General features: G+C 39.6%; 7 protein-coding genes across 9 annotated transcripts; all 7 read left to right on the top strand.

The window, feature by feature from the left end:
* Positions 1-40,975: 40,975 nt before the first annotated feature.
* Positions 40,976-44,922, top strand: LOC110625963 (acyl-CoA-binding domain-containing protein 1). 2 transcript variants are annotated; one of them, XR_006350119.1, is made up of 6 exons: positions 40,976-41,655; positions 42,278-42,383; positions 42,496-42,599; positions 43,418-43,509; positions 44,312-44,429; positions 44,600-44,674. XR_006350119.1 is itself a non-coding variant. In XM_021771678.2 (6 exons), the coding sequence occupies exons 1-6, from the start codon at positions 41,123-41,125 to the stop codon at positions 44,759-44,761; spliced, it is 1,095 nt and encodes a 364-aa protein (XP_021627370.1). In that variant the 5' UTR covers positions 40,979-41,122; the 3' UTR covers positions 44,762-44,922. The 2 variants fall into 2 exon arrangements, 1 of the variants encoding a protein (XP_021627370.1); XM_021771678.2 differs by having other exon boundaries at positions 40,979-41,655; positions 44,332-44,429; positions 44,600-44,922.
* An 11,325-nt stretch (positions 44,923-56,247) lies between these two features.
* LOC110625744 (importin subunit beta-1) lies at positions 56,248-61,285 on the top strand. Its single transcript, XM_021771370.2, has 3 exons — positions 56,248-56,404; positions 57,645-60,062; positions 60,167-61,285. Exons 2-3 carry the CDS (start codon positions 57,646-57,648, stop codon positions 60,363-60,365), a joined length of 2,616 nt encoding a protein of 871 aa, XP_021627062.1. The 5' UTR covers positions 56,248-56,404; position 57,645; the 3' UTR covers positions 60,366-61,285.
* Positions 61,286-64,887: 3,602 nt separating this feature from the next.
* On the top strand, positions 64,888-66,032 carry LOC110601782. The gene is made up of 3 exons (XM_021739093.2): positions 64,888-65,043; positions 65,480-65,520; positions 65,704-66,032. Exons 1-3 carry the CDS (start codon positions 64,962-64,964, stop codon positions 65,830-65,832), a joined length of 252 nt encoding a protein of 83 aa, XP_021594785.1. The 5' UTR covers positions 64,888-64,961; the 3' UTR covers positions 65,833-66,032.
* Positions 66,033-92,164: 26,132 nt separating this feature from the next.
* LOC110625764 (importin subunit beta-1) lies at positions 92,165-97,118 on the top strand. Its single transcript, XM_021771391.2, has 3 exons — positions 92,165-92,324; positions 93,447-95,864; positions 95,962-97,118. Exons 2-3 carry the CDS (start codon positions 93,448-93,450, stop codon positions 96,158-96,160), a joined length of 2,616 nt encoding a protein of 871 aa, XP_021627083.1. The 5' UTR covers positions 92,165-92,324; position 93,447; the 3' UTR covers positions 96,161-97,118.
* A 793-nt stretch (positions 97,119-97,911) lies between these two features.
* LOC110622293 (protein phosphatase 2C 57) lies at positions 97,912-104,016 on the top strand. Its single transcript, XM_021766792.2, has 11 exons — positions 97,912-98,369; positions 98,876-99,001; positions 99,110-99,212; positions 99,430-99,540; positions 99,946-100,025; positions 100,155-100,208; positions 101,336-101,452; positions 101,616-101,670; positions 101,953-101,985; positions 102,078-102,124; positions 103,748-104,016. Exons 1-11 carry the CDS (start codon positions 98,059-98,061, stop codon positions 103,869-103,871), a joined length of 1,161 nt encoding a protein of 386 aa, XP_021622484.1. The 5' UTR covers positions 97,912-98,058; the 3' UTR covers positions 103,872-104,016.
* Positions 104,017-111,974: 7,958 nt separating this feature from the next.
* On the top strand, positions 111,975-120,462 carry LOC110626153 (4-hydroxybenzoate polyprenyltransferase, mitochondrial). 2 transcript variants are annotated; one of them, XR_006350118.1, is made up of 9 exons: positions 111,975-112,551; positions 113,065-113,200; positions 114,066-114,187; positions 115,313-115,382; positions 115,489-115,638; positions 116,206-116,341; positions 116,449-116,545; positions 116,942-117,001; positions 120,090-120,462. XR_006350118.1 is itself a non-coding variant. In XM_021771925.2 (8 exons), the coding sequence occupies exons 1-8, from the start codon at positions 112,112-112,114 to the stop codon at positions 120,154-120,156; spliced, it is 1,218 nt and encodes a 405-aa protein (XP_021627617.1). In that variant the 5' UTR covers positions 111,975-112,111; the 3' UTR covers positions 120,157-120,462. The 2 variants fall into 2 exon arrangements, 1 of the variants encoding a protein (XP_021627617.1); XM_021771925.2 differs by lacking the exon at positions 116,942-117,001.
* Positions 120,463-123,099: 2,637 nt separating this feature from the next.
* Positions 123,100-125,875, top strand: LOC110619275 (pentatricopeptide repeat-containing protein At2g02980, chloroplastic). The gene has a single exon (XM_021762606.2). It carries the CDS (start codon positions 123,498-123,500, stop codon positions 125,274-125,276), a length of 1,779 nt encoding a protein of 592 aa, XP_021618298.1. The 5' UTR covers positions 123,100-123,497; the 3' UTR covers positions 125,277-125,875.
* Positions 125,876-144,179: the final 18,304 nt, after the last annotated feature.

Genomic DNA, 144,179 nt, shown 5'->3' with positions numbered 1-144,179 from the left:
AAGTTCGACCGCCGAACATGGGGAGCTTGCGGAAGCTCTTTTGGCCCCCGAAGGTGGTCTGGCCAGCCACCTATAAAAGGCCCTTTGTCCGAAAATGGGCGAGTTTTCTCTCTCTATTTTCGGGCATAGGTGAGATTTCGCCCTCCTTTGGTTGATTTTGTGTTTTCCTTCAATCCCTTCGAGTTTTGATGAGTGTTTACTTTGTTTTGAAGATTTTTGAGCTAAGATCAAAGTTTTGAAGCTTGGAGACCCCCGGAGCTCGTTTTCTCCCCCTCTCCAAGTTTGGGTCACGCCTACCCTCGATCTTCAAGAGGTAAGTGTAGATCCACGCCTTTTATGATGTTTTAAGTAAGTTTTAAGAAGGGGTTAAGGGTTTTGATGTATGTTTAGGCTACTTGTAAAATGTTAGGATTTATGTTTGTTTAATGATAAATGTGATGCTATATTGATGTTTGTTGGGGTTTAGGCTAGTTTTATGCCCTTATATGCTTGAATAAGTGTTTATGCATGTTTTAGAATAGTTGAATGCATGTTGGAAAGTTGGGATGGCTGAGTGTGGGATGGCAGAATCGAGTTTTGCCACCCAGGAGGATCCAGGTTCGGCCGCCGAAGCCAGTTTCGGCCGCCGAACCTGCTAGAGGAGGCAGTTTTGGCCGCCTAAGCTCGCCCCCGAAAGTTTGGACTTTCGGCTCTGGAGTGGAGTTTCGGCCGCCGAACCTGCCCCCGAAAGTTTGGACTTTCGGATCTGGAGGGAGTTTCGGCAGCCGAACCTGCCCCCGAAAGTGCCTGACTTTCGAATCTGGAGGGACCTTTGGCCGCTGAACCTGCCGCCGAAAGTCCCCTGCCCAGCCTTCCTTTGCCTGTTTTCTATGCATGTTTTATGGTGTTTTAAGGGGTTTTTGGGGAGATGTTTAGAGTCCTTATAGTACATGTGTGGTCTCTCATTTGAGTCCACCTGTGTAGGATCGGACTTGAGGAACCGAGGTGATCAGCAGTGAGATAGCTGCTTCAGAGTTAGTTTAGAGTCAGCCAGAGGTGAGTAGAACATAACTCTTTTTATTTCAAAGCAATTAAACTTTTAAGCATGTTCATGCATCATGAATACCATGTATGTAATAGGTTGTATTGCATTAGAATTCACAAATATGACGCATTGCATAATATGATGTTGATGTGGATGGATGTTGGATGACCCATTGGCCCTTGATATGATATGATATGATATGATATGGTATGGAAGTCCAGGTCAAGGCCCATTCTACGCCCCTGGCATAGAGTAAGAGAAAGTCCAGGTCGAGGCCCATTCTACGCCCCTGGCACATATGGATATGTTATGTTATGATATGTTAAGCGAAAGTCCTGAGGAGCTCCCATTGTGGGCCGGACACATTGGATTATGTAGAAGGCCATTGGTGACAAGTCCATCCTTGATGTGATTTGTTTGTGATATGATGCATTCCATGAAAGCATATGTTAAATAAACTGTTTTTATTGTTCTGCTCACTGGGCTTTTGTAGCTCATCCCTTTCCCCTAACCCCCAGGTTGCAGGGCCAGAGATAGCTCAGGAAGTTAGCAAGGGTAAAGGCTATGTCTATGTAATAGATTAGTAGTGGACATGTAATGTAAAATAATGTAATGTGATGTACTGTACAGTGATGTAATGAGGATTAGTATTGTGCTTGGCCCTAATATATGGTTAATCCCTTTGGTACATGATCTTTATGAAATATTTTTGATGATGATATATGTTGAACCAAGCTTGATGTATGTAATGTTGACCCAACTAGAGCATTTGATGAGAGCTCTAGTATGGGGTTTTTATGTATACAGTTTTAGTGCATGCACAGGTCAAGCTTGGTGTATTCAAAGTTTAAAGTTTTTATGAAAATATATGATCATGTATGGGATTTTATCAGATGTACAGGATGTATGTTAGGCTTGCTACAAGTTCCGGCGACCTTAAGTCGATCTGAATCCTAGCGCCGGTAGCGGTCCGGTTTCCGGGTCGTTACAGAGTAGTATCAAAGCCAGGTTCATATGGTCGGACCTAGAGAGTGTCGGGCTCATAGATGTCATAGAAGGGCAAGCACAATAGGAAAAATCATGTCCACTAGGATAGGATATAAAGTCCTGTCTTGATGATGATGTGAAATGCTATGATTATATGCATGTGCATTAACGATATGCTATGTATGATGCAGGTTCATGTGTTTCCACATGAACCATATGATGCTATTGTTTCGTATGATGTGATGTTTTTCAGAAGCAGGATGCGAGGCACTCGTCGATCTGCACGATTGACTGGAGTCCCACCTGAGAATGAGGGCATGGATGCCCTTCCCCCTGCTTTGCCAAGGGCAATGTCTAGTAGGTCCAGCAGAGAAGGGACATCAAGGGACCCTAGAAGGTCTTTTGATGTAAACAGGAGGAGAACAGATCCGGGTAGAATGTCAGCTAATGTGAGGGGATCAGAGGAGGATGAACAGAGAAGAGATGGTAGTCTGAACGTGAGTATGTCAGAAGAGGGTATGGGAGAGTCTCAAGGAGGCGCTTAGGCCTCGGGTTATGCTTACCCACCTTAGTACCAACCCTTTCCACAGGGCCTAGGGTATCCGATGTCGGGTACATCGGATTACTCCAGCTTTAACCCATATCCCTCCTACATGCCTTATCCTCCTTTTTACCCACCATACCCACAGTACCCCATGTTTCCACCCTCACCTTTCTATCCAAATCCAGCAAACCCTAACCCAGGGAATGCTGCACCTCCTCCACCACTAGCAGAACCTATGGTCCCTGATATCCAAACACCCAAACCTAGCTTATCTGTGGGGAGCAAAGTAAAGATGACAGATTACCTGAAGCTGGATGCTCCCAAGTTGAAGACAGGTGATGATCCGTTTGAGTACCTCAAAATGGTGAAGATGATAACGGATGAGCTAGGAGCCAGTGATAGTAGAGCCATTCAGATGGCGGGGTTCACATTGAAATGTAAGAAAGCAAGGGAGTGGTTTAAAAACTATGTGGACCCGAGGTTGGAGAGCTTATCCTGGGAGCAGTTTACTAATGAGTTTGTCGGATGGGCTTTTCCGGATAGTTCAAGGAAGCTAAAAGTTGTTGAGTTTGAGCAGCTGAGACAAATAGATGAGATGAGTGTCGATGAGTACATAGATAAGTTCCTGGAGTTGCTGCAGTATGTGGGTCACCCATATGACGCAGATCAAAAGAAGGCTAGGAGGTATACCATGAAGCTCCATCCTAGGTATTCCTCCCTGATCCTAGCAGCAGAGAGAGAGAGCTTCCACACCATAGTGGATGCAGCACGGAAGATGGAGGCTAGTGCCATTATACAGGGGACAGTTACACAGCAGGTGGCACAGCCCTCGGGTTCCAAGACCCCAAACAAAGGAAAGTTTGATCTCTCATCTCTGAGTACAGCAGCCTCAGGAAGCAAAAAGTGGGGTAAAGCCAAGCCTAAGAAGAATAAGTTCTGGAACAGGTTAAAGTCTAGTCTGGGATTAGGAGGTGGTTCGAGCTCTGGTTCGGATGGCTTAGAATGCTTGAGGTGCGGTAAACCGCATAAGGGAGTCTGTCGATTTGGGACAATAGCATGTTTTAGATGCGGTCAGGAGGGACACATAGCTCGGGACTGTCCTAAGGCAACTTTTATGGCACCGTCCCAGCAGACAGCTTCGGGTAGTGTAGCTCAGCCAGTAGCTCCAGCCATGACTCAGGGCAGTGGTAGAGGTAGAGGGAGAGGGGCAGCCTCTTCTTCAGCAGGTTCCCGGGGTGAAGGTCCATCAGCTCCAGCTCAGATCTTCACTATGACACAATAGGAGGCTAACACGTCAAACACCGTGGTGTCAGGTAATCTCATCATTGGTTGTTCAGATGTGTACGCTTTAATGGACCCTGGTGCTTCTCATTCTTTTGTTGCTCCGAGAGCCGTAGAAAGGTTGGGTTTGATAGTCTCTGGGTTAGAGTGTCCCCTCTGGGTCAGTGGATCCAAGTGTGATCCATCAGTGGCAGAGTCAGTCTGCCGGTTTAGTCCAGTATTTGTTGAGGGTAGATGCCTTCCAGCTAAGCTTGTGTGTAACGACCCAAAAATCGGACCGCTACCGGCGCTAGGATCCAGATCGGCTTAAGGCCGCCGGGACCCGTAGCAAGCCTAACATATAACCTGTAAACCTGTATAATCCCATACATGATCAACAACATGCATAAAAATTTAAAACTTTTCCTTCAAACATCCAACTCAACCTGAACATACATGTACATAGTCATAATCATAATCGTGATCCCTCTGTGGGATCTCATCAATGCCCCAACGGGCGATACAACATGAGATGAGTTGGCTTTCATGAACATTGTAAAATATTTTTGATCATGTAATAAAAGGGATACCTCATACACAATGTCAAGCACAATATCTAATCCTCAATATCATTACATGACTGAAACTGTACTTTTACATAACATTAATACATTTATCATGTCCACACTATCTATTACATAAACCAGACTTCATTACTCTTGTAAACCTCCTGGTCTACCCTGTACCTGCAATCCTGGGGAAATGGGAGAGGGGTGAGCTACTAGAGCCCAGTGAGCAGAATAATAAAAACATTTAAATCATATGGATCATGGAATGCATCACATCACATCTAATCACATCAAGGATGAATTTGTCACCAATAGCCCTCTACATGGTCCAACTGTGCCAGAACGTAGAATGGGTCCTGGTCTTTCCCTTACATATCATAACATAACAGTGTCCAACTGTGCCAGAACGTAGAATGAGTCCTGGTCTTTCCCTTACATAGTGCCAGCGAACGTAGAATGGATCCCACTGGTCTTACATTCCATACCGTACATATCACATCGTCATATCATAGATCGAGGGCTATGGATCATCCAACATTCATCCACATTAACATTTAACATATGCAATGCAACATATTCGTGAATTCTAATGCAAGCAACCTAATTCATCACATGGCATTCATGATGCATGAAGCATGCTAAAAAGTACATTATTTGCTTTAAAACATAATAGGTTATTCCACTCACCTCTGGATAGCTCTGACCAAACACTGGGGCAACAGACTCACTGCGGGGGTCCTCGGTTCCTCGGGTCTGAACCTACACAGGTGGACTCAAATGAGGGACCAAACATACATGGACATAACTCCAAACTATTCCCCAAAAACCCCCTAAAACATCATGGAATAATCATAGAAAAACATGCAAGAAAGGACTGGACAGGGCACTTTCGGAGGCAGGTTCGGCGGCCGAAAGTCCCTCCAGAGCCGAAAGTCAGACAGGTTCGGCGGCACCTTCGGCGGCCGAAACTCCCAGACAGGGGCGAAACTCATGCATGTTCGGCGGCACTTTCGGCGGCCGAAACTCCCAGACAGAGACGAAAGTCTCCTTTCGGGGGCAAGCTTCGGCAGCCGAAGGCTGCCGAAAACAAGCACGTTCGGCGGCCGAAAGTTCCTTCGGCTGCCAAACCTGGTTTCTCCCAGAATGGCAGAAACTCAGCTCCCTTATGCATTTGTGCCTCCAAATTCATCCAAACATGCATAAACCTATTCTACAACATTCCCAAACATACACAAGCAAACATACAAGTTCCTAGGGGCATCAAACCATCAAAAACCCCAACTACAACACACAAACAACTCACATTGTTCAAAAATCACACCAAAAACCCATAAACATAACTATGACCTAAACATGCATTCTACCCCCATGAACTTCATAAAACTTACTTAAAACATAACATAAGCTAGAGATCGACTCTTACCTCTTGAAGATCGAGAGTAGAGGCGACCAAACTTGGAGTTGGAAGAGATTCGAGTTCTTGAACCTTAAAGCTCCAAAACTTTGCTCAAAAGCTCAAATCTTCAAAACGAAGTTAAAACAAGTGAAAAACTTGAAAGATCTAGAGGAAAAACATCAAAGATCGGTGAGGGGCGGCGGAAAGCTCACCTTGGCCGAAAATGGGGAAAAGCTCGCCCATTTTCGGCTAAGGGACCCTTTTATAGTGGCTGGCCAGGCCACGTTCGGGGGCCGAATGTGCCTCCGCATGCATGCCATGTTCGGCGGCCGAACTTGAGGTTCGGCGGCCGAACCTGGACTTCCCTCACTTGTGCTTTCGGGGGCCTAAAGGCGCTCCCGAAGGCATGCATGTTCGGCGGCCGAACCTGAGTTTTCCTCCAAGGTTGTTCTAATGCAAAAACTAATTTCCATTTTACTTAAAACCATGAAATACCTTAAAACATTTTATGAAAACATGTTTCTACCCTACTAGAGGCTTCCGACATCCGAGATTCCACCGGACGGTAGGAATTCCGATACCGGAGTCTAGCCGGGTATTACATTGTGGTTCTAGATTTGACTGATTTTGATGTCATTCTAGGGATGGATTGGCTATCTGCTCATAGTGCTACCTTGGACTGCAGAGACAAGGTAGTCAGGTTCAGAGGTCAGGATGGGTCAGAGGTTGTCTTCAGGGGAGACAGGAAGGGTACACCTAGAGGTTTGATATCAGCCCTACAGGCTCGTAGGTTGCTCAGGAGGGGTTGTCAGGGGTTTCTAGCTCATGTGAGAGAGCTTGATAGTCAGGTTAGGGAGTCCGCCTCAGTGCCCATAGTCAGAGAGTTTCCAGATGTCTTCCCAGACGAGCTTTCAAGACTACCACCTGCTAGAGAGATAGAGTTCGAAATAGAATTGATGCATGGAACCAGATCGATCTCTATCCCTCCCTACAGGATGGCACCAGTGAAGTTGAAGGAGCTAAAGGAGCAGTTGCAAGAGTTGGTAGACAAGGGTTTCATCCGACCGAGTACCTCACCTTGGGGTGCTCCAGTGCTGTTTGTAAAGAAGAAGGATGGATCCTTGAGACTTTGTATTGACTACAGGCAGTTGAACAAAGTCACTACCAAGAATAAGTATCCTCTACCCAGGATCGACGATCTATTTGACCAGCTAGCAGGAGCGAATTGTTTTTCCAAGATAGATCTGAGATCTGGGTACCACCAGCTAAGAATCAGAGAGGAAGATGTGCCGAAGATGGTGTTCAGGACCAGATGTGGGCATTATGAGTTCTAGTGATGCCGTTTGGGCTAACCAATGCCCCTACAACATTCATGGATCTCATGAACAGAGTTTTTAACCAGTATCTGGATCACTTTGTTATTGTCTTCATTGATGATATCTTAGTGTATTCTAGAAACGCAGAGGAGCATGCCCATCATCTGAGAATAGTTTTGCAAACCCTGAGGGAGCATGGCTTGTATGCCAAGTTCTCCAAGTGTGAATTCTGGTTGAGGAGCATTTCCTTCTTAGGACATATTGTGTCAGAAAAGGGAATTGAAGTGGACCCCAAGAAGGTGGAAGTTGTAGCTAACTGGCCTAGACTCGCTACAGTTACAGAGATTAAGAGTTTTCTGGGTTTGGCAGGTTACTACAGGTGGTTCGTTCAGGACTTCTCAAAAATTGCCGCTCCTATGACCAGATTGACCAAGAAGAATCAGAGGTTTGTGTGGTCTGATCAGTGCGAGGAAAGCTTTGAAGAGCTGAAGAAAAGGTTAACCTCAGCACCGGTGTTAGCTCTGCCTACCAGTAATGAAGACTTCACAGTGTTTTGTGATGCATCCCGAGTGGGACTAGGTTGTGTGTTGATGCAAAATGAGAGGGTAATTGCTTATGCTTCTAGACAGCTGAAGAAGCATGAGTTGAATTATCCTACACATGATCTAGAGATGGCAGCTGTGATCTTTGCACTCAAGATGTGAAGGCATTACCTTTATGGGGTAAGATGTGAGATCTTTACAAATCATAAGAGTTTGCAGTACATCTTGAGTTAGAGAGAGTTGAATCTGAGGCAGAGGAGATGGGTAGAACTGCTTAGTGACTATGATTGCAAAATTCAGCACCACCCGGGTAAGACAAATGTTGTGGCAGATGCCCTAAGCCGGAAATCACTTGGCAGTCTATCCCATATTACAGCAGAGAAGAGATCGGTGGTGAGGGAATTCTATAAGCTCATTGATGAAGGGCTACAGTTGGAGTTGTCTGGTACAGGTGCTTTGATAGCTCAGATGAGAGTGACACCCGTGTTTCTGGATCAAGTGGCGCAGAAACAGCATAAGGACCCCGAGTTGGTGAAAATTGCCAGGACTGTTCAGTCAGGCAAGAATGATGAGTTTAGATTTGACAACCAAGGGATCCTCCGCTATGAGACCAGGTTATGTGTACCAGACGATGTGAGTCTGAAAGGGGATATTATGAGGGAAGCTCATAATGCCAGATATAGTGTTCACCCTGGAGCCACCAAGATGTATCAGGATCTGAAGAGGGTTTATTGGTGGCCAGCTATGAAGAGAGAAGTGGCACAGTTTGTGTCCGCCTGTGAGGTATGTCAGAGGGTGAAGCTGAAACATAAGAAGCCGGCTAGAATGCTTAACCCACTGTCGATTCCAGAGTGGAAATGGGAGAATATAGCTATAGATTTTGTGGTGGGGTTACTGGCAACGTCCAACAGACTAGACTCCATATGGGTGATTGTGGACAGACTGACCAAATATGCTCACTTCATCCCTGTCAGGAGTGGCTATTCTGTGGACAAATTGGCACAAGTGTATGTCGAAGAGGTAGTGAGGCTACATGGGTCTCCCGTTTCAATAATGTCAGACAGGGGACCCCAGTTCACCTCCAGGTTTTGGCGGAGTCTGCAGAACGCTGTGGGTACCAGGCTAGACTTTAGCACGACCTTCCATCCATAGACTGACGGACAGTCAGAGAGGATCATCCAGACTATAGAAGATATGCTCAGAATGTGTGTGCTAGATTTTGGCGGTTCTTGGAGGCAGCATCTACCCTTGGTGGAGTTTGCCTACAATAACAGCTATCATGCTAGAATCGGGATGACTCCTTATGAAGCTCTTTATGGGAGGAAGTGCAGGTCACCTGTTTGCTGGGAAGAAGTGGGAGGAAGGGCCTTGGCAGGGCCTGAGCTAGTTGAGATTACCAGCAGGGTAGTGCCCATTATCAGAGAAAGGATCAGAACTGCTGTGAGCCGGCAGAAAAGCTATGCAGCTGTCCGCAGGAAGCATGTAGAGTTTCAGGAGGGAGATTGTAATACCCGGCTAATTCAGACATCGGAATTCCTACCGTCCGGTGGAATTCAGGGATGTCAGAGACTTCTAGTAAGGTATTAGAAAGAGTTGCTAAATGTTTTTAAGACTTTGTAAGGTTTGGCATAGAATAGGATTGAGTTTTGACAAGAAAAGGCTTTGGGGACAAAGGCCAGGTTCGGCCGCCGAAGGTAAGTTCGGCCGCCGAAAGTGCCCAATGTTCGGCCCCCGAAGTTCAAGTTCGGCCCCCGAATGTTGCATGGTTTTGCATGCGATTCGGCAACCGAAGCTGAGCTGGTCAGCCAGCTATTGTGCACTCCCTAGCCAGTGATTTGGACAGGTGTTGCCTCCAGATCATTGCCAGAGGTTAGGCCACGTCTCCCATGACTCATCTGCAAACTTTTATCAGCTTATGCAGAGGGTTGGTTGTGTCTAAGTGGGTTGAACGGTTTTGAGAGAAAAGAAGAGTGTTGGAGGTGTGGTGAAGGTGAAGTCGTGGTGGCCATAGTTCAGTGTTTAGGTTGTCCCAGCGTCTGGTTTCACGAGGTAAGGGAAGCTTTTAACTTGTTTTCATGGTTTATGAACAGCTTTTAAGGAGGTTAAGGGTAGAGTTGTTTATCTAGGTGTTAGGTATAGTTTTGATGTTTTAATGTTATGTGTATTGTTTTGTTGGCGTTTAAGTTGTTTGATGCTCCTTTATGCTTGTTAAAGTGTTTATGCATGTTTTAGAGGGGTTAACTGCATGTATTGAGGGCTGAGCAGGTGCTGGAGGGACTGGCAGGCGTCCTTGTGCACGAAACTGAGTTCTGGATGAACTCAGGTTCGGCCGCCGAAAGTCCAAGTTAGGCCGCCGAACATGCCTGACTTTCGTCTCTGGAGGAGACATTCGGCCGCCGAAGGTGCCGCCGAAGGTGCCCTGTCCAGCCTTCCTTTGCTTGTTTTGCATGCATATTTTGAGGTAGTCTAGAGGGGTTTTGGGGAGTTGTTTCTCAGTTGTATAGAGTATGTTTGGTGCCTCATTTGCGTCCTCCATTGTAGGATTGGACCCGAGGAACCGAGGTGTTTAGCAGTCGTCGTAGCTGTGTCAGAGTTAGAGGTAGCCCAGAGTTAGCCAAGCAGTGGCTACAGGTGAGTGGAACTAAACTGAATATTTATCTTAAGAAATGACATGATTCTAGCATGATCCATACATCATAAATTGCCATGTTATATATTAGGTTGTGTGCATTAGACTTCACGAATATGATGCATTGCATATGTTGTTGTTCCTGTGGATGAATGTTGGATGATCCTTAGCCCTTGACAGAGAGCAGATACAGAGTTATGGCATGAGATAGCCATACCAGGTTGCCCCTGGATAGTCCAGGTCGCTCCTGGTACTATGAGTGAGACAGCTGGGCTGTCAGATCAGAGTTAAGTGTAGACCAGGTGAGACCTCGTCTCCTTGGCACAGTTGGTCATGTTATGATATAGAGAGATAAGTGTAGACCAGGGGATGACATCGTCTCCTTGGCACAGTTGGTATTCTAACATGTAGTTGAGGGCTACTGGTGACAAGTTCATCTTTGAGCTGATATGATTGTGATGTGATGCATTTCATGAGAACATGTAATTAATGAATTGTTTTATTGTTCCTCCTCACTGGGCTCTAGAGCTCATCCCACTCCCTTAACCCCAGTTTTGCAGGTCCTGAGATAGCTATGGGAAATCAAAGTCAGCAAGAGTACAGAGGAAAGTTGTGTGTGAATGTATGCTGTAATAGTGTAGTGGACATGATGTAATTTGTAATTAAAAGATTAACTGTCATGTACTGTATAGATCTGTACTGTCATATACGGTTAGACTTGTGCTTTCCCTAGTGTTTTTGCTGTTGCGTGATGTATGCTTAATCCCCTGTACATGAATCCTGTTTTACGTTTCTTGATGAGAAATGTGTGAGTTAGGCTTAATGTATGGCTTCGATGAGATACCAGTGGAATGTGTTACAGATTAAAAGGGTTTCATTCCCATGACCCACAGCAGATAGTAGTCCCTGGTATAGGCCCTGAGGGCCATTTCAGATTGACATATCTGAGTAGCAGCAATTAAGCCTACAGAGTTTTACAGGATTGTTGAGTCTGTTTGTATCATGTCTGGGTTTTATCAGGTACACAGAGAGTATAGTCGGCTTGCTACGGGTCCCGGCGGCCTTAAGCCGATCTGGATCCTAGTGCCAGTAATGGTTCGGACAGTTACTGAGAGGTACCGGTTTCCGGGTCGTTACAGATTGGTATCAGAGCATAGGGCCTCAAGAGTACGGTGTGTTGAGCATCTTTGTTCAAGGACTAGAGATATCCCACATCGGAAAGAGGTGTTGTCTTGTATAGGAAGGGAAGCACAATAGGTCAAATCATGTCCACTAGGATAGGATGTGGAGTCCTGTCTTGCATGCTGATGTGAAATGCCATGATGAGCTGTATGTGCATTATTGCTATGGTGATATGTGATGCGGATTTATGTGTTCTCACATGGATCAGTTGCTGATATGTTTGTGTGATGTTGTGCTTTTCAGAGGCAGGATGAGAGGAACTCGTCGATCTGTTAGATTGACAGGAGCTCCGCCGGAGGATGAGGACATGGATGCTCACCTCCCCGTTCTGCAAAGGGCAACATCAGATAGCGTAAGTAGAGAAGGTACATCAAGGGACCCTAGAAGGTCTGTTGATGAGAGTAGAAGGGGAGTCGTTCAGAGTGGTGTGTCAGGGTTTATGAGAGACATAGAGGAGGATGAGCAGAGTAGAGATGGTAGCTTAGGCAGGAGTAGGGTGGGAGGAGATATGGGTGAGTCCCAAGAAGGCACTCAGGCCTCGAGAGTTGTTCCACCTCAGTATCCACCCTACCAGTGGGGGGCAGAGTACCCGATGAGAGGGACATCCGAGTTTCCCAGGTATAACCCATATCCCACCTTTATGCCCTATCCTTCCTTTTACCCGCCATATCCACCGCCACATTCACAGTATATCATGTTTCCACCCTTCTTTTGTTACCCAGGGTCAGTAAACCCTAACCCAGAGCATGTTGCACCTCCTCCAACATCAGTAGCCCCAGTTATCCAAACACCTAAGCCTAGGTCACCTAGAGGAAGTGAGGTAATGATGATGGATTATTTGAGGTTGGATGCTCCCACATTGGAGACTGGTGATGACCCTGTTGCATATCTTAGACTGGTCAAGATGATAGCTGATGAGTTGGGAGCCAGTGAGAGTAGAGCCATTCAGATGGCAGGGGTCACCTTACAGTGTAAAGAGGCAAGGGAATGGTTCAACCAGTATGTGAACCCGTGGGTAGAAAGCTTATCCTGGGAGCAGTTTACTACAGAGTTTGCAGGATGGGCTTGTCCAGATAGCTTAAGGGAGCAGCCAGGGCAGACAGAAAACAAGAGTATAGAACATGACCCAGAGAATAGTGACCGTTTCCCTTTGGGTGAGGCTGCTGCAAGGAATAAAAAGAAAGTGAGAGGCCTGAAAGGGTCAAAGAAAAGAGAGTTCTGGAATAGGGTAAAGTTTGGCATGGGTTTTCGCGAGGGTTCGAGTTCTGGTTGGGATAGTTCTGGATGTGCGACGTGTGGTAGGAGGCACAAAGGAGTCTGTCGGGCTGGGACAACAGCATATTTCAGGTGCGGACAGGAGGGGCACATGGCACGAGAGTGTCCCACTCCGATCGTGTCAGCACAGTTCCCACAGACATCCTCAAATAATCTAATTCCACCAGAAGCTCCAGCCTCGGTACAGGGCAGAGGTAGAGAAAGAGGGGTAGGCCCTTCTTCAGTCGGTGCCTTAAGTAAAGATCCGTCAGTTCCGGCTCAGATTTTCACCCAGGTTCAGCCAGAGACAGACACACCGAACACAGTGGTGCCAGGTAAGCTCACTTTTGAGTGTTCTGATGTGTATGGTTGACATTAGTAGACTATCAATTGATATGAAAATCGTAAAGTGTAATAGAGTTAGATGTTCAGAGACAAAAGTTTAGAGACGAGTGGGTCGTTACAGATTTAACTCTGTAAATGAGATAAGAGAGAGCAGAGAAAGAATAGAATAGAATAAAGGGAAAGTACGAAAGTGTAGAAGGAGAGTTCAGTTTGGTCTGGGATTAGATGGCGATGAACTCTGGTTCAGATAGTTCTGGATGCGTGAGGTGTGGAGTGTACACAAAAGTAGTCTGTTGGTATGGGACTACGGCATGTATAGATGCGAGCAGGAATGACTCATGTTCTGTGAGTGTCCTACTGCGGCCCTGATTGGCACAGTCCCAGCAGATGACTGCTAGTAGTGTACCTCAGCCTATAGCTATAGCCCTGTTTCAGGACAGTGGTTGAGGCAGGAGGAGAGAGTTCTCCTTTTCTTGGGTCGGTTCCCGAGGGAAGATTCGTTAGCTTTAGCTTGGATCTTCATCCTGACTCAGTCAGAGGCTAACACATCGAACACGGTGACGTCAGATACAGTCACTTGAGGGTGTTCAGATGTGTAGGTTAAGTGGACCCTGATATTTCTTTCCCTGTTGTTTTGAGAGCCGTAGATAGAGGGGGGTTTGATAACTTCTGGGCTTAGAGTGATCTCTTTGGGTTGGTAGACCCGAGTGTGATCCATCTGTGGCAGAGTCAGGCAGTCAGTTCAGTTCAGAGTTTGTTGTGAGTAGATGCGATCCAGCTGACCTTATGGTTCTAGAGTTGACTATGAGATGTCATTCTAGGGCGGATTGGCTAGCTACTCATAGTACTACCTAAGTCTGCAAAGACGAGGTAGGAAAGGTCAGAGTTCAGAGGCTCGGATGGGTCAGCGTTAGTCCTGAGAGGGGACAGTCTAGTATTCCCAGAAGTTTGATATCAGCCCTACAGGCTCGTAGATTGTTTAGGCAGGGTAGTCAGGGGTTTTCTTGCTCTTTTGCGCGAGCATACTAGTCAAGTCAGGGAACCAGCCTCAGTACGGATAGATAGAAAAAGAAAAGAGTGTTATATGTTATCCCAGACAAGCTCGGAGGTTTCTCATTGGTAAAACCAATAGAGTCTGGAAATGGTACCTGTAGCATGTAAGAGTTGACAAGCTGTGAGAGTTAGAACAGCAGTTGCATAAGTCAGAAAGATAGTAAAGCAGTGTGACCTTGGTAGCGAAGGCTTCTATCCGACTTAGTACCACACACCCTGGAATGTTCCAGTATTGTTGTGAGAACCGAAGGATGAAACCTTGAGATTTTGTCACAACTGTGAATAGTTGCACCAAAGCACTACCCAGAACAGGAACTATGTGTCCAAAGTGAGAGAAAAGTCAGTGTAGTAGAGATCAGGGCTTTATGAGAGTGAAGAGTCTAAACCAGAGGTAAGGGGTAACACTGCTCAGCGACTCTGGGTATACTCTTAGTATACAAGATAGTATTTACTGGGTAAGGCAGATGAGATGTTAGCTGCCCTCAGTCAAAAGTCGCGTATCAGTTCGAGTTAAAGAGCTAGAGAGCTATAGGGAGAAGGTTCAAAAGAGAAAAAGCTAGGATCATAAAGAAGAAGAAAAGCGGGCAAGGATCAGAGTGGCGCAGAAAAAGCATAGACTAGTTCAGAAAACATAGAGAAGCATGCCCATTATCTACTACACTTAGTAGATAAGAGAACACGGCATAGAGGCCAAGTTCTGTAATATGAGTTCGATTTCGGGGCATGTCTGTATGTATTGTGAAGTGTCACAAGACGATTTCTACAGGAAGTAGAGAGTTGAAGCTAGGCATCTAGCATGTCCTTAGAGTTATTGCTCCTCTGATCAGGTTGAGTAACGAGAAGCAAAGGTGAGTGTAACCAAAATAGTGTGAATAGAGCTGACAAAAAAAAAAAAAAAAAAAGGGTAAAGAGAAAGGAAAGTCAGTAGGTAGCAAAGAGAGTCAAATGGACTGTGTACAGACAGGATGGAGCAGTAATCAGTGTAGAGTGTGGACACAGATTAAGCAGTTAAGGGTCAGCAGAGTCAGAACGTATAGCCAACCCGGGAGTTTTACTCCAGGGGTATCTGTGTCTCTTCATAGAAAAAGGTGTTAGGCTTTCCGTACTTGCTTATTTGCATCTATGTTATTGGTATGGTATTGTAAACATTCGAGGACGAATATTTTTTTAAAGGGGGGAAGAATGTAATACCCGGCTAATTCAGACATCGGAATTCCTACCGTCCGGTGGAATTCGGGGATGTCAGAGACTTCTAGTAAGGTATTAGAAAGAGTTGCTAAATGTTTTTAAGACTTTGTAAGGTTTGGCATAGAATAGGATTGAGTTTTGACAAGAAAAGGCTTTGGGGACAAAGGCCAGGTTCGGCCGCCGAAGGTAAGTTCGGCCGCCGAAAGTGCCCAATGTTCGGGCCCCGAAGTTCAAGTTCGGCCCCCGAATGTTGCATGGTTTTGCATGCGATTCAGCAGCCGAAGCTGAGCTGGTCAGCCAGCTATTGTGCACTCCCTAGCCAGTGATTTGGACAGGTGTTGCCTCCAGATCATTGCCAGAGGTTAGGCCACGTCTCCCATGACTCATCTGCAAACTTTTATCAGCTTATGCAGAGGGTTGGTTGTGTCTAAGTGGGTTGAACGGTTTTGAGAGAAAAGAAGAGTGTTGGAGGTGTGGTGAAGGTGAAGTCGTGGTGGCCATAGTTCAGTGTTTAGGTTGTCCCAGCGTCTGGTTTCACGAGGTAAGGGAAGCTTTTAACTTGTTTTCATGGTTTATGAACAGATTTTAAGGAGGTTAAGGGTAGAGTTGTTTATCTAGGTGTTAGGTATAGTTTTGATGTTTTAATGTTATGTGTATTGTTTTGTTGGCGTTTAAGTTGTTTGATGCTCCTTTATGCTTGTTAAAGTGTTTATGCATGTTTTAGAGGGGTTAACTGCATATATTGAGGGCTGAGCAGGTGCTGGAGGGACTGGCAGGCGTCCTTGTGCACGAAACTGAGTTCTGGATGAACTCAGGTTCGGCCGCCGAAAGTCCAAGTTAGGCCGCCGAACATGCCTGACTTTCGTCTCTGGAGGAGACATTCGGCCGCCGAAGGTGCCGCCGAAGGTGCCCTGTCCAGCCTTCCTTTGCTTGTTTTGCATGCATATTTTGAGGTAGTCTAGAGGGGTTTTGGGGAGTTGTTTCTCAGTTGTATAGAGTATGTTTGGTGCCTCATTTGCGTCCTCCATTGTAGGATTGGACCCGAGGAACCGAGGTGTTTAGCAGTCGTCGTAGCTGTGTCAGAGTTAGAGGTAGCCCAGAGTTAGCCAAGCAGTGGCTACAGGTGAGTGGAACTAAACTGAATATTTATCTTAAGAAATGACATGATTCTAGCATGATCCATACATCATAAATTGCCATGTTATATATTAGGTTGTGTGCATTAGACTTCACGAATATGATGCATTGCATATGTTGTTGTTCCTGTGGATGAATGTTGGATGATCCTTAGCCCTTGACAGAGAGCAGATACAGAGTTATGGCATGAGATAGCCATACCAGGTTGCCCCTGGATAGTCCAGGTCGCTCCTGGTACTATGAGTGAGACAGCTGGGCTGTCAGATCAGAGTTAAGTGTAGACCAGGTGAGACCTCGTCTCCTTGGCACAGTTGGTCATGTTATGATATCAGAGAGATAAGTGTAGACCAGGTGATGACATCGTCTCCTTGGCACAGTTGGTATTCTAATATGTAGTTGAGGGCTACTGGTGACAAGTTCATCTTTGAGCTGATATGATTGTGATGTGATGCATTTCATGAGAACATGTAATTAATGAATTGTTTTATTGTTCCTCCTCACTGGGCTCTAGAGCTCATCCCACTCCCTTAACCCCAGTTTTGCAAGTCCTGAGATAGCTATGGGAAATCAAAGTCAGCAAGAGTACAGAGGAAAGTTGTGCGTGAATGTATGCTGTAATAGTGTAGTGGACATGATGTAATTTGTAATTAAAAGATTAACTGTCATGTACTGTATAGATCTGTACTGTCATATACGGTTAGACTTGTGCTTTCCCTAGTGTTTTTGCTGTTGCGTGATGTATGCTTAATCCCCTGTACATGAATCCTGTTTTACGTTTCTTGATGAGAAATGTGTGAGTTAGGCTTAATGTATGGCTTCGATGAGATACCAGTGGAATGTGTTACAGATTAAAAGGGTTTCATTCCCATGACCCACAGCAGATAGTAGTCCCTGGTATAGGCCCTGAGAGCCATTTCAGATTGACATATCTGAGTAGCAGCAATTAAGCCTACAGAGTTTTACAGGATTGTTGAGTCTGTTTGTATCATGTCTGGGTTTTATCAGGTACACAGAGAGTATAGTCGGCTTGCTACGGGTCCCGGCGGCCTTAAGCCGATCTGGATCCTAGTGCCAGTAATGGTTCGGACCGTTACTGAGGGGTACCGGTTTCCGGGTCGTTACAGAGATATGGTGTTGCTCAAGGTGTCTCCCATGAAAGGGGTGATTTGTTTTGGGAAGAAAGGTAAGCTAGCTCCACGGTACATCACTTTGAAATCTTGCAGAAGATTGGGAATGTATCATATAAGTTGGACTTACCTACTTCAATGGAGAGAATCCATCCGGTTTTCTATGTTTCCATGTTACGAAAGTTCGTGTCAGATTCGGGCAAGGTTCTTAATGAGCCTGATGTAGAGATCCTAGGAGATCTCACCTATGTAGAGCAGCCAGTGCGGATCATAGACACGCATATTAGAAAGCTGAGGAACAAGGAAATCCCGATGGTGAAAGTCCTTTAGAATCACCACAATATTGAAGAATGTACCTGGGAGACACGGGAGTCTATGCTCCAGCAATACCCCTATCTCTTTTAAGGTTAGTGCTTTTGTGGTTATGTGCTTCCTTGTTGATATGTGTGTTTATGTTTATGCTATGCATGTGTTTGTTTGTTGAACATTCGGGGACGAATGTTCTTAAGGGGGGAAGAATGTAATACCCGGCTAGACCCCGGCATCGGAATTCCTACCTTTCGGCGGAATCTCCGATGGAATCCGGAACTCTAGGATGTCGGAGCCTTCTAGAAGGGTAAAATAAAGGTTTTCTAAAATTTTTTTATATGTTTTAATGGTTTTAATGAAGAAAGAAAATTGAGTTTTGAAAGAAAAAGCCATGGAGGAAAAATCCAGGTTCGGCCACCGAACCTCAAGTTCAGCCGCCGAACATGGGGAGCTTGCGGAAGCTCTTTTGGCCCCCGAAGGTGGTCTGGCCAGCCACCTATAAAAGGCCCCTTGTCCGAAAATGGGCGAGTTTTCTCTCTCTATTTTCGAGAATAGGTGAGATTCTGCCCTCCTTTGGTTGATTTTGTATTTTCCTTCAATCCCTTCGAGTTTTGATGAGTTTTTACTTTGTTTTGAATATTTTTGAGCTAAGATCAAAGTTTTGAAGCTTGGAGACCCCCGGAGCTCGTTTTCTCCCCCTCTCCAAGTTTGGGTCATGCCTACCCTCGATATTCAAGAGGTAAGTATAGATCCACGCCTTTTATGATGTTTTAAGTAAGTTTTAAGAAGGGGTTAAGGGTTTTGATGTATGTTTAGGCTAGTTGTAAAATGTTAGGGTTTATGTTTGTTTAATGATAAATGTGATGCTATGTTAATGTTTGTTGGGGTTTAGGCTAGTTTTATGCCCCTATATACTTGAATAAGTGTTTATGCATGTTTTAGAATAGTTGAATGCATGTTGGGAAGTTGGGATGGCTGAGTGTGGGATGGCAGAATCGGGTTCTGCCACCCAGGAGGATCCAGGTTCGGCCGCCGAAGCCAGTTTCGGCCGCCGAACCTGCCAAAGGAGGCATTTTTGGCCGCTAAAGCTCGCCCCCGAAAGTTTGGACTTTCGACTCTGGAGTGGAGTTTCGGTCGCCTAACTTGCCCCTGAAAGTTTGGACTTTCGGATCAGGAGGGAGTTTCGGCTGCCGAACCTGCCCCCGAAAGTGCCTGACTTTCAGATCTGGAGGGACCTTTGGCCGCCGAACCTGCCGCCGAAAGTCCCCTGCCCAGCCTTCCTTTGCTTGTTTTCTATGCATGTTTTATGGTGTTTTAGGGGGTTTTTGGGGAGATGTTTAGAGTCCTTATAGTATATGTGTGGTCCCTCATTTGAGTCCACCTGTGTAGGATCGGACCTGAGGAACCGAGGTGTTCATCAGTGAGATACTGCTTCAGAGTTAGTTCAGAGTCAGCCAGAGGTGAGTAGAACATAACTCTTTTTATTTCAAAGCAATTAAACTTTTAAGCATGTTCATGCATCATGAATGTCATGTATGTAATAGGTTGTATTGCATTAGAATTCACGAATATGACGCATTGCATAATATGATGTTGATGTGGATGGATGTTGGATGACCCATTGGCCCTTGATATGATATGATATGATATGACATGGTATGGAAGTCTAGGTCGTGGCCCATTCTACGCCCCTGGCATAGAGTAAGAGAAAGTCCAGTTCGAGGCCCATTCTACGCCCCTGGCACATATGGATATGTTATGTTATGATATGTTAAGCAAAAGTCCTGAGGAGCTCCCGTTGTGGGTCGAGCACATTGGATTATGTGGAGTGCTATTGGTGACAAGTCCATCCTTGATGTGATTTGTTTGTGATGTGATGCATTCCATGAAAGCATATGTTAAATAAACTGTTTTTATTGTTTTGCTCACTGGGCTTTTGTAGCTCACCTCTTTCCCCTAACCCCCAGGTTGCAGGGCCAGAGATAGCTCAGGAAGTCAGCAAGGGTAAAGGCTATGTCTATGTAATAGATTAGTAGTGGACATGTAATGTAAAATAATGTAATGTGATATACTATACAGTGATGTAATGAGGATTAGTATTGTGCTTGGCCCTAATATATGGTTAATCCCTTTGGTACATGATCTTTATGAAATGTTTTTGATGATGATATATGTTGAACCAAGCTTGATGTATGTAATGTTGACCCAACTAGACCATTTGATGAGGGCTCTAGTATGGGGTTTTTATGTATACAGTTTTAGTACATGCACAGGTCAAGCTTGGTGCATTCAAAGTTTAAAGTTTTTATGAAAATGTATGATCATGTATGGGATTTTATCAGATGTACAGGATGTATGTTAGGCTTGCTACGAGTTCCGGCGACCTTAAGTCGATCTGACTCCTAGCGCCGATAGCGGTCCGATTTTCGGATCGTTATACTCTTGAATATTAAGTGAGCCATCATGACGGTTATTCCAGGTGAAAATGGGACCTCTAAAGCCCAAATCAGTAAGTCTCAGAGAATTAATGAGAAAACAAAAAGAATCAGCAACATTCCAGTTAACAACATTCCCTCCCTTCTTCTCCTAAGAATTCAACACATAGTTAAAATCACCAACTAATAAGGTAGCTTCTAGAAGATTGTGACTGTAATACCCGGCTCGAGTCCGGCCTCGGAATTCCTGCCGTCTGGTGGAATCTCGGGTGTCGGAACCCTCGAGAAGGGTAAGACATATGTTTTCATGTGTGTTTTCAGAGTTTTGACTGTTTTCAAGTGTGAAAGGAAAGGAGTTTTGAAAGAAAAGCAATAAGGGAGAAATGCAAAGGTTCGGCCACCGAAGGTCACTTTCGGCCGCCGAACATTGCATGGTTTCGGATTCACGTTCGGCTGCCGAAGGTGGTCTGGCCAGCCACCTATTTAAGGGCCAAAGGTCGGTGGAAGGAGGATATTTCTCCTCCACTTGCAGCCAGAGGTGAGTTCCAGCCTCTCCCAAGTTGACTTTCATGTTTTTCATGTTTTTCACCAAATCTTTCAAGAGTTTTACAAGTCTTGGTGTGTTTTGAAGGTTTTGAGCAAAACTAGCAAGTTTGGACGTTTGGAGCTTTGGAAGAGGTTTTCTTTATATCTCCACGTTAGGATCACTTGATCTCTTGTTTGGAAGAGGTAAGTCAAGATCCAGAACCTCTTTTACTGATTTTTGATGGTTTTATGGGAGTTGTATAGATAGTATGCATGAATAGGGTTTTGGTTGAGGTTTTGCATGATTTTGTGTTTAAGCATGTTTAAGTGTTGTTTGTATGTTTCTTGGGGTGATAAGTGAGTTTTAGACCCTTTTATGCATGGTTTATGGTATGTGCTAGTTGGGAGTAGTTGATATGCATGTTGGGTAAGTTTGGGGGAAAGGTTTGCATGAAACAGAGCAGGGTTCTGCCCAACGGGCAAAACCAGGTTCGGCCGCCGAACCCCTTGTGGAGGCAGTTTCGGCTGCCAAAGCTTGCCCCCGAAACTTGGGACTTTCTTCTCTGGAGGCAAGGTTCGGCCGCCGAAACTGCCGCCGAAGGTTGAGTTTCGTCTTTGGACGAGACTTTCGGCTACCGACGGTGCCGCCGAACATGCATGAGTTTCGTCTCTGGAGAGGGGTTTCGGCCGCCGAACCTACCGCCGAAAGTGCCCTGTCCAGCTTTCTTTTGCATGTTTTATGTGTTTTTTTAGGGATCGTTTAGAGGGTTTTGGGGGAGTTTCTTAGAGATGTTCTTGAGTTCGTTTGGTCCCTCATTTGAGTCCACATGTGTAGGTACGGACCAGAGGAACCCCAGAGAGCAGCAGTGAGCACTGTTTCAGAACCTGCCGAGTCAGCCAGAGGTGAGTGGAACTTCTCTTTTCAGAACTAAACTATTTTGAGCATATGTCATACATCATACGAGTATAGTAGGGTGTTTGCATTAGTTTCACGAAGTTGACGCATTGCATAATACGATGTGTATGAGGCTGTGGATAGACCAAAGCGACTCCAATAGCCCAAACTCTGTTATAAGACCTGGCCGGGCCAGGCAGCCATCTGTAGGTAAGACCTGACTAGATCAGGCAGCAGAGATAGTAAGACCTGGTTGGGCCAGGCAGGCAGAATAGTAAGACCTGGCCGGGCCAGGCAGATTGAGGTTGTAAGACCTGGCTAGGCCAGGCATCCTTTGAGTGGGATTGTTGGTGGTCATGTCTATCCCTGAGATGATGTGATGTAGTGCATTCCATGAGATCATGTTTCTCTAGTTCTGCTCATTGGGCTTGTATAGCTCATCCCTCTCCCCTATCCTCCAGGTTTGCAGGTTCAGAGTCCAGAGGGAGTCCAGCAGGGTGTGCAAAAAGAAGAGTTATGTAATAACTAGTGTGGACATGTATATGTAAAGAGATAATGTATAGTGTGTAGCTTTGTGCTTGACTTCTAAGAGTTGTAATCCCTTGTTGTAGACACATGATCAGTTTATGTATGTTTTCTTTTATTGTTATGAATATGAGAAAACCAGGCTTCACATTATGAGTTGATAGATCAGAAATAGTGCATGCACAGGTTAAGCCCTGGAGGAAAGAAAAGTTTTAATGGTTTGACAGAAAATGTATGATCATGTATGGGATTTCACAGGTACACAGACAGTATAGCAGGCTTACTACGGGTCCCGGCGACCTTAAGTCGATCTGGATCCTAGTGCCGGTAGCAGTTCGATTTCCGGGCTGTTACAGATTGGTATCAGAGCCCTAGGTTCACATGGTCGGACCTATATAGCTAGAGTTGGGCTCATAGAGGTTTAGCGGGTCAAGCACAGTAGGAAAACATGTCCACTAGGATAGAATGTTAGTCCTGTCTATCTGCTGATGATGTGCAATGCCATGATGCATGTGTTGTTTTCCTCTATGTGTTGTTTTCCAGAGAGAGTTAAGATGCAAGGAACTCGTCGATCCGCGAGATTGACTGGAGTCCCACCTGAAAGTGAGGGTACAGCTGCTCGTCCTCCTGCATTGACAAGGGCAAGGACTCACAGGTCAAGCAGGGAGGAAACGTCAAGAGACCCGAGAAGGTCTTCTGACGAGAGCAGAAGAGGAATAGGCACAGGGGGAAGATCAGAAGAAGAGAGGGTTGCTATGGAGGAGGATCAGGGTAGAGATGTAAGTATGGGTATAGGAAGGTCAGAAGAAGGTATGGGGGAGTCCCAGGGAGGCGTACAGGCCTCGGGGTTTGGCTATCCACCCTTTCCACAGGGCCTAGGGGATCCGATGGGAGGGACGTCGGATTACTCCAGCTTTGCCCCATATCCACCCTACATGCCATATATGCCCTATCCTTCCTTCTATCCACCCTATCACATGTATCCACCCCCACCTTTTTATCCAAGTTCAGCATCGCCTGAAGCCAGAGAAACAGTACCTCCACCACCACCACCTGAACCAGCAGCCCCTGTTGTTGAAGCACAACCTAGTTCTTCAGGGGGAACAAAGGTGAAGATGACGGAGTACTTAAAGTTGGATGCTCCTAAATTCAATACGGGAGATGATCCCTTTGAGTATCTCAGTGCAGTCAGAATGATAACAAGTGAGTTGGGAGCAGATGAGAGCAGGGCCATTGAGATGGCAGGGTTCACATTAAAATGCAAGAAAGCCAGAGAATGGTTTAAGAACTATGTGGACCCCAGAATAGACAGTATGTCATGGGAAGAGTTCGCCAACGAATTTGCTGGGTGGGCTTTCCCTGACAGTTCTAGGGAGCTAAGGTTGTGGAGTTTGAACAGTTGAGACAGACGGAGGAGATGAGTGTTGATGAGTATACAGATAAGTTCCTGGAATTGTTACCATACGTGGGTCAGGCGTATGATACGGATCAGAAGAAGGCAAAGAGATATGCCACGAGGCTTCATCCCAGGTATTTCTCCTTGATTCTCCACGCGGAGAAGGAGAGTTTCCACTCCATTGTGGATGCTGCTAGAAAGATGGAGGCCAGTGCCATAAGTCAGGGTGTAGTCAAGCAATTAAAGGCACAGTCTTCTGGTGCTAAACCAGGTTCCTCCTCACAGAGTACGGTAAGTGCGAGCAAAAAGAGATGGGAGAAATTCAGAGGAAAGAGAGGCAAGTTCTGGAACAGGATTAAGACGGGTCTAGGCATGAGTAGCGGCTCCAGCTCTGGCACAGAGCTTCTAGTTTGCACTAGGTGTGGGAGACCGCACAGAGGAGCTTGTTTGTTGGGATCTACAGCCTGCTATAGATGTGGGCAGGAGGGACATTATACACGGGAATGTCCTCAGGCGACTTTGGTTGCACCATCCCAGCAGATGACCTCAGGTAGTGTAGTCCAGTCAGCAGCTTCAGCCCGTCCACCAAGCAGTGGCAGAGGGAGAGGAAGAGGGGCAGCCTCTTCATCAGGGATGGGTTCCCGAGGTGCAGGTCCGTCAGCTCCAGCACGGATTTTCACCATGACGCAACAGGAGGCAGACACTTCGAACACAGTGGTGTCAGGTACTCTCATCATTGGGTGTTCAGAGGTGTATGCTTTGATGGACCCCGGTGCTTCTCACTCTTTCATTTCTTCTAGAGCCGCAGAGAGATTGGGGTTGATTGTATCCGAGTTAGAGTGTCCTCTCTGGGTCAGTGGACCTAGATGTGACCCATCATTGGCAGAGTCAGTCTGTCAGTTCAGTCCAGTGTTTATAGAGGATAGATGCCTTCCAGCTGACCTTGTGGTTCTAGAGTTGACAGATTTTGATGTCATTCTAGGGATGGATTGGTTATCTACCTATAGTGCTACCTTGCACTGCAGGGACAAGGTAGTGAGTCTCAGAGACCAGGATAGGTCAGAGTGTGTCTTCAGAGGAGACAGGAGAGGGACACCTAAGGGTTTGATATCAGCCCTCCAGGCTCGTAGGATGTTGAGGAAGGGGTGTCAGGGGTTCCTAGCTTATGTGAGAGAGCTAGACAGTCGGGTTAGGGAACCATCCTCAGTACCAGTTGTTAGAGAATTCCCAGATGTGTTTCCTGAAGAGCTTCCAGGACTACCACCTGATAGGGAAATAGAGTTCGAGATAGAGTTGATGCCCGGTGCCAGACCGATCTCTATTCCTCCCTACAGGATGGCGCCAACAGAGTTGAGAGAGTTGAAAGAACAGTTACAGGATTTGGTAGCAAAGGGTTTCATCCGCCCGAGTACCTCCCCTTGGGGTGCTCCAGTATTATTTGTCAGAAAGAAAGATGGACCACTTAGACTTTGTGTCGACTACAGACAGTTGAACAAAGTCACTATCAAAAACAAGTATCCTTTACCCAGGATCGATGATCTATTCGACCAACTGTCAGGAGTAGGTTGTTTTTCGAAGATAGATCTGAGATCCGGATACCACCAGTGGAAGATCAGAGCAGGAGATGTATCCAAGACAGCTTTCCGAACCAGATATGGGCATTATGAGTTCCTAGTGATGCCGTTCGGGTTGACTAATGCCCCTGCAGCATTCATGGATCTCATGAACAGGGTTTTCAGGGAGTACTTGGATCGTTTTGTGATCGTCTTTATAGATGATATCTTAGTGTACTCCAGAAATGCAGAGGAGCATGCCCAGCATCTGAGACTCGTTTTGCAAACTTTGAGAGAGCATGGCTTGTATGCCAAGTTCTCCAAGTGCGAGTTCTGGCTAAGGAGCATTGCCTTTTTGGGACATGTAGTATCAGAGGAAGGAATAACAGTAGATCCCAAGAAGGTAGAGGCAGTAGCCAATTGGCCTACACCCACGACAGTGACAGAGATCAAGAGTTTTCTGGGTTTGGCAGGCTACTATCGGAGGTTCGTTCAGGACTTTTCGAAGATAGCTGCTCCTATGACCAGACTGACCAGGAAGAATCAGAAATTCGTAGGGGCAGAGGATTGTGATGAGAGTTTTGAAGAGTTGAAGAGACGGTTGACTTCAGCACCGGTGTTAGCTCTGCCGATCAGTGATGATGATTTCACAGTGTTCTGTGATGCATCCCGAGTGGGATTAGGTTGTGTGTTAATGCAGAATGACAGAGTGATAGCTTATGCTTCTAGACAGCTTAAGAGGCACGAGCTGAACTACCCGACACACGATCTTGAGATGGCAGCTGTTATCTTTGCACTTAAGATGTGGAGGCATTATCTCTATGGGGTAAAGTGTGAGATCTATACGGATCATAAGAGCCTGCAGCACATCTTGAGTCAGAGAGAGTTAAACTTGAGGCAGAGACAGTGGGTAGAATTGCTCAGTGATTACAATTGTAAGATCCAATATCATCCGGGTAAGGCTAATGTTGTAGCTGATGCCTTAAGCCGGAAGTCACTTGGCAGTTTATCCCACATTGCAGTAGAGAGAAGACCGGTGGTGAAGGACTTTTACAGACTCATGAATGAAGGGCTACAGTTGTAGTTATCTGGTACAGGTGCTTTGATTGCACAGATGAGAGTTACACCAGTGTTTCTAGAGCAAGTGGCTCTGAAACAGCACGAAGATCCTGAGTTAGTGAAGATTGCCAGGACTGTTCAGTCTGGCAACAGTGCAGAGTTCAAATTTGATAGTGAGGGGATTCTTCGTCACGGTAAGAGATTATGTGTACCAGATGATAGCAGTTTGAAGGCAGACATTATGAGGGAAGCTCATAATGCGAGGTATAGCGTTCACCCTGGAGCCACCAAGATGTATCAAGACCTGAGAAGGGTGTATTGGTGGCCAGCGATGAAGAGGAAAGTGGCACAGTTTGTGTCAGCCTGCGAGACATGTCAAAAGGTGAAGCTAGAACACCAGAAGCCAGCTGGAATGCTTAACCCACTGTCGATTCCAGAGTGGAAATGGGAGAACATCGCTATGGATTTTGTAGTGGGGTTACCGGCGACGTCCAACAGGCTAGACTCCATATGGGTGATTGTGGACAGACTGACAAAATCTGCTCACTTCATTCCAGTCAGGAGCAACTATTCTGTGGACAAGTTAGCGCAGGTCTATGTAGAAGAGATAGTCAAGCTGCATGGAGTTCCAGTGTCGATCGTATCAGATAGAGAACCGCAGTTCACCTCCAGATTTTGGCGGAGTCTGCAAGCTGCTATGGGTACAAGATTGGATTTCAGCACTGCTTTCCATCCACAGACAGACGGTCAGTCAGAGAGGACCATCCAGACCATAGAAGATATGCTGAGAATGTGTGTGTTAGACTTTGGCGGTTCTTGGAGGCAGCATCTACCTCTGGTGGAGTTTGCCTACAACAACAGCCATCATGCTAGCATAGGGATGGCTCCTTATGAAGCTCTGTATGGGAGGAAGTGCAGAATACCTGTTTGCTGGGAAGAGGTAGGAGAGAAGGCTCTTGCAGGGCCAGAGTTAGTGGAGATTACCAGCAAGTTAGTACCTGTAATCAGAGAGAGGATCAGAACAGCTGTAAGCAGGCAGAAAAGCTATGCAGACATCCGTAGGAAGCAGATAGAATTCCAGGAGGGGGATATGGTATTGCTAAAAGTGTCTCCAATGAAGGGAGTGATTCGCTTTGGAAAGAAAGGTAAATTAGTTCCACGGTACATAGGTCCCTTTGAGATCTTGCAGAAGATCGGGCCTGTGTCGTATAAGCTGGATTTACCTGCATCGATGGAACGAGTTCACCCGGTATTTCATGTTTCTATGTTGAGAAAGTTTGTGTCAGATCCAGAGAAGGTTCTTAGTGAGCCTGAGGTGGAAATCTTAAGCGATCTCACCTATGTCGAGCAGCCAGTGCGGATCATTGACACCCAGATTCGAAAGCTGAGAAACAAGGAGATACCAATGGTGAAAGTCCTGTGGAACCACCATAATCTAGAAGAGTGCACCTGGGAGACACGGGAGTCGATACTCCAGCAATATCCATATCTGTTTTACGGTTAGGTTTTCCCCTTTGCTATGTGTTTCTGTGTTTATGTGTTTCGTTATTTGAGGAACATTCGGGGACGAATGTTCTTCAGGGGGGAAGAATGTAATAACCGGCTCGAGTCCGGCCTCGGAATTCCTGTCGTCTGGTGGAATCTCGGGTGTCGGAACCCTCGAGAAGGGTAAGACATATGTTTTCATGTGTGTTTTCAGAGTTTTGACTGTTTTCAAGTGTGAAAGGAAAGGAGTTTTGAAAGAAAAGCAATAAGGGAGAAATGCAAAGGTTCGGCCGCCGAAGGTCACTTTCGGCTGCCGAACATTGCATGGTTTCGGATTCACATTCGGCTGCCGAAGGTGGTCTGGCCAGCCACCTATTTAAGGGCCAAAGGTCGGTGGAAGGAGGATATTTCTCCTCCACTTGCAGCCAGAGGTGAGTTCCAGCCTCTCCCAAGTTGACTTTCATGTTTTTCATGTTTTTCACCAAATCTTTCAAGGGTTTTACAAGTCTTGGTGTGTTTTGAAGGTTTTGAGCAAAACTAGCAAGTTTGGACGTTTGGAGCTTTGGAAGAGGTTTTCTTCATATCTCCACGTTAGGATCACTTGATCTCTTGTTTGGAAGAGGTAAGTCAAGATCCAGAACCTCTTTTACTGATTTTTGAAGGTTTTATAGGAGTTGTATGGATAGTATGCATGAATAGGGTTTTGGTTGAGGTTTTGCATGATTTTGTGTTTAAGCATGTTTAAGTGTTGTTTGTATGTTTCTTGGGGTGATAAGTGAGTTTTAGACCCTTTTATGCATGGTTTATGGTATGTGCTAGTTGGGAGTAGTTGATATGCATGTTGGGTAAGTTTGGGGGAAAGGTTTGCATGAAACAGAGCAGGGTTCTGCCCAACGGGCAAAACCAGGTTCGGCCGCCGAAGGAAGGTTCGGCCGCCGAAGGAAGGTTCGGCCGCCGAACCCCTTGTGGAGGCAGTTTCGGCTGCCAAAGCTTGCCCCCGAAACTTGGGACTTTCGTCTCTGGAGGCAAGGTTCGGCCGCCGAAGGTTGAGTTTCGTCTCTGGACGAGACTTTCGGCTGCCGACGGTGCCGCCGAACATGCATGAGTTTCGTCTCTGGAGAGGGGTTTCGGCCGCCGAACCTGCCGCCGAAAGTGCCATGTCCAGCTTTCTTTTGCATGTTTTATGTGTTTGTTTGGGGATCGTTTAGAGGGTTTTTGGGGAGTTTCTTAGAGATGTTCTTGAGTTCGTTTGGTCCCTCATTTGAGTCCACCTGTGTAGGTACGGACCAGAGGAACCCCAGAGAGCAGCAGTGAGCACTGTTTCAAAACCTACCGAGTCAGCCAGAGGTGAGTGGAACTTCTCTTTTCAGAACTAAACTATTTTGAGCATATGTCATGCATCATACGAGTATAGTAGGGTGTTTGCATTAGTTTCACGAAGTTGACGCATTGCATAATACGATGTGTATGGGGCTGTGGATAGACCAAGGCGACTCCAATAGCCCAAACTCTGTTATAAGACCTGGCCGGGCCAGGCAGCCATCTGTAGGTAAGACCTGACTAGATCAGGCAGCAGAGATAGTAAGACCTGGCTGGGCCAGGCAGACAGAGTAGTAAGACCTGGCCGGGCCAGGCAGATTGAGGTTGTAAGACCTGGCTAGGCCAGGCATCCTTTGAGTGGGATTGTTGGTGGTCATGTCTATCCCTGAGATGATGTGATGTAGTGCATTCCATGAGATCATGTTTTCAACTTATGGTTTCTCTAGTTCTGCTCATTGGGCTTGTATAGCTCATCCCTCTCCCCTATCCCCCAGATTTGCAGGTTCAGAGTCCAGAGGGAGTCCAGCAGGGTGTGCAAGAAGAAGAGTTATGTAATAACTAGTGTGGACATGTATATGTAAAGAGATAATGTATAGTGTGTAGCTTTGTGCTTGACTTCTAAGAGTTGTAATCCCTTGTTGTAGACACATGATCAGTTTATGTATGTTTTCTTTTATTGTTATGAATATGAGAAAACCAGGCTTCACATTATGAGTTGATAGATCAGAAATAGTGCATGCACAGGTTAAGCCCTGGAGGAAAGAAAAGTTTTAATGGTTTGACAGAAAATGTATGATCATGTATGGGATTTCACAGGTACACAGACAGTATAGCAGACTTACTACGGGTCCCGGCGACCTTAAGTCGATCTGGATCCTAGTGCCGGTAGCAGTTCAATTTCCGGGCTGTTACAGTGACGATAGTCCAGAAGGAACTTAAATTGTTCAAAACGAATGATGTCCAAACAACTAAAATAATAGAAAAGAGTAGACCAAGTTTTATTAATAAGCTGATCAGAAATTGTTACATGCACAAGGAAGGAGGTGTACTTTTCAATAGTAACATTGAGATGATCTCTCCAAGCCACTACTAGCCCTCTTGAACATCCTATTGGACTAATAAAAAGCATATTCACAAAACCACACAGTTGAAGTTTCTTTCTTACAAAATGATCAGAGTTCTTAGTCTCCATAACAAAAAGAAGATCAGGGGAATGGGATGCACACATCCCTCTCAGGTGCCGAATTGTCAAGGGATTCCCTAATCCCTAACAATTCCAGCTAAGAAGCTTCATGGTCCACTTTTGGGCCATTCTCGGTTGGCCACCGCCACCTTAGAATTGCCACTTGAGTACTGACAGAATTTTTTTCCTTGAGAGTTGTCATCTGGAAGAGCTTGGAACTGTCTTTTACGAAGGTTATTTGAAACACCTAAGTCCTTCATTATATCTGTTTTTGGATCACTGTTATTGTATTTGTCCTAGGCCATTATCTTGAACCTTTTTGTATATCATTTTGGTTATTAATAAAATAGGTTTTATTATCATTATAATTTGTTTGTATGTTACATAATAATGATGAACATCCCTGATTACTTATTATTATGTTGATAATAATAAAATATAACTAGTATGGTTATTGATTGATAATCATGAGATGATTATGTATATGTTGATATAATTTAATAATCATAGATACTTGTTAAAAAATAAAGTATTGGATGGACCCGCATTGAGATCACTACATGGGTTATTGTTATAAGTGAATCTCAAAGTAGTTATGTCTTTATCATTTGACTTGAGATTGTCATAGTTTCCAACATAAGAATCATTATATTTTGACATAACCAAACATTGTTTTTAATTGGACAATCATAAAGATTATGATTGAGCATAATAGAAATTATGTAGAGGATATTAAACAATTAAGATATAATTTGTCCCTCTCTTTGAGAGATATATCTTCTAGGCCTCTCGATAAGTGAGACTGAGAAATACATGGATGTGCTCAAATGAATTGATAGTGTGATCAATATCATTTGATTTTATCAGTCTACTTAGAGATCGAGAAATCATAAGTTTGAACATTATAAGTTTGACATTGACTATGACTTATGTTCAAACTAGATATTGTTGAGAAATCCCGAGATTATTGCAACCCAAATTGCGCAGCGGAAAAATAAAATTTCTCTGATTTCCTTTTCCCAGAATTCGAGTGCTTCGTTTAATTCACAAGAACGATATGAGACTAACCTGTTAATCTCGTCAAGAAGATACAATGTTGGACCAATGTTGCTGCTTTTTCAAATGAACACCCTCTATAGTATCCACACGAACGTCTTCTATTCTTCTAGAGTGCTAGCTCTCTCAAAGATGGATAGATTATGTGCTCCACAATCTGCAGCTTTTTAGACTGAGTTTTCTCAAAAACATGTCCCTTCCACAATTCGTAGAAGGGGTATTTATATGTTTCAGTCTTTTGTTTTTCCCACAACTCCTTTTCCTAAAAGGAGTTGTGTTCATAACTGTAACGCCCCGGAAATCCGGACCGCTACCGGCGCTAGGATTCAGGTCGGCTTAAGGCCGCCGGAACCCGTAGCAAGCCTACATACATCCTGTTCACCTGTTTAATCCCATACATGATCATCAAACACACATAAGAATTAAAAACTTTTCTTTTTCTTCATTCACCAAACTCAACCTGTGCATGCACTATATTCATCATATACATAAACATTAATCCCTCTGTGGGATTTCATCAAAGCCTCAAGGGCTATACATCATATGGTGAGTTGGTTTACATCAATATCAAAACACAAGATCATGTACATACCAAGGGATTAACATATACCATGGTCAAGCACAACTCTATCCTCAATAACATAATTACATTACATTCTTATCATTTGTCATGTCCACATACTCTAGCTATTACATGCATATGACTTTTCTCTTCTTTTCTTCTCTATCACTCCCGTACCTGCAAACCTGGGGTTAGGGGAGAGGGGTGAGCTAAAAGCCTAGTGAGCAGAAACTAAAAACATTATATTAAAGTTCATGCTTTCATGAAATGCATCATATCACAGACAATCCACATCAAGGGTGAACCTGTCACCAATTAGTCCCAACATAGTCTCGTGCCAGGCCGTAGCATGGGGTCCTGGTCTTCCTGTCATAACATACATAAAGTCTCGTGCCAGGCCGTAGCATGGGGTCCTGGTCTTCCTGTCATATCATATATAAAGCCTCGTGCCAGGCCGTAGCATGGGGTCCTGGTCTTCCTGTCATATCATATATAAAGCCTCGTGCCAGGCCGTAGCATGGGGTCCTGGTCTTCCTGTCATAACATATATAAAGTCTCGTGGACTAATTGGATCATACAGCATTCACCCACAACCACAAAATAAAATGCAATGCGACATATTCGTGAACTAATGCAATCAGCCTATTACATGTCATCATGATGCATGAAACATGCTCAAAACATTTAATTGCTTGATTTAAAACATTAAGCTTGTTTCCACTCACCTCTGGTTAGCTCTGACCAGACACTGAAGCAGCTCACTCACTGCTGGGGTCCTCGGTTCCTCGGGTCCGAACCTACAGAGGTGGACTCCAATGAGGGACCAAACATATATAAACACAACTCTAATACATCCCCCAAAAACCCCCTAAAACATCATGAAAACATCACAGAAAATATGCATGAAACGGCTGAACAGGGCACCTTCGGCGGCACCTTCGGCGGCCGAAAGTCCTGGACAGAGACGAAACTCAGCTAGGTTCGGCGGCACCTTCGGCGGCCGAAAGTGCCAGACAGAGACGAAAGTCTCTTTTCGGGGGCACCTTCGGCAGCCGAAAGCTGCCTTCACAAGAGGGGTTCGGCGGCCGAAACTCCCTTCGGCTGCCGAACCTGGTTTCTGCCAAATGGCAGAAACTTGGTTCAAATGAACCTCCTGCCTCCCAAAACCATAGATCATGCATATTTCTCAACCAAAACGCACATACAAGTTTCTAGGGGTCTCAAACATGCATATACCCCATCTACAACACTTCATTCACACACAATCAAGCTACATTGCTCAAACATCATCAAAACCCCATAAACTCAACATATGTCCTAACATGCATTTCTACCCATAGATCTTACTTAAAACTTGTTTAAAACATAAAAAGGGTTCAAGATCGACCCTTACCTCTTGAAGAAACGAGAGGAAAGCGATCCTAGCTTGGAGATGGAGAGATTAAGCTCTTTGAACCTCCAAGCACTCAAAACTTGCTCAAAGCTCACAAATCTTCAAAACAAAGTTATAAACTTGTTAAAACCATGAAAGATCTAGAGGAAACACTCAAGATCGAGGGAGGAACGGTGGAGACTCACCTTGACCGACAATGGGAGAGAAAAAGCTCGCCCGTGCGGACCAAGGGGACCCTTTTATAGTGGCTGGCCAGGCCACGTTCGGGGGCCGAATGTGCCTCCGCATCCATGCAATGTTCGGCGGCCGAACATGAGGTTCGGCGGCCGAACCTGCACTTCCCTCACTTAGACTTTCGGGGGCCTAACGTGCCTCCCAAAGTCCGAAAGTGATGTTCGGCGGCCGAAAGTGGGTTTCGGCGGCCGAACCTGGGTTTTTCCTTAAAGAATTTTCATGCAAAAACTTATTTAAAATCATACTTAAAACATTAAAATACATGAAAACATTTTATAAAAACATGCTTTTACCCTTCTAGAGGTTTCCGACACCCAAATTCCACCGGACGGTAGGAATTCCGATACCGGAGTCTAGCCGGGTATTACAATAACCCACTATCACAATCTCGCAGATACTCAAATATCTTATGTGATAGAGTCCTTTATCTGTAACAGTTACAAATAGACTGCAAATTTTTTAAATATTATTATCTCATAATAATAAATGATTAATAATAATAACACTTTATTATTATTAATTAATATTAATAATAATAACACTTTATTATTATTAATTATATTAATGATTAATAATAATAACAGTTTATTATTATTAATTATATTAATGGGCTTTGGGCTTTTAGCCCATTAATATGTCATAACACATCAACAACATTCTTTTGTGTGTGACCCAATAGGCTCACATTAATTGGCAATAAGCCCAATCCCACAAGGTCCATAAGTCATAAGTGGCCTCTAGCAAGACATTATGACTACCCAATTAATATGAGGATCAATAGTCCAATAAAACTTAATAAATAGAACATGTATTAATCCCTTTGTCATACGATATCTAGTTTGAACATAAGTCATGGTCAATGTCAAACTTATAATGTTCAAACTTATGATTTCTCGATCTCTAAGTAGACTAATAAAAATCAAATGATATTGATTACACTATCAATTCATTGGAGCATGACCATGTATTTCTCAGTCTCACTTATCGAGGGGCCCAGAAGATATCTCTCTCAAAGAGAGGGACAAATCCTATCTTGATTGTTCATTATCCTCTACATAATTTCTATCATGCTCAATCATAACCTTTATGATTGTCCGATTAAAGACAACGTTTGGTTATATCAAAGCATAACAGTCCTTATGTTGGAAACTATGACAATCTCAAGTCAAAGGATTAAGACATAACTACTTTGAGATTCACTTATGATAATGACCCATGTAGTGATCTCAATGCGAGTCCATCCAATATTTTGTTCTCTAACAAGTATCTATGATTATTGAATTATACCAACATATACATAATCATCTCATGATTATCAATCGATAATCATACTAGTTATATTTTATTATTATCAACATAATAATAAGTAACCAGAGATGATAATCATTATTATGTAACATGCAAACAAATAATAATGATAAAAACCTCTTTTATTAATAACCAAACGACATACAAAAAGGTCCAAGATAATGGCCTAGGGCAAATACACTAACAATCTTCCACTTGCACTAGGCCTTATTATACAAGTATCTAATACCCATAGACCTAGTGTGCTGATCATGCTTGACCTGTGAAAGAGGCTTGGTCAGTGGATTTGCAATGTTGTCATTTGTGTCTACTTTGCATATTTTGATATCTCCTCTATCAATGACTCGCGATTGTCGAAGCCGGTCAAAAATAACCTTTCTGGTTACCAACAATTTTATATTTGCAGATAGTGGTGAAAGGATCGAATCCATAGAGAATTGAGAACTCACCTATTTCTCTTTTATGACCAAGAAAATAAAGTGAAACAATAATAAATTAAAAATGACATAAAAGACTGAAAGTGGGATCAAATGAGATAAACTGAAAATTTGGATCAAAACTGTCAACAAAATAACAGGGGGGGTTTGAGATTGATTGTAGTAAATTAATAATGAGAATAATAATGGAAAGCAAATAATTAAATGAAAAGTAATCAATAATGAGGAAGCTCTAGTTGAAGTATTGGATCCACTTTAGTTGTTGGGATTGATCACAGACACTTTGTTCTTTTGGGTTGATTCAATAGATTAGTTATGGAGATGGAAGACGCTTCTCACCACCATTATCTCTCCTTATTATTAAATTAATTAGGAAACGTCCTCTAATTAGTTACTAATCAATGAGTTGCCAAGGAACATCCTTGGGTCTCAGGCAACAAACAACTATCAATTGCATTAAGAAATAGAGAGATCCAATCCTAACTACCCAAACATATGGAGATAACGCTAAATCATGCAACTTCCTTGGTTTTTATCCGAAGTGTTCTTATGTAAGAATAATCTAAGCAATTACGGACTTAAATCATTCAAACTAATAAATAATTATTTTGCAATTAAAAATCAACGTAGATTTCAATAAGAAAGTAATATGAAAATTAAGTATGAAATTGCATGAATATTGAACTCCCAAAAATTAAACAATATCAAGTCTCACAACCCATTAATCAACTAAAGTTTCAACCAATATTCAACTAGATTAAAGAAATCAGCCACTCATTGGCTGAATTAAAAGCAGAAAAATAAAAAGGAAAAGAGAGAACCGAAGAGGGAGAGGAATTGCAATTCTGCCTCTGCGCCGGGCTGCGGAAATTGCCGAGATCGTTGAAATTTTATTCTGTGTGTCTCCACTTCTGGCCGCTTAAGGCTCTTTAAATAGAGCTGGAGAGACGCCCTAATTTGGAATTGCTAGGTTGTCATGTGAACGAGTGGATGTTTGCGCAGAGTGGGGTCGTCCATGTGTGAGTTGAGGAAGTGCGTTGGCCCATGCGCAAGCGCAGCTGTCCATAAGCGGGGCCCATGTGCAAGCAAAGGTGCGGGCTTGATCCACGTGCTGGAGTGGGTGAAGTGGGCGTTGCTTTGGCGGGGCCCGTGTGCTTGAATGTGCGGGAATGGTCCATCGTGTGCGTGAGTTGCTGAGACGCTTTGGTGGGCCATGTGTAAGTGACAGTGCGAGCTTGTGCTTGGTCCATTCGCGTGAATTGATGAAGCGCGGGCCCATGCTGGATGAATGTGCGGTCCATGCGAAGTGTTTGGCGGGAGCTTGCGGGAATGGGCTGTTCAAGATTTAGCTGGAGCTTGGTCCACGTGAAGTGAATTTGGGCTGTCCAAGTGCGTGGGCCCAAGTGCTTGAATATTTAAGCTTCAAAGTATTTTCCTCTTATTTAGCTTGACTTGAATCCAACTTGGCAGACTTACTCTCTTTTGCTCCAAATAAGGCAGTTTTAGGGGGATTTTCTCCAAAATGTCCTTTTACACCATTTTCTGCAAAATAATATTAAAAGCACTAAATTAAGCAAGAATCATGTAAATATTCATCAGTAATATTAATATAAAATGGACTAATTTATGCTCTATCAGAAAGAGGCTTGGTTAGTGGATCTGCAATATTGTCATTTGTGTCTACTTTGCATATTTTGATTTCTCCTCTATCAATGATCTATCGAATAAGGTGATATCGCCTGAGTATGTGTTTAGATCTCTGATGAGATCTGGGCTCCTTTGTCTGTGCTATGGCACCGTTGTTATCACAATAAAGGTCCATAGGATTTGCAATGCTGGGAACCACTCCCAACTCTGAGATGAATTTCTTCAACCAGACTGCCTCCTTAGCTGCATCTGATGCTGCTATATACTCAGCTTCTGTTGTAGAATCTGCTACAGTGCTCTGCTTGGAACTTTTCCAGCTAACAGCTCCACCATTTAAAGTGAATATGAATCCTGACTGCGATCTGAAGTCATCTATGTCGGTTTGAAACTAGCATCTGTGTAACCATTTACAACTAGCTTGTCTTCCAAACCTCCATAAACTAGGAATGCATCCTTAGTCCTTTTAAGGTACTTTAGGATATTCTTAACAGCTGTTCAGTGACTTTCACCGGGATCTGCCTGATATCTGCTTGTTGTGCTCAAGGCATATGAGACGTCTGGTCTAGTACATAACATGGCATACATGATGGATCCGATTGCAGAAGCATAAGGGATCTTATTCATCCATTCTCGCTCATCAGATGTCTTAAGAGAGCCTATTAGGTCACACACAAAAGAACGTTGTTGATGTGCTATGTCATATTAATGGACCAAAAGCTCATTAGTATAATTAATAATAATAAATATGTTATTATTATTAATATTAATTATTATTATAAGATAATAATATTTAAAAAGATCTACAGTTTATCTGTAACTGTTACAGATAAAAGATTCTTCGATTTTTTTTATCAAAACAAACTATCATGTAAGATATTTGAGTATCTGTAAGATTGTGATAGTTGGTATGAACACAACTCTTTTACGAAAAGAAGTGTGGGAAAATAAAAAGACTTAAAACGTATAAAAACTCCTTATGTGAATTGTGGGAGTAACGTTTCTTGAAGAAATCGTTTTAAGTTGCAGATTGGGGAGCACTTAGTTTATCCATCTTAAGAGAGCTAGCACTCTAGAAGGATAAAAGACGCCCGTGTGGATACCATAGAGGGTGTTCGTTGAAAAAGCAGCACCATCAGTCTGCAATAATAACTTCTCATCGAGTCTAACAGGTTAGTCTTTTATCTTTCCTTTCGAAATAAACGAAGCACTCGGATCATGTGAAGGAAACCAGAGATTTTTATTTTTTCGCTGCGTGTTTTGAGTTACAATAATCTCTAGGTTTTTCAACATCAACTAATTCCTGAATGATGACATGATGCTGCGAAGGAGCTAAGGATCGAGCCAGACGCTTCCAAGTACGGCATGAAGTATGTTGCACTTGTTGAGGCCTAGTTTCCAGCATTAGTACTGTACTTTTTGCTTCATTGAATTCTTCATATTTGTTAGTCATGATGCTTGCTATCTCTATTAATTCTTCCATGGAGAGCATTTCCTCTGGACCAAAAGTCTCCCTTTCAATTTGGAGAGCTGGGAGATGAGCTTTCAATTTCAATTTTCGGTTATTCCAAGAGGGCGGTGAAGATTCAAAGGATAGCTGGAATGAGAATTGGGGAGTTGTTTTTTGTTTTCTGGGCTTAAGGATGGAGATGAGGTTTGAGTTTTTAAGGAAGGATAAAAGGGAGTTGGGTCTAAGGCTTTTGGGTCTAGAGAAGAAGAGATAGAACCAAGATCAAGTTTCTTACCTGGATTTATTAAAGCCCCATTCATACGTGGTAATAAGGTCTGATGGGCCTGTTGTGGATTTATCTTGTGTGAAATTTAAGCCCATATGTTGATTTTGGCGTGTTGCACACCTAGGCCCACATTTCATTAAACTTGGATCCACTATATAAGACTCATTTCCCTTTTGTCGTTGTCTCTTCATCTCTATTTGTCTTAGGGTATCCAGAGCATTAATTATACCCAACTGTACATGTTCAATAAAAAACGGAAACTTCTCAAAAAGCATATAAGAACTGATCTCCTTGTTATTGTAATACCCGGCTCGTTCAGGCATCGGAATTCCTACCGTTCGGTGGAATCTCGGATGTCGGATTCGTTTTGGAGGGGTATTGCAAGGGTACCCAGAGGTCAGTAGCAGGCTTGCTACGAGTCTAGGCGGCCTTAAGCCGATCTGGATCCTAGCGCCAAGCAGTTTGGAGCCGTTACAGAGGGGTATCGGTTTCCGGGCTGTTACAGTTGTGGACTGAAGAGAAATAATCTCTGAACAATTGTGGGATTTCTGATCTGGAGGGGACATCATTGCATTCTTTTGTCATAGTTAAAGATGGCACATGGCTCAAGACTTGTGGATGTACAACAGAATTTATAATAACACCGAGTTCCCTTTGGCTTTTGTCCTTCCCTTCACTACTTTCAGTGCTTGGCAATAAATGCTGAGAAAGGGAGATTTGACTAATTTGCTCAAGGTGGTGGTCCAGTAAGCATCGGTGGATCAACCTTTATGGTGGGAGCTGAGAAATATGATCAGATATGCCATTTGAATGGCTAGATGAAGCCTCTATATAACCTTTATCTTCCTTACTTATAGAATCTCTAGAAGCAATATACTCTTTGTTGGGATTCCTTCATTTTAGGATTGAGATGGGAATTGGTGTTCTTTTCTTAGGCGAAGATGCTTTCATCCAAGGATCGAAGGCTATGCACTTCCCAGCTGAGATAAGTAACGACTGCTTTTTGGGATTGGAACAGTTAATGCTAAAATGCCCCACCTTCCCATAATTAAAATAGATATCCAGCAATCACTTATATTTTATAGAAATCCATTGAACAGACCCATCTGAGCTTTTGAATGAAATCCAGTTATAAAAGGCTTCTGAATAGATACTAGAACTCTAATACGCATTTGAATAGTCATATCGGGTTTGTCCATGAAGTCAGTATCCAAATCTATAAATTGACCCAAAAAATTTCCAATAGAACGGCCATTTTGAGTTGTGATCTTGTTAGGAGAGAGGCCTGAAACATGTACCTAAAAAGGAGAGTCATGGAACTTAATTTCATCAAATGCTACCTGATGGGGCCATTCGTTGATAACCAACAAGATGTTCTGGATCGACTATGGTCGAAATTGCAAGACATACTGGACATCTCCTTCATCCTTAAATGAGAAAAGAAAAATGTTGTTACATTTGGAGACAACTGAGGAATCATTCTTCAAAGACCACGATTTGGTTAGAACTGTTTTGATTATGGTGGCACTGAACGGTCTTGCAGTGATAAGTTTTCCGACTAAACACTTCTTCTATAAGATATTGCTCATATTATTATCTTCTTCAAGAGATAAAAAAAGGTTTATTGCAATTAAGATTCTTTGTAAGAGCCATCAATTCATTTAAATGTTCAACAGAAGTCGACATAAAAGCTAAGTGAAGGTTAGATAAGGTAATAAGAAGGATAAAAAAGAGACAGAATAGGTGCAGATGAGAAGAAAAGAGAAAAAGAAGGGAGGAAAGAAAATCGAACAAAAGGATTCCAAAACGGAACATAGGCGAGACTAATATAAGAGGAGACTAATCTAAGAGGAAGGGTCTGGAACCCAACTTACTGTATTACAAGTTTTTTTCAACTCCAATTAATACAAATAAAATTGCAAGATAAAAAAAATTGTATCCCAGTAAATTTTAATAGAATATAATATAATTTCTAACACAAAAAAAAATACTCGATTTTCAATTTTATGTTGCATATATATATAGTTTTTCAAATTTATTTTATAAATTATTAATTAAATATAAATTATATTTTTATAATTATGGTAAATTAAAAGATCTAAAAATTAGATGCCGTTATTAAAATTTAAAAATCTTTATATATTTCACGAAGTATCAAGCACAATCAAACCTTTTCTCTGAGGTCCAATCAATTTCCGACTGGGCTTCCAAGGCTAAACAGTTTGATTTTTCGAAAAATTGATAAGCATGTGCGGGTGCCCTAGGCCTGCTTTTCGTCTATGAAAACGAAAATACATTTTTCAAACACAATCAAATATTTTAATACATTTTTTAAAGTAAAAAAAAATTAATAAGTGAATTTCTCATTAATATTTGCGAGTGGCAGTGCCCTATGCCTGCTCTTCGTCTATGAAAACAAAAATACAGCTAGAGCTACCCCCTTTACAAGTTTTAGGGCTATCTTCTCAAAAAATCATTTTGTTCTAGGGTTTCTTCTTTTCTGTTCTCATAGCCATGGGAGATTGGCAGCAGCTCATCCAATCGATTTTCATAGGTTTACTCTTCTCTTACCTTCTGGCCAAGCTAATTTCAATAGTAGTTTCTTTCAAAGATGACAATCTTACCATCTCAAGGAGCGCCGAATCCAATCAATCCCTTCCACCTAGGCCCAAATCAGTCACTGACTTTGGTTTCTGTGGCCAAGATTTCACTGCCGCCGAATTTACCGCCGTCCACGACAGCGATTCAATGATGGCTGAGCAAGGCAGCGTGAGGAACGAGAGCATAACCGGTAGTGATATTGGTGATCCCGATATTGATGATGATGATGATGATGATGATGATTGGGAGGGAGTCGAGAGCACCGAACTGGACGAGATGTTTAGTGCTGCGACGGCATTTGTAGCGGCGGCTGCGGCGGATCGGCTTTCTCAGAAGGTGTCAACGGATGTGCAGTTGCAGCTTTACGGCTTGTACAAGATTGCCACGGAAGGACCTTGCAGTACTCCCCCTCCTTCCGCCATTAAAATGAGCGCTCGTGCCAAGTGGTATTTTACTTGCTTTCTCGAACGACGTTGGCTTGGCTTTTGCCAGGACGTCTTTTTAGTGGATTACTGTGATTATGAATGAAGTGTGAAAGTGAAATTGGTATATTGTTCTATTAAATTAATCATTGAGTAGTTTCTTAATTAGAATGTTATTTTAGGTGCGAATTCCTAATTTCACTGAAGTAAACGTCTGATTTTTTTTCCCTAAAGAAAATGTGCAGTTTTCATTAGTGTTTCCAAGAATCTCGTTTTGAGTAGTGTTGGAAATTTTGTTCCTTTTTTTTTTTCGGCTTCTATGATTGTATCATCCAGAAATCTTTTTTTTTCCATAACTGAGGGTCCTTACGAGAATTAGCGATGAATCAGGATACGGGTATGCTTTTGTTAACAGGGGGGGGGGGGGGGGGAGAGGAATTTCTTTTTCCCTCCCTTGTTATGAAATGTAACAATATGTAGTTTACAATTTTATATACTTCTATTTAAGTTAAAACTGTGCACAACCTGTTTTTGTCAAGGTGGGTACTCAATTTCCTGGACTTTTTTTTCCATGGGCGTATAATATCCTCTCTATAGAATTGGCTGGATTCTTATAATCATTATTTTTTGGGATGATTTATGCCAGGCAAGCATGGCAGAAACTCGGTGCTATGCCTCCAGAGGATGCAATGCAAAAGTACATTGATATTGTTACAGAATTATATCCTACTTGGGCTTCCGGTTCAGCCATGGTGAGGTTTAATCTTCGTGTTTCACTGTCTTTCCTTTTCTTTTGTACATTTTGTTACTTTCGGATGGATTGTGTTATTTTTTTTCTAATTTTCTAAACATATGGATGGTTAGAAAAGGAAAGGTGGAGATGGTGATGCACAAAGTAACGATTCCAAAGGACCTATGGGTCCAGTTTTCAGCACTCATGTTTTTGAAGAGGAATCTGGAAATGAATTGTAAGGTTATTTAACTTCTTTATGCATGGAAGCTCCTTCCTCATTTGTATGTCATTGCATTTTGTATAATTCTCTTATATAGTGCATTTTGAGCTTCGAGGGGTCTCATAGACCTTCATGTGATTCTATACATGCATGGAAACATACATTTGAAAGTACGTAAATATAATTGTTGATTTGGCTTTGTTCTTATGAGTTGTCTTTTCTCATGTCCTGTGCATGCACAAGCTGGTGTGCAATTCTTGTTGGCTAATCTGTGTAGCATGTCAATCAGGATTCACTGAGGCATCTATATGCTCGGAGATAATTAAACTCTCTTTGGTCATTATTCAGGACCTTCTATGCTTAATCATGATACCAGACCTTTTCTTTACTGGTTAAGTCATAATGATCAAAACTAGATTCCCACTTGGGCCACTTGGCATGCATTTGCCATGCAGTTGCTGTTAGCTGTAGTACTTCTTAACCCAACTTAGAAGAGAGAATGGCCAGGTAATTGTGGTGGATAATCCTCTGTGTCTACTAGCAAAGCAATTTCTTGTATCAACTGGAGGTCATTATAGCGTCATGTTTGTATCTAGGACCTAGGTGAAGGGCAGGAATGGAACATGGGGAAGATTATATATGCATGCATCATTTGAAAAAAAACAAGTTAAAACATCTGTGCAGTATTTCTACTACTTCTACATACGTCTTTCAGAACGTTAAACATAGAAGGTCTAAATTCATGTGTGTTTTAACTTTATTGTTATGACTCAGAAGCAACACATTCTTATGACCATCTGAAGGTTTCTTTGTCTGATGTTTTCTCGTATTAGGAAAATGGATGCCATTCATGCCTTTGCCAGGGAAGGAGATTTGAAGAATTTGCTCAGATGTATAGAAAATGGTGTTTCTACAAACTTGAAAGGTTTGTCGTGTAGATTTTTTTCCATTCATGTATTATATTAACAATGTTGTTGAATTTCAAATCTATTGACTTTTCATGCTGGAGTGGTCTTCTGAATACTTAGGTATGGCCTTTCATGATCTCATAAGTGTTATTGAGGGTGCTCACTCACAAGTCCAATGGGCCAAGATCAAGATGAACTTTCTGTTAAATTGCTTATAATCAATAGGTTGCCTGCAATCATGGGCATAATTACGAAGCTTGGAAAGATGATTGTGATTTTGTTTTTAATGTAATAAAACTGACGAATTACTACATTAATTTTTTTTTATGTATTTTCTACTAATTTTTTTTATATATAATGTCAAGTAACAATCTTTTGATCTTAGGTTTTTGTAGTTATCATGCTAATGAACTGATTTTGGAGATCCATGATGCTAGATAGTTATTATAGACTACAGCTTCTGATACTAAAGTTGGTTTGAGCATGTTTGCAAACTGCGCAAGTATAGCCTGTGTGAGAGCATCTAAATGCACATTCATCTCTATATTATAGTTTCTTGCCCTTTTTGTATGGAAACTTATTGTTGATATCTGTAACAAATTATTTAACTTCTATGAACCATCTGCTTCGCAAGCAGTAGGTTTTGTGTTGTTTATGCATTTGTAGAGGGTTATATGCACGGTGCAGATGCATATGTTCTCTCACTGCTTGCTGTTGTATGCGCTCTTGTTCCTTAAAAGCATGAATTTGATGATTTTTCTAGCATGTGTTCTGTTAAGCCTTTATTAATCCTGTGGGCTGTTATCACCTTCTGAATAGTTCATTAGCCATCATCACAGATAGCGAGGGTCGGACCCCATTGCATTGGGCTGTAGATCGTGGCCATCTTAATGTGGTGGGAGCTCTTGTTGAAAGGAATTCTGATGTAAACTCAAAGGTAAAAGATCAGATGTTATATTCTTTTTTGCAGGTTTCTCTCATTTGTGATATAGAATTAAAACTAACAAATTGAGATGATATTTGTTAGTTTTGGACTCGCCAAACTTTCTAATGTTGCTAGTTTTATTCTTTTGTTTTTTTTAAATTCTTTGTTTTCCCCATTGGAAGGATAATGAAGGCCAAACACCTTTACATTATGCTGCTGTCTGTGAGAGAGAAGCCATTGCAGAATTTCTTGTTAAGCAAAACGCGGACACCAATTTGGAAGACAATGATGGCAAGTCTGCTCGTGATCTTTGTGAAGTAGACTGGCCTTGCCTGCGGCACTAGCTACGCAGACATACTGATTTTATCTTGTGGTTTCTTTCATCTTAGTCTGACAAAATTTCCCATGGATGTATATAGTACATGGTTATTTATGCTCCCTCCTTTACTCTCCTTTTGTACCTTAAATTTTCATCTTAATGACAAACTACCATTGGGATAATTCACCACCAGTCTCTCAATTGTTCATATCTCTTTACTCTCGCCCGTTGATGTGAAAAGAAAATGATTGATTTGTGGGCTAGTAGGCACATATACTTACCCTAAGATCTTTCTTTGTCTTCAACTCCATTAGATTGTTGTTCAAACCAATACGTTCCTACATGATATTTCGGGGATGGGATTTTTTTATTGGTAAGTATTTGGGGAATAGAGTTGTGAATAGAGCCCTGGTCAGTGGTTATCTGGGAATAGACCTTGCTGAAGTGGTTTAGAATTGAGTTCGTATTTAAAAAGGCTAGGTATCTCTCTAATGGGTTTGTGTATTCAACAGAGGGTTGTGGTCCAATTGATGTTAGGCCATAATTTCTACCCACAACTTTGAGATCCATAGCTATGGCCTTGAAGGCTTTGTAAGCATTATATTCAAGAAGTGCAACTCTTTTGTGAAGTATAACAAATAGTCTATTTCTGCACAGTGAGATTAAATCTCATCTTAAACGATCTTAAGCATGCCCTCTCCTACATCAACTTGGATAATTAATTAATTTTGACTTTATCTAACTAATATATCTAAAAATGGTTTTTATCACCAGCTCTAACAGTAATGCTAAGAGGATGTGAGATAAGGAAAATGGTTATTTAAGAATTAAGTCTTAATGAGATGATCAATAAGATTGTGACAATAGTAGTGAGAGTTATGAAGACTTCCATTAAGAACTTTATATCACATCTTATCTATCCCAACAATTCCACCATGCAGCTAGAAGTGATGTGAGCCTTCGGCTTTTTCAAGAACAAAACAACAAAGGGCAGATAATTTTGAAATGGGCACTAATTCATGACTTCTTTTTCTTTTTCAAGTCGTTAGCTAGTACTCCTCAAACAAAGGAAGATCTCTACTTTAGTGATTACATTTGATTCTTTTTTCTTTCTTTCTTTCAGTCCATGTCAAAGTTGTTCAAAGACATGATGAGCAATGAAGCATTTGTGTGATTCTTTTAATAGAAAAAGAAATTACTCTCTTGTTTAGATTTAAATGAAAAATTAGAAACACAATAAAAGGTGGAGAAAGGATGTAAATTTCAGTGTTTCTTACTAAAGTAGAGCAATAGTATACAACTCTCTGAAATAGTATGAGTTGTCTAGTACCATGACTATAATTTAATCTCTTAAGAAAATTGTTTCGGCCAGACAAATAATTCATCCATGTGATTTTGTCATATGATTCAATTACATGGTGTGAGTAAAATTTTTTCAATATTTTTATAAATCAACACCTTCAATTAAAAAATAGCATCAAATATATAATAAGAAATATTTTTTATTCATTTAATTTCAACTCAAATTTAATTCAATAACTTATAATCTTATAAATGAGCTTAATATTGTTTGAAAATTCATATTCTTTGTTTGGAATTAAAATTTTTTTAATAATTTAATTTAATTGATTTTTTTTTCATAAAAATTCTTTTGTTTGGAAAGCAAAATTCAATTATTTTTTAACTTTATAATTTTAATTTTAAAAAATATAAATCTTGTAATATTGTATAAGAATTCATTTAAAATTTTTCTTATTGGATAATCTTACAAATGAGTCTGATATATTTAGTTAAAGCTATTTGTGAAAATAATGCTTTCATTATGTAATGGGATTTGCCATCTCATATGATTTGAATCTTTATGAAAAACCAACCATTGTTGTTTCTAACACTAAACTTTTAATGAATCAGAAATATAAACTTTTTTTTTAAATAAAAGTGTAATTTCATTCAAATTTGGAAATCAAACATCAAAATAATAAATAATCAATTATGGAGGATTGCCCAACCACTCCACACTGTCTGAAATAATAGAGGCAACTATAGTTATAAGATGTGCCACACTATTGGCAGACCTAAGAACAAAACTCACAGACACTGAATTCATCTTTGCTATTAGAGATTTACAATCATCAACAAAGGATCCAAAACTAGAAAAATCAGAATTTGAAGAAGAAAGCAAAGCCTTCGGTACCATAAGAGCATCTGATTCCAACACTATTTGATTATAGCCCAACCTTTTAATCCAACTCAAAACTTCTCTAATGGCAATTAGCTCAGCTGTTTTAGGAGAGAAGTAACCAAGGATTCAAAATTGACAAGCTCCAACAAAAGAACCATAATATGAGTGAAGCACTCCACCAACTCCAATGAAACCGTCGGGGAAGACTGCTGCATCTACATTAGCTTTATAGAATCCTTGAGGTGGTGGAACCTGGAAATGTAACGGCAGAGGAGCTGGCGCAACAGTAGAAAAACTGTCATCAACATATCGCGCATTACACCAATCGTCGAGAATTGTCCTGACCCGATACACCACAGCAGCAAGGCTCGATCACTTCGAAGACCAGACAACATGATTTTGTGTCTGCCAAAGAGCTCAGCAGATCATTACCACCATAGCTTGGTTTTCCTTCCTTACCAACTGTAAAACCAACCACAACCATGCTAGAAATGATGCCAACTGAGAGAAAAGCTATCCAATCGAAGAAGCAAGCCATACTCTCTTGGCAAAAGGGCATGTAACTAGCACATGAAGCACATATTCAGTAACAGAATTATATAAAGGACATGAATTATGCATAGGAACATGACTCTGTTGAAGCAGCTACAAAACTGGTATAGCATTGTTAGCTGTCCTCCACACCAAGTCGGGACACTTAGGAGGAGCCTTGACGTTCCATAATTTCCGCCACATAGCACTAATATGACCTCCTACAACTCCATCACCAACATTAGTTAGGAATTTATAAACTAATTTAACTGAATATTGGCCCTTTAGCTCCAACTTCTAAATCAATCTGTCACTACCAGCATATCGAGGGAGGGGTATAGACAGTATGACCTGTTGCTCTTCAATACTAAAAACTTAACGTAACAATGGCAAATTCCAAAATCCATTAATTATCAAATCATGAACAAAGTTTACCTGTGAGTTAACAGGCTACGATGTTTGCACCCAGGAGTAAGGCAAATTTGGGATCCAAGGCAGGAATTTGTTGTCCATTGCCAACTTTCCAACACATACCAGCCTTAATAACAGATTATGCTTCCCAAATGCTTCGCCAAAAATAGCTCGGATTGGAACCCAGACGAGTCGTAATAAAATTAGTATCAAGAAAATAACGAGCCTTAATTAACCTTGCCACCAAAGAAGAAGGATTAGTCACAATATTCCAAGCTTACTTTCCAACCATAGCTAAATTGAATTTCCTTAATTTCTTGAAGCCCATTCCTCCAACAAATTTTGGTTTACTCATCTTATCCCAACTCAGCTAATGGATTCCCCTTTCATGGTTAATACATTTACCCTACCAAAAACATATTCATCATCTATTGGAGCTCGTGACAAAGAGTCTTAGGGATTAAGAACATACTTATCACATAATTAGGAAGTGCTTGAAGCACTGTTTTTAGTATGATTTCTTTACCTGCGCGGGATAAGCAACAACGTTTCCAGGAGTTAAGTTTCTGCCAAACCTTATTCTTTAAAAAATCAAATACTTCCATTTTGTTTATACCCACTACTGATGGAAGACCCAAAATTGCCCAAATTTGGATGCTCTTCCACGCCTAACACAGAGCACACAACAGACCAATCATTCTGTCTCGTGTTCTTAAAGAAGCATATGGCAGATTTAGTGAAATTTATGAGCTACTCGGATGCCTGCGCATAAGTAGAAACCACCTCCTTCACAACCTGAGCTTCGGCAGCAGTACTATGGAAGAAAATCAAGCTATCATCGGCGAAGAAGAGATGGATTATCTCAGGGCATCTCTTAGTCATCCGACAACCATGTAAAGCCGAGATAGCCACCTTGTGCGAGATAAGCTGTGAAAGTCTCTCAGCATACAAGATAAATATATATAGGGACAAGGAATCTCCTTGTCGCAATCCTCGTGTAGGCATAATTGGACCCATTTCCTTCCCATCATGAACAATGTGATAGTAATACAGTGCATGATCACACTCGTCCACTATGTTGAGAAACCCATTTTATCCAAGACATCCGAAACATAATTCCACTCCATATGATCATATGCCTTGCTAATGTCCATCTTTAAGGCACCATAACTCTCACGACCATAGTGATTGCCTTTCAAAAAAATGCATAAGCTCGAAGGCAATTATATTATTATCATGGATGCTTCTCCCTACAACAAATGCCGACTATGATGGAGAAATAATCCGAGGCAGCAGGCTTTTAAGTTGATTTGCAACCATCTTGGACATTATTTTATAAAAAATATTGCATAAAGCTATCGGCCGCAAAACCCCTGTCGTCTCAGGAATTGTATTCTTTGGGATCAAAACGAATGTTGTTTCATTTAACTCTATTGGAAATGTACCTGCAACCAACATCGAAATACAAGCAGATGAAACATCGGGCCCAATAATATCCCTATGGTATTGGAAAAAACCTGGGTTGAACCCATCGAGACCAGGTGCCTTATCCGCCTTCATACTAAACGCTGCTGCACGGGTTTCCTCAGGTGAATAAGGAGCAGTAAGAAAAGCATTATCTTCCTCAGTAATACAGTGAGAGAGATATGATCAATAATAGGTTGTGTACCACCCAAATTAGCCTGGAAGATATCCTGAAAATAATCAACAATAAGAGTGTCAAGAGCTGGCCCCCTTTTACACCAAACCCCGTTACTATCTTGGAGCCAATGAATCAGATTCTTCTTTTTTCTGTTTGTAGCCATTGCATGAAAGAATCTAGTGTTAGAATCTCCTTATTTCAACCAAAAGACTTTGGCACGTTTCTTCCATTGTATTTTTTTATCCCTCAACAAGTCATCATATCTCTTTTTAGCCTTCTCAAACTTGCGAACATCAGCCAACACACGAGAACCCCGCAAGTTCTGCATATCCAATTTACATTGTACCATCTTCTGCTTATGTAGATTTCGAATATCCAGCCTCCATCTATACAACGATTCTCCGCACTAAAGTAATTTATTAAACACATCCATAGAAGCACTCGAATTCAAAACACTAGAGATCAACTCACGGCACTACGGCTCTCTTCTTCAATTGTTCTCAAATTTAAATCTCCTAGCAAACTAGGTCGGAACAAAGAGACGTATCTCCAACAGTACTGGAAGATGATCAGATGAAGAAGTTTCCAACGAAGCAGCTCTAGCATGGGAAATAAAGAATTAAATAATGGAGAGGCGAGAACTCTGTCTAGTTTTTCTTCAACCCACTGATCTGAGCCCCTACCAATTTTCCAAGTGAATCTATATCCGCCCATAGAAAAATCATAGAGTCCCGCTGCCGTTATAGCATCTACCTCCTTTCTTTCATGATTAGCTAGAATGTCATTGAAGTCCCCCATACAGACCCAGGGACGTATACTCATAGTTGCCAAATTTTGTAGTAAAGCCCATGACTCCCGATGATAATTACGGTTAGGATGTCTATAAAAGCCAGTGAGTCGCCAACTACCCACCGAATCTAAGTCAACTTTAACATCAGTATATCTAACCAACTGAAATAAAACATGTACAGAGTCAATAGCACGCCAAAGTAAAGACAGACCACCGCTATGACTCACACAGTCCACAAAAACAAAATCATCATAACCCAATAAGTTTTTTATTTCTTCAATCTTATTACTGTTGGGAATTCTATAGATTATTGCAACCCAAAGGTGCAGCGAAAAAATAAAATTTCTCTGCTTTCCTTTTCCCAGAATCCAAGTGCTTCGTTTATTTCATAAGAAGGATATGAGACTAACCTGTTAATCTCGTCAATAAGATACAATGCCGAACTGATAGTGCTGCTTTTTCAAACGAATACCCTCTATAGTATCCACACGAACGTCTTCTATCCTTCTAGAGTGCTAGCTCTCTCAAAGATGGATAGATTATGTGCTCCACAATCTGCAATAGTTAGACTGAATTTTTCTCAAAAATTAACATCATTCTTCCACAATTCATATAAGGAGTATTTATATGTTTCAGTCTCTTGTTTTTCCTACATCTATCACAATCTCACAGATACTCAAATATCTTATGTGATAGAGTCCTTTATTTGTAACAGTTACAGATAGGCTGCAGATCTTTTAAATATTATTATCTAATAATAATAAATAATTAATAATAATAAAACTTTATTATTATTAATTAATATTAATTAATAATAATAACACTTTATTATTATTAATTATATTAATGGGCTTTTAGCCCATTAATATGTCATAGCACATCAACAACGTTCTTTTGTGTGTGACCCAATAGGCTCACATTAATTGGCAATAGGCCAAGTCCCACAAGACCCATAAGTCATAAGTGGCCTCTAGCAAGACATTTAACTACCCAACTAATATGAGGATCAATAGTCCGATAAAGCCTAATAAATAGAACATGCATTAATCCCTTTGTTACACGATATCTAGTTTGAACATAAGTCATAGTCAATGTCAAACTTATAATGTTCAAACTTATGATTTCTCGATCTCTAAGTAGACTGATAAATTCAAATGATATTGATCACACTATCAATTCATTTGAGCACGGCCATGCATTTCTCAATCTCACTTATCGAGGGGCCCAGAAGATATCTCTCTCAGAGAGAGGGACAAATCCTATCTTGATTGTTCATTATCCTCTACATAATTTCTACTATGCTCAATCATAACCTTTATGATTGTCCGATTAAAGACTGTAATACCCGGCTAGACTCTGGCATCGGAATTCCTACCGTCCGGTGGAATCTCGGATGTCGAAAACCTCTAGAAGGGTAAAATGATGTTTTTATAAAATGTTTTAATGTATTTCATGGGTTTAAACAAGAAAGAAATTAAGTTTTGAATGAAATTAGTCTTGAGAAGAAGACTCAGGTTCGGCCGCCGAACATGCATGCACTTCGGGAGTGCTTTAGGCCCCCGAGGCATAAGTGAGGGAAGTCCAGGTTCGGCCGCCGAACCTTATGTTCGGCCGCCGAACATGGCATGCATGCGGAGGCACGTTAGGCCCCCGAAAGTGGCCTAGCCAGCCACCTATAAAAGGGTCTCCTTGTCCGAATGGGCGAGCTTTTCTCCCCATTTTCAGCCAAGGTGAGTTCTCCGCCGTCCCTCGCCGATTTTGAGTCCTTTTCTTCAAATCTTTCATGATTTTCATGAGTTTTTACTTTGTTTTGAAGATTTTTAAGCAAAGAGCAAGTTTTGAGGCTTGGAAGACTTAGGAGCTCTTTTCCCTTGGTTTCCAAGTTTAGGTCGTCTCTCTCTTTATTTTCAAGAGGTAAGAGCCGATCTTGAGCTCATTGTATGTTTTAAACAAGTTTTAAGTTGATCTATGGGGTAGAAATGCATGTTTAGGTTAGTTGAACTTTGTTAGGTTTTATGTGATTATATGGACAATGTGTGTTGGATATGCATGTTTGATGTGTTTGAGTTGGGGTTTAGGATAGTTTGAGACCCCTATGTGTTGATGCAAGTGTCTATGCATGATTTGAGAGAGTTGGATGCTTGTTTGGAGGGTTTGGGAGGAAAGTGTGCATTGAAAATCTGTGTTTTTGCCCTTTTGGGAGAAACCAGGTTCGGCAGCCGAAGGGACTTTCGGCCGCGAACCTGTCTGTGAGGCAAGCCTTTCGGCTGCCGAAGCCTGCTCCCGAAAATAGACTTTCGTCTCTGGAGGGCACTTTCGGCCACCGAAGGTGCCGCCGAACCTGCATGACTTTCGGCTCTGGAGGGACTTTCGGCCGCCGAACCTGCCGCCGAAAGTGCCCTGTTCAGCCTTCCTTTGCATATTTTCTATGATTGTTTTAAGGTGTTTTAGGGGGTTTTTGGGGAGTATTTTAGAGTCATGTTTATGTATGTTAGGTCCCTCATTTGAGTCCACCTGTGTAGGTTCGAACCCGAGGAACCGAGGACCCCAGCAGTGAGATAGCTGCTTCCGAGTCTTGTCAGAGCTAGCCAGAGGTGAGTGGAACTAAACTTAATGTTTTAAATTGAGAAATTAAATGAAAGTTTTAGCATGATTCACGCATCATGAATGTCATGAGATATATTAGGGTGTTTGCACTAGAATTCACGAATATGTTGCATTGCATAATATGTTGTTGATGTGGATGAATGTTGAATGATCCATTAGCCCTCATATGTTATGACATGATGATATGATATGGAAGTCCAGGCGTGCCTATACTACGCCCCTGGCACTATGTAAGAGAAAGACCGGGTGTGGCATGCACTACGCCTCCGGCACAATTGGTTATGTATGATATGTTATGTATAAGAGAAAGACCAGGTGTGGCCTGCACTACGCCCAGGTTTATAGCTCACCCCTCTCCCTTAACCCCCAGGTTTGCAGGTACAAGGTAGACCAGGAGGTCAGCAAGAGTAATAAAGTTATGGTCATGTAATAGCTAGTGTGGACATGATAAATGTTGATATGTAATGTTTAGTACAGTAATGTAATGATGATATTGAGGATAGAATTTGTGCTTGACCCTAGTATGTTGTTAATCCCGTTGAGTACATGATTTTAATAATGCTTATGTAGCCAAACTCAATACATGTCATGTCACCCCATTGGAGCATTGATGAGACTCCAAGGAGGGGTTAATGTTTACGACTATGTTTATGTATAGTGTATTTACAGGTTGAGTTTGGTGAATGAATGAATGTAAGGAAAAGTTCGAAATTGTTATGTATGTGTTGATCATGTATGGGATTAAACAGGTTTACAGGATGAATGTTAGGCTTGCTACGAGTCCCGGCGGCCTTATGTCGACCTAGATCCTAGCGCCGGTAGCGGTCCGGATTTTCGAGTCGTTACAAAGACAATGTTTAGTTATGTCAAAACATAATAGTCCTCATGTTGGAAACTATGACAATCTCAAGTTAAAGGATTAAGACATAACTACTTTGAGATTCACTTATGACAATAACCCATGTAGTGATCTCAGTGCGGGTCCATCCAATACTTTGTTCTCTTACAAGTATCTATGATTATTGAACTATATCAACATACACATAATCATCTCATGATTATCAATCAATAATCATACTAGCTATATTTTATTATTATCAACATAATAATAAGTAATCAGGGATGATAATCATTATTATGTAACATGCAAACAAATAATAATGATAAAAATCTCTTTTATTAATAACCAAATGACATACAAAAAGGTCCAAGATAATAGCTTAGGGCAAATACACTAACAATTACGATAACAAAGAGTTTTAATTAAAAATAAAAAATAAAACTTGGCTTCTTTTCCCTAAAAATTTCTTTTAGGAAATCAACTGCCCGTGGGTTGTCAAGCCCACAACAGTTTCAGCCAAGACAACTCATTTCTCCCGGCGGGCCTGGACCCAGAACCCGCCAATAACATGTTTTTTGGTGCAGCTCTTGAAACTGTAGAATCAGGCCCTACATTGTTACCACCATCTTGGGCCCTCTCATCATTTAATGCCTCCCCCATACGACGCCGTTTTAGGTCCGCAATAGTAAGCCCAGTAGGAGATTGCATGGTTTGCATGGGAATTAACAGCATGTTGAGGCAAAATAGGAGACTTAGCTAAATCAACTCCCATATCCACTCCCTTATCTTTTTGAAATTTTGAATTTAAATTAGGCCCTTGACTAGCGGTAGAATCTTGATAAGTTTCCATAGTTGAACCACTATTGCCTTCTGATCAGAAAGGCCTCTCCAGTGTTCTTCTCAAGTTGATGCCTTACGGCAGAGGTTTCTGAACATCCAATTTAACACGGATTCGGACAAATGAGTTGAACTCCTTAGTAAAATTGGGCTCATCTAAAGCAATAAACTGACCAACCTGATTGCCGATATCTTTGGCTACCCTTTAGAACGAAAATCAGTCTGTAAATCAAAAATCTTGAGCTAGATATAAATGTAATTAAAAGGGACCTCTGTAGGAGTAGAAAAACCTGACATACGCTCCATAATTAGAATCTAATTATCAAAGGTGCAAGGGCACATTTTCATGTCACAGTGAAGGTCTACCTCATGAAAAAATTGAAACACATAAAGACCACCACCCAACTCCCTAACATTCATCCCTTCACGAGGTTGCCATAGCTCTGCTAATGAAAAAGACATAGTATTGTAGTTGATAACCCTCTCTGAAAGGAATTTGCCCACCAAATATAGCTCAAGATTGTCTCATTTCCCAACTCCTCCGGTTGATATTCAAGACCCACCTGACTATCGCCGTCCACCGACAGACCAACTATCTCCACTGATAAATCATCACGATCCTCTATGACCTCACATTCTATAATACTGAAACAAAAAGAATGAAAGAGAAAAAGGCTAAAATGGTGATGAAGAGAAAGAGAAAGAAGCTAAAATGGAGGTGAAGAGAAGAGAACAAAATAAAAAATTCCTCCTTGAGGAGATAAATCCTAACTCCTCAACGAGAGACGACTAATACTCTAATTAAGCTAAAAATATATATATAATTTTTAATTCATGAAAACAGAGAAGCAAATAAATGGAAGATAGCAACAATAGCTTCTATGGCTCAAATATTCTAAGTATCTAGATTTATTTTACAAGTAATTAATTATTGGGTTGATATTGTAATTAAATTTTATTTATTATTATTAGATTGATTATCTTGTAATTTATTTTTATAGTTTTTATTGTAAATTTTATTGGTCCTGCAGTTTTGGAATACAATTTTTTTGCTGAAAAAAAATTATATAATTTTATATGTTAAAAGTTTTTTTAAATGATTTTAACTATTAAAGATAAATAATATGAATGTCTATTTAAAATATGAAATAAAAAAATTAAGTATGATATTTCTTTTATGTCAGAATATTTTAAATATAGGAAAAGAAATTTCATGAGAACCGAATATGCTCAAATCAAAACCGACAATATCGGCCGGATCAAACCGGACGGCGGCCACCGCGATTTTGTTAGAAGCACAGGTTGGCGATTCTTAACCAACTATACCCAACTCACTGCACCGTACAAAATGAAAATCATCCGAGATGGGCTTGCCTTAATCAAAATTTATTCCGCCGTTAGATCATTTCCTTTCTATAACCGGGACCCACACTTCCAACTAAAACTTCCCCTTCTCTCTAAGTTGTAGTTGTTCTGTACCAACATTGTCAATAATTATGTGATCTGCAATCCCAACCGTTAAACACTTTGACGTTTTATATAACCATGTAACTTTGACTTAAAAAGCAAAATATTTGGCCAATTATAGAGATTAAACGGTGGATTGCACTGATTAATTTATGGAACTTGAGGTAGTTAATAATTACCCAAATTAATAATAACAAATAATAAAAGAGTGATCATTTCAATTCAAGTCCAGCTTCGCGTCCGCGTTTCCTTCTTCTCCTCTCTCTCACACGCACACACTCTCGCTGTTCTCTGTGTCTTTTCTCTGCCTTTTTAGGGTTTCTATCGTCGTTCCCCTCGTCGGGAAAATTCTTCCTTCAGGTAAATTTCATTTGCGTTCAAGAGATTGCTTGGATGATTTTCGCTAATTAAGATTATATTAGTGACTTGATCTTGAATATCTAATTCTTTTTCAGATTCCTCGTAATATGGATTTCACTTGTAAATATCTGATTCTGGCTTTTTCTTTCCTTTCTTTGCTAATTGGCTAGTGGATTGTTTTTGGATCATGTCTTTAACTGAATCAGATTTGGATCTGTTTTTTGGTTCAATTTCTTAATTATGAAATTGAGGTCCTCTTTGGCCCAATTTGCTCTATTTGTTGTACTGAAATTGATGGATTGATTTAGGTTTTTAGTTGAAAACGGGAATGTAGTTGAGCTTTGTCAACTGATTTTAGTTAATTATTGTATGATTGAGTAAATTTAAATAATCATTATTATTTATTTCTAGTGAGCTTTATTGTCATTGCTTTAGCTTATGTATATTTCAGTATTTGTGTTTTTTTATTCTCTTTCGTTTGTGTAAGACTGACACTCAGATCGTCCAACTAACTAGAAATCTAATCAAAGAAATACGAGCAGCTAAAGAGTGACTAAACCATCTGCAATAGGCTTTAGCAATCTGAATGTTGGAGGCTTAACAGTTCATACAAATGTTTTCACCTGTATAAAACAAAATTTCGTATCATCTCATATGGCTTCTACAAAACTGCTGTTAACTTCTGAGTGTGCAGTGGGCTTCGAGATCATTCTTGTTTCGAAATTTTTCTCAAGGAAGTGTTTCTTTTCCCCCTTCCTGTGATTGCTTGCGTTATGCTTATGGTCATTTCTTAACTTGAATCTATTCTTTTTCTCCCCATGGTTCTGACTTGGGCATGGAAGTTATTTAAGGGAGCTCATGGATTATATCTGTTGGATTTGGAATATAAATGACTAAAACAATGGAAATAAAATTCCAACTTAGCAATCTTGACTTTTAATCTCAATTGTTTCGATTTTCCATGAAAAGCAAACAATTAACTTAAGCTGTCATTTATCTTCTACTCTGTTAGGTATAGATTTTAAATATTATCTAAAATAGTAATATGTTTTCTCCTCTCAAATCTCAATCCTCATTGGTTTGGTGGTCTTTGTTCCAGTGGTTTTGAAGTTGCACAGTGACTTTGCATTTCTTTTTTCTTATTTGCATATGTGGATCCTTGCCCAAAATGGACTGCTGATCACAAGTTCGCCGCAATGTGATTGGTTAACAATTTCATATTTGATGTTTTCATGTACAGTATGGCAATGGAAGTCACCCAGGTGCTTTTGAATGCACAATCAATAGATGGAAATGTACGTAAACATGCAGAAGAAAGCTTAAAACAGTTCCAGGAGCAAAACCTCTCCAGTTTTTTGCTCTCACTTTCTAGTGAGCTAGCAAATGATGAGAAACCTGTAGATAGCCGCAAATTAGCTGGTTTGATTCTTAAAAATGCATTGGATGCCAAGGAACAACATAGAAAACTTGAGCTTATTCAGAGATGGTTGTCTCTGGATAACAGTGTGAAAAGCCAAATCAAGGCATGTTTATTGAGGACTCTTTCCTCTCCTGCAGCTGATGCTCGATCGACTGCATCTCAAGTCATTGCCAAGGTTGCAGGTATTGAATTACCTCAGAAACAATGGCCTGAGCTGATAGGATCACTTCTGTCAAATATTCATCAGCTCCCTGCTCATGTCAAGCAAGCCACATTAGAGACTCTTGGATATTTGTGTGAGGAAGTCTCTCCTGATGTTGTAGATCAAGATCAAGTGAATAAAATACTTACAGCAGTAGTTCAAGGTATGAATGCATCTGAAGGAAACAATGATGTTAGGCTTGCAGCCACACGAGCACTATATAATGCACTGGGCTTCGCACAAGCAAATTTTACCAATGATATGGAGCGTGATTATATCATGAGAGTAGTCTGTGAGGCAACTCTGTCTCCAGAAGTGAAGATACGCCAGGCTGCTTTTGAGTGTTTGGTCTCTATTTCATCAAGTTATTATGAGAAATTAAGTCCTTATATCCAGGACATCTTTAGCATCACAGCTAAGGCTGTGAGGGAAGATGAGGAGCCTGTGGCTCTTCAGGCAATTGAATTTTGGAGTTCAATTTGTGATGAAGAGATAGAAATATTGGAAGAATATGGGGATGATTTCACTGGGGACTCTGATATACCTTGCTTTTATTTCATTAAGCAGGCACTCCCTGCTCTTGTTCCAATGCTGTTGGAGACGCTTCTAAAGCAAGAGGAGGACCAAGATCAAGATGAAGGGGCTTGGAACATTGCAATGGCTGGAGGTACATGCCTTGGTTTGGTAGCACGAACTGTGGGGGACGATATTGTCCCACTTGTGATGCCATTTATTGAAGAGAATATTACAAAACCAGATTGGAGGCAGAGAGAGGCAGCAACTTATGCATTTGGCTCAATCTTGGAGGGTCCTTCCCCTGACAAGTTAATCCCTATTGTTAATGTTGCCTTGAATTTCATGCTGAGTGCTTTGACTAAGGATCCAAATAACCATGTGAAGGACACTACTGCATGGACCCTTGGACGAATCTTTGAATTTCTTCACGGTTCAACAATGGATGCACCCATAATTACTCAGGCAAATTGCCAACAGATCATCACTGTACTGCTTCAGAGCATGAAAGATGTTCCAAATGTAGCAGAGAAGGCATGTGGCGCCCTTTATTTTCTTGCCCAGGGCTATGAAGTGGTGGGCCCATCATCTCCCCTGACTCCATATTTCCAGGAAATTGTTCAAGCGCTTTTGACTGTTACTCATAGAGAGGATGCTGGAGAATCACGGTTGAGGACTGCTGCTTATGAAACATTAAATGAAGTGGTGAGGTGCTCAACCGATGAAACAGCACCCATGGTTTTGCAATTAGTACCTGTAATTATGATGGAGCTTCATAAAACTCTGGAGGGCCAGAAGCTTTCATCTGATGAGAGAGAGAAGCAAAGTGAACTGCAAGGCCTTCTTTGTGGATGTTTACAGGTTATAATTCAGAAGCTAGGGTCATCGGAGCCAACCAAGTATGTGTTCATGCAGTATGCAGATCAGATAATGGGACTCTTCCTGAGGGTTTTTGCTTGTAGAAGTGCTACCGTGCATGAGGAGGCCATGCTTGCAATTGGAGCTCTTGCCTATGCGACGGGCCTGGATTTTGCAAAATATATGCCAGAGTTTTATAAGTATTTGGAAATGGGTCTCCAAAATTTTGAGGAGTACCAAGTCTGTGCTGTAACAGTTGGTGTAGTGGGTGATATTTGCAGGGCACTGGAGGACAAAATTTTGCCTTATTGTGATGGGATTATGACACAGCTTCTGAAGGATTTATCAAGCAACCAGTTGCATCGCTCTGTGAAGCCTCCCATATTCTCTTGCTTTGGTGACATTGCATTGGCAATAGGAGAGAATTTTGAGAAGTACTTGATGTATGCCATGCCTATGCTCCAAAGTGCTGCAGAATTATCTGCACATACAGCTGGGGCTGATGATGAAATGACCGAGTACACAAATTCGTTGAGAAATGGAATTTTGGAGGCATATTCAGGGATTCTTCAAGGATTTAAGAATTCTCCTAAAACTCAGCTCTTGATTCCTTATGCACCACACATCCTTCAGTTCTTGGATAGCATATACATGGGGAAGGATATGTATGTTACTGGAATGTGGTCATCTTTTATTTTATGTTCGTAAAGTTTTTTTGTTTTTTTAATAACATTATGGTTTATGACTTGCTATGTTTCATGTGATGCAGGGATGATGTAGTAATGAAAACTGCCATTGGGGTCCTTGGAGATTTAGCAGATACTCTAGGAAGTAATGCTGGTTCTTTGATACAGCAATCTCTTTCTAGCAAAGACTTTTTAAATGAATGTTTGTCTTCTGAAGATCATATGATTAAGGAATCTGCTGAATGGGCCAAGTTGGCCATAAGTCGTGCAATTTCTGTTTGAGATTCTTCTGATTTGGCATGTTCTTTCCTTTTACAAGTCCCTGCATGCATTTTGGTGTATTGAGTCGGGGTCCAGGGTTGCATTTGTGTCAGGTCATCTGCCATTTTCGGATAACAAAGTTATCAGTCTTCAGGTTGTCACTTCAGCACCATGGGGTTGGAAGTTGGGTGGTGATTACTTTGTTGATGTGGATAAAGGTGTGGCAGGCATATGTTGAGAACTCCATACAGTATCTGTTACAGCTCAGAATTGGTTCCAGCAAGGGAAGTTAGGTAACTTTGACTTGCTGAATATGCGAGTCAACCACCATCTTGTCATTTGCTATTTATTGATCTTTGTCATGGTTGAGACGTCGCTTGCTGTTTGATGGTAATCTGTGGTTGAAGTGGATTACTGCAATAATTGGTTGAAGTTTAGTGACACTTGAAGATTAAAGAGGTGCTACATTTTAGAAGACCCACATTTCATTCCTGATTTTTTGTCCTCTTTTTTTTTTTTTTTTCCTTTTTAAATCAGTCATAGCTTATCATTTCATCAACAAGTTTGTCGCAGTTGAGTTGTATTTTAACTGCAACACTCCTTTGTTTCGGGGTCTTCATCATATTATTGAGGGTATTGCATCCTGCATTGCATTTTTTATTTTTCTTTTATTGCTTTTATAGGTCTCGAGTCAGTAATATACCTTGCATTCATTCAATCATATGTCTTTTTTTTGCTCCTCTCTCCATATATAGGTTTTCTCCTTTTTTTCTTTTTTCCGGAAATGTGTAATATTTTGGTTAATCTCTGCTTGTAGAGAACAGTTATATTGAAATGTCATGAAACTGTGTTGGCATTGTAAGGGTTGGATGGAGAAAAGTGCTTCAGATGAAGTGAGAGGCAATGAAATTGTATTTATTGTGATGTCTTTGAAGCAACAATGTGGGCTTTCTGCATTCTCTCTCTCTCTCTCTCTCTCTCTCTCTCACTTTCTTTTGTTTTCTCCCTGTTTCTAAGAGTACATTTGTGTATACTAGTGTGGGAGGGATTGAGAGATTTAGGGGTATGTTGCTGTTTGATGCTTCTTCCATTTGTTTGCTCATTGAACATACTCTTTGTTCTTTCGCCATTTCAGAAATAAGTAGTTGCCAGAAATGTCTCTGAATCTATTTGAAATTGATGCGTGGGGAAAGCAATTTCTTGGACTGTTTTCTAATTGCTTAGATGAGTGAGTCTGCTTTTTCTTACAGTAGCTAGCTAGCTAGCTAGCTAACAATTTTTTGTGTAGGCCATGTATGTGGATTTTGAAGGATATGGTTTTGATTTTTTATGATGGTAGCGTTAATAGAGTATTCTTCAAGTGAAAAGAGTTTGGGTCGAGCAGGATTTTTAAAGTTGTGAGATTTGAATGCAGGAATCTTGTAAGATCAGAATGTGAGACACATGCTAAGTGATTCATAAGCGAAGGATGTGATTAATGAGTTTGTACGTTTAATTTCATGTTTTGATATGGTTAAAAGGAAGAAACTGTAGTATTATTTTGAAGCTGAAAGTAATAGCTTTGAATATTAGTTTAAGCTTCCAAAAAGTGTAAAAAGACAATCACAGAACATTAAAAAAGAATTGGTGATTGAAAATTCTATCCCATATGTAAAAGTGCAATCTTTTGACCAAGTACTACAAATAATAAAGTACATCCACAAAATGACCTTTATGATATATATGTTGTGGGTACTTAATAAAAGCATTGAAATGGGTAGTAGTAGATGTGGAAGGTCTTTGCCTGGATAGAATGTGGCTTCATCTTTTGCAGCATCCTTATCTAACAAAAGTAGTGGATGTGGATCGATTGGTGCGGTTTCGACAACTTTGCGTTGTTGCTACCCCAGTCTTTATTGTCAATTTGAATTGAATTTTCTACTGTTTCCGTACAATTTACAACACTGAAGACGTTGTGTGAATTCAAAATTAGAGGAAGCATCCAATGTAAATAGTGTTTGCCACTTTGATTTTGATGCATTGTTTCTGACAAGTGTTAGCAATGTGGTGTCTTACTTAAGCACCACCGCGTATGATGTTTCTGCTTAGATTTTGACTTGACTTGGCCTGTATCATGCGTAGATTTTCTGCTGTGGGTTTTTTTTTTCTCTAATATATGTATATGTAAGAGAAAAGGGGAATATATTAGAATTTAAATTCCTTATATGTTAGAGGAAGAATAATGTGTTTGCATAATTTTATATTAGCGTTGCAAATTTAAGATTGAAGCACAAGCATAGTATACGCTAATATAAATTGCATTCCCATCCATTCATATTAAGATTACATTACATGGGTCCAACTCCGACTTGTAAATTTAATATTTTAGTTACAAAAATTAACATAAATGATACAAATTATCACCCTACAAATATTCAATGTACATTATGGTATTTGTAACTTGTATATGTATATGCATATTTGTGTGTGATAGATGAGAATTCTTGTTTAAATCTCGTGGGTTATGAATTTAAGATGAAATATATAATACTATTTATGTTTCATAATAATTGTTGTTTTAGAGAATTTTTTTTATTTTAAATTATTTGTTATTTTGAGAATTGAGAATTTCAAAATAAAGTTAGTTTTTTATTTTTCATAACTAATTTTATTAGTTTTTAAATTATTTAATACTAATATGTGAAAAAAACATGATACACTTTAGATAAATTATTATAAATATTTTTAAAATTATGATTATTAACCATTTTTATTGATTTTGGTGAAAAAATCTTAAGGGAGGTAGAAAGATTTGCATATAAAACAAATGAGAATCTAGATTAATGGAGATCTGAACAAGAAAAAGTCCTAAAGGCCTATAGCAGTTTTTCAAAAAGAACTATGAGCAAGTTTAAAAGAGAGTCAAAATACCAAAACTTGTCCCTAAACATCATATAATTACAAACATATGAGGATGATTAGTGTAAAGTTAATTGGTCTTAATGGATGATTAAAGGAGTTCAAAGTGGGGGGTGTGTCTTGTCCCCTCTTTAGGTAGTGCTTCTCAGTAATGGGTCACCAAAAATGGACACTGAAAATGGTTTATATTTTGGAGGGATTTCATTTGTCGGCCACTCACCAATCACCACTCACTATGTTTGTTAGTTTCTATTCATTTTGCCTTTCCGAAGTGTTGAAAGCCGAAATATGAGGATCATAAGCATTTCAAGTGCTGTTTGTTTGGTACCACGGAAAACATTATAAATGGAAAAAAAAAAATATCTTGGATGGAAAATTAGGGTTAGTCAATACCACAAACTGGCAATTCACTCAAAGTGATGAAGTCCTTAAAATAGAAATTTCAATAATAATTTTCATTTCTCAACAAAAGTTCATAAAATATTTTAGTAGGAAGGAAGTAAAAAATTTTACTATTTCAATTATTCTTTTTCATGTTTAGCCTTATTATTTTTGAATTTTAATTTTATTCGGGAGTTATGATCTAGCTATTTAGAATTTTATATTGGATTATTTTTTTATTTACGTAAATTAAGATTTAAAATCAAAATCTCACATTTAAAAGGATTCTACTATCATTGATTTTAAACTTATTAATAATTGCATTATTTCTTTATTTTTGTTTCCATTTGATTTCTCTTCTCATATGTCAAGTACGCACTCTTGTAATCAACGAAATGCACCTCAATATTTCTTCATTTTAACCTATATTTTATTTATTTTTTATCTAACTTAATTCTCAAAAATCAATCTTCTTTATATATATATATGCTTAGATCAACAAATATTGGATGTTTATTACATTTTTTAAAGTTAGATGTTTATTACATTTTTTAAAGTTATCTTACACATTACTGAATAAGATATGCTAACTGCTATTACTTTTATAAGTGATTGTTTAATGTACGTATTTCATTTTATTTGATGAAAACTATAATAATAGTGGTTAAGTGAAAAAGAAATTTTAATTATATATTAAATAGAAATCAAACAATAGGAATGGAATAGAAAATGTTAAATAATTACTAGAAAAAGTGCCAATAACTGGCTTTTTTTAAACTTATTTTAAAAATTATTATATTATAAATTTGAATTTGATGACAAAAAAAAGAAGTATATAAATTTTTTTAAGAGATGAGAAGTTTAAGTTTAAAATATGAAATATCTTTAAAAGAAGAGAGTGATTTAATTTAGTTGGTACATATTCGGATTAATTGGTTAGTAAATTTTAGATGAGATGATGAAAAAAAATATAAAAATTTATAATAAAATTAAATTAAAAACACTCCAAAGGCAACCAAAATGAAACTGACTATAGAAATGAAGCCATGCAAGGGAAGGGAAGGGAAGGGAAGGGATATATGGTGGCCTTTGCTACACACATGCATACAATTTCTTTTTTTTTTTTTTTTTAATGTCTTTTCTATTAGAAATAGGGAAAGAAGTTGACTTTAGGGTTTGTGGGCAAAAGGTTAATGCATGTCATCATCATTCTGTAGGTATTGGGTTGGTGCACTATAACAATAGAGCTCTCATGGCATTTCCCCAATAAAAACCCTAGCTTCCCTTCCATTCCTCCTCCTCCTCTCTTTGTAAGGGCTCATACTCCCATACTCTCCCATGGCGCTTAATCACATTTTTAGGATCAAAACCCTTGTTTTATTTTCTCTCTTAATACTATTCCTCATCCTCTTTTCTTCAGGTCAGTACAATGCTTTCACTCCTACATTCATTAGAGAAGTTTAATTTAATTAGTCATTTTCAATTTATTATGTCCACCAACTTTAGTTTTAATTTATTAATGACTATTGAATTGAGTGATTCACCGTGAGATTAAGGACTCATGAAGAAATTTTAATTTAAATTCAATTTAAAGCAAAAATTAAGAATGAGGAAAATGGTTTTTTTTTTAATCTAAATCAAGAAATTTAGATGTAAATATATATTTTTTGGTTAAATTGAAATTAAGGTAAAACTTTTGGAATAATTTAAATAAATTTTGAGATATATTAGATTGAATATTACTTATAAATATAGAGATGAAATATAATATTTAAAAACATTTTTATAGAAATCACTTAGCTTAATTAAAAGACTACATTGATTATTCACTTTCTCTTTTTCTGGCATGGCTGAAGGCTTCAGAGAAGGCTGGAGCCCAAATCACTTGCTTCACAAGGTACACAACTTAATTAAATTTATTCTTAAAAATGGTGAAGTTTAAATTTATTTAATAAGAAAATATATCATGCTAAACAGAATTATTATTATTATTTTCTTTTTAGTTGTTATTTTTGTTTATAAATGTAATTAAATTCCCACTAACCAATGGGCAAATGAATGTTTTGTGTATGGAAATTAGGATGGGATCCAGATGACTGGCAGCAGCAGCAGCAGCAGCAGGAGGAAGCTTCTGATGGATTTGCAGGATTATGATACTGGACCTAACCCGAGGCATGACCCCAGAAGAAAATATGGAGGCAAGCCTTAACTATAATATATATATATATATATATATATAGAGAGAGAGAGAGAGAGAGGCAGGCCATTTGTGAGGGTGGCTCTACTGTACTGTTATTTCTATAAATCTATAAGGTATTCATGAAAGGATACCTGATTTTGTATTGTACGTGTGCATGCTCATGCTGCTCTACGTAATATCAATCAAGAATAAAACATGCTTTTATTAAACCACCTACTTTCTTCTTCAATAGGTTCTTTCTTTCTTTCTTTTTATTTTTTCTTTTTAAAAAATTAATATTTAAATAATTTACAAAAATATCCATAATGTTTATTAAACTTTCCCTAATAAATTAATTTCTAAATTTAATTTTCATTCAATAAAATAGTCTTTATATTAATAAAAAAAATATATACAACAATATATTATTTTAATAATAAAAAATTGAGAAATTACTATTTTAATTTTTAAAGATTAGAATACTTGTGGGTTTTATCTACTATTTTTCTTATTTATTATTATAGTAAATAATTTTAATTTTTAAAATACAAAATTAATATTTTGTAAGTATAGAAATTAATAATTAATCATTTAATTTTTTCTTAAAAACTATTTTCCATATTGTGTAAGTATAAAAATTACATATTTAAAAATTAAAATATAATTTTTATACTTAATTAAAAATTAATATTTATACTTAAAGAGTTTTTCTAAATTTATTTTTATAAGTATAAAGTTTTTTTATACTTAATTAGAAATTAAAAATTGATTTTTATCCGTCTAAATTGATTTTTAAAAATACAAAAAAAAATTATACTTATTAAAAATTAAATTGATTTTTATAAATAAAATTTATAAAATATTAGTTTTTATATTTTAAAAATTAAAATAATTTACAATAATAACAAATAAAAAAATAATAGATAATTGAAACTCACTGATTCATCAATTTTTAAAATTAAAATAATAATCTTTCAATTTTTTGATTAATTAAATAATAAATAAAATTATTTTTTTTATTATTATTTTAGCCATTTCAATGATAGATTATCAGCATTATGTATTTTTTATTAAAGAAATTATTATTATATTAAATGAAAATTAGTTTTAAAAATTAATTTATTATAAAAATTTAATTAATTACTATTTTATGAATTTTATCAATAGTAAGAAATGTTTTTATAAATTACTTTTAATATTAAAAGTATTAAAATGGCAAGAAATATAATAAAAAAGTAAAGCCCAAAATACAAATAAAAGCCTAATAGATCCAGAAAATCAATGAAGCCCAAGAGATAGGTTCAAAAGTCAAGACCGAAACACAGTAAAACCCTAGGCTAAACAGATAATTAACTCCGACCCAAAATCACAATTCACAAAGAGACAGCAACTGTGCTCTGTCACCATGAATCGTCCGACGAGGGCGTCGTCCGGCCGATGGTCTAAATGCAGAAACATTTTTAAATAGATGTCCAGGCCAAGTCCAGAGAAGCTAAAAATCAAACTGAGAATCACAGAATCGGAAGCCATAGAAGCTGACATATTTGACTAAGTGGTTGTTTGCCTTAATTTATAAATTATCGCTATATTTTAAATTATAATTAATGATATATTTAGTCAAAATACCTTTTAATAGGTTGATACATTTGAGCTTAAATATTGGGGCGATTGTAGATTTGATTTAAAATCGAATCGAATTAAATGAATTAAAAATTAAAAATTTTAATATTTATAAAAATTAAATCGAATTGATTTTAATTAGAAATTAAATTGAATCGAATCGATTTGATTCAATTCGATTCAGTTCGGTTTGATAAATTTAAATTTTTAATAATTTTTTAATTTTTTACACTTTAAAAAATATTTTAAAATTTAATTAAAATAATTTAATTTTAATATCATCTAATCTCTTTATATTATTATTGAAAATAATATACTATTATTATTAATAAGTTCGATTAGATTTTTTTCTCATTAAAATTGAATTAAATTAAAATAACTAAAAATTTTAAAATTAAAAATTGAATGAATCGAAATAACTAAAAAATTTAACTAAAATTTTAAATTAATTTGATTTAATTTAAATTAAATATTGTTCGCTCGTATGATATATTATAATTATATTTATTTTTAAAATTATTAAAAATAATATTAAATAAAGTATATAATAATTTTTTTAAAATTAAATAAAGTCAATATAGTAAATTGTTTAGTTAAACCACTTATAATAAAAAAGTATTTCTCCCAAACTTATTTTTTTAATTTATAAGTTCAAAGAATAGGTTAAAATAATATTTAAAAAATAAGATAGTTTTCAAACAATATTTATGTTCTATTATGGTATTAAATTTCAAAACAATATTTATTGATAAAAAAAAAAGGAGGAAATGACTTTTTAACCCTCCTGCGTCTTCCCTAATTTGCTAAATTGGGAAGGTAAAATACACAATGTTATATACCACGTGTTTATATATGATTTGATATCCAAACTAATAGAATTTTAATATATCAGCACAATAATTAGGCTGGTTTTAAACTTTTCTTTATTTGACGAAAAATATTTTTATATTTTATAAAATTTAAAATATTAATAAAAAATTGAATTATTTTTTATATTTTGAAAATTTTATTATTATTCACATATAATTTTATTAATATATTTTATTTTTTACAAATAAATTATTGTTAAAACTTATTTTTATAAGTTTTTTGTGAAAGGTATTTTTTAAATATAAATTATTTTTTAAAAATAATGGAGGATTTTTTATTTTGACCGAAAACTGAATCGAATTAAATTAAATTAATTTAATAAATTTAATTATTTAATTTTTTCGGTTTGTTAAATTTTTATTTTTTTAATTTTCTGCTCCATATATAAAGAATATAATAAAACCCTATCCATTTTGTATATCCTCCCTTTCTCTTCTACTTCCTTTCCCCTCCTTCCCCGTAGTCATATGTTCTTTTGTCACTATCACTGTTAAAAGAGAAGCCCTCCTCATTGTTGAGAAGAAGCACCTTCCTTGTTCTTCACTGCCTTTGTTGTAGCCGCGAAGAAACCCTTATCATAGTCGCTACCCTCGTGGTTACCGCAAAGAAGAAGCACTCCTCGTCATTCCGCTGCCTTCGTCGAAACTGTGAAACCTCATCATTGCCACTTGCTGTCTTTGTCAAAGCCGTGAAGCCCTCAACGTCGCCACTCGCTGCATTCCTTGAAGTCTTCAAGAATCTCTCATCATCATCATCGTTCACTGTTGCTCCCTATGATGGAGGCAAGCCACTGATTCCATGGTGTTTGTGTTTAGATTTATAACTAATATTAAGTGTTTGCATTAGATTAATTTGTGTTTGAGTGTTTTTTGATACGTACATTGAATGTTTGTTTATTTGATTCTTTTTCTTTGTTTAATGTTGATGAAATTTTATAGTAGTTTGAGTTTATTTTTCAATTTTATGAAGAAGTTAATAAAGTTGTCGTGAGTGAGATCGCACCTGATTCATACATGAAACATTAAAAAAAAAATGAGAGAACTTCAATTTTCTTTTTTTTTTATCATTTTTTTTATCAAACCGAATCAATATATAATTTTTATCTATTTATGGTTTGCTTTCAATTGTAACTTTTTATAATTTGATCTTTTAGTTTTTCAGTTAGATTCGGTCACGAACCATCGTCGAATGCTCACTCTCTAGTTAGATATTAGATGAGAGATAGGAAAAAAAAAATACCAAGCTACTTTATCTTATCTTTTAAATATATTGTATTTTTATTAGTTTTTTTTTTTTCGAACAATGCACAGATGTGTATTTAAAAGAGCCAAAGGCAAAGTACAGAGAAATTAAATTAAATCACCTTACAACTTAAATCCAAACCAACCAAACCAAAGTAAAAAATAAGTCAAAGCAAACATGAATCAATCCAAAACTCATAATTAGTCCAAATTAAACCATTCAAATTACTCAAAACAAACACATAATACTCATGAAAATTGACATGCTGTTTGGAATCACCATCAGTGAGTTAGGAGAGTTGCAAAAGTCAATAAACCAACGATAACAACAGAATCCAAACCAAACATGCATATCAAATTTAAAAAGTGGAGAGGAAGACTAAAGAGAGGAATAGCAGGAGGAAGAGACGCCACAGAGCTGACGGTCGAGTGGTCAATAAGAACATAATCCCCTAGACGTAGTAGAACGGTCCTAGAATATTGGTGTAACAATGAAAAACTTTTCCGATGGCCAAACGGAGCTACCGACCTTCAGCAAGTTCACTCAAACAGTCAACTCTCATGAAAAAACTACACGGACTTGCAAGACTAAAAGTTAAAAAGGTCGGCACGGCCAACCATGATAAAGGTAACTATGAATACCGGAGTGCCATCCTTATCTGAAGGCAGAAAAAAAAAAAAAAAAAAAAAAAACAAAGACAAACAAAATGAAAAAAAAAAATTGAAGACAGTTCAGAAACTTGGACAAAGACTCAGAAACTTGGACAAAGACTCTCTTCTTATAGGCTTATTCTATGTTAAACATCATTTATTTACATATAATAACTTATATTTAGAATTTTTTTTAAATAAAATATTTTTCAGAAAAATATTTTTTAAGAAGTAATTTATTTTTTATTTTTAAATATATTTTTTTAAATAATTAATAAATTTATATATAATAGTGTAAATAAAATTCTCAAAATCTAAAAAAATGAATTATTCTTTTCAAAAGAAAAAAAAATTATTTTCTTAAAAATAGTTTAATTTTTCTTTTAAATAGAAAAAATATTTTTATATTGATCAAAATTTTTGAATGTTTCAGATATTTGAAAATATGAAAAACATATATTATTTTTTAAAATACCTTTTCAGCAAACAAATGAAGGCTTAACTTATTGTTTTGCACGGATTTAGAATCTCCATTGTTAAACACTTAGACATTTTATTTATTTTTTTAATTTCTCATATATTTACATTGTGAACACAAAATCTCTCATATTTAAAAATATTATATTAAAAAATTATTATCTTATAAATATTATATAAAAATCTTTAATTCTTAAAAACATATATATACAATTCTCCATCCATTTATTTGATAAAACTCATATGAAATAGTATCATGTCTTAAAAATAAGGAATTAAAAGGTTAAAATTGCCATGTAAAATGTTAAATTATCTTAATTTGTTTACCAATGCACCTGGAATTGCATTTATCAAGGTCAGTGAGTTCAAAGAAATTATCCATAAGAAAAGCCATAAATTCAAAGAAACTCTACTCATAAAATACAATTCAAATTAAATTATCTCAAAAAATAAAAATTAAAGTTAAACCAAACCATCATAATACTCAAACTAAATTAGATCTACCATAACCGCGGAAAGCAAAGTAGAAAAGCAAAAATGGTCATCGAAATCAGTGACCTCAGAGTTTTAAATATCAGACTACAGTTGAGCACCTTATAAAAAAATCAAGCCCAAAATCTATTAAAATTCACTATGTCAGCCCTATCTATTAGCACACAATCCATATCACAGTCCGTACTCAATGAAAAGGGATTCAGTTCACTTGACTTAAAGGGTCAGTGAAAAACAAACTCATCTGCACCCATAACTTTATGGGTACGTATGTATACTGAAGAAAATTAAATAGCCGTTTGATGATGGAGAGAGAGAGTAAGTTCGTACGTATAACTCTGTATAATAGTGATAGAGTACATATAAATAAATAATCAAATAAAAATAAAATATCAAATATACAAAAGCAAATGCTAAATCAAACCATAGAAACATATCATTGCCTAAAATACTGAAATAAAATAGAGAGTAGCAAGAGCAATAAACTAAAAGAAAACAAACTGATGATCTGAGATCCAGAAAATAGGGTTTTACAAGGGTTCCATGAAACTGGAAAAAGTTTAGACCTAGAGGAAAGTATTTCTCCTTTTATATGTTTTCTTTTATCCGCTAGTGACGTGTAACAGAATGTATGTCATTGGGCCACCTGTCCCTGTCACGTTGATATGGACGTATGAGGAAATCAGATTGTTGCCCCATGCGAAACGGCTCCTGATTCTCCCCGGGCACGCGTGCGAATGGTCTGAACTTCTTCCTGGTTCCGAGCTGGGCCGGTAGATAAGGTTAAGACTAGGCCTAGAGGGGATCTGTTCATTAGGCCGAAAGAGCTGGGCCGGCCCGATTGAAGAATCTGACTGGAGCCCGGTCTTTGAGCTGGGCAGACCGGACCTGACTCTTGGAGGAGACTTAGAAGCCTTCAGATTGTGGGCTGTCCTAATGGGCCTAGCCTTAGACCGGGGCGAAGAAGTCCAGCGGTCATCAATTGCCCCTTTACCTTCTCGTCAGTTATTGCCCAACTGATGAGGGGGTAAATACCAAGAATCATTATGACCGCGCCTGTTTATGTACAGCTTGCCTCATAACGCCCTTTCACCTTATTTTCATTTTGACTTTCGAATCCTCTCTGTCTTTTTCCACTTCTGGCTTTCCTCTGTTCTTCGTGCACGCTGCCATCTTCGCTTCCCTGCTTTTATCTTCAAGGTATGGTTTTCTTCCTTTCCCATGAATAGCTTTTAAGAGTCCTGGTACCGCTAGCCTAGAGTCTAGCGTCGCCTTGTCCAACATAAAAACCTCATTCTCAGGGTATATCTTGATATCACCTCCCTTTTCACCTTCAGAACCCTTACCAGAATGAGAGGATCTTTCTTCCCGGTCCACATACCTCTAGTATAATCGATCTTCAGAAAGACGTGAGCTTAGTTTTCTCTGTTAAACAGAAAGAGTATGGTTTATCCTTTCCCTTATCTCCTTTCTTCCAGGGGGTTTTCTAGTATTTTGAGATTGCTTCTCGAATGCTGACCCCTAATTTCATTCTCTTCATGTATTTTTTCGAATATGTCTATCTGAGCAGGGGTTTTACATCCACAGGACTTCTGTTCAATACCTTCTTTGAGTTGGTCAAGGCGAGCCAAAATTTTTATAACTTTGTCTCTCATGTAGGTCTGTTTTAATCTTGCTTTTGTGACTTTTATTGAGAATCGTTCTGACTTGTCCCGATTTTGGATTTTTTGCAGTTTCTGAGATGAAGATGGATCAGATTAAGCCACCTAAGATTCTTACGCTGCCCAGGGGGATCCTGAACGTTGCCTCAGATGTAACGACCCGGAAACCGGACCACTACCGGCGCTAGGATCCAGATCGGCATAAGGCCGCTGAGACCCGTAGTAAGCCTAACATACCTCCTGTAAACCTGTTTAATCTCATACATGATCAACAAGTACATAAAAATTTTGATCTTTCTCATTCAATCACCAAACTCAACCTGTGCAAGCACAACTCATAAACATAAACATCAAACCCACACTGGAGTCCTCATCAAATACTCCAATGGGGTAACATAGCATATAATGAGTTTGGCCTACATAATATATCATTAAACCATTACATTTGAAAGATCATGTAACAAAAGGGATTAACATACATACTAGGGTCAAGCACAACTCTAATCCTCAATAACATCATTATATTACATAACTGTTTAATACTATTTATTACATTTTAATATTTATCATGTCCACCACTAGCTATTACATATACATGATTTTACTCTAGCTGACCTCCTGGTCTAGTCTGTACCTGCAAACCTGGGGAAATTTGGGAGTGGAGTGAGCTACTAGAGCCCAGTGAGCAGAATAATAAAACATTGTATTTAAAACATATGATATCATGAAATGCATCACAGCACAAACAAATCACATCAAGGATGAACTTGTCACCATTTAGCCCTCTATACAGTCTAATCATGCCAGGGGCGTAGTGCAGGCACGCCTGGACTTCCATATCATATCATACATATCCAATCATGCTGGGGGCGTAGTGCAGACCACACCCGGACTTTCTCTTACATAGTGCCAGGGGCGTAGAGCAGGCACGCCTGGACTTCCATATCCTATCATCATGTCATAACATATGAGGGCTAATGGATCATTCAACATTCATCCACATCAACAACATAATATGCAATGCAACATATTCGTGAATTCTAATGCAAGCACCCTAATATATCTCATGGCATTCATGATGCGTGAATCATGCTAAAACTTTCGTTATTTGCTTTGAAACATAAAGAGTTATTCCACTCACCTCTGGCTAGCTCTGACAAGACACTGAAGCAGCTGTCTCACTGCTGGGGTCCTCGGTTCCTCTAGTCCGAACCTACACAGGTGGACTCAAATGAGGGACCAAACATTCAAGAACATGACTCAAAATACTCCCCAAAAACCCCCCTAAAAAACCTTAAAACAACCATAGAAATCATGCAAAGGAAGGCTGGACAGGGCACTTTCGGCAGCAGGTTCGACGGCCGAAAGTCCCTCCAGAGACGAAAGTCATGCACCTTCGGCGGCCGAAGGTTCCTTCCAAAGACGAAACTCATGCATGTTCGGCGGCACCTTCGGCGGCCAAAACTCCCTTCCAGAGCCGAAAGTCCACTTTCGAGGGCAGGGTTCGACAGCCAAAAGGCTTGCCTCCACAGGCAGGTTCGACGGTCGAAAGTCCCTTCGGCTGCCCAACCTGAGTTCTCCCAAATGGCAGAACTCAGCCTCCAATATGCACATTTGCCTCCCAAAACATTCAATCATGCATTTACCTATTCTACAATAGCAAACTCAAGCCCACAAGCATATAGGGGTCCCAAACTATCCTAAACCCCAACTACAACACATCAAACATACACATACAACTCACATTGCTCAAAACTCAAGCATAAACCTATAAACTCAATAAAAACCTAAACATGCATTTCTACCCCATAAATCATCATAAAACTTACTTAAAATATAAAAGGAGTTAAATATCTACTCTTACCTCTTGAAGATCGAGAGGAGAGGCGATCTAACTCGAAGATGGGAGAGATCTCGCTCCTTTGGTCTCCAAGCTCCAAAACTTACTCTTTTTGCTCAAATATCTTCAAACCAAGATAAAACTTGTTAAAACTTAAAGGATTTGACGAAAATCATCAAAAAAAACCATGGGAGAGCATGGACTCACCGTTGGCCGAAAATGGAGAGAAAACTCGCCCGTTTCGGCCATGGAGCCCTTATATAGGGGCTGGCCAGACCACCCTTCGGTAGCCTAAAGTGCCTCCAAAACTCATGCAAGTTCGGCGGCCGAACCTGAATCACTTTCGGAAGCCTAACTTGCCCCCCTAAACTATCCCATGTTCGGCAGCCGAACTTGAGGTTCGGCGGCCGAATCTGGAAATGCCTCCTTGGTCATTTTCATTCAAAACTCAATTTCCTTCCTACTTAAAATCATAAAATACATTAAAACATTTTATAAAAATATTATCTTACCCTTTTAGAGATTTCTGACATCCGAGATTCCACCGGACGGTAGGAATTCCGATACCGGAGTCTAGCCGGGTATTACATCGAACGTCCTCCTAGTAGGGCGATCAGCGGGGGGGGGGGTCACCCAACAAGTGGCCGAAGTCATATCGTCCAGGTCGCCCGGCCGATCTCCTCCCCTTGCTTCTGCCCGAGCTCCGAAGCCGAGTTCTCGAGGTGCCGAATCTTCAAAGCCGCCAGGCGACGACAAGTCGATCTCAGCTTCTCTAGCTGTTCAAGCTCTCAGGTCCCCTCGGACTTCAAGGCCAAGCGAGTACTTTGGGTTGACGGGGGCGAAGCCTGCCCTCCTTCTAGCGATGCTTCTGGAGAGGGGCTTGAGACCTCCACAGCTGAGATGGGAGTCCTTGCAAGCAGGACTGAGATCGCTTCTGTGGGGAATGTCCATAGGGTCCTTTCCGAGGTCAGCCCAGCCGCCGAGGATAGGGAACTCAGTTTTGTAGATGATGGGGTGTAGTGGAGAAGGTCGGGAACAAGCGTCTCATCCCCACCGAACTGCTTGTCCTGGTTTGTGTTCCAAAGAAGTCTTGGGCTTCTATAAGACCGGCTCCTGCTTTACTTCCTTTCAGGGAGAAGGAGAAGGTTCCCGTGGTGCCCCTAATGTCTGCTCCTAACTCAAACTCATGGAATAACATGATTTCTGCGATTTATTGTGGAATACAAGATGCAGTTCACACATGTAACATAAAGCAGCTCATGGCGAGCTCGTGTCAGGATTTTGATATAAGGCGCTTGTGCTATGAGAAACAGAGATTTGCTGCACTCAATCAATCTTCTGTTGATGCTTTCAAACATGTGTTTCGTGATATTCGAAGTTTAGCTTACAAATATGCAAGTGAGGACAATGCATTAATGACTATGTTTAAATCAGGAAGCAAGAGTAATCTGCTAAAATTAGTCCAACATAGTATGTGTGTAGGTTTGCAACATTCACTTGTTCCATTGCCCTTCAGAATGCCTCGTCAATTTTTCCGTGGAATGTTTTGTTCATTTAGTAACCAGTCGACAATGTTGATCTTCCTGGGACTTTAACTTGAAGACTTATGTTTTTCATGTGTGATATACACATAGCATATGATGGAACAGTGAGAGATGTTTATGGGTATCAACTTGTTCAGTTCTCCTATAATAACGAGACAGAGTTCAGCTGGAGTGTAAGGAGCGTCTAAGGGAGTATAGGGAGTCCGCCGAGTTAAAAAAGGGGGGAATCCAGCAGACTCATGAAACTCATCTTCCGAACTGTAAGGATTCTCCTGAATTGAAAGCTAAGAGAACAGTGTAGGTGATAGTGATGTAAATGTAGATGATAATGCGCCTAGGCATGTAAGTCCTTTGAGGACAGTTTTTCTTTCAGTAGAGTGAGTGATTAGACTATAAATCTTCTTTTTCTTTGAATGAAATTTCATTTTCATTTACTTTGCTTGTCAAGCCCATCGGAACTAAAATTCTAGCAATTGACTGAACTTTTGACTTATAAATTTATCTATTTCACTAAGGCATTCTTATTTGTAAGCTCTTTCAGTTACTATGAGCTCGGACACACAACCTTTACTTAATAACAATAAGTCAGATCATGTACGTTTAAAGGTGACGAGCAGGGCTGGCCTTTTTGTTTTTTTAGTTATGATTTGACAGGAACTGAAGCTGGGGTCTCATCTGCTCACGCCATTGGATTTCTCCTCGAGTTGCCCCTTTACCTCCTCAGCATTTATTACATGAGTGGTGAGGGGGTAAATCTCTAGACTTCATTTGTAATTGCGCTTCTTCATTTTTTGACGATTTTACCTTTCTTCCTGGATATGAGCTCGGATGTCTGGTCCTGCTTGAAGTAACCCTTTGTCATTAGGTGCGATCTGGGCTGTGTGCTCCACTGGGATGGGGAGTTCAGCTTTTTGTTGTTTTTCTCTCCCAAGGTCATAAGTGTTTGTTTACTGTGAGTTAATCCGAGCTATGGGCAAGGTCTCTTGCTTTTGTCGTGAGTCCGTCCATTCAGTGGATTAAGGAGCTCGGATTGTTGTTCTTTGCTTAGGCTTTTGCGCTACAGCTTTTGCGCTATCTGTGTGACGGGCTCAGGAGTTCGGAATTGTACCTTCCTCATTGTGAAGTCAATACTTAATTTATTGCTTTCTTGACGAGCCTTATATGGGCTGTGTTTCAGGGATCCTGGTCATTTTTGCTCCGGGGAGATCTCGGAGATCCTGCCGGCCATTTTTGCTCCAGGAGATCTTATGAGATCCTGGCCGTTTTTGCTCCAGGAGATCTGACGAGATCTTGGCTGTTTTTGCTCCAGGAGATCTGACGAGATCTTGGCCGTTTTTGCTCCGGGGAGATCTTGGGAGATCCCGCTGGCCGTTTTTGCTCCAGGAGATCTTACGAGATCCTGGCCGTTTTTGCTCCAAGAGATCTAACGAGATCCTGGCCATTTTTACTCCAGGAGATCTGACGAGATCCTGGCCGTTTTTGCTCCAGGAGATCTGACGAGATCCTGGCCATTTTTGCTCCAGGAGATCTGACGAGATCCTGACCGTTTTTGCTCCGGGGAGATCTTGGGAGATCCCGCCGGCAGTTTTTGCTCCAGGAGATCTCACGAGATCCTGGTCGTTTTTGCTCCGGGAGATCTTTGAGATCCGCCGGCCTTGTACCTCCTTGAGGTATTGCGTAGGATTCGGGCTCATTGGCCTTATTGTCGCTTCGTCCCCTTAGCCGGTTTTGTTGTGCCGGGGGCTTTTTGGGAGCTCGGCCACCTTCCTAACTAAGGTCTTGGGCATTTTTGCCTTTTTTTTTTTATATGAAGACAGTGTGGGTAGAGACAGATAATGAATAGGGACGATAATCAATGTCTATTTTATTATCATGCTTTAAGATACAATAGGTCTTTTACATTTGACGATACCTCAGGGGAAGTACCTTTTCAAGTGCTGGATATTCCAGGCATGGGGCTCAGGGTTTCCCTGCATATCTTCAATTCGGTATACTCCTGGTTTGACTACTTTTGCTATTCTGAAGGGGCCCTCCCAGGTCGGTGCCAACTTGCCTACTGCCGCTCTTTTTCCCGTAGCCTCCAGGTTTCTTAGGGCTAGGTCTCCTATTCCCCATTGTGAGAACGGCCACGGGCTGGATATGCTGGACTGAGGAGTGGCTGGGATATTGATGGCATTGGCAAACCTCTGGCATACATCGCATTTCCGGATGAACTCTTCTGCCTCCTTTTTGACAGCGGGCCAGTAGTACCCTTGCCTGAATATTTTATTGGCCAGTGTTCCTACTCCTTCGTGAGTTTCGCACATTCCTCTGTGTATCTCTTCCATCACCTTTATTGCCTCCTCCGGGCTCACACACTGGAGCCATGGGCTGGACTTCCCTCTTCTACAAGGTCCCCCTCACTGCTTGGTAATTAGCAGCACGAGCTGCTATCTTTCTTGCTTCATCCTTGTCTTCAGGGAGCTTTCCTTTTTCTAGATATTCCAGGTATGGGGTCATCCAGGTCTGGCTTTGTTCTACCTACAACACAGTGGCTGATTTATTAAAAGCAGGTGTACTGACATGCTGTATGTATACTTCATCAGGGAGCTGTTCTAGTTCTTCCTTGGACAACCGACTAAGCAGGTCTGCTTCTTCGTTTTCTTCTCGAGGTATTCTTTGGTATTTGACGATGGCGCCCCGACCTTTGAGCTCGGCTTCTATGGCTCTTACCTTTGCTAGGTAATTCTGTATGGTTGGATCTTTGGCCTGATATGCCCCAGTTACCTGATTGATCACCAGTTGGGAGTCACTATTCACTTCGAGGTCGGATTCCCCTACCTCCATTGCCACCAGCATCCCATTTATTAAGGCTTCATACTCTGACATGTTGTTGGAGGCCTTGAATTCCAGGCGTAAGGTGTAGCAGACCTTAAATTCTCCAGGTCCCTTAAGCGTTATTCCGGCGCTTGATGCCCCGTCTACATACAACTTCTAGTTGAATTCTTGGAAAGGCTCTCCTTCTCTTCCATTCCTCGACGCTTCAGAAGATGACTCTCCCCACTCCTCGTTGAATGAGCACTCTGCTATGAAATCAGCAAGGGCCTGAGATTTTATAGCAGTCCAAGGTTGATACTCTAGGCAGTAAGGGCTAATCTCCATGGACCAAGCGAGCATCCGACCTGATATTTTCGGCCTGCGCAGAATCTTCTTCAGAGGTTGGTCTGTCATCACTACACCCTGATGGCTTTCTAGATAGACCCTAAATTTTCGGACTGCTAGCAACAGAGCATACGCCACCTTTTCAATATTCAGATATCTGACCTCGACATCCTTAAGCACCTTGCTTACGTAAAACACTGGCTTTTGTTCTCCTTCATCTACTCTTACCAATACTGCACTGATTGCTTATTCAGAGGCTGCCAAGTATATCAGAAGTTCTTCTCCTTCCAAGGGGCTACTGAGCACGTGGGGCGAGCTGAGGTAGCCTTTGAGCTCTTTGAAAGCTTTTCGGCAGTCTTCCGTCCATTCGAAGTTTGGTACTTTCCTCAACTTCTTGAAGAATGGCAAGCATTTCTCTGCCAACCTGGACATAAAGCGATTTAACGCCACTACTCTCCCAGTCAGTCTCTGGACATCCCTTACACAGGTCGGCTTTGGTATATTCAGTATAGCTTCCACTTTCTCTGGATTGGGCTCGATGCCTTTCCCACTCACCATGTATCCCAGGAACTTTCCTCCTCTGATGAAGAAGGCACACTTCGCTGGGTTCAGCCTCATTCTATACTGTTCTAACACCTCAAATACCTCCCTCAGATCTATCATGTGCTGCTGGAAAGTTGGGCTTTTGACCACCATATCATCTACATAAACTTCTACGTTTCTACAGATCTGATTTTTGAAGATTTTGTTCATCAGTCTTTGGTATGTTGCCCCGGCGTTTTTTAGCCCGAAGGGCATGGCTTTATAGCAGTAGGTCCCATCTTCCGTTATGAACGAGGTCTTTTCTTCGTCCGACCTGTCCATTGGGATTTGATGATAGCCAGACATAATATCCAAAGAAGACATGTAATCGAAACCGGCCATAGAGTCGACCATTTTATTAATATCAGGGAGGGGATAACAATCTTTAGGACAGGCCTAATTCATGTCAGTAAAATCTATGCACATCCTATATTTGCCATTGGCTTTTTTGACTAATACAGGATTTGCCAACCACTGCGGGTACATGACTTCCCTAATAAAGCCTGCCTCTTCTAACTTCCGTACTTCCTCCCGGGTGGCCTGTTGCTTCTCCCTTCCTACCACCCTCTTCTTCTGCTTCACTGGTCTGGCGCCGGGGATGTAACGACCCGGAAACCGGTACCCCTCAGTAACGGTCCGAACCATCACTGGCACTAGGATCCAGATCGGCTTAAGGCCGCCGGGACCCGTAGTCAGCCAACTATACTCTCTGTGTACCTGATAAATCCCATTCATCATATACAACAAGACTCACAATCCTGTAAAACTCTGTAGGCTTAACCACTGCTACTCAGAAATGTCAATCTGAAATGGCCCTCAGGGCCTGTACCAGGGACTACTATCTGCTGTGGTCCAGGGATTAACACAATCTGTAACACATCCCACTGGTATCTCATCGAAGCCATACATTAAGCCTAACTCACACATTTCTCATCAAGAAACGTAAAACAGGATTGTGTACAAGGGATGAATCACACATCACACTATAGCAGTGACACTAGGGAAAGCATAAGTTTATCCAGTATATGACAGTACATATCTATCTATTACATTACAACTAATCTTTCAATTACATCATGTCCACTATCCTATTACAACATACTTTCCTGCATAACTTTCCTCTGTACTCTTGCTGACTTTAACTTCCCATAGCTATCTCAGAACCTGCAAAACTGGGGTTAAGGGAGTGGGATGAGCTCTAGAGCCCAGTGAGGAGGAACAATAAAAACAGTTCGTTCATTACATGCTCTCATGAAATGCATCACATCACAAACATATCATCTCAAGGATGAACTTATCACCATAGCCCTCTACATACAAAATAGTATGTCCAACTGTGCCAGGGGCGATGAGGCCTCACCTGGACTACTCTGAAGTAACTCATATCATAACATGTCCAACTGTGCCAGGGGCGATTAGGCCTCACCTGGACTGCTCTGAGCTCTGATCTGACAGCCCAGCTGTCTCACTCATAGTACCAGGAGCGACCTGGACTAACCAGGGGCGACCTGGTATGGCTATCTCATGCCACAACTCTGTATCTGTGCTCTATCAAGGGCTAAGGATCATCCAACATTCATCCACACAAATATCAGCTTATGCAATGCAGCATATTCGTGGAATCTAATGCAATACAACCTAATACATAACATGGCATTTTATGATGCATGGATCATGCTAGATTCGTGTCATTTCTGAATGTAAAATAGTACAGTTAGTTCCACTCACCTGTAGTCTCTACTTGGCTACCTCTGGGCTACCTCTAACTCTGAAACAGCTACTACTGCTAAACACCTTGGTTCCTCGGGTCCAATCCTACAGTGGAGGACTCAAATGAGGTACCAAACATACTCTAACATAACTATGAACATCTCTCCAAAAACCCTCTAAAACATCACAAAACATGCATGCAAAACAAGCAAAGGAAGGCTGGACAGGGCACCTTCGGCAGCACTTTCGGCGGCCGAATGTCTCCTCCAGAGACGAAAGTCAGGCATGTTCGGCGGCCTAACTTGGACTTTCGGGGGCCGAACCTGAGTTTAGCCAGAACTCAGTTTCGTGCACAAGGACGCCTGTCAGTCCCTCCATCACCTGTTCAGACCTCAACACATGCATTTAACCCTTCTAAAACATGCATAAACACTTCAACAAGCCTAAGGGAGCTTCAAATAACTTTAAACTCCAACAAACAAGCTTACAAGACACACAGCAAACATAAAGGATTCATAAACCCTATGATGCACATCTCATGCAAACTCATGCCTAGCTCCCTTTTCCCTTTACAAAACTCATAAAAACATCATAAGAACCATGGATCAACACTTACCTCTTGAAGAACAAAGGCTGAGATGATCCAAACTCAAAGATATGGAGAAACCAAGCTTCAAAAGCTTCAAACTCCAAAACCTTGTTTAAAGCTCACAACTCTTCAAAACAAGGGTAAAACTCATTACAACCGTGAAAGATTTGAAGAAAAACCATGAAAATACTTTAAGGAGATCAAAACCTCACCTAGGTCAGAAGGAGAGAAGAAACCTCCTCCTTTTTCTGCCACTCGGTGCCCTTATAGATGAGCAACCGCCTCAGGTTCGGCTGCCGAATCGCATGCAAAACTATGCAACCTTCGGGGGCCGAACATAACCTTCGGGGGCCGAAACTAGGGAACTTTAGGCGGCCGAACTTAACCTTAGGGGGCCGAACATGGCAAAATGCCTCCTTGGCCATATCTCTTCAAAACTCAATCCTTTTCTACGCTAAACCTTTAAAAACACTTGAAAATATTTTAGAAAACTTTCTCTTACCCTTCCAGAGACCTCTGACATCCTCGAACTCCCCCGGACGGTAGGAATTCCGATGTCTGAATCTAGCCGGGTATTACATTCTTCCCTCCTTTAAAAACATTCGTCCTCGAATGTTAAAACAACAACAATAAACATACAGGGAAACAAGAAGAAAGCCTACCATCGGTCTCTACGAAGAGACACAGATACCCCTGGAGTAAAACTCCCGGGTTGGCTATACTGTCTGACTTTGTTGACCCTTCACTGCTTAAGCTGTGTCTACACTGAGTGTTTACCACTCTTGCTTGTACACAAACGACCTGACTCTTTCATATGACTACTCACTTTTCTTTTCTTTGCCTTTTCTCAGCTTATTCACACTCTTCTGGTTATACTAACCTTTACTTCTCTTTACTTCTCACTTCTGTCAGTACACAACAACTGACTTGCATCTTTCATCTGCCTACGGATCTTCCTTTCTCTTTGATGCTTCTCGGCTCTATAACTCTACGGAAATGCTAGATGACTTGGCTATCACGTTCTCTCTCTCTACTTACTTTCGATGTTATATTGTGACACATCACAATGAAACAGACATGCCCTGAAATTGCACTCAGCTTACAGAACTTGACCTCTATGCCATGTTCTCTGAAAATCTACAACATTTCGTAGATAACGGGCATGCTTCTCTGTTTCTCTAAACTATTCTACGATTTTGCTGCGCACTCTGATCCTTGCCCGCTTTTCTTCTTCTTTACTATACTGGCTTCTTCTCTTTTGATCCCTTTTTAACTACACTGGACTATCTCTAGAGAGCTCGCTAGCTCTCTAGCTTAGCTGTTTCTATAGGCTCAACTGATAAGCGACTTCTGACTGAGGGCAGCTCACATCGCAGTTGCCTCACCCAGTAGATACTGTCTGGTATACTCAGAGTCGCTGAGCAGGTTTACCCCTTATTGCGGGTTTAGACTCTTCACTATGATCAAGATGTCAGTTTTCTACCTTTCGTCATATAGTTCCCAACTCTCAGATCTCTTCTAGAAAACCACTAGCTTCTACTAGCTGGTCCTATAGCTCATTCATTTTACATGGAAACACCTGTCCTGGTAGTGCTTTTGTGCAACTGCTCACAGTCGTTACAAAATTTCAAGGTTTCATCCTTCGTTTCTCATACTGACACTGGACCATTCCAGGATGAGGTACGAGGTCGGATATAACCTTTCTCTACCAAGCTTCTCTATCCTATGCTGACTAGGCTCTCTCTGCAGGTGCCATTCTGTAGGGTAGAAGGAAAGAAATGGTTCCGCGTCCAGACACCACTTCTATTCCACACTCTGACTCCCTGACAGATGGTAAACCTGACAGCTCGTCTGGGAAAAAACATTTAGAACTTGCTAGCAACGGGCACTGAGGCTGATTCCCTGATCTGACTCCTAAACGCGCTCACAAGAGTTAGAACCCTCTGATACCCTTTCCTGTGTACCGTTGAGCCTACTGGGCTGACATCAAATCTCTAGGCACCTATACTCTGTCCCTTTCAAGGACTCTCTCTGATCCATCTTAGCCTCTGAACTCTCTTACCTTGTCTCTACAGACACAGACACAAGTAGTACAATGAGTAAGTAGCCAATCCGCCCTAGAATGACATCAACTAGTCAACTCTAGACCCATAAGGTCAGCTGGATAGTCTCTACTCACTCCAACCGCTAAACTGCTCTGACTGACTGACTCTGCCTCAGATGGATCATACTCGGGTCCACTAACCCAGAGCAAAATACTCTAAGCCTAGAAGTCATTCAACCCACTCGAGTCACAGCTCACTAAGTCACAAGGAAGTAGGAACACGCGGGTTCAAAACAAAGCATACACATCCGAACATCCACAAGTGAACATACCTGACGTCACTGTGTTCGATGTGATAGTTTCCTACTGAGTCAGAGTGAAGATCCGAACTATAGGTAACGGACCTTCTCTCGGGAACGTACTAATGAAAAGGCTAACCCTTTCCTCTGCCTCAATTTAGCACCGAATCCCAGAGTAAACTGAAAGCTCCTCCTGAACGTACCCTGAGTCTTACTCGTTTCTTTCTCTATTTCATTCTAGTTTGCGTATTCTTTTTCTTTCTTTTGTTTTGTTACTCTGATCTATGACACTTACTTTTTTCTTACTCTTATTCTTTTCTTACTCTGTTCTTTGACTGATTTCTTATACTGGAGGGCTGCACTCAGAGATGAGAGATCACCCCTATACCTGGATAAAAAGCATCTCATAGCACCACTCTCGAATATCTTTCCTGGTTCACTATCTCGCTATTCCTCATTTGGCTTTTCCTATCTCTCGCACTCTCCTTACCATTCTTCGTTCTCACTCTCTTCGTTTAGCGGGTGGTACACCTGATGACTTGTCTGGGTCCTATCGATACCTTGTCTCTGGCTGTGGGCACTACAACTGTTCCCCTTCTAATCTGACTAACTACGCTGTTCTCTGACACAAGCAAGAAACCTATGATAACCTCTCCTAAACAGCGTAAGAGCCTCTAGGGCTGATAGCAAACTTCTAGGCAGCTCTACTTTGTCCCCTCACACATTACCTGTGATCCATCCATCCTGGTCTAAGCCTGACTATTCTGCCTCCGCTATCGAAGGTAGTACGATGAGTAGCTAGTCCATCCACCCCTAGAATGACATCAACCAGTCACTCTAGAACCACAAGGTCAGCTGGAAGGCACCTACTCAAAACTCGCACTCAACTCTATTGGCAGACTAACTCTGCCACTGACGGATCACACTTGAGTCTATTGACCCAAAGAGGACATTCTAATCCCAGAAGTTATCAAACCCATACTCTCGACGGCTCTCACGGCCCTAAGGAAAGCGAAACATCAGAGTCACTATGAACAAACACATCAAAACATATGGAAGTGAAACGTACCTGTCACTGCCAGGTCCGATGTGTCAGCCTCCTGCTGCGTCAAAGCGAAGATCCGTGCTGGTACTGATGGATCTTCCCCTGGGGAACCTGTGGAAGAAGGAGTGATCCCGCTCCTTCTGCCTCTGCCCTGCGCCATGGCTAGAGCTTCTGGCTGAGCCACTCTGTCTGAGACTGTTTGCTGGGACTGTGTTATCAAAGTCGCGGTGGAACACTCACGTGCTATGTGCCCCTCCTGTCCGCACCTGAAACATGCTGTTGTCCCTACTAAACAGACTCCTTTGTGCGACCTACCGCACCTCGGACATTTTGAGGTATTCAAACCAGAACTCGAACCCTCACCTATTCCCAGACCAGACTTTATCTGCTTCCAGAACTTATTCTTCTTTGATCTCCTGAGGCCTCTACCTCCCTTCTTCCTTTCTATACCAGCCTCGTGCAGAGGGGAGAGATTCACATCACTTGTCCCTGCAAGTTTGGCACTAGCTTCTCTCTTCTGTGCCATATCTACTATATCATGGAACCTCTTCCTTGCGCTATCTGGAAAAGCCCCTTCGGCAAACTCTGTTGCAAACTGTTTCCAGGATAATCTTTCTACCCTCGGGTTCACATACTGGTTGAACCATTCCCTTGCCTTTTCACATTTCAAGGTGACCCCTGCCATCTGAATGGCTCTACTCTCACTGGCTCCCAACTCATCAGTTATCATCTTGACCGTTCTGAGAGATACTCAACAGGGTCATCACCAGTCTCAAACTTGGGAATATCTAACCGTAAATAATCTGTCAGCTGCACCATACTTTCTCCAGGTGAACTAAGCTTAGGTGTTTGGATGACTGGGGCTACTGGTTCTACTGGTGGTGGAGGAGGTGCAACTTGCCCTGGGTTAGAGTTTACTGACCTTGGGTAACAAAAGAAGGGTGGACACATGGTATACTGTGGATATGATGGTGGATATGGCGGATAAAAGGGAGGATAGGGCATAAAGGTAGGATATGGGTGATACCTAGGAAACTCTGCTGTATCTTTCATCGGGTACTCAGCCCCCCACTGGTAAGGTGGATACTGAGGTGGAACAAATCTCGAGGCCTGAGTGCCTCCTTGGGACTCACCCATATCTCCTCCTAATCCGCTCATACCAAAGCCGCCCTCTCTACTCTGGTCATCCTCCTCTCTTTCTCTCATAAGCCCTGACATACCACTCTGGACAACTCCCCTTCTACTCTCCTCAATAGACCTTCTAGGGTCCCTTGATGTACCTTCTCTGCTTACACTATCTGATGTTGCCCTTTGCAGAACGGGGAGGTGAGCATCCATGTCCTCATCCTTCGGCGGAGCTCCAGTCAATCTACCAGATCGACGAGTTCCTCTCATCCTGCCTCTGTAAAGCACAACAGCACACAAAAATAGCATCACATGATCCATGTGAGAACACATGAATCCTTAGCACATATCAAACATATTCATAGCACATGTTGCTCATCATGGCATTTCACCTCATCATGCAAGACAGGACTCCACATCCTATCCTAGTGGACATGATCTTAACTTATTGTGCTTTCCCCCCTATACAAGACTACACCTCTTTCCGATGTGGGAATCTAATCCTTGAGCATCTTCGCTCAACACACCGTACTCAAAAGATCTACAACTCTAACATCTTAACCTCTTTCCGATGTGAGATATCTCTGATCCCTGAGTATACTGACTCAGCACATCGTACTCTAGAGGCCCTATGCTCTGATACCAATCTGTAACGACCCGAAAACCGGTACCCCTCAGTAACGGTCCGAACCATCACTGGCACTAGGATCCAGATCGGCTTAAGGCCGCCGGGACCCGTAGTCAGCCAACTATACTCTCTGTGTACCTGATAAATCCCATTCATCATATACAACAAGACTCACAATCCTGTAAAACTCTGTAGGCTTAACCACTGCTACTCAGAAATGTCAATCTGAAATGGCCCTCAGGGCCTGTACCAGGGACTACTATCTGCTGTGGTCCAGGGATTAACACAATCTGTAACACATCCCACTGGTATCTCATCGAAGCCATACATTAAGCCTAACTCACACATTTCTCATTAAGAAACGTAAAACAGGATTGTGTACAAGGGATGAATCACACATCACACTATAGCAGTGACACTAGGGAAAGCATAAGTTTATCCAGTATATGACAGTACATATCTATCTATTACATTACAACTAATCTTTCAATTACATCATGTCCACTATCCTATTACAACATACTTTCCTGCATAACTTTCCTCTGTACTCTTGCTGACTTTAACTTCCCATAGCTATCTCAGAACCTGCAAAACTGGGGTTAAGGGAGTGGGATGAGCTCTAGAGCCCAGTGAGGAGGAACAATAAAAACAGTTCGTTCATTACATGCTCTCATGAAATGCATCACATCACAAACATATCATCTCAAGGATGAACTTATCACCATAGCCCTCTACATACAAAATAGTATGTCCAACTGTGCCAGGGGCGATGAGGCCTCACCTGGACTACTCTGAAGTAACTCATATCATAACATGTCCAACTGTGCCAGGGGCGATTAGGCCTCACCTGGACTGCTCTGAGCTCTGATCTGACAGCCCAGCTGTCTCACTCATAGTACCAGGAGCGACCTGGACTAACCAGGGGCGACCTGGTATGGCTATCTCATGCCACAACTCTGTATCTGTGCTCTATCAAGGGCTAAGGATCATCCAACATTCATCCACACAAATATCAGCTTATGCAATGCAGCATATTCGTGGAATCTAATGCAATACAACCTAATACATAACATGGCATTTTATGATGCATGGATCATGCTAGATTCGTGTCATTTCTGAATGTAAAATAGTACAGTTAGTTCCACTCACCTGTAGTCTCTACTTGGCTACCTCTGGGCTACCTCTAACTCTGAAACAGCTACTACTGCTAAACACCTTGGTTCCTCGGGTCCAATCCTACAGTGGAGGACTCAAATGAGGTACCAAACATACTCTAACATAACTATGAACATCTCTCCAAAAACCCTCTAAAACATCACAAAACATGCATGCAAAACAAGCAAAGGAAGGCTGGACAGGGCACCTTCGGCAGCACTTTCGGCGGCCGAATGTCTCCTCCAGAGACGAAAGTCAGGCATGTTCGGCGGCCTAACTTGGACTTTCGGGGGCCGAACCTGAGTTTAGCCAGAACTCAGTTTCGTGCACAAGGACGCCTGTCAGTCCCTCCATCACCTGTTCAGACCTCAACACATGCATTTAACCCTTCTAAAACATGCATAAACACTTCAACAAGCCTAAGGGAGCTTCAAATAACTTTAAACTCCAACAAACAAGCTTACAAGACACACAGCAAACATAAAGGATTCATAAACCCTATGATGCACATCTCATGCAAACTCATGCCTAGCTCCCTTTTCCCTTTACAAAACTCATAAAAACATCATAAGAACCATGGATCAACACTTACCTCTTGAAGAACAAAGGCTGAGATGATCCAAACTCAAAGATATGGAGAAACCAAGCTTCAAAAGCTTCAAACTCCAAAACCTTGTTTAAAGCTCACAACTCTTCAAAACAAGGGTAAAACTCATTACAACCGTGAAAGATTTGAAGAAAAACCATGAAAATACTTTAAGGAGATCAAAACCTCACCTAGGTCAGAAGGAGAGAAGAAACCTCCTCCTTTTTCTGCCACTCGGTGCCCTTATAGATGAGCAACCGCCTCAGGTTCGGCTGCCGAATCGCATGCAAAACTATGCAACCTTCGGGGGCCGAACATAACCTTCGGGGGCCGAAACTAGGGAACTTTAGGCGGCCGAACTTAACCTTAGGGGGCCGAACATGGCAAAATGCCTCCTTGGCCATATCTCTTCAAAACTCAATCCTTTTCTACGCTAAACCTTTAAAAACACTTGAAAATATTTTAGAAAACTTTCTCTTACCCTTCCAGAGACCTCTGACATCCTCGAACTCCCCCGGACGGTAGGAATTCCGATGTCTGAATCTAGCCGGGTATTACAGGGGAGGACATTCAGCTTATGGGTCATTACCTCAGGGTCAATTCCGGGCATGTCAGAAGGCTTCCAGGCGAAGCTTGATGCGTGACCTCGGATCAGGGTCATGACTTCAGTTTTTGGTTCTTCAGTGAGGCCAGCATCGAAACTGAAGATCTTATCCGTCTCTGCTTCTGATAAAGGAAAAGTCTCCAGTTCTCCGACCGGCTCTGTTCTGGTTTCTTTCTCCTCATCTCTGACCTCCAGCACCTCTGAGTCGAGTCTCTCTACTGTCGAGCTCGGCTCTGCAACTGTGGCTAAGTACACTGCCCTCGCCTCTTCCTGGCTTCCCCGGACTACTCCCACTCCTGTCCCTGCTGGGAACTTCAACCCCAGGTATCTAATACTGGTGACGGCCTCGAAGTCAAATAGTACAGGTCTCCCCAGGATCGCGTTGTAGCTCAATGGGAGTTTGACCACTAAGAACACCGCATAGTGGGTGCGAGTTCTTGGCGCTTCGCCTAAGGTGAGAACCAGCTTTACCTTTCCCTCCACGAGCACTGGTATCCCTCCGATCCCCTTGACTGGTGCTTGATCCCGGACTAACTGTTCCTCGGGAATTTCCATTTGCTGGAAAACCCGGTAAGGCAACAGGTTCACCTTACTCCCGTCATCCACTAAGATCTTCTTAACTTGGTAGTTGTGAATGACGGCTTCTATGACGAGGGCGTCATCATGGGGCATCTGAACACCCTGAGCATCTTCCGGAGAAAAAGCGATGGCCACTGGAGAGTGCTCGACGACCTGCATGACCTCGGCGCTACTGCTCTCCCCCTCTCGACTCCTATTCTTCCCCCTACGGCTCATTCGACCTCCCGTTCCCCCAAATCATTCACTAGTCTAGCTCCCGCTCTCCTTCGCGCTTGGGCTGCCAGATTGGGCTGAGGCCTCTGTCCCTCCGGTTCTTCCTCTTCCCCGGCTCTTCTCCCCCTTTCTCCGGTTTTGCGGCTAACTGTTTAGGAATGGTTGAGAGTAGGTTGAGGTTCATTGGTCTGGGACTCTTCTACCACTGGCAATACGTTTGCTGGGGTACTAAGGCCCCGTTGCTGCATCATCTGCCCCAGCCAGTGGGCGGTGTTTTGTAGTTGGAGGGCGATGGTTTGGAGGTCCTGGTTGGACAAGGTGGCGGCGGAAGCATTCCCTGCCAAGCTTGGCGAGGGGTTGAAAGGGATAGGTGGTTGATTGTTTGGAGTTGTGGGACTGGAAAAGGAGAACTGCTGCCCCTCTTGGGCAGAGCTCAGGTCATTTGGAGTGTTAAGATTGTTGTTTTCATTATGATCAGCCATCGTGGATCTCAGTGGGTTTGTTTAGAGTGGAACTCCGGTGATGAAAAGATCTCCTTCGTTTCCACAGACGGCACCAATTGATGATCTGAGATCCATAAAATAGGGTTTTACAAGGGTTCCGTGAAACTGGAAAAAGTTTAGACCTAGAGGAGAGTATTTCTCCTTTTATATGTTTTCTTTTGTCCGCTAGTGACGTGTAACAGAATGTATGTCATTGGGCCACCTGTCCTTGTCACGTTGATATGGACGTACGAGGAAATCAGATCGCTGCCCATGCGTAACGGCTCCTGATTCTCCCCGCGCACGTGTGCGAATGGTCCCGCAAGGCGAATGGGCTGAACTTCTTCCTGGTTTCGAGTTGGGCCGGTAGATAAGGTTAAGACTAGGCCCAGAGGGGATCTGTTCATTGGGCCGAAAGAGCTGGGCCAGCCCGATTGAAGAATCTGATTGGAGCCCGGTCTTTGAGCTGGGCGGACCGGACCTGCCTCTTGGAGGAGACTTAGAAGCCTTCAGATTGTGGACTGTCCCAATGAGTCTAGCCTTAGACCGGGGCGAAAAAGTTCAGCGGTCATCACAAACCATCGTAAGAAAACTAAAGTAGAGAAAATTTAAATACATGCAAAATAAAAAACAAATAAAAAGGCTCTTACCTAAAATCAAAACTAATATTAATCTTTCAACGAAGATATGACATAGGTCATATGAGAGTAATGGGTACCAAACACAATATTGTGATTTTGAAATACTAACATTACACTCGATTAAGGCAAATCAGAGCAATTCCTATGGTAAATTGAAGAAAAACCTTCACTCAACAACTTCCAAATAAAAATAAAAATAAAAAAATACAATAAAAAAAAAAAAGGAACAACCCTCTCTTGTAAAGAAGAATGAAACTAAAACACAGAAGAAAGTCTCAGCAGCACCCAAACATTAAAAAAAGAGTTGAAGGAACAAGAAACAAACCTCCTATCAGTGTCTCTCTCTTCTCTCTAATTATGTTATTAATATTTTATATAAATATTTTTATTTTACACCATAGCATGGAATTTTTTTTAAAGAACCGTTGTAACGGTGTCTCAAAAATCACAATATTCGGCCAATTATAGAAGATCAAACGGTGGGATCCACGGACTGATTTGTGGAACTTGTGGTAGTTAATAATTACCCAAAAAAAAAAAAAGAAAAAGAGAAATCATTTCAATTCAAGTCCAGCTTCGCATCCGGGTTTCCTTCTTCTTCTCTCCCACACCCAAATACACTCTCGCTGTTCTCTGTGTCCTTGCTCTGCCTTTTTAGGGTTTCGAATCGCCGTGTCCTCGCCGGGAAATTCTTTTCTTAAAGGTAAATTTTGTGTTTCTTCAAGAGATTGCTTCAGTGATTTTCGCCAATTTAGATGATTTTAGTGACTTGATCTCGAATAATCTTTTTTTTTTCTCAGATTCCTGTTAATATGGATTTCACTTGAAAATATCTGATTCTGGTTTTCTCTTCCCTTTTTATTTTTGTTGATTAACTAGTGAATTGTTTTGGATCATGCCATTAACTGCATCAGATTTGGATCTGTTTTTTTGGTTCAATTTCTTAATTATGAATATTAGATCATTTTTGGAACAATTTGTTGTACTGAAATTGATGGATTGCTTTAAGTTATTAGTTGAAGACAGGAATGTAGTTAGAGCTTTAATTATTGTGTGATTGGCTGCATTAATAGTGATTATTATTTATCTTTAGTGAATTATACAGTCTTATTCATTTATTATTTGTGTGTATTTCGGTATTTGTTTGCCCCCCCGCCCGCCTGCCCGCCCGTGCACGTGTTTGTGTAAGACTAGTCTGATACTCGGATCGTCCAACTATCTAGCAATCTATTCTAGAAGCAGCTAAAAGAGTGACTAAACTATCTGTAATAGACGTGGACACCTGAATTAAGAGACTTAATTTCTTGAAATGTTTTTGTCTGTAATAAACAAGGTTAGGCATACGCAGATATGGCTTCCACCCCACTGCTGTTAACTGCTTATTTTGCAGTAGGCTTTGACGGCATGCTTCTTTTTATATTTTTCTCAAAGAAAAGTTTCTTTTCTTCCTTTCTTCCCCTTCCTGGTTATTATGTTATCTTTATGTTTATTTCTTCACTTGAGTCTATTATTTTTTCCTTTTTCCCTTAGCTTTTACCTGGACATGTAAGTTATTTATGGGGCTGCAACATGGATGATATCTGTTGGATTTGGAGTATAGATGATAAAAATAATGGAAATAAATTCTGAATTTGTAATCTTAATTTTTAATTTATGCATTAATAGATTTCCTCCTTTTAATCCTCATTGGTGGTCTGTGTGTCCAGTGCTTTTGAGCTGGCACATTTTCTTTGCATTTTTTTGGTTGCATATATAGATCCCTAGCCGAAATGAATTGCAAAAATGTAACTGTCTACTACTTGACATTTGATTTTTTCACCTACAGTATGGCAATGGAAGTTACCCAGGTGCTTTTGAATGCACAATCAATAGATGGGAATGTGCGTAAACATGCAGAAGAAAGCTTAAAACAGTTCCAGGAGCAAAACCTCTCCAGTTTTTTGCTATCACTTTCTAGTGAACTAGCAAATGATGAGAAACCTGTAGATAGCCGCAAATTAGCTGGTTTAATTCTTAAAAATGCATTGGATGCAAAGGATCAACATAGAAAACTTGAGCTTGTTCAAAGATGGTTGTCACTGGACAACAATGTGAAAAGCCAAATCAAGGCATGTTTGTTAAGGACTCTATCCTCTCCTGTAGTTGATGCTCGATCAACTGCCTCGCAAGTTATTGCCAAGATTGCAGGTATTGAATTACCTCAGAAACAATGGCCTGAGCTGATAGGATCGCTTTTATCAAATATTCATCAGCTCCCTGCTCATGTCAAGCAAGCCACTTTAGAGACTCTTGGTTATTTGTGTGAGGAAGTCTCTCCTGATGTTGTTGATCAAGATCAAGTGAATAAAATATTGACAGCAGTAGTTCAGGGTATGAATGCATCTGAAGCAAGCAATGATGTTAGGCTTGCGGCCACCCGAGCACTATACAATGCACTAGGCTTCGCACAAGCAAACTTTACCAATGATATGGAGCGTGATTATATAATGAGAGTAGTCTGTGAGGCTACTCTGTCTCCAGAAGTGAAGATACGGCAAGCTGCTTTTGAGTGTTTGGTCTCTATTTCATCAAGTTATTATGAGAAATTAAGTCCTTACATCCAGGACATCTTTAGCATCACAGCTAAGGCTGTGAGGGAAGATGAGGAGCCTGTGGCTCTTCAAGCAATTGAATTTTGGAGTTCAATTTGTGACGAGGAGATAGAAATATTGGAAGAATATGGGGATGATTTCACTGGGGACTCTGATATACCTTGCTTTTATTTTATTAGGCAGGCACTCCCTGCTCTTGTGCCAATGCTGTTGGAAACACTACTAAAGCAAGAGGAGGACCAAGATCAGGATGAAGGAGCTTGGAACATTGCAATGGCTGGGGGTACTTGCCTTGGTTTGGTAGCACGAACTGTGGGGGATGATATTGTCCCACTTGTGATGCCATTCATTGAAGAGAATATTACAAAACCTGATTGGAGGCAGAGAGAGGCAGCAACCTATGCATTTGGCTCAATCTTGGAGGGTCCTTCCCCTGACAAGTTAATCCCTATCGTTAATGTTGCATTGAATTTTATGCTGAGTGCTTTGACTAAGGATCCAAATAACCATGTGAAGGACACTACTGCATGGACCCTTGGACGAATATTTGAATTTCTTCATGGTTCAACCATTGATGCGCCCATAATTACTCAAGCAAATTGCCAACAGATCATCACTGTACTGCTTCAGAGCATGAAAGATGTTCCAAATGTAGCAGAGAAGGCATGTGGAGCCCTTTATTTCCTGGCCCAGGGCTATGAAGTGGTGGGCCCATCATCTCCCCTGACTCCATATTTCCAGGAAATAGTTCAAGCGCTTCTGACTGTTACTCATAGAGAGGATGCTGGAGAATCACGGTTGAGGACTGCTGCTTATGAAACATTAAATGAAGTGGTGAGGTGCTCAACCGATGAAACAGCACCTATGGTTTTGCAATTAGTCCCTGTAATTATGATGGAGCTTCATAAAACTCTGGAGGGCCAGAAGCTTTCATCTGATGAGAGAGAGAAGCAAAGTGAATTACAAGGCCTTCTTTGTGGATGTTTACAGGTTATAATTCAGAAGCTAGGGTCATCAGAGCCAACCAAGTATGTTTTCATGCAGTATGCAGATCAGATAATGGGACTCTTCTTGAGGGTTTTTGCTTGCAGAAGTGCTACTGTGCATGAGGAGGCCATGCTCGCAATTGGAGCCCTTGCCTATGCGACAGGCCTAGATTTTGCAAAATATATGCCAGAGTTTTATAAGTATTTGGAAATGGGTCTCCAAAATTTTGAGGAGTACCAAGTATGTGCTGTAACAGTTGGTGTAGTGGGTGATATTTGCAGGGCATTAGAGGATAAAATTTTGCCTTACTGTGATGGGATTATGACACAGCTTCTCAAGGATTTGTCAAGCAACCAGTTGCACCGGTCTGTGAAGCCTCCCATATTCTCTTGTTTTGGTGACATTGCATTGGCAATAGGAGAGAATTTTGAGAAGTACTTGATGTATGCCATGCCTATGCTCCAAAGTGCTGCAGAATTATCTGCACATACAGCTGGTGCTGATGATGAAATGACCGAGTACACGAATTCATTAAGAAATGGGATTTTGGAGGCATATTCAGGGATTCTTCAAGGGTTTAAGAACTCTCCTAAAACTCAGCTCTTGATTCCTTATGCACCACACATTGTTCAGTTCTTGGATAGCATATACATGGGGAAAGATATGTATGTTCTACTTAAATATGGCGTCATCTTTTATTTTTCTTTCATAATTTTTTTTCTTTTAAATTATGGTTGACTTGTTATATTTTATTTGATGCAGGGATGATGTGGTAATGAAAACTGCCATTGGGGTCCTTGGAGATTTAGCAGATACTCTAGGAAGTAATGCTGGTTCTTTGATACAGCAATCTCTTTCTAGCAAAGCCTTTTTAAATGAATGTTTGTCTTCTGAAGACCATATGATTAAGGAATCTGCTGAATGGGCCAAGTTGGCCATAAGTCGTGCAATTTCTGTTTGAGATTTTTGTGATTTGGCATGCTCTTTCCTTTTACAAGTCCCTGCATGCATTTTGGTGTATCGAGTCGGGGTCTAGGGTTGCATTTGTGTCAGGTCATCTGCCGTTTGCGGATAACAAAGTTATCAGTGTTCAAGTTGTCACTTCAGCATCATGGAGTTGGGAATTGGGTGGTGATTACTTTGTTGATGTGGATAAAGGTGTGGGTTAGGCCATGAATTGAAAACTCCAGAGCATATCCATTGCATTTCAGAATTGGTTCAAGCAAGGGGGAGAGGGAACTTTGATTTGCTGAATTTACAAGTCAGGCAGCATCTTGTCATTTGCTATTTATTCATATTTGTCATGGTTAAGAAACCTCATAGTGTTCTGGTGGTAATCTCGAAGGTTGTTGAAGTGGATCACTGCAATAATTGGTTGATGTTTAGTGACATTTGAAGATGAAACGGGTGCTACATTTTAGAAGACCCACATTTCATTCCTTATTTTTTTTGCTCCCTTCCCTTTTTTTATGTCTTTTTAGTCAGTCATATCTTTTATCATTTTATCATCATGTCTGTCATGGTTGATTTGTATTTTACCCGCAACACTTTTGGTATACATGGTTGGGGGTCATCATCATATATTTTGAGGTTATCGCATCTTGCTGCACTGCATTTTTAATTTTTCTTTTATTGTCTTTATTGGTCTCAAGTCAGTAATATACCTTGCATTCATTCAATCATGTCTTTTTTTTTTCCCTCTTGAAATATAGGTTTTATTTTATTTTTTTTTCCCACAATATGTAATATTTTTGTTAGTCTCTGCTTGTAGAGAACATTTATATTGAGATGTCATGAAACTGTGTTGACATTGTAAGGATTGGATGGAGAAATGAACATCAGATGAAGTGAGGAACAGTACAAAAAATTGTATTTTATTCTTATATCTTTGAATCAAAGATATGAGCTTTTTTGCACTTTTTTGAAAGTAATATGTGGAGAAAGCAATCTATAGGTACAATGAAGTTTCCTTTTAGTGCATTATGGTGCTGTTAAAAAGGAAGAGAAGAAATTTTTTTTACCAAAGAAAAAGAAGAACTGATGATAGTGTTATATATGGTATTTTTGAATTCAGGAGAGTTGAGATCTTTTTGGTATCTTTTAAATCCAAAAAACTTATTTGGTTTTTAACATACTTATTTCTTGCTATTTGCATTGTTTTCTTATTGTTATTTATCGTCATTAATATTTTTTATATTAATTTTTTTTACTTCACAAAATTAATTAATTTTATTTTCTATAATTTTTAAGTTTTTTACTGTAACATAATGGGATGATCGAAAAATAAGTTTAAGTTTATAGAAAAATTTATTAATTATTGTCTTAGTTTTTTTCAAAAATATTAGTTTTAAAAAATAGATTAATTAGTTAGTTTGTTAATTTGTGGAAATTATTAAGTATTTAGAAAAAATTAAAATATAGAAAAGATTAATTAATAAATATTTTTATAAAATTGGAGAGTAAATAGTAAATTCTTTTAAAATTAATGGAAAAGTTAATTAATAATTTTTCAATCACGTTTCGATGCATTTTGAAAAACTGAGAGGGACAAACCAATCAGTTTGCTCGCTAAATACTAAATTTTCTTCATTATACTTCATGATTTATGCCACGTCACCGTTAAGGTTCAATAAGCAAGTTACATGTGGGCCCAATCTGGCAAAATCATACATGTACTTCCAATAACTGTGGACTATATACGTCGGAATCTAATCGTTAAATCAGTTATGAGGTTTAGCTTCATCCTCTTATCCTTCTTTACTAAATCAAAATCACAACCACCCGACACCACTTCCCCTCTCCTCTCTTCCACCGTACTTCACCTTAAACTCGTTCCAACTCAGTAACCCAACTCGGTTAATGGCATTGCTAAGCCCCCAGTTGGAGACCTTCCTTCTAACCAAGCTCCACTGTGGCGCCTCCAACCTCAAATCCTCCACCAAGAACAATTTTCTTCCTGTGAGAGTTAAAAGCCAGTGCTCTGCGATTGCGATAGACGCGCCGTCTTCTTTAACTGATGTTGCTGGTATCCGTTGGGGGTCTGCAAGCTTGCAGGGCCCACGTGAAGAGATGGAGGATGCCATCATCGTTCGATCAGAAGGCGTTGATGGGTTCTCCTTTGCTGGGGTTTTTGATGGCCATGGTGGCATCTCTTCTGTAAATTTCCTCAGGTTTGCCCCAAGTTGGATTTCAATGTTCAATTAATTAATCCTTTTTCCCCTTTCTCCTTCTTCTTTATGTGGTAATTGTTTAGTTTTTTCACTAAGGAAAGTTTATTGGTATTTGTTGAGTTCTTCTATGTGGTGTTATCTTCTGATATTATGATTCTTTAATTGAAAAATATACACTTCAAACACGTTTGATTTGCATTGGAAATGAGATGGGAATGAACTTAGATGTTATTTTGACATCCTAGTTTAAGAATCACATTTGCTTTTGAATATGCTCTAACAAGTTCGTTTATAATTGACCCAATGTTACCAAAATTGAACCAAAAGTTGGTAAAATCATAGAAATTATACTTGAATTCATGTTCTTATTTGAATACTTCTGGAATTGCATTCTACTTCTATTTCCTGTTTGGATCTCATCCATATAAGCTTGGAGGAACTCTGTCCATGTATGTGTATGGGGCAATATCAATGCTTAAGGTGTTGTTTCTGCTCTCTGATTACAGGGATGAGTTATACAAAGAGTTTGTGGCAGCTTTACAAGGTGGTTTATTGAGTGGAAAAGATTTCAGTGCAATTACAAACGCTATAAAGGAGGTTTTTGAAAATGTTGATAGAAAATTGTTAAATTGGTAAGCAATTGGATTCCTTGAGCATATAAAAAAGGTGCACACTAGTCTTAGTGTAATTATTTATTCTATATGATATTGAAGATCTGGATGCTGTTTCATTCTGTAAAGGCTGGAAACAATTGGCGAGGAAGATGAATCTGGTGCAACAGCCACTGTTATGTTCATTGGAAACAATGTTCTCATCATTTCACATATTGGTGACTCATGTGCGGTAATAATCCGACTTCCTTCTGTTCTGATGGATTCAAATGCTTGTTTCCTCCATTATTGTGATGGAATTTTGTTTTTCCAATTGCTATTCCCTTTGAATTCCAAGAAAACATAAGAGATAAGTGAGAAACTTGGAAGTGGGAACATGTTAAGGTGGTCAGCCTAGTAGCAGCTATTGTGAAAATTTTCATATTATCTTAGCAGATATGCTGATGCAGGTCCTGTCTCGTTCTGGAAAAGCTGAAGTGTTGACTGATTCCCATCGACCTTATGGAAGCAACAAGGCCTCTCTTCAAGAAATCAGAAGGATCAGAGAAGCAGGTGGATGGGTGTGTTTTTTCTGTTCTTTATTTTCCATTTGCTTAGTCAAATTCTTATTTAATTATCATTTTCTCCAACATTGAAGTGAAAAATAGGAAATTCCTATGTATGCAGCAATTTTTGAAGAAAAATATTCATGCTAACAAATTATATTGATGTTCTGATTTCTGTTCATATGGAGTTAACAGATTTACCTTTTCTTATTCCTTTAGCATAAAACTACACCCTCATAATGTAAGATAATTTTATTGGCTTTCAGGCCTTGTATATCCCCATTTGTCTTCTGCTTAAACATTGGATAAAATTTGATTCAGTTTTCCTAAATTGATGTTGACACAATCTTATGTGAGACTGCACTGTTTTCTTAACCTACATAGCTGGTACACTGATGATTCTTTTTGCAATTTATATAGATTGTCAATGGAAGAATCTGTGGGGACATAGCAGTATCACGAGCTTTTGGGGATATAAGGTTCAAGACAAAGAAAAATGAGTCAGTCCTTTTGATCCCTGCTTAGTATTCTCAACATAAAAAGTTATTGGATCTGTATAATGTTTAAGCATATGGATTACTAGCATATTTCGTGTCCTAAAAATGCTTTCTGTACTTGTATTTGTATAGGATGGTGCAGAAAGGAGTTGAAGAAGGGAGATGGTCTGAAAAATTTGGTTCTCGGTAGGAACCCTCCTCTTTTTAGCATGCCCATTTACTTCTCCCTAATGTAGGTGCCTCAGGGTTTAGCTCATTGGTTAAAATTATTTGTATTTTGTAAATTGCAAAAGCGCAGTTAGAAACATTATGGTAATATTGAATCATTGTAGAAAAAAGAATTAGTTAGCGTTTTTGGATCATCTACGGCTATAAGGTCACATATGCCAACTTTAAGGACATAATCGCTGATATTTTGACTCTTCATTTATCATGGCTCACCTGTGTTGACACGATATGGCATGGGACACGATATAGAATATGCGTCCAACACATATTCATATAGTTGAACACTCGAACGATAGAGATCTCTACAAATGAAAAGTATAGTTAATACAACACTCTTTTCTCTCAATTCATGCAGCATGGATAACATAACACTTTTTTCTCTTAGATAGAAAATAGTTATCTAATTGTATTTTGAATGATATATTTGGTTGTATTTGATGATTTATTTAGACTATGGTTATTCTTACATAATTATATTGTTTATTCTATTTTATTTTATATAACATAACATATTCAAATATTAGTATCTAAATTTAGATGCATATATCCGTATTTCTGTTAAAAAAGTTGAGAAATCATGCACAGGGATATGTACCCATTTTTGATACTCGTAAGTCCAAGTAACATAGGGCATAACACTTTAGAGGAGAATGCAAATATTATGTTTTTTATTTTTATTTCACTATTGGCCGAATGCTCCTGGTGCTTGTATGCTTGGAATCGTCCAAATGAGTGGTTCAAATCCAACATAAGGATGCATGAAGAAAGAGTTATATTTATATTAACAGCATGTGTATGTGCCAAACTTGTTGCTCCTCGCATTGATCAGATGAGGAGACTGAATTTTCACTTGGAGTTATAGTCTATCACTTCTTGAATGTGCATGACCAAGTGTAATGCTCCTTGTGCTGATATGCTTTTAGGTACCTGTAGAAGCAGAAAATTTTCTTTCTTATACTAGACATGTAAAAAGGATTCAGAAGATAGCTTAAATTAGATTGTTTCTCGTATACATGCAATGCAAACCGAGCCAATTTCTAGCTTGTAAGATTGTTTAAAAGATCCCTACTGTTATATTTTGACAGAGTGCAATTCAATGGGGACTTGGTTATTGCATCTCCAGATGTTTTTCAAGTAGCTCTGGATTCAGATGCAGAATTTGTACTTTTAGCATCTGATGGTTTATGGGATTACATGAAAAGGTTTGTCGTCCATTGATCTTTGACTCTTCATCTGTTGGCCATTTGTTAAAATTCCTAGAATATCACTCTGCTATTCTTTTACACTTTTTCTCTTTTCTTTTTCGGTCAATTAAAGTTGTCAGGAGTGTCATGCCTAGTTTTGTTTCACTATGTTTTATTTCAGCTCAGATGCAGTTGCTTTTGTTAGGAATCAACTTCGGCAACATGGAGATGTTCAGGTAGCTATTTTCAGTTACTAATAGTTCTCATGTTTGGATCAAGAAACTTGTAAGAATTTAATTTAATTGATTTCTTTTTGGCCAATTGTCATGTTTATAATGAAATAATTCAATTCTTACATGTTTCTACGAGAAATCATTTGAATTCTTTTGTGCAAAATGATTTATTCTAACGAAGCCAGCAAGTCAAGAAATAAAAATTCTGCCACTGTGCTAAACTGGGAGTAGGAGATGTTTTTATTTTTTTTTCAATGCTAACTCTCCTCTCATTCTGGTTTTCAGATAGCCTGTGAAGAACTTGCACGAGCAGCTCTGGTAATGATTTACATGGACGATTAGTATTAATCTACAGTATAGTTAATATTCGACTCAAGCAGTTGTGATAACCTTTGTTGCTTATGTTGCAGGATCTACGTTCACAAGACAATATCAGCATTGTTATTGCTGATTTAGGGTATGCATCTATCTGAGCTTCAGTCCCTCATGATAATTTGAATTAGCCTACGACACACACTATTAACATTCAATACATTAACTAATTTTGAACATCTTAGATGGAGACATCACTAGCATTGTGCTTCTGACGAGTAGAAGGTGTTTTTGAAAAAGCACCATTTTGTATACTGCTAGAACGGGAAAAAAAGAGAGAAACTGTAAAAACAAACTTAATGGCATATACTTTTTTTTTTAAACAACTCAAACACACTCACATGCATGGGTTAGTGATAAAATTGGAGTTCGATAACCATCTTTCGGCTAACCTAGCCTCCTCCGTCTCTCGAGACCAAGAAGGGGTAGTATAGAAATATTCAGCAGTCGGCTATCGACTATGCCTTTTGGCCTGATCTTAGGCCCTGACTCACCTTTGTGGACGAACCATAAGGGGGAACCCTTACGTTTTCGGAGCATTGGATTAAAGTTAAAAGGGAAAATTACTTTTTAATCCCTGAGGTTTAACGTAATTAACACTTCTGTCCCTCTATTTTGACGACCCAACACTTAAGTCCCTCACTTTTTCTTCCGTCCAAATTCGCAGTCCTTCCGTCCAAAATAGCCGTTTGGGACACGTGAATTGACAAAATTAACCCTCACTAAACCCAAACCCAAATACCCCTTCTTCTTCTTCTCCTTCTTCTTCTCCTTTTTCTTCTCCTTCTTCTTCCTACCCTTTTCTGCAACTTCTTCTTCTTCTTTCTCATTCTTCTTCTTCTTCTTCTTCTTCTTCTTCTTTCTCCTTCTTCTTCTTCTTCTTCTTCTTCTTTCTTCTTCTTCTTCTTCTTCCTACCCTCCTTTCTGCAACTTCTTCTTCTTCTTCTTCTTCTTCTTCTTCTTCTTCTTCTTCTTCCTACCCTTTTCTGCAACTTCTTCTTCTTCTTCTCCTTCTTCTTCCTACCCTTTTCTGCAACTTCTTCTTCTTCTTCTTTCTCCTTCTTCTTCTTCTTCTTCTTCTTCTTCTTCTTCTTCTTCTTCTTCTTCTTCTTCTTCTTCTTCTTCTTCTGCAACTGGAGAAAGCATGAAAGAGAAAAAAAAAAGGAATTTCACATTAAGAGAAGGGTATTTCTGGAAAAAATTATCACCTCTCACTTTTGACTCTTTGACCAAACGGATTAAATGGACGGAAGGACTACGAATTTGGACGGAAGGACTACGAATTTGGACGGAAGGACTACGAATTTGGACGGAAGAGAAAGTGAGGGACTTAAGTGTTGGGTCGCCAAAATAGAGGGACAGAAGTGTTAATTACGTTAAACCTCAGGGACTAAGAAGTAATTTTCCCAAGTTAAAAACATGGCGATCTCTTAACTCACACACATTGTCCACAATCAATATGGGATTTCGAAGGACCTGTCTACTTTCACTTGTGATAGCTCCATGGGCCACACTGACCATATTCAAGTTGATGCTTTTTTAAACAACTTAAATGACAATATCAAACCGACCTTTAGTGGAACCGACCAATTTTTATTTGCTATAACCCTCAGCTGTTACACTAGTTCTGTCTGTTTTGCAATTTGATTATAAACTAATTTGAAAAATCTTTGTTGATAATTATTTTTATTTTTTGGTTTTTGCACAGGCAGACAGATTGGCAAACTTTGCCACTCCAAAAGCAGAATTTATTTTTTGAGTTGGGGCAAGCTTTTGCTACAGTAGGTTTAGTGTCTCTTGGAATATGGTTGTCATCTCAGCTTTCTTTGTAAATCTGATAGCTGCTGGAAACATACCTAAATCAATGTAGATTTCCATGTGCTTTTGTCCAAGTAACATGTGTATGTCAACATTTTACATGCTTGTAATTAGGAGTATTCAGAACTTATCGAATGAATGGTATACCTCTTGTTACTACCCTACTCTCTTCATTTGAAATGATTCATTTTGAAGAAAATAATTTAAATAAATTCTTATAAAATTATATGTTTTAAAATATTTTTTTTTTAAAATCAAATTAGAGAATTTATAGAAAAAAAATTTTGAATTAAATTTTTACAAAATTAAAAATTTCAAACTGGGTATGTCATATTAACTCTTTCAAACAAGTAGATTTTGCAACTTTGTTTTTTATTTAACAGGGCTTTCTTCCTATCTATTTAACTGTTCACACATTTTTCAATACAATAGTAAAATAAATAAATATATATATATATATAGCTTTGACCATTTTGATATTGCAAAAATGAGAAAAAATATTATTTTCTGACATTAAGAGTACTTAATAATTTATTAATAAATTCATTTATGCACTTAAATTTTATTTTTTTAAATAAAAATAACGAGATATATGAGAATTGAAGCAAAGTTTGGCTAGTACTAATTAAAAAACAAAAGGAGCTTTTAATAATCAATTCAATTATGCAAACAAAAAATTTTGAAATTGTAAAAATTACCTGATAAATTTTTTTCTCCTCCTAGTACATGATAGATCTGACTTTCTTCTTAGTCCACCATATGGGTCCATCAAATGGGTCTCTCAATGTTCTACTTGATGAAAGGACCTGCAAAATAAGGAAAAAACGGTCAGGGGTCTACTAGGGATGCCCCGGTGGAGACCCTCCGACGCTCAAGTCAGATTTTATGGATTAGAGTAGTATATTGGGTAAGGGTTACCGAGAGAAAATAAAAATGGAGTCCAGGAAGGAGAGGAAGAAGAAGAGAGCCCCCTTTTGAAACAGAAAACCCCCCTGTATATAGTGCTACCTGTCCATGTTAGTCAGGCCCGTACGTACGGACATGTCAGACCCTTTCTTCACGCAGGCCCTTACGTACGGACGTGTCAGACCTTTTCTTCACGCCAGGCGGCCATTTAATTCTCCCTGTCACGCATGCAAACAGGGTTGGTGAGTGAATGGGCCTGCTTCCCTATTGGGCCTGTGCTTGTATCTAATCCGAATTGTCCTGGGTTGCTGATCACGGGCTTGTGAAATCGGGCCGTCTTTCGAGCGTGTGGTCTGACGGGCTTTGGACTCGTGGCCTTCTTTTAGATTCGTCCTTATTCCTGGGCTAGAAAAGTCAGGCGGTTATCAATTGCCTCTTTACCTCCTCGGTAGTTATTCCATGACTGGCTGAGGGGGTAAATCCTTGAACTCTATTCATGACCGTGTGACCGACGAATGATGCCGTTAATGAACAAGGACGAGCTAAATAACGGATTAGAGCCAGAAGAGTGGGCGGCTTGAGCTGTGTGCTTTATCAGGATGGAAAGCTCGGTTTTTTGTCGTTTTCCTCTTCCAGGGTCATCTTTGTTAAGTGTTTGTTTATTGTGAGTTAATCCGAGCTATGAGTAGGGTCTCTCGCTTTCGTTTATCCTTTTGTGTTTTTCTGCATTTGCAGGCCTTTTCATGTAGGGAGTTCGGCTCTCTGGTATATCTTCTATACTCAGCTTTATTCAGCTTAGCTGTTATCTTGTCATGGGTCCGTCCATACTGCGGGTTAAGGAGCTCGGCTTTTTATTCTTTGCTTAGGCGTTTATGCCTATAACTTGTGATGTTGCCTGTGCTACAGGCTCAGGAGTTCGAAATTTCGCCTTCCTCACTTTGGTGCCCCCAGCTTTTTTGTGAAGCCAGATTTAATTTCTTGCTTTCTTGTCGAGCCTTATACTGGCTGTGTTTCAGTCTGACTGCTTGTTTGTTTGGCTTTAACTTTTTCTTTTATAGGCTTATAGCCTTGTCGGTGCAGACCTAGAGCCCCTCCAAGCTTCTGGGGAGATCGACCCTGGATTGAAAAGGTTGGACTATCTGTTTTGGACTTGACCATACTGCGGTACGATTCTTTTGAATCCTAATGAGTCAAGGCTTCCTACTGCCCTTGAGCGTTTTGCGGGCTCTTTGCTGTTTAGACCTCTCTCTAGGCTAGTTGAGCTGGTTTAGTGCTATCGGTCAATTCTTCGAGTTTGATGTCCCTTATGATTACCCCTGATTCTTTGTTTGACTCTATATTTTGGTATGCATTTTGCTTAGGATTCACCTTGCCTTAATTCGGTTTGCCTATTGAGTTTACCAGTACTGAGCTCATTTTCTTAAGATCAGCATGGTGCTTTGGCGCTTTGGCGCCGTGAGCGTTGCATTGGCCGTCAGTAGGTCGTGTTGCTACATGATACAGGCATTGGGGCGACTTAGTTTAATTTCATTATATGCTGGTTACTTTGCGAGACCGAGGTCTTATTGGCCTGTAATCCGAGCTCCTTCGAGAGGTCGGATTCAAATTCTTTTATTTCTATTCCAGCACCCTCTTTAGGTTAGTATGGCACTTTGGCGCTTTTGGCTATTGTGCGAGATCAAAGTCTCTTTACCTTATGACTCGAGCTCCTTCGGGAGGTCGGAGTTTAGCTTTTCGTTTATGGTCCAGTGCCGCAACCTCTTGTGTGAGCCTGTAGCTTCGGTTTGCCCTTGAGCTTTCTGAGCTCGGCCCTTTTCTTGCTTGCTTTTCCGGGCTTATATTTGCGTATCTCAGGTCGGCACCTTTAGCTTTACGTTGCTTTTGTTTTCTCAGCTCGATTTTTTAGTGCTGGGAGATCCTGGGGATCCCGGTCTTCTGGTGCCGAGAGATCTTAGGGATCCCGATCTTCTGGTGCCGGGAGATCTCAGTGAGGTCTTCTACCTCCCTGAGGTCTTCTACCTCCCTGAGGTCTCTATGTCTCAGTGAGGTCTTTTGATGCCAAGAGATCTTGGGAATCCTGGTCTTCTACCTCCCTGAGGTCTCTATGTCTCAGTGAGGTCTTCTACCTCCCTAAGGTCTCTATGTCTCAGTGAGGTCTTCTAATGCCAGGAGATCTTGGGGATCCTGGTCTTCTACCTCCCTGAGGTCTCTATGTCTTAGTGAGGTCTTCTACCTCCCTGAGGTCTCTATGTCTCAGTGAGGTCTTCTGATGCCAGGAGATCTTGGGGATCCTGGTCTTCTACCTCCCTGAGGTCTCTATGTCTCAGTGAGGTCTTCTACCTCCCTGAGGTCTCTATGTCTCAGTGAGGTCTTCTGATGCCAGGAGATCTTGGGGATCCTGGTCTTTGTTGCTCCGGGAGATCTTTGAGATCTTCGCCGGCCGTTTTTTGCTCCGGGAGGTCTTTTGAGATCCTCGCCGGCCGTTTTTGCTCCGGGAGGTCTTTTTGAGATCCTCGCCGGCCGTTTTTGCTCCAGGAGATCTTACGGGATCCTGGCCGTTTTTGCTCCGGGAGATCTTTTTTAGATCCTCGCCGGCCTTTTTGCTCCAAGAGATCTTACGGGATCCTGGCCGTTTTTGCTCCGGGAGATCTTTTTGAGATCATCGCCGGCCGTTTTTGCTCCAGGAGATCTAACGAGATCCTGGCCGTTTTTGCTCCGGGGAGATCTTGTTGATCCCGCCGGCCGTTTTTGCTCCTTTTTGAGGTCTTGCACAAGATTCAGGCTCATTGGCCTTACTGTTGCTTCGTTATCTCAGCTGGTTTTGTGCCTAACTGAGGTCTTGGACAAGATTTAGAATTCTTTCTGCAAAATAAGAGTTTGCACAGGGCGTATATAACGAGGATGCTCGTTGTTAATTCAATAATATTTATCAATAAATAATATGTCGCACATGTCACTTTAACTTTACATTTCAGTTTTCAATTTATAAAATATTATGCTTGAACATGTAAAATATTGTGGAAAGTGTAAGTATTATTTATACTTTATAATTCTGTAATCAATAATAACTGCAAAACGATAAATGAAAGTTGTGCAAAAAGCTCTCGATTTTGGCGTTGGTCTAGTTGTAATGATTGATAGTAATTAATTGCTTGCAGTAGGAGTGAATTGTGGGTGAACTAATTTTAGAAAATCATTTATAATGGCCTTGTTGTAATATTTATAAAGGATTTGGGTACTTACCTCTCAGTGATCAAGAGCCACGTCGATCACTTTCGCATGGATTGTGTGGGCGCGTCACTTTACTCCAATCCCATCAAACTCAATCTTGAAAAATTAATAATTTCAATATTTGGCCGACCTGCTGCAGTCCGATCTCGAACATGGTTCCGACCTCGACGTGTAATAATACTGTGATTGTTGGATTTGCCGAGCTTCTTTTCAGTCCTGCTATTTCGGTCAGCGAAACCATTGATGGTCCTATTAGTGGTGTTTGATTGGTCGTCCTCTCGACGGTCAGATGGACTAATGCCGACCACGCCGACCCGGGGTATCTCAGTTCACATTGCCTTCGAGCTGGACGACATACAGAGTCTGAGTTCATTCACCTTGATCTGCTTGGATATTTGATCATTTCTTATTGTCTTCAGGTTGCCCCGATACTTGAGGGGCATTGTCCGCAACCAAGTAGGATGGCCATGAATCGTGTCCCATTCGACTTCATGCCCTGAGATTTTATAGCCGATCTGCCCCTCTCACCTTTCTTTTCAGCTGGGTTATTCGCTCAAACTTTCATGCCTTATGTGGGTCTCAATGGGTGGATCTGGAAACTTTAGAGATAGTAAAATCTCTTTTGTTTCCCACAGACGGCGCCATTTGATAAATCTTTTCCTCCTCCTGGTCCATGATAGATCTGACTTTCTTCTTGGTCCACCATATAGGTCCATCAAATGGGTCTATCAATGTTCTACTTGATGAAAGGACCTGCAAAATAAGGAAAAAACGGTCAAGGGTCTACCAGGGATGCCCCGGTGGAGACCCTTCGACGCTCAAGTCAGATTTTATGGATTAGAGTAGTATATTGGGTAAGAGTTGCAGAGAGAAAATAAAAATGGAGTCCAGGAAGGAGAGGAAGAAGAAGAGAGCCCCCTTTTGAAAGAGAAAACCCCCTGTATATAGTGCTACCTGTCCATGTTAGTCAGGCCCGTACGTACGGACGTGTCAGACCATTTCTTCACACAGGCCCGTACGTACGGACGTGTCAGACCCTTTCTTTACGCCAGGCGGCCATTTAATTCTCCCTGTCACGCATGCAAACAAGGTTAGTGAGTGAATGGGCATGCTTCCCTATTGGGCCTGTGCTTGTATCTAATCCGAATTGTCCTGGGTTGCTGATCCCGGACTTGTGAAATCGGGCCGTCTTTTGAGCGTGTGGTCTGACGGGCTTTGGACTCGTGACCTTCTTTTGGATTCGTCCTTATTCCTGGGCTAGAAAAACCAGGCGGTTATCATTACCTAATACTTAATTCAGTTCAATTCCATAGTTGCTTCAATCACCAGTTTGAGTCTCTGTCTCCATAATTGTGTGAATGTCTTAACTGCACATCAAAATTCATTTCAACACAGTTTGGGGAAGGGTAATTCTTGGCATTAATGGAGGGTAGTATGGTATATTTAACGTTTAAATTTTTTTAATTAACAGAAATTTACATAAGAATTACGATATTAAAAAATACTGTTTGTTTTCAAAAAAAAATACTAGTTTTATTTTATATAAATTAAAATAAATAATTTGGTAATTAATCCTATATTATAAGATAATAAATTATTAAAATAATATTTAATTAAAGTATAAAATGTAATAAATAAGAAATCATATTTATCAAAAATAAAATTCAATAGTTAAAACTCACTTTATTTTATTTTATTTTATTTTATAATTATACAAAAAATTACAAATAGATGAGATTCAAATAAAAAAAATCAAATCTAAAAATAAACCAAACCTAAATTGGATCGCCCAACACCAAACATTCTGTTCTTTATCAACACAGTGCTGTAGTGACCGAATCTAAAGATGAGCAATGGAGAGTCTAGGTGTGAGCATTCGGTTGGTTCGATTTAAAACTGAATCAAATCGAATTGAATAAATCAAAAATTGAAATTTCAGTATTCATGAAAATCAAACTAAATTGATTTGATCAGAAATCAAATTGAATTAAACCGGTCTGATTTGATTCGATTCGGTTTGATTTGATCGGTTTCGATTTTTAATAAATTTTTTATTTTTTATACTTTATTTTTAATATTTTAAGATTTAATTAAAATATTTTAATCTTAATATGATTTAATTTTTCTATATTATTAAAAATAATATATTATTATCACTAAATCGGTTCGGTTTGATTTTTTTGATTTTTTTTCTAATCAAAACTGAACCGAACTGAAATAACCCAAATTTTTAAAATTAAAAAATGAACCAAACTGAAATGAATAAAAAACCGAACTGAATTTTTAAATTAATTCGATTCGATCGGTTTTTTCAATTTGAACTGAATACTGCTCACCACTAACGGAGACAACAAACTAACAGAATAAAAATAGAAGCACACAAGTGGGCACAATAACAGTTTTTATGCATGGAGTCTATCTCAACAACACTAAATGCATCAACTCATCACCTCAAATATTGAACACAAAAATCCATCACCAGAACAAAACAAAAAAGACACATAAAAGCAATAAAAGCAATGAAAGCAAAAGAAATATAGACAACCAACATGTAATATAAACAAACAAACAACAAGTCTTCAATTTAAGATAAATCCATCCACAAAAGCAAATCTGTTTTTTAAAAACAGATGTCATAGAGTTTAATTGAATAATGCATATGAGAACGTTGATCGCCGAGCTTATCGATGTAGTCCGGAATACTGACATCAAGTAAAAAAAAAATCCTCTCCATTGAAAACTGGAGTCGAAACTCTAAGCACAGATTTCGCCATATGCACACTTCCTCGTAAGTCGGAGATTCGAAAACAATAAAAAGACAATATAAAAAAAAGAAAAGAAGAAAAAAAAATAAAAATTATACCGTATTGTCCCATCCACCCATAGTAAGAGAGGGTCAGAACGAACAACGGCCTAAAAGAAAATTCTTCTTTCTTATCTTCAACCCATCCATCCATGGCAAGAGAGGCTCAGAACCAACGACGGCTTAAAAGAAAAACTTTCTTTCCTAACTCGAAGGCAAGTACGAATAAATCAGAATAGCACTGGCTACAGAATCAAAACCTAAATCTCTTCACAGAATATTGTCCTCCCGTCTTTCTAAAACCTTTTCGCTTTCTGTTACTCTTTTCTCTTAATCAGTATGATTAATTCATTTTAATTTTCTTAATAATTCAAAGGTAAATATTGACTAAATATATAAAATAGTATATACTTTATTTTACTATTAAAATTAGGAAAAATTATTTTTTAGTCCCTGAGGTTTAACGTAATTAACACTTCTGTCCCTCTATTTTGGCGACCCAACACTTAAGTCTCTCACTTTCTTTTCTGTCCAAATTCGTAGTCCTTCCGTCAAAAATAGCCACCCTCACTAAAAATTCCGCTATTTCAAAATCACAAAACCCAAACTCAAATGCCTCTTCTTCTTCTTCTTCTTCTTCTTTCTACCTTTTTTGCAACTTCTTCTTCTTCTTCTTTCTTCTTCTTCTTTCTACCCTTTCTGCAATTTCTTCTTCTTCTTCTTCTTCTTCTTCTTCAATTGGAGAAAATATGAAAGAGAAAAAAAATAGGAATTTTACATTGAGAGAAAGGTATTTTTGGAAAAAATTATCACCGACTACGAATTTGGACGGAAGAGAAAGTGAGGGACTTAAGTGTTTGGTCGCCAAAATAGAGGGACAGAAGTGTTAATTACGTTAAATCTCAGGGACTAAGAAGTAAGTTTCCCTTAAAATTAATATATTTGTTTTATTATTAAAATAGATATATAATTATTAATTAAGATATCTCATCAGTGTTTTTTTTTTTGAAAAAATCTCATTATGAGTTGCTCTCCTAAGATCTCATGAAAACCTCTAATCGGCCCATTTATGATTTGCTTCAAGCCCAATCTGGTCCACTGGACCATTAACCAGGCCGGTTCTGTATTTGACCCGGGTCGGTGCCAGTCCACTCTTTCAAGAGAGGCTCATTACTACAGTTTACAGACTACTCTGCCTTCTCCCCTCTTTCTGCTTCTGTAGTTCTTTTGCTGTTTCTACTTCCTATTTTCCACCACAATTCCCTGATTAAAGGATGCTTTTCTAGCAGAAACAGATTCGCAGTAAGCTCAAACATGACGTCGTTTTTGGTCTCTCGCGCTTCCGGCAACATCGCCGCCACCAGAAGGTTGCGCAATTCCTCTCTCTCGTCTTCACTTTCTCTCTTCAACCATACAGGCGTCGTCTCTCCAAGTTGCCTATCAGAACCAAACCCTAAAACCAACTATAGCATCCCTGCATTTTACCCATTTACTCAATCTTACTACTGGAGAAATTTTGAATTTTCCCGCAATGATCAGAACTCTAATTACTCCAATTTGAGGTTTGTTGAAGGAATTTCGACGCTATCGAGCTCTAAGAAGAACGAGGATAATAAGGAGAATGGAGGGTTTTCGAAAGAGAGAGATGTGTCTTGGATCGATTTGTACTTGCCGAGACTGGTTCGCCCTTATGCACGGCTTGCCCGACTTGATAAGCCGATAGGAACTTGGCTGCTTGCTTGGCCTTGTATGTGGTATGGTTATCGCGAATAATTTGATGATGCAGCTTGAGTGTTTCTCTTTATGTTTGAAATTTCAGCACTTTCTTATTTAAATATGAATGGGGATTTTCCTCCTTGTCTTATTTTCATAATTTAAGGGATGATATGATGGATATGCCCATGAATTCTTGGTTGATTTCCCTGCAAACAGCATTGATTGTTTTTTTGGGGCACCAATACATTAATCTATATACGGTATAAGTCACAAATTGATATCATATTGATCGCCTGATAAGTTTGTTTGTTTAACCTTTTTCATTTTCATTGTGTTATTAATGGTAAGGGTGAGTAGAATGCACTCTAAATGGCTATATCTTTATTTTTAAAATTTCTCAAGAATTGAACTTATTTGAATGGCGGCAGTGCTTTCCTTTGTAATGTCAATTTTGGTGAAGTTTATATTTTAGTGTTGCATTCAAGAAAAAACTTGTGATGTTCCTGTGATTTGATAGTTTACTTTTATACATATAATTCTTGTTTGTTTAGGTCAATTTCGTTGGCAGCAACCCCGGGGCACGTTCCTGATTTTAAGATGATGACTTTATTTGGTTGTGGGGCTTTGCTTTTAAGGGGTGCTGGATGTACCATAAATGATCTCCTTGATAGAGACATTGATACCAAGGTAAATATTAATTCTTGTTGTTTCTTTGCAGATATGTTTTTGTAATGTCTTTATGCTAGAAAATGGTGGTTGTACAGCTGTAAATGTTTATTACATTAAAGTTTGCATGTAGATTATTTATGCTTCAAGCAAGTTGATTGGGATTATTTTATATTGCACAATCTTAAGAGGTATGGGCTTTTTATCCTAGCATTAGCAGGGTCCTATGAGTATGCTTCCATACAGCTACCATTAGTTTCAACATTGATATGTTCATTTTTTTTCTGGCCTCCTCTTAAAAAATAAAAAAAGAAAAGGAGCCAAACAAAATTATAGTGATACTCTCCTGCTTCAGCCTTGGAACAAAAGCTAAAGTTTATGGCAGAATGAGATACTTACCAAGTGTATTTGTCTTCATGTTGTTCTTAGCTAGATACTACCCAGACACCCCCCCCCCCAAAAAAAAAAAAAAAAAAAAAGTCAGATTGGTTTCTTTAATTCAACTCGGCTAATTTGTATTACATTTTTGTGGGGGTTGACCATGTGAATTCATTCTCTCCTTGCCCATTGGCATAGGGGCCTCACTTTCATAAAGATAAGCTGCTGCTAAATTTTCTAGCTTCACATTCCCTATGTCATCCTAGGCCTTTCTCTTGCTTCTTTATTTTCTGCAACTTCGACATGCTCAATTTTTTACCAGTGAATTTGCTAGGACTTGTGGCACACTTCTCCATTTCAACGATCCTTAGTTTTCTGAGCAACAAAAAGTTCTTTTATCCATGTTAGTCTGCTCTCATAATAAAGGTCCAGATTTGAATTTTCTGGTTGGGTTTGATCAGTAATTCATCCATTGAAACCTTTCTATATGATAGTTATTTGAATGCAGGTGGAACGTACAAAGTTGAGACCAGTTGCAAGTGGTCTTTTGTCACCATTTCAAGGGCTTTGTTTTCTTGGTTTTCAGTTGATGTTGGGTCTTGGAATTCTCCTTCAACTAAATAATTATAGGTTTGCGCCTCATCTTTGGAGAAACGTAGACATAGCCTTATTTATGGGATTAATTTCTTTTCCAGGTGTCATAACTTAGGACCATCTGAGTGCAACTAATTTGGTTTATTAATATCTTTTCCTTCTTTTTTGTGTATGCCTTTAATGTTGTATATTTTGTGGATTTCCTCACATGTATTGGTTGTAATCATGTTGACTCTTGCTCTGCGTGTATATATATATAGATAGATTCCTTTTCCTTTCTCTATGAGAAGATATGAGTTCCTGCAAGATATCAGATTTTAGCCAACAGGCAACCTCTGAAATTCTTTCCTCTTGGTCTTATTTGACTCCAAACTGCAGCCAAATTAAAACCATAAAATGGCATTTTTTTCCAATCCAATGGGGTCTTCTATCTCGTCTTCTGTTGTTTTCCAGTGTGGTAAACTTGTAGGACTAAGGAGTCATAAATCAAGAGAAGTATAACAATTATATGATTGCAACAGCAGCATAATTAGAAAACGGAAAAGGACAGAAGAGAAAGTAACTTAATACCTGACTAGGGACTGGTTTTCTTTGTATCATGTTCTAGTTTCTGAAAATAAAATAGAATTCCATAAGGCGTCCTTGTTCTGCCTCTGAATGTTACTGTTGATAACTAGCTCAAATTGAAAGATGTTTGTTTTGATACTATTGAGTATCAGGTCCAAATGGAAAGTAATGGTAAGTTTTGTTAGATAAGCAGAGATTATTGTCTATCTACTTATGCCAGAGTGATGGAAAATCTAGCTAATCAACATATTCGGCCAGACACACAGGGATGTGGCTTATGGGTGTTCATTTGTTGGAAGTTGCAAATTATTAATTTACTCAATCTATGTGATGATAATGAAGAATGAAATAGCTATTTGCATCAGTATCAGTGAAAGTAGGTTACAATTTTTCTAATAACTACACAAAGTGTTATTTCCATTAATGATATAGTGATGTTATGATCATGTCATTCGGCTTGGTAGTTTGCTTCAAATGTTTCCAAACAGAAGTTGCCTTTTACACACAGCTTATTCTCATTTTTCACATATTCTTTATGTATGTGCCAACCTCCTTAATCATGAGGAATAACTGATGCATGATTGTATCTAACAGCCAAATTTTGGGAGCATCATCCTTGTTGCTAGTCTTCTCCTATCCCCTCATGAAGAGATTGACATTTTGGGTAACAGCCTCTCTCTCTCTCTCCTTTTCTTTTATTATTGATTTGTAATTGAAAAAGTTTTGTGAAATAATCTATATCTCTATTAAATGAGACTGTTGTGGTGCAGCCTCAAGCCTATCTAGGTTTGACATTTAACTGGGGAGCTTTATTAGGGTGGTCTGCTATTAAGGGAAGTTTAGATCCAGCCGTTGTTTTGCCACTGTACGTGGGTGGAGTATTTTGGACCCTTGTGTATGATACCATATATGCCCATCAGGTAGACCAACATGATTTAAGATGACTGTTAACCTTTTGTTTTCCAACTTCATCATGCAAGAAAGTTTTCTACTTGTTAGAATTCTCGATTCAGGTGTGTGTGTACATGTGTTGTCAATTTCAATGAGTGTCCAAAGATGTTAGTGGTGTCAAAAGTTGAAAGTAAAATTGATAAAATTTAAAGGATTTTGCAAATTGGAAAAAAAGTGCACAGGCCAGTCTTTTGCTAGTTTCATCTTTCATGAAATTAAATACAAATAAAATGCAGCATTCAAGATTATATATATATATATGGACTAAAAAGAAATCCTTTTACCAATTTCAGTGAGTTGGATTTTTTTTTTTTATTATTTTTATGTGATCTAGCCTTTAAAAGTTTTGACATTGATGCATTACTGTATATTTCTTGCAGCACAATTTTATTGAGATTATGGTTTTTGGTTGCTTTTAAATTGTATTTATTACTTTCTTTTTGGACAATAGTTTAAAGGTTTTGTTATTACCACTTGCTTATGGAGAATAGTTATGTTGCTACTTTTAAAAGTGAAGTCAATAGCCCTGTGTTTAGGATAAGGAGGATGATCTCAAAGTGGGCATTAAATCAACTGCTCTGAGATTTGGGGATTCAACAAAGGAATGGATCACTGGGTTTGGAATTGCATGCATTAGCAGTCTCGCTCTCAGTGGAGTCAGTGCTGATATTGGTATTTCATATTTGCCTTCTTTCTAATCTCCTTATGCTTAAATTACACCCGGGTCTTCAGTTGTCCCATTGTAATTATTCCTTCTTTAATAATAAAATTTGGAGCAGGATGGCCATTTTATGCATTTCTGGCAGCTGCTTCTGGACATTTAGCTTGGCAAATATGGACAGTTGACCTATCTTGTCGGGCTGATTGCAACAGAAAGTATGTATAGTGCTTATTATTTTTGTGACTTTTTTTATCCTTTGGAATTGGCACTAATAGCTTCCCTTCTTAGTAAACATGCACATGCATTAGCTAGAATTGCATATATTCCTTAGTGAAGGACTTGGATCACATGATTGGCAACTGTCTTTTGGTCGTAAATAGTGGTCACTTCCCTATGGCTTGAGTTCACTCTTGTTTCTTTGCCTGGAAACACACACAAACAAAATATATATTTGTGCCTTATATAGTGCATTAATATTTATGGTGGATGGTGATTTACCTGGTTATACGGGAATTAATAGTTCATGTGGAAGATACCAGAAGAAAAGTAATTGCACTTGGATGTCTCTGGTTTTTTTTTTTTTTTTTTTTTTTTTTTTTTGGTAATGCCAGGAGACTTTAATTATGGGCCTTATTAAGGAACAGTTGGAGTTGTAAACTTGTAATTTTATGGTAATTTTTCTATAGCTTTTGCCTCTTTTATGGAGTGGTGCAAATTTCAGTTTCAAGTTTTACAGTGTCATACACTTTGGTACTAAGAATGATTCTAATCAACATTTGCAATTTAAACAAGATGTAGACATATAATCTTTGCTTAGTTCCTACATATCTCTTCTTCCTTTTGAGATTGGAATTTTTTTCTGCTGAAATTAATTCATCTACTAAATATTGCAGCTTCTGAGATTTGGACAGGTTTTCTAGGTTTTTTCTTGTAGGATTTAGCTATTTTATGTCAATTATGTGAATGATGTAGAATCCTAGGTTCTGACAAAAAGTGACACCCGACATAATTTTTTCAACTGGAAAACCAAACATTCAGTTCAAAGAACGAAAAATTAAACAAAAACCAAATATGTCTATAGAGGCTACAACCTTATATTAGATGCTGTTTGATTTTGCTAGAGGATTCAGGAGATTCTGATGTCAAATTTTCAACCTGTAACTAAATTATTTGATAGGCTAAGTAAAACCTTGACCATTCTATTAAGAGGAGAAGCAGAAGGTGAAAGAAAGGGGAAGAATTGAAAAGGACTGTTACGCCTATTAAGTATTGGGAGGCAAATTTATTAGGGGTCAGGGTATGAGGTCAAATCACTGAAGTGCTAAATGATGCTATTTTTAATGTTATAATATTCACTTGGGCAATTTTGGATGATGTTCTAATGGCAATCAAAAAGTTGCAAGATCAGAAAGGAAACATAAACCCTCCGTTTAGAACCAAGAATTTCGCAAGAATTCAATTCAATTGATTTCTTTTCTAACAATTCTCTTGTTTTGAATTATAGACTTTAATTATTTTTAACTTGAAAATTTTGCATTTTAAAAGAAGTTGAATCTTACATAATTTTATAATAATTCATTTGATTTTTTTTTGGTTTTTTTTTTTTTGCAAAATGAATCATACCAAACGAGGGGAGGAGAGAGGGGGTTTCTTCTTAAGTTGAGTTTAGGAAGTTGTTAGCAGCTCTCAACCTCAACAGGTCTAGAAACGGTTCTCTCATGGTGCAAGGAAGAAAGTGCAGTTTGACCATGTCCAAACTGAGCGGCAGTTGATGATGAAGCAGAACATAGTAGGTAGTGGGTCATGATCGTGGTGCTTCAAGAATTCTGTAGTGGGAATAATGTTCTGTTTTTCTCCATTATGTCTTGTTTAGTTATTTCCTTTTCTGAATTGTAGGAGGATGTACTCCACTAGGATGTTTCAGTTCTTGTTTTGTAGGAGATAGTTAAATCTCCAATGTATTTAAATTGGCAGCAGATTAGTAAAAGATCATTAAAGATCCCACAAGTTGAGTAATTAACTCAAGAGATTACAATTTCTCTCTAAAGGAGCCTGAACTGTCACAAACACAGGTGGGAAAAAGAAATCCGTTTTTCTAGCTTCATATTCTGGTTCGAAACTGGCTTCGTGCCGTCTCATGTCTCGATCCTCAACAAGGCACCCTATCAGAAGTATTGTGATTTATGATCTCTTGAGAAGGTCCTTGATAAGAAGGATAGGATTTGAAGGGTGAAAAAGAGTTGATTGTTTGTAGATCTCTCTCTCTATCTTTTATTTTTTCCCTCTTAGTGTTATTATTACTGGTTAACCAAAATCCTTTGTAGCTTCAATAAGGCCACTCTTTTTAATGGGGGGTTTTTAAAGGAGAGAATGGTGTTGTGTTAATTGAGCTGGGTAGAGACCTGGGTAATCATGGAGCCATCTGTATGTGGCAAGCGATGACAAAAGGAGAGTTCAGGTATTGATTCCTGGTAATGAATTTGAGGAAGTAAGTAGAGAGTAGGTCCAAGTGATAGGTAGAGGGGATATGTGATAAGATATGGAGCTGTTGGTAGATGATGCTCAAGGGATGCTAATAGGCGTGTGAAGGGAATGTTGATACATGATGTGATGGTAAATATGAAAGCTTAGAGAGAAAATTAGCTATACAGAGAGGGGGTCCTTGATAAATGCCCTTGCCCTATTTTGGGAGGAACAGGAGAGATTTTTTTTGTGAGTGCTCACTAATACCTTGTCTAATGCTGTATGGCAAAATCAAATGTCTTCAAAGACATATGGGTTGGATTCAAGCCCATTAGGAAAGATCGAGATATTTGAGTTCTCTGTCAATGAGCTGCACTCTGAGCCAACCAAGCCAATTTTTTAAATCATCCCATAAATCAAGGGATAATTTAGAGACTGCTACTAGTTCATACTTAATCCTTGTGCATATGAATAAAATAACTTTTTCGTTTAACTGATATTTAATGTAGCTATGCTTATTGTTGATGCTCTTAGCAAGGTGATAGAGCGAGATACTGAGAGAGTTCAATTCAAGATGTTAGTGTTGGTTTCCTTTTTCAGTCTTGTTTTCATGTGTCAATCGCTTTGTGTTGATAGATCAAGAGTACAATCCTATAGAATTTCTTGCTTATCGAAATATCTTTTCTGATAAAAAATAATATTAGTGTTGGGTTATTGTGATAATCATCTCTTTTTTCTTTTCCTCATTACGCCTTCTCATGTATAATTAGAATGTTTCATTTGTCAGTTTTTGAGAAAAAGTTTATAAATATGAAGGTATTAGTCCTTTGAAAATGAAATGTAGATCTTTAACAGGAGTAAAGGTGCTGAGAGATTATGGTAGTTTGCAGTTTTTTTATTTTTGTTTTTATTTTTTTTGGGTGTAATTGTTGAGTATTTGTTCAGAGAGAAATACTCAAAATTTCAAGAACAAGCAGTGGTCTTTGTGGTCGTTTTAGGACAAAATAGTCTTCTGACTCCTTTATGGTCTTTTTTCTTCATGGAGTTTATGAGTAAATGTGGTTGGTGTTGCTGCTGCATAACTTATATCTTTTGATGAACTTTTCTGGTTTCTTTGAGGGGAGAATAACTTATCCTCTTTTTTATTATTATCTTCTTTATTTCATCTTTTCTTTTTTTTTTTTTCCAAAAAAGAGGTCATCCTATATCACTAGTTATTTAACCTTTAAACTCTTCCCATCTTGGAATATTATTACTAAACTTTGTGTTTCCTTCAATATTCTTTCCTCATTGCAGGTTTGTGTCAAATAAATGGTTCGGTGCATTAATTTTCAGTGGCATTTTGTTTGGTAGATATTTGTGATGGAGGAGGTATGGCTACCTTTCTCAATATAAATTGTGTAATCTAAGACTTGCTCCATATTTTCCTTGGTAAGGTTAAAACTAAAAATTGGTTATTCTATTGATTTTCTGGCTATGGTGAAAGGAACCAAAAATCAATTAGTAATATGCAGAACTTTGCTCTCTACATCTCTTGTATTCTGAGACAGTTTAGGGCTTCAGACCACGTAAAAAGAAACAGCAATACCTCTCATCACTGTTCAGTTTTTGTTGGTACAGACATTTTAAATTTTTATTTTTTAATTTTTAAATGGTTCACTTTTTTAAATGATTTTTTATTTTTATTTTTTGCCTCATTAATTCGTTCTCCTGCCTAGTCTTTTTGGTTTCTTCCTTTTGCAATGGGATATGTTGATTGGCCCTAGCAATCAGAGGACTCTAGCTTTCTACCGAAACAAGGATAATTTTCACGGTATTTTGAAACATAACTTGCAAGTTGTTTTCTGATTATCAGGTGAGTGATCCCTCCTAGTATCGGTACACGCATAATTGGCGTGGAGAATTCAGTTTAAATTAAAAAAATCTATCGAATTAAATTAATTTAAAATTTCGGTTAAGTTTGATTTGATTTTTATTTTAAAAATTTTAATTATTTTTATTCTGTTTGATTTTAATTAAAAAAATTAATAAAATTAAATCGATTAGCGATAATAATATATTATTTTTAATAATATTAAAAAATTATATTATAATTAAATTTTTAATATTTTAATTAAATTTTAAAATATTAAAAATGTAAAAATTAAAAAGTTTGAATTATATTAATTTGATTTAAATTACTGTCCGTTTAAAATTCGATAAATTTTCATAAATATTAAAATTTTAATTTTTAATTTATTAGCGAATTGATGGAATGTTCACTCCTAGCCGATCCGCGGTGGCTTCTGATTGGCATTTTAGGAACAGACATATATGCTGTGGAATTGGCATTTTGGGAAAAGACATGCTCTAAAACTTTAAATTGGTGAGATGGATTTTGTCCAACTTTAGATTAAATCGTATTCAGTTTGGTCTAATAGTATTCAGATCAAATAGAAGTTGTTGGTCTAATAGTATTCAGATCAAATAGAAGTTGTGACTTAAAATTTAAATAGAAATAAGTTCAGTTCAGACACTTTTATATGTTGTTGTAGCTCGTTTTAATAAAAATTATATATATATATATATATTTGATCATATTTTTATTTAATTTTAAATTTTTTTTGTAAAAAAAATACAGGACATCTAAGTTTGACCCGCTGAAATAAATTTCATGTCACTTTAAATTATCAATGTTAAATATTTTTTCAACTTTTAATCCCCATCAACCTTTGTTTGTATATAGGTAAAATGAGAAAAAAGAAAAATAAATGGTGAAAAATAAGGGAAGAATTTTACTTTATATTATTTAAAAGAAAGGAAAAGGAAAAGGAATTTTATTTTTACCTATCTATTTTCTCACCAAATTTAAATTTAATGTTATGATTAACTTACAAATAAATCACTTATAATAATTCATTAATCAATTATCTATATTCAGAATCTTTAATGTCAAAGAATATTCAAGGTCAGCCCTCTGGCCTCATCTCTATAAGTTGTTAATTATCCATAAACGCATTAAATTATTCACAATTTAAAATTTGAATGGATAAACAAAATAAAATTTAATTATCTCTTTGATCACGCCTAAAAATTTTCTAGGAAAATGACTAGAAAGTTCTTTTTCTCGTGTTTGCCCAAATGTTACAATCTTGAGTTGGTCAATATAAGAGGGGCGAAACGGATCGATATCGGTTCAACTTTGTGTTGAAATTATCAATTTTAATTATTTTAGTCAACTATTTAAGCCATAGGATTCTTATTTTCAGTTGGGGTGGCTTTACTTTTATCTAATTAAGACAAATATTTGATCTGGACCCAACCATGCAATTTTATATTGATTCAAAAGATTAAAAACAAATCAGTTTAAATAAATTTCAACCGAATTAAATCAAATTAATTAAAATTTCATATTTTATTTTATGCAAAAATAAAATAAAATTATCTGAACAAAAATACTTTTTGTTTTTATTAGCAATATATATATTATGTTTAATTAATTATATTATTGAATCAACAACAAATAAATTAAACTTCTTGTTGTTTAAACTTTAAGATTTCATGAGAATTTTTTATTATTTATTTATTTTTATAAAAAATTGAGATACGAATACTCAAAATTGATTTATAAATTGGATGGTGCAATTAGAGATTTAATTGGTGGTAATTGTATCTAGTGCAATTGATCTAACTCAATGGTATATTTTTAATCAAGTCAAATTAGAAGAATTTTTAAAAATTTAAAAATGAATCAATGATAAAGAGTAATGGAGTTGAAGAAACATACAACTAGGGATGTAAACGGGTAGGGTACCCGCAAAAAATTAAACTATCCGAACCCGAACCTGATTTATATTAGTAATATCCGAATTCGTTTCGAACCCGATTAAAAATTAATTTAAATTATCCGAATCCGTTCCAAACCCGATTATTATTATCCGAATAAAAATCAAACCCGTTTAATTTTATATATTTTAATTAATAATTTATATAAAAAAATTTATAAATATTATTGTAAAATATATTTTTTATATTAAATTAATTATTTATATAAACGGATACATAAAACCCGAATTCGATCCGAACCCGCAATGGGTATTATTTTTAAAATTCGAACCCATTCCAAACCTGATTATAACTATTCAAATCCGTTTTATTAGAGTTCGGTCGGATGGGTACCCCAAAATACCCTATCCGTTGCCATCCCTACATACAAGGCATAGCAAGACTAGAGGTTGAAAAAAAAGAGAAGGCAAAAGAAAATGGAAGTGGTGAAACCTCTGAGAGAAGAAGAGTTGAAGGTGTAGATGGAGAGAGAATCGGAGAAGAGGTTGCAAATGAAGAAGAAGAAGTAGAAGAAGTGTTCATGGAGGAAGCTTACAAAGAAACAGAGGTGCCTCCATGGAAGAAGCAAATAACAGTTAGGGCAATGGCAACAAGCTTTGGATTGAGTGTGGTGTTAAATTTCATAGTTCGTAACCTAAAACTAACAGTAATGTTAAATGTAGTAGATAATCCTTGGCAAATATTATCATTCATAATTATCTTATAAGTGCAATTCTCAAGTGAAAATGAATTTAGAAATTTTTGTGTTTAATATTTGTTGTAAGATTTGTGCATTATAATTATTATTAGATATATTATTTAAAATATTTGAGAATAAAAAGATAATAGAAGGTTGTTATTCTTCCACAGCCTGAAAACACAACCATTCAATTGGCTAAGATGGCTTTGACATCAACCCCATCTTCTCCCTCATGTGCCACAATCTATTCACCTCACCCTCTCTCACTTCTTCCCAAATGCACCTCTCTTCAATTGCTCAAGCAAATCCAAGCCTTTACCATCAAAACCCACCTCCAATATGATCCCAATGTTATTACTAAGCTCATTAATTCTTGTACTGTTGATCCTACTTCTTCTTCTATGGACCACGCTCACCAGCTGTTTGAAACAATTCCCCAACCAGACATCCTCCTCTTTAACATCATGGCTCGTGGTTATTCCCGGTCAAACAACTCACTCAAAGCCATTTCCCTGTTTATTAAGGCTTTGAATGATGGCTGTTTCCCTGATGATTACACTTTCCCTTCTCTACTTAAAGCTTGTGCTAATGCTGAAGCCTTTCAAGAAGGTAAACAATTGCATGGCCTTGCCATTAAACTCGGGCTAAATGAGAATATTTATGTACTTCCTACATTAATAAATATGTACACCCAGTGTAATGATGTGGATGGAGCTCGACGAGTGTTTGATAAGATAACTGAACCTTGTGTTGTTTCGTATAATGCAATCATAATGGGTTATGCTCGAAGTAGCAGGCCTAATGAGGCATTGTCATTGTTTCGTGAATTGCAGGCAAGGAAACTTGAGCCTACTGATGTCACAATGCTTAGTGTTCTATCATCTTGTGCTTTGTTGGGAGCATTGGACTTGGGGAAGTGGATACATGAGTATGTCAAGAAGAATGGTTTGGATAAATATGTGAAGGTGAATACTGCACTGATAGATATGTATGCCAAGTGTGGGAGTTTGGATGATGCCATTTCTGTCTTTAAGAGCATGAGTGCAAGAGATACACAGGCTTGGTCAGCTATTATTGTGGCCTATGCAACACATGGGCAGGCTCGTAAAGCTATATTTATGTTTGAAGAAATGAGAAAGGCAAGAGTGAAACCTGATGAAATTACATTTTTAGGCCTTTTGTATGCTTGTAGTCACACTGGATTAGTAGAGGAAGGTTGTCAATACTTCTATAGCATGACCAACGCATATGGGATTATTCCTGGCATCAAGCATTATGGTTGTATGGTGGATTTGCTAGGTCGAGCAGGACGGTTGGATGAAGCTTATAAGTTCATAGATGAATTGCCAATCGAACCCACACCTATACTATGGCGAACATTGTTATCTGCTTGTAGCAGCCATGGCAATGTAGAATTAGGGAAGCAAGTGACTGAACGAATTTTTGAACTAGATAACTCTCACGGTGGAGATTATGTGATTTTATCTAACTTGTATGCAAGAGTTAGAAAATGGGAAGATGTGGATTCTTTAAGGAAATTGATGATTGATAGAGGGGTGGTAAAGATTCCTGGATGCAGTTCCATAGAGGTGAACAATGTAGTACATGAATTCTTTTCTGGGGAAGGGGTGCACTATGTTTCTTCAGATTTGCATCGAGCGCTTGATGAGTTGGTCAAGGAGTTAAAAATGGTTGGTTATGTTCCAGATACTTCTCTAGTCTTTCATGCTGACATGAATGACGAAGAGAAAGAAATTGCTCTTAGATATCATAGTGAGAAATTAGCCATTGCATTTGGCTTACTTAACACTCCACCTGGGACAACAATCCGTGTGGTGAAGAACCTTCGAGTTTGTGGGGATTGTCATTCTGCTGCTAAACTTATATCATCTATTTTTGATAGGCAAATAATTCTTCGAGATGTGCAGAGATTCCACCATTTCAAAGATGGAAAATGCTCTTGTGGGGATTATTGGTAATAAACCAAATCAAAATTCCTCAATACGACTGGGATATTTGCATTGGCGGCCTTCTTAACACTTCTCCCTACAGCCTGTGGACGGATGGAGCTGAATTTACATTTCCTCTAGAATCATCATTCATTCAATACAAGCTTTCAGAATCATTCTGAGTCAGGAATTGCAAGCAAGGTTGGTTCTGTTAACTTTTTAGCAGGCTTATTATTTGTGTATTTGAACCATTGATGCACACCAGTAGGTATGGATCACTATTCTTTATATATATATATACGTACGTACTTGTACTAGAAAGGCACATTTTTGTTTTGTAAAGCTTCAAGGAGTTAACCTTAGGTTTCAAGAATGTAGGCGAGTAATCTAAATGTTATTCAAGGACTTCTCTTGTTTAGACCTCGTCCATTATGAATCAAAAAATTTATATATAGGTCGAGGCGTACGATCTCAACCCTGTTGAAACACTACTACCAATTATGAACAGGGCTTGGCCTTTCTTATAAGGATTGTGATATGCCCTCCTATACATAAATGCAAATAATGTACTTGCATTGTTGCCAACTATAATATGATTTCTATCACCAATCAGATTTATGATGTTTGACTATTCATGTGAAAGTTAAATGTATTTATCATGTGATTTTATGAAGTGAGATTGTTTAGAAATCCAAAATTTCATGTGGGAAGCTTTGTTTTCATGGCTTCTTCAGAAAATTGATTCTGATTTTGTGGGATTGTTCTATAGGCTTGGAGTGTTTGGAAGGACAGAAACACGTATATCTTTTCTGGAACTGCAGTTCACCAGCAATGTATCATTTCAAGAATTAAAAAAAGAAAAAAAAAAAGATAACTAACCTGGTTTTTATCATAATTGTAAATATAATAATTGCTAGAAAAGTTCTTTATTATAATTATACTCCATCTGTCCGAAAAAAATAAACTTATTTTTTTATATATAAATTTAAAAAATGTAGTAAATAAAATTAAAATTAATAAATTTTATATTGTCTTTCCTCTATTCATGTTTTTTCATTATTAATTCATTCTTGAAATTAATAAATTTTAATTATTCAATACATATTTAATAGAGGCATATTATGAAACTAATTAAGTTAACTATAATTTGAAATAAATAGAAAAAGTAAACAATAGAATTTATGTAGTGAGAAAAAAATTGATCAGTTGAATTAATTTAAAATTTTAATTTGGTGTATTATTTTATTCAATTCTGTTTGATTTTTATTTTTAAAAATTTTAATTCAATTTAATTTTGATAAAAAAAAATTGATAAAATCAAATTCAACTGAACAATGAACAATAACATATTATTTTTTTATAATATAGAAAGATTATACTATAGTTAAATTTAAAATATTTTAATTAAATTTTAAAATATTAAAAATAAGAACTGTATTGAAAAATTTAATTGATTAAATTAAATTAAACCGAATTAAACTAAACTATATTATAATTAAATTTAAAATATTTTAATTAAATTTTAAAATATTAAAAATAAGAACTCTTAACTGATTAAATTAAATTAAACTGAATTAAACTAGAATAATTTAATTTAAATCAATTTTTGATTAAAATGAATTTGATTCAATTTTCAAAAATATTAAAATTTCAGTTTGATTTTAAATTCAACTCAATGCTGACCTGTATCTCTATGTAGTGATTAAAATAATTGTATTGTTACATTAATTTTTTTCCATCAAATTTAGTTAATTGTGACTTATTTCTTTCTATATCTACTTTATTTCTTAATTAATGAATTAAAGTATTAAAAATACATATTAACACCATCATTTATTTTAAAAAGATTAATCGTAAGAATTAAATTTGTAAAATTATTAATTTTATAATTACATCAGATAATGTAAATTTTTTTTAAAATAAAAATAGAGATAAATAAATTTTTTAACTGGAATAGTAGTAGTCCTAACACTAGTCTGGGTATTTAAATCCATCACTAGTCGAATCAATTTAACTCTGAAATATTATTAATATCATAATGTAAAATTTCAAATAAAAATAAAGACGGGCATGCTCCTATTCAAAATCAAACCTAGAAATAGCAGCACTTACTATAGTATGAGCTGTCTGATTCGCTGACCTCTTATCATGTCTAATAGTCATAGAAGGCCACTCCTGCAATAATAACCTACAATTTGAAATAACAATACCATGATATGAAATAATTCAAATCACTAGTAGACAAAAAATTAATTAAAATCTGGCAATCAGATTCAATTGAAGAACATGGTATTTGCCTTCTTTGCAACCAATTGAGTGCTTCTCGAAAACACAAAGCCTCCCCCAAAATCGAGTCTTGCATCGTCGGAATGGTATATAATCGGCCAACAATACACCTCCCCATAAAATCACGAACCACCATACCCATGCAATACATAGACTGTCTAGGTACAAGTGAGACTTCAATGTTACATTTAAAAGTATCTGCCACTGGTGGTTGCCATAGAACAACCGTCGGAGCTACCGGAGTTGTATACAACTGACATTGCGCCGTTTGCCATTCTGTCAACAATTGTTTGGACTGCTGCACAACTTTAAGAGGTGCTAGATATTACCCATTCCACACAAAACTATTTCTATTCGACCAAATGTCATACAAGACTATTAAACCTTCAATTTGAATCAGTGGATATTGCCCATGCAACTACGTAAACCATGTTGTTACAGATTGTATAAATTGTCATCCAAAACTTGATCTCACCCATGTATGTCTAATATAGTCACATAAAAATAAAGGATGCAGTGTTGTCTCATTTTCTAATCCACATAAAGGACATAAGGGATTAATACTAACCTGTTTCTTGATCAAGTTCATAGCACAAGGTAGTAAATCTAAGCTAGCTCTTCACGCAAAATGCTGCACTTTCTTGGGAATTTTTGCCTTCCATATCATAGACCATATATCCACCGCTGCATGTTGTTGATTTGCAGACCCACTAAGCACCTTATACCCGCTCGAAACTGTGTAAACACCTTTAGGCTCATGTGTCCAAATCCATTTGTCATTACTAGGTGCGGTTGATAATGGAATTTGCAAAATTAAGTGGCAGTCTCTTTTATTAAACAGGTCCTTAACAACTACCTCATCCCACCTTGCCAAACCTATTACGATTAAGGAAGAAACAAGCATGTCTTGCTATCCAGGAACCATAGCAGAAGTAGGAAAATGATTAGCCATATCGGGCAGCCATAGAACCATCCATACTTTCGTTGACAAACCATCACAAATTCATTTTCGACAACCTTATGACAATAAACTACTAGCCTCCAAAATACTTCGCCATAAATATAACAGATTACAACCCAACTATGCCTCCCAAAAATCCTTAGATGGAAAGTAGCGATTTTTCAAAACAACAGCAGCCAAAGAATTAGCATTATGCAGCAATCTCCAACCTTTCTTTGCTAGCAAAGCTAAATTGAAGTCCCTTATCCTTCTATAGCCTAAGCCCTCTTGTTGTTTTGGTACACATAGCCGCTCCTCCACCTTATACTAGATTATTGGTTGAAATTTTGCCAATAAAAGCTATTCATCAAAGTTTCAATTTTATGACAGATATCTAAAGGCAATAAAAATAACGACATTAAATAATTGGGTACCGTTTGAGTCACCATTCGAATCAAAATATCCTTGATAACATTTTTTATTTCCAACCAGCCAACCTTTTAGCGACCTTCTTTACAATAAAATGAAAGGCCTTTGTCCGATCATGCCTCACTACCGTTGGCATTCCCAAATTGGTATCATGAGCCTCTATCTCCTGTATCCCGAAGTGCTGACAAATAGTATCTCGGTCCTCATCAAGTACATTAGAACTGAAAGAGACGGCTGATTTTTGAAGATTAATACACTGGCTTGAAGCTCCTTCATAAACAGTCAAGCCAGCCTTCAGTTGGGCTGTCTGCAACATATTAGCTCGCACAAAAAATAGACTATTGTCAACAAAAAAAAGGTGTGAAATAGTAAGGCTAGAAGCTGCCATCTTAATACCATGCAAGAGACCTTGATATTCATATTTAGTCAATAATACCGAAAGACCTTGTGCACAAATAATAAATAGATAAGGTGACAAGGGATCCCCTAACGGAGACCCCGTCCAGGAATAATTGGACCAAACTCATCTCCACCACGTGTTACTGAATATACTACCGACACTACTGTCAAAATCTTTTCAATTCATAACCGAGCAAAACCCAATTTTATTAATATACCCTCCAAAAAAAACCCATTCAATTCTATCATAGGCCTTCAATATATCTGTTTTTAGTGCCAAAAACTCGTCTCTCCCTTGCTTCTTACAATCATAGGCGTTCAATATATCTATTTTTAGTGTCAAAAACTCGTCTCTCCCTTGCTTCTTGCGACAAAGGATATGAAAACATTCATGGGCCACAATATTGTTGTCCGTAATAAGCCTTCGTGGGATAAATTTGTGTTTCAGAAATAATGCACGGTGTTATAGGTTATAGGAGGTAAATATGTTAATATAGAAAGTAAATATTGATAGATATGTCAGTTGCTTAATCTTAGGGATTGTATAATTATAGGCTTGAGATTTTCCTTCCTGTTTAGATATCGTCTATTATGTATAAATATGTTGTAACCTCTATTGTGAAATACAACAAATATTATCTTTCTACATAGTATCAAAGCCTCACCCATAGAAATTTAAATTTTGGAGATTTAGAACTCTGTTCATTTGGGTTACCCATAAAGGGTAACATTTGGAGATTTAGGACTCTGTTCATTTGGGTTACCATAAAGGATAACATTTGGAGACTTAGGACTTTGTTCACTTGGGTTATCAATAAAGAGTAATATTTGGAGACTTAGGGCTCTGTTCATCAAGTACTGTTCATCGAGTATTGTTCACGGGTACTGTTCATAAGTACTGTTCATAAGTACTGTTCACGAGTACTGTTCTTCTGATCCTTTGTTTATTTTGATTGCTTTAGTTGGTTGTCCTTATGGCTGAAGTTAAAACCATCGTAACTGATATGATTCTTGTGATGACTAAAATTATGGAATACAAATTAAATAGATCTAATTTTTTGGATTGAAATAAGACTATCCATATTTATTCACGAAATATTGAAATGGATGATCATCTTACCAAGGATCCTCCAACTGATGAAACTCGTAGAAATTGGATGAGGGATTATGCTTGTTTGTTTATACAGATTTGAAATTCTATTCATAGTGAGGTGATTAGTCTTATTAATCACTGTGAATTTATTAAAGAAATAATGGAGTATTTGGAATTTCTATATTCTGGCAAAGGGAATATTTTCCGTATTTATGATGTGTGTAAGACATTTTACCAAGCTGAGAAAATGTGGTCTCCAATTCTAGTGCTGAACCTGAACATCGAGCCATGGCACAAGCCATTTGTGAAGTCTTGTGGGTACATCAACTATTGGAAGAAGTTGGGTTCACAAATTCGGTGCCTGCTAAGTTGTGGTGTGATAATTAAGTAGCTATCCACATTGCCTTCAATCCAATATTTCACGAGAGGACTACACACATCGAGATTGATTGTCATTTTGTTCGTGAAAAGGTCCAACAAAAGATAATATCAACAGGACATATCTGAATTGGAGAACAATTAGGAGATATTTTCATTAAATCTCTAAATGGGGCTCGAGTTGATTATATATGTAACAAGTTGGGCATGATTAACATTTATGCTCTAACTTGAGGGGGAGTGTTATAGGTTATAGGAGGTAAATATGTTAATATAGGAAGTAAATATTGATAGATGGGTCAGTTGCTTAATCTTAGGGATTGTATAATTATAGGCTTGATTTTCCTTCCTATTTAGATGTCGTCTATCATGTATAAATAGGTTGTAACCTCTATTGTGAAATACAACAAATATTATCTTTCTACACACTGCAATATATGCTTCAGCCTATTAGCCATCATCTTACAAATAACTCGATCAACGACATTACATAATGATATTGGTCTCAAGTCTGAAACATGCTCAGATATTCTTTTTTGGCAGTAAAATTATATTGGTCTTATTATCTCCAGGAAACAGTCCTCCATCATTCAAAAAACTCAAACAAGCAGTACATAAAGTATTTTGAACAATATACCAGTGTGTTTAGAAAAAATTTGGTTAAAACCATCAGGGCTAGGAGCCTTCTCAGGATGCATAGAAAACAACACCGCTTTGACCTCCTCTAGTGTATATGCTGTCTGTAAAAAATCATTTTGTTCAGAACTCCTGCTCCGTTACACAATCATAAATGATTATACCATCATCAGCTTGGGAAGTAAATAAAGTCCTATAATGATCAATAATCAAATCTGGTAGACCATTAGACCAATCCACCCAATCTCCATTAATTTTTTACTCGAGTCACCATATTTTTCTTTCGTCGATTGGAGGCCATAGTATGGAAGTATTTTGTGTTTGAATCCCCACTAGCTAACCAGTGCTGTTTCGCTCTTTGGCTCCAGTACAGCTCATGTTGTTGAAGTAACGTTACATAATATTATTCAACTCTTATTAAGTCTGTATATTGTGGGTCCATACAATTCCTTCTTAGAAAAAATAATCTTCATCGACAATCAGCTAATTGTTCTTTGAATTGTCAATGAAAATCCTTAGCCCAAGCTTGTAACGCCATACCACAGCCTTCTAATCTATCCAAAAACTCCACCATCTGATCACCATTCCATGCAGTATAAATGATATTTTTACACGATTCCATGCTCCACGAATTCTCATAACAAAACTGTTTAGCCACAAACTACACCACCGTAATCTCCAACGAAACAAGCAATGGTTTATGATCAGAATAAAGGGCCTCAAGAACATAAACTGTAGCTTGCGAAAATAACTCTGTCCAGAAAAGAGTGCCAACCACCCTATCCAATCGTTCTTTCACCAATATATCTTCTTGTTTACCCATCCACGTATATTTGGACCCAGCGAAACCTAAATCATGTAAACCACACGCCTCTAAGGTCTGGCCAAAACCATACAGCAACCATTGCAGATGAGCAGTAAGACTGTCTTTTTCAGAATTAAAAATTAAGTCATTAAAATCGCTAACTACTATCCATGGGAGAGGAGATTTCGGATGTAAGGATCGCAACAAATTCCAACTCTCTCGTCGTCTGTTCCAGCCAGCATAACTATAGTACCTAGTTAGCCTCCATATACCCATACGTTCATTACTAACTCTTACATCAATATGTCTTAGGTTAAAACTGTAACGACCCGGAAACCGGACCGCTACCGGCGCTAGGATCCAGATCGGCTTAAGGCCGCCGGGACCCGTAGCAAGCCTGACATATAACCTGTGAACCTGTCAATTCCCGTACATGATCATACATACTCAAAAACCTGTGAACTTTTTCTTTCCATAAACCAAGCTCAACCTGTAAAAATACTCATAACATAACATAACCCACACACTGGAGCTCTCATCAAATGCTCCAATGGGGTAACCCAACATGCATACATTAAGCTTGGTTAAACATAAACATCATAAAAACATTCTATAGATCATGTATCAAAAGGGATAACCATACACATAGGGTCAAGCACAACCTCTAATCCTCAATATCATTATTACATATCATGACTACATAAGGCATTACATTACAATTTCATCATGTCCACAATTTCTAACTATTACATGAAATCAGACTTTACTCCTGCCGACCTCCTGGTCTACCCTGCACCTGCAAACCTGGGGGATAAGGGAAAAAAGGGTGAGCTACTAGAGCCCAGTGAGCAGAATAATATAACATTCAATTTATTTTTCATGCTTTCATGAAATGCAACATATCACAAACAATTCACATCAAGGATGAACTTGTCTCCAATAGCCCACTACTGAATCCAATAGTGCCAGGGGCGTAGTGCAGGCCACATCTGGTCTTTCTCTTATACATAACATATCATAACATATCCAATCATGCCGGGGGCGTAGTGCAGGCCATTTCCGGTCTTTCTCTTACATAGTGCCAGGGGCGTAGTGCAGGCCACATCTGGTCTTTCCACATCATATCATAACGTAGTGCGGCTAAAGGATCATCCAATATTCATCCACATCAACAACATATTATGCAATGCAACATATTCGTGATTTCTAATGCAACAACCTAAAATATCCCATGGCATCCGTGATGCATGATTCATGCTAAGATTTTCATTTATTTAAAAGATAAGAGTTTATTCTACTCACCTTAGCTAGCTCTGACAATGACTGAGGCAGCTAACTCACTGCTGGGGTCCTCGGTTCCTCAGGTCCGAACCTACACAGGTGGACTCAAATGAGGGACCATATATACTAGAACATGACTCTAAAAATACTCCCCAAAAACCCCCTTAAAACACCTCAAAATATCCATGGAAAGCATGCAAAGGAAGGTTGAACAGGGCACTTTCGGCGGCAGGTTCGGCGGCCGAAAGTCCCTCCAGAGCCGAAAGTCAGGCAGGTTCGGCAGCTGAAACTCCCAGACAGAGACGAAACTCATGCATGTTCGGCGGCACTTTCGGCGGCCGAAACTGCCCTCCAGAGACGAAAGTCCTCTTTCGGGGGCAGGCTCCGGCAGCCGAAGGCCGCTTCCACAAGCGGGTTAGGCGGCCGAAAGTTCCTTCGGCGGCCGAACCTGAGTTTCTCCAAAGTGGCAGAAACTCAGCTCCAACATGCACAAACGCCTCCCAAACCTTTTAAACATGCAAAAACCTATTCTACAACACTCCCAATCATACACAATCAAGCATACAAGTTCATAGGGGTCCCAAACTAGCCTTAACCTCAACTACAACACATCAAACATACTCACATTGCTCATAAACACACATTAAACCCATAAACTCAAAACAACCTAAACATGCATTTCTACTCCATGAATCAACTTAAAACTTATTTAAAACATATAGTGAGCTCAAGATCGGCCCCTTACCTCTTGAAGATCGAGAGAAAAACGACCCTAGCTCGGAGGTGGGAGGGATTGAGTTTCTTGAACCTCAAAGCTCCAAAACTTGCTTTATACTCAAAAATCTTCAAAACAAAGTGAAAACTTGTGAAAAATCATGGAGAATGGAAGGAAGAAACCCAAGATCGGCGAGGGACGGCGGAGAGCTCACCTTGGCCGAAAATGGGGAGAAAAGCTCGCCCGTTTTCGGCTAAGGGACCCTTTTATAGGTGGCTGGCCAGGCCACATTCGGGGGCCGAACGTGCCTCCGCATGCATGCCATGTTCGGCGGCCGAACATAAGGTTCGGCGGCCGAACCTGGTTTCCCTCACTTATGCTTTCGGGGGCCTAAGGCACACCCGAAACGCCTGCATGTTCGGCGGCCGAACCTGAGGTTCGGCGGCCGAACCTGAGTTTTTCCTCCAAGGTTATTTCATGCAAAAACTCATTTTCTTTCTTGATTAAAACATAAAACATATTAAAACATTTTATGAAAACATGATTTTACCCTCCTAGAGGCCTCTGACATCTGAGATTCCACCGGACGGTAGGAATTCCGATACCGGTGTCATACCCAGCTAGACTCCGGTATCGGGATTCCTACCGTCCGGTGGAATTCTGGATGTCGGAGGCCTCTAGAAGGGTAAGAACCATATTTTTATAAAATATTTTAATGTATTTTATGTTTTGAGCATGAAAGAAAATGAGTTTTTGCATGAAAATAGCATTGGAGGAAAACTCAGGTTCGACCGCCGAACCCCAAGTTCGGCCGCCGAACATGCATGCACTTCGGGAGTGCTTTAGGCCCCCGAAGGGCATAAGTGAGGGAAGTCCAGGTTCGGCCGTCGAACCTCAATTTCGGCCGCCGAACATGGCATGCATGCGGAGGCACATTCGGCCCCCGAACGTGGCCTGGCCAGCCACTATAAAAGGGTCCCTTAGCCGAAAACGGGCGAGCTTTTTCCCCATTTTCGGCCAAGGTGAGCTCTCCGCTGTCCCTCACCAATCTTTGATGTTTTTCCTCTAGATCTTTCAAGATTTTCATTTGTTTTAACTTTGTTTTGAAGATTTGAGCTTTTGAGCAAAGTTTTGGAGCTTGGAGGTTCAAGAACCCACTCTCTCCCACCTCCGAGTTTTAGGTCGTCTCTCTCTCGATCTTCAAGAGGTAAGAGCCGATCTTAAGCTCATTGCATGTTTAAAGTAAGTTTTAAGTAGATCTATGGGTTAGAATGCATGTTTAGGTTATGGTTATGTTTATGGGTATAAATGTATGTTTATGAACAATGTGGATGCTTGATGTGTTGTAGATGGGGTTTATGATGGTTTGAGACCCCTAGGAACATGTATGCTTGTGTTTGTGTGTTGTAGAATAGGTTTGAGGCATGTTTGGAAGGTTTGGAGGCGAAATGTGCAAAGGGAACCAAGTTTCTGCCCTTTGGCAGAAACCAGGTTCGGCGGCCGAAGGACTTTCGGCCGCCGAACATGGCTGGGGAGGCAGCCTTTCAGCTGCCAAAGCTTGCCCCCGAAAGGAGACTTTCGTCTCTGTCTGGCAGTTTCGACCGCCGAAAGTGCCGCCAAACATGCATGAGTTTCATCTGTCTGGGAGTTTCGGCCGCCGAAGGTGCCGCTGAACCTGCCTGACTTTCGGCTCTGGAGGGACTTTCGGCCGCCGAACCTGCCGCCGAAAGTGCCCTGTCCAGGCCTCCTTTGCATGTTTTTCTATGATTGTTTCACGATGTTTTAGGGGGTTTTTGGGGAGTAGTTTATAGTTATGTTCAGGTGTGTTTGGTCCCTCATTTGAGTCCACCTGTATAAGTTCGGACCCGAGGAACCGAGGACCCCAGCAGTGAGTTCAGCTGCTTCGGTGTTGTCAGAGTAAGCCAGAGGTGAGTGGAACCAAACTTAATCTTTTAAATTGAGAAATTAAATGTTTTATCATGTTTCATGCATCATGATTATGCAATAGGATGATTGCATTAGTTTTCACGAATATGCCGCATTGCATCGATTGTTGTTGATGTGGGTGAATATTGGATGACCCAATTAGTCCATGACAGGAAGACCAGGACCCCATTCTACGGCCTGGCACAGAGTAAGGAAAGACCAGGACCCCATTCTACGGCCTGGCACGGTTATGGGACTCGAAGACCAGGAGCCCAGAGGAGGCCCTGGGGCAATGGTAAGTAATGTATGTTATGACAGGAAGACCAGGACCCCATGCTACGGCCTGGCACAGAGTTAGCTTGGACTAATTGGTGACAAGTTCACCCAACCCTTATGTGAATTGTCTGTGTTATGATGCATTTCATAGAGCATAGTGTTAATATGTTTTATAGTTCTGCTCACTGGGCTTTTAGCTCACCCCTCTCCCTTTACCTCCAGGCTTGCAGGTACAGTATAGAGCAGGAGTCCGGATAGAGTAAAGAAGTCATGGTTATGTAATAGCTAGCAATGGACATGATCAAATTGTAATGTAATGTCTTAATCAGTTTAGATATGTAATGAGATGATGTCTATGGATGTTAGAGGTGTGCTTGACCATAAGATTGTTGCTATCCCTTTTAATACATGATCTTAGAGATTTTTATGATGTTTATGTAAACCAACTCAGCATATGTTATGTCACCCATTGGGGGCACTGATGAGATCCCACAGAGGGATCAATGTTATGATTATGTTATGTATAATGTATATGCATAGGTTGAGTTTGGTTGATGTATATGGAAAGAAAAGTTTTAATTTTTATGTATGTTGTTGATCATGTAGGGGATTATGCAGGTTTTCAGGTTACATGTCAGGCTTGCTACGGGTTCCGGCGGCCTTAAGCCGATCTGGATCCTAGCGCCGGTAGCGGTCCGATTTTCGGGTTGTTACAGAATGGTATCAGAGCCAGGTTCATATGGTCGGACCTAGAAGTGTCGGGCTCATAGTTGTGTTAGAAGGTCAAGCACAATAGGAAAGATCATGTCCACTAGGATAGGATGTGGAGTCCTGTCTTACATGATGATGTGAAATGCCATGATTATATGCATGTGCATTAATGATATGCTATGATGTGTGATGCGGGTTCATGTGTGCCCACATGAACCATATGATGCTAATGTTTGCTTGTGATGTGCACTGTTTTTCAGAAAACGGGATGAGAGGAACTCGTCGATCAGCAAGATTGACTGGAGTACCACCTGAGGATGAGGGCACGAGCGCCCGTCCTCCAGCATTGCCTAGGGCAATGTCTAGTAGGTCTAGCAGAGAAAGAGCAGTAAGAGACCCTAGAAGGTCTTTGGATCTGGGTAGAGGCAGATCAGTCAGAGGAACAGTTCAGGGAGGAGCGTTAGAGGACATGGGGGACGATATGGATGTAGAGCAGAGGAGGGATGGCAGTCTGGGAGTTAGCATGTCAGAAGAAGGAATGGGAGAATCCCAAGGAGGCACTCAGGCCTCGGGATTTGTTCAGCCACCTTACTACCCACCCTTCTCACAAAATCCTGGGTATTCGATGGGAGACACATCAGATTACCCTAGCTTCACCCCTTATCCCACACAGATGCCATACCCACCATACTACCCACCATATTCACAATACCCAATGTATCCACCCCCACCTTACTATCCAAATCCAGCAAACCCTACCTCAGAAAATGTTGCACCACCTCCACCACCTACAGAACCAGCATCCCCAGTTACTCAACCTTCTAGACCTAGCTCAGCCAGTGGGAGCAAGGTCAAGATGACTGAATACATGAAGCTGGGTGCTCCCCAGTTTGAGTCAGGTGATGACCCGTTTGTGTATCTTGAGAGGGTCAAGACTATTACAGAGGAGTTAGGGGCGGATGACAGTAGAGCCATTCAGATGGCTGGGTTCACATTAAAATGCAAGAAAGCCCGAGAGTGGTTTAAGAGTTATGTGAGCCCGAGAGTGGAGAGCTTGTCTTGGGAAGAGTTTGCAAACGAGTTTGCAGGATGGGCTTTTCCCGATAGTTCAAGGGAGCTGAAAATGATAGAGTTTGAACAGTTGAGGCAGACGGATGAAATGAGTGTAGAGGAGTACACCGACAGATTTTTGGAGCTGTTGCCTTTTGCTGGGCAGAGTCTGGATACAGATTCGAAGAAGTCAAGGAGGTATGTCATGAAACTTCATTCCAGGTATTCCTCCTTGATTCAGTCCGTGGACATGGAGAGCTTCCATGCCATAGTCGATATGGCCAGGAAGATGGAGGCCAGTGCCATCATTCAGGGGACAGTTAAGCAGACAGTGGCACAGCCTTCTGGTTCTAAAACTCCGGGTGGGGGAAGGTTAGATCCCTCTACCCTTAGTGCAGCAGCTTTAGGCAGTAAGAGATGGGGTAAACCCAAGGGTAAGAAGAACAAGTTCTGGAGCAAAGTCAAGTCTAGTCTGGGATTTGGGAGTGGCTCAAGCTCTGGTGCAGATAATGCAGTTTGTGCGAAGTGTGGTAGGCCACACAAGGGAGTATGTCGGTTTGGGACGAACGCCTGTTTCAGATGTGGTCAAGAGGGGCATATGGCTCGAGAATGTCCAAGAGCAGTCCCGATGGCTCAGTCCCAGCAGACAGCTTCAGGTAGTGTAGCGCAGCCAGCGGCTCCAGCCATGACTCAGGCCAGTGGCAGAGGCAGAGGGAGAGGGGCAGCCTCTTCTTCAGTGGGTTTCAGAGGTGAAGGTCCATCAGCTCCAGCACGGATCTTCACAATGACACAGCAGGAGGCAGATGCATCTAACACCGTGGTGGCAGGTAACTTAATCATTGGTTGTTCAGATGTGTATGCCTTGATGGACCCTGGTGCATCTCATTCTTTTATCGCTCCGAGAGCCGTGGGGAGGTTGGGTCTGATGACTTCTGGGTTAGAGTGTCCTCTCTGGGTCAGTGGACCCAAGTGTGATCCATCAGTGGCAGAGTCAGTCTGCCAGTGTAGTCCTGTGTTTGTTGAGGGAAGATGCTTGTCCGCCGACCTAGTGGTTCTAGATTTGACAGATTTTGACGTCATTCTAGGGATGGACTGGTTATCTACCCATGGTGCTACCTTGGACTGCAGGGACAAGGTAGTCAGGTTCAGAGGTCAGGATGGGTCTGAGGTTGTCTTCAGAGGAGACAGGAGGGGTACACCTAGAGGTCTGATATCAGCTCTTCAGGCTCGTAGGTTGCTTAGGAAGGGATGTCAGGGGTATTTGGCTCATGTGAGAGAGCTTAGCAGTCAGGTCAGAGAGCCCGCCTCGGTACCAGTGGTTAGAGAGTTCTTAGATGTGTTCCCAGACGAGCTGCCAGGTTTACCACCTGCTAGGGAGATAGAGTTCGAGATAGAACTGATGCCTAGAACCCGACCGATCTCTATCCCTCCCTACAGGATGGCGCCAGCAGAATTGAAAGAGTTGAAGGAGCAGTTACAGGAGCTGGTAGACAAGGGCTTCATCCGACCGAGTACCTCACCCTGGGGTGCTCCAGTTTTGTTTGTCAGAAAGAAGGATGGATCCCTTAGACTTTATATCGACTACAGACAGTTGAACAAAGTCACTACCAAGAACAAGTACCCATTGCCAAGGATCGACGATCTATTCGACCAGCTAGCAGGAGCGGGTTGTTTCTCCAAAATAGATCTGAGATCTGGGTATCATCAGCTGAGGATCAGAGAAGAAGATGTGCCAAAGACAGCTTTCAGGACCAGATATGGGCATTTTGAGTTCCTTGTAATGCCGTTCGGGTTAACCAACGCCCCTGCAGCATTCATGGATCTCATGAACAGAGTGTTTAGCCAGTACCTGGATCACTTTGTTATCGTCTTCATAGATGATATCCTAGTGTATTCCAGGAATGCAGAGGAGCATGCCCATCATCTGAGGTTGGTCCTACAGACATTGAGGGAACATGGCTTGTATGCCAAGTTCTCCAAGTGTGAGTTCTGGCTGAGGAGCATTTCATTCTTGGGGCATGTGGTGTCAGAAAATGGTACAGAGGTAGACCCCAAGAAGGTAGAAGCTGTGGCTAACTGGCCTAGACCCACTTCAGTGACAGAGATTAGAAGTTTCTTGGGTTTGGCAGGTTACTACAGGAGGTTCGTTCAGGACTTCTCGAAAATAGCAGCTCCTCTGACCAGACTGACCAGGAAGAATCAGAAGTTCATGTGGACTGACCAGTGCGAAGAGAGTTTTGAAGAGCTTAAGAAGAGGTTGACTTCAGCACCAGTGTTAGCTCTGCCATCTAGTGATGCAGACTTTACAGTCTTTTGTGATGCGTCCCGTGTGGGACTGGGTTGTGTACTAATGCAGAATGAGAGGGTGATTGCTTATGCTTCTAGACAGCTGAAGAAGCACGAGTTGAATTACCCCACGCATGACCTAGAGATGGCAGCAGTAATCTTTGCACTCAAGATGTGGAGGCACTACCTCTATGGGGTAAAATGTGAGATCTTCACAGATCATAAAAGCCTGCAGTACATCTTGAGTCAAAGAGATTTGAACTTGAGACAGAGGAGATGGGTAGAGCTGCTGAGTGACTATGATTGCAAGATTCAGTATCATCCGGGTAAGGCGAATGTCGTGGCAGACGCCCTAAGCCGGAAGTCACTAGGCAGTCTATCCCACATCACGGCAGAGAGGAGACCAGTGGTGAAGGAGTTTTACAAGCTCATTGATGAAGGTCTACAGTTGGAGTTGTCTGGTACAGGTGCTTTGGTTGCTCAGATGAGAGTGACACCCGTGTTTCTGGAGCAGGTGGCTCAGAAACAGCATGAGGGCCCAGAGTTAGTGAAGATTGCCAGGACTGTTCAGTCAGGCAAAGACAGCGAGTTCAGATTCGACAACAAGGGAATCCTCCGCTATGGGAGTCGTTTATGTGTACCAGATGACATAGGGCTAAAAGGAGACATTATGAGGGAGGCTCATAATGCAAGATACAACATTCACCCCGGAGCCACCAAGATGTATCAAGATCTGAAAAAGGTTTATTGGTGGCCAGCTATGAAGAGAGAAGTGGCACAGTTTGTGTCAGCCTGCGAAGTATGTCAGAGGGTGAAGTTGGAACATCAGAAGCCGGCTGGAATGCTTAACCCGCTACCTATTCCAGAGTGGAAATGGGAGAATATAGCTATGGACTTCGTAGTGGGGTTACCGGCGACGTCCAACAGATTGGACTCCATATGGGTGATTGTGGACAGACTCACCAAATCTGCTCACTTCATCCCTGTCAGGAGTGGCTATTCTGTGGACAAGTTGGCGCAGGTGTATGTTGATGAGATAGTCAGACTGCATGGGGTTCCTGTTTCTATAGTGTCAGATAGAGGACCCCAGTTCACCTCCAGGTTTTGGCGGAGTCTGCAGAATGCCATGGGTACTAGATTGGATTTCAGTACTGCCTTCCATCCACAGACAGACGGACAGTCAGAGAGGACCATCCAGACCATAGAAGATATGCTAAGAATGTGTGTGCTGGACTTTGGCGGTTCTTGGAGGCAGCATCTACCTTTGGTGGAGTTTGCCTACAATAACAGCCATCATGCTAGCATCAGGATGGGTCCATATAAAGCTTTATATGGAAGGAAGTGCAGGTCACCTGTTTGCTGGGAGAAAGTTGGAGAAAAGGCCTTGGCAGGGCCTGAGTTAGTAGAGATCACCAGCAGGGTGATACCCTTAATCAGAGAAAGAATCAAGACGGCTGCAAGCAGACAGAAGAGTTATGCAGACATCCGCAGAAGGCAAGTAGAATTCCAGGAGGGGGATCTGGTATTGCTCAAGGTGTCTCCAATGAAAGGAGTGGTTCGATTTGGGAAGAAAGGTAAGCTGGCTCCGCGGTACATCGGACCCTTTGAAGTCTTGCAAAAGATTGGGAATGTATCATTGATCAAGCACAATTTAGCCACATTTTTATTATCCCTTTTATTGCTTATTTACACATTTTCTAGCTTAATTTATGGTTTTTATCTTGTTTTTACAGAAAAGGAAGAATCTGGAAAATGGAAGAAAAAGTGCAGAAAATTTGCAAAAGGATGATTTGCCCAGTGATTTGCCCAAAAATCTGCTCCAATCACTGCCCAGATCAAGCTAAAACAGATACCCAGAGGCAACAGACAGCAGTGACATGGGCAAGCGATTTGACCAAGACAATCGAGGATCACTGGCCAAATCACTCGCAGAGGCATAGAGGACTGACTCACAGAGAAGCGATTTGCCCAGTGATTTGCCCAAGAAACTGGTCAAATCGCCGGGCAAATCACTTTGACAGCAGAAAATTACAGCAGAGCGGGAAAATGGACAGCAAACAGAAATCCGAATTTTCAGAAGTCCAAATCCAATCCAATCACTTCCAGCACTTATCCAAGAGCCACGAAAGAGCTTCTTATCCAAGGAAATCCAATTGCAATTAAATTCAACATCAAAAGAGGAGTCCAACACCAAATCAAAGAGGGATTTCAAAACCCTAGATGGATAAAATTCTGCAACTATAAAAGGAGAGCCTCCAAGCCAGCAAGGGGATCTTCTGATCAGCCTCATCCAGCATCTCTCCCTCGCCAGAAACTCTGCAGTTGTTCTTCCTTTCTTTCTCTTTTCATCTTTTTGTGTATTTAGTCCACTATGAGTGGCTAAACTCCTTATTTTCTAGTTGAAGTTGAGAATATTCAGATTTGTTATGAATTGGGAGGTTTAATACTCCATTGTTGAACTCTTATTTGTTTCAATATTTATGCAATCTGATCTTTTCTACAAGTATTACTTTGCTTTTAGAATCAATAAGGGCCCATTGCTTTTAAATTGCTTGAGTAATATTGTTTGAATGGTTTAGGTCCGTAATTGCTTGGATTGTTCAAATACACATTCAATCAGGTTGCATAATCTAAACTTGACCACGCGGTTGGCAAGGATAGAATTGGGTTTCTCTAAGTCTTAATGCAATCAACAGTTGTTCGATGCTACAATGCCCCAAGGACGTTCCTTGGCAACTTGTTGATTAGTGTTTGATTAGCGAACGTTTCCTAATCAAACTAGAACTAAGGAGGAATTTGGATTGTGAGAAGCGTCTTCCACAACCAAAACTAATTTATTGAAATCAAAAAGGAGTCTTCAAATAATCAATGATCAATTCTGAACAAACTGAATTAGACTCATACTTCAACTAGAAGCCTTTCTCTTATTGATTTATTCATCTTTAAATTACTGCTTTCTTTTACTATTTAGTGTTAATCCATCAACTCAAAAACCCCCCTCTTTTATTTACTTGTTATTTACTTTACCTTGGTCATTATTAGGAAGGTCTTTAGTGTCAATTCCCTGTGGTTCGACCCTATTGCCACTATCTGCAAATTTATTTGTTGATCGTTTAATAGGTTTATTTTTGACGGCTTCGACAACCGCCTATCAATCATACAAGCTGGATTTACCTGCTTCAATGGAGAGAATCCATCCGGTTTTCCATGTTTCTATGTTGAGAAAGTTCGTGTCAGATCCGGGCAAGGTTCTTAGTGAGCCTGATGTGGAGATCAAAGAGGATCTCACCTATGTTGAGCAGCCGGTACGGATTCTGGACACTCAAATCAGGAAGCTGAGACACAAGGAAATCCCGATGGTGAAAGTCCTGTGGAACCACCACAATATGGAAGAATGCACTTGGGAGACACGGGAGTCTATGCTCCGGCAATATCCTCATCTCTTTTAAGGTTAGCCTCTATGTGTTTTATGTGTATGATGTGATGATTCTATGCATGTGCTAGTTGAGGAACATTCGGGGATGAATGTTCTTAAGGGGGGGAGAATGTAATACCCGGCTAGACTCCGGTATCGGGATTCCTACCGTCCGGTGGAATTCTGGATGTCGGAGGCCTCTAGAAGGGTAAGAACCATATTTTTATAAAATGTTTTAATGTATTTTATGTTTTGAGCATGAAAGAAAATGAGTTTTTGCATGAAAATAGCATTGGAGGAAAACTCA

This window comes from Manihot esculenta, chromosome 1 (genome assembly GCF_001659605.2).
Source record: "Manihot esculenta cultivar AM560-2 chromosome 1, M.esculenta_v8, whole genome shotgun sequence".
Classification (NCBI taxonomy): Eukaryota; Viridiplantae; Streptophyta; class Magnoliopsida; order Malpighiales; family Euphorbiaceae; genus Manihot; species Manihot esculenta.
This window is presented reverse-complemented; position numbering and strand designations above follow the sequence as displayed.

Excerpts from the sequence above, each read along its gene's own strand:
- LOC110625963 (XM_021771678.2), top strand. The coding sequence starts at position 41,123 with ATGGGAGATTGGCAGCAGCTCATCCAATCGATTTTCATAGGTTTACTC. Across the intron at positions 42,384-42,495 it reads GGGCTTCCGGTTCAGCCATG|AAAAGGAAAGGTGGAGATGG; the intron begins GTGAGGTTTAAT and ends ATGGATGGTTAG. Across the intron at positions 42,600-43,417 it reads GAGGAATCTGGAAATGAATT|GAAAATGGATGCCATTCATG; the intron begins GTAAGGTTATTT and ends TTCTCGTATTAG.
- LOC110625744 (XM_021771370.2), top strand. The coding sequence starts at position 57,646 with ATGGCAATGGAAGTCACCCAGGTGCTTTTGAATGCACAATCAATAGAT. Across the intron at positions 60,063-60,166 it reads ATATACATGGGGAAGGATAT|GGATGATGTAGTAATGAAAA; the intron begins GTATGTTACTGG and ends CATGTGATGCAG.
- LOC110601782 (XM_021739093.2), top strand. The coding sequence starts at position 64,962 with ATGGCGCTTAATCACATTTTTAGGATCAAAACCCTTGTTTTATTTTCT. Across the intron at positions 65,044-65,479 it reads CCTCATCCTCTTTTCTTCAG|GCTTCAGAGAAGGCTGGAGC; the intron begins GTCAGTACAATG and ends GCATGGCTGAAG. Across the intron at positions 65,521-65,703 it reads CAAATCACTTGCTTCACAAG|GATGGGATCCAGATGACTGG; the intron begins GTACACAACTTA and ends TATGGAAATTAG.
- LOC110625764 (XM_021771391.2), top strand. The coding sequence starts at position 93,448 with ATGGCAATGGAAGTTACCCAGGTGCTTTTGAATGCACAATCAATAGAT. Across the intron at positions 95,865-95,961 it reads ATATACATGGGGAAAGATAT|GGATGATGTGGTAATGAAAA; the intron begins GTATGTTCTACT and ends TATTTGATGCAG.
- LOC110622293 (XM_021766792.2), top strand. The coding sequence starts at position 98,059 with ATGGCATTGCTAAGCCCCCAGTTGGAGACCTTCCTTCTAACCAAGCTC. Across the intron at positions 99,541-99,945 it reads TCAGAGAAGCAGGTGGATGG|ATTGTCAATGGAAGAATCTG; the intron begins GTGTGTTTTTTC and ends CAATTTATATAG. Across the intron at positions 100,209-101,335 it reads TCTGAAAAATTTGGTTCTCG|AGTGCAATTCAATGGGGACT; the intron begins GTAGGAACCCTC and ends ATATTTTGACAG.
- LOC110626153 (XM_021771925.2), top strand. The coding sequence starts at position 112,112 with ATGACGTCGTTTTTGGTCTCTCGCGCTTCCGGCAACATCGCCGCCACC. Across the intron at positions 113,201-114,065 it reads ATAGAGACATTGATACCAAG|GTGGAACGTACAAAGTTGAG; the intron begins GTAAATATTAAT and ends ATTTGAATGCAG. Across the intron at positions 116,546-120,089 it reads CGGGCTGATTGCAACAGAAA|GTTTGTGTCAAATAAATGGT; the intron begins GTATGTATAGTG and ends TCCTCATTGCAG.
- LOC110619275 (XM_021762606.2), top strand. The coding sequence starts at position 123,498 with ATGGCTTTGACATCAACCCCATCTTCTCCCTCATGTGCCACAATCTAT.